The sequence below is a fragment of the Nicotiana tabacum genome, chromosome 7 (assembly GCF_000715075.1).
Source record: "Nicotiana tabacum cultivar K326 chromosome 7, ASM71507v2, whole genome shotgun sequence".
In the NCBI taxonomy this organism is placed as follows: Eukaryota; Viridiplantae; Streptophyta; class Magnoliopsida; order Solanales; family Solanaceae; genus Nicotiana; species Nicotiana tabacum.
Genome location: NC_134086.1, coordinates 133,577,034 through 133,721,212, shown reverse-complemented (window position 1 = coordinate 133,721,212; position 144,179 = coordinate 133,577,034). Strand labels below are relative to the sequence as shown.

The window sequence follows — 144,179 nt, the reverse complement described above, 5'->3', positions numbered from 1 at the left end:
TCCTTGATTGAGCATATTAGGGAGCGGCAATATGATGACCCTTATTTGCTTGTCCTTAGGGACACAGTGGGGCACGGTGATGCGAAGCAGACTACAATTGGAGATGATGGAGTTTTGAGGATGCAGGATCGTGTTTGTGTGCCTAATGTGGATGGACTTCGTGAGTTGATTCTAGAGAAGGCCCACAGTTCCTGATATTCTATTCATCCGGGCGCCGCTAAGATGTATCAGGATTTGCGACAGCATTATTGGCGGAGGAGGATGAAGAAGGATATAGTTGCATATGTAGCTCAGTGTTTAAATTGTCAGCAAGTAAAGTACAGAGACCTGGTGGTTTGCTTTAGAAGATAGAGATTCCTGAGTGGAAGTGAGAGCGTATCACTATGGATTTCATTGTTGAACTCCCATGGACTCAGAGAAAGTTTGATGCAGTTTGGGTTATTGTGGAAGACTGATCAAGTCAGCATATTTCATTTCTGTGGTAGTTTCCTATTCTTCGGAGCGATTGGTAGAGATTTATATCCGTGAGATCGTTCATCTTCACGGTGTGCCCGTGTCTATCATTTCTGATCAAGGTACGTAGTTTACCTCACACTTCTGGAGGGTAGTACAACGTGAGTTGGGTACGTAGGTCAAGTTGAGCATAACATTTCATCCTCAGACAGACGGACAATCCGAGCGCACTATTCAGATCTTGGAGGATATGCTCCACACATGTGTTATTGACTTTGGAGGTTCTTGGGATCATTTCTTGCCATTAGTAGAGTTTGCCTACAACAACAACTATCCATCGAGAATCCAGATGGCTCCTAGTAAGACATTATATGGTAGACAGTGTCAATCGTCGGTTGGCTGGTTTGAGCAGAGAGGCTCGGTTATTGGGTACAGATTTAGTATAGGATGCCTTGGATAAGGTTAAGATCATTCAGGATAGACTTCATACAGCCCAGTCCAGGTAGAAGAGTTATGCCGGCCATAAGGTTCGTCATGTGCCATTGACGACCAGATAAAAAGTGTTGCTTCGGGTATCACCCATGAAGGGTGTGATGCAGTTTGGGAAGAAGGGAAAATTAAGCCCTAGGTTCATCGGGCCTTTTGAGATTCTTGATCGAGTGGGAGATGTGGCCTACAGACTTGCATTGCCCCCAGTCTTATCAGCGGTACATCTAGTGTTTCATATGTCCATGCTTCGGAAGTATCATGACGATCCATCCCACGTGTTAGATTTTAGCACTGTCTAGTTGGACAAGGATTTGACTTACGAGGAGGAGCTGATAGCTATGCTAGACTGATAGGTTCGTCAGTTGAAATCGAAGAGTTATTCTTCAGTTCGAGTGTAGTGGATAGGTCATCCTGTTCAGGCAGCTACCTGGGAGTCTGAGTCAGATATGCGGAGTAGATATCCCCACTTTTTCCCAGTTCAAGTACTTTTCTATGTCCGTTCGAGGCCGAACGATTGTTTTAGAGGTGGAGAATGTGATGGACCAAAAGGTCATCTTATGTTTTAGATCTCAATTCCATGTTCCAAGACCTTCAAAACCTTATTTTATTCCTCCTCGATTTGTGTGCGCAGTTCGGACGTGCTTCTGAAAAGCTTTTATGTTGCAAGTTAATAAAAATAATAATTTTTGCCTTTAAAAGTAGATTTAGTTGACTTCGGTCAATGTTTTGAGTAAATGGACCCGGACTCGTACTTTGACAATTCTGATGGGTCTGTATTGAAATATGGGACCTGGGCGTATGCCCAGAATCGGATTCAGAGGTCCCTAGCCCGAGTAATGAATTTTTGTTAAAAATTGTAAGTCTGAAAATCTAATAGTTTAAAGAATTTGATTAATGTTTGATCTCGTTGGTATCGAGCCCGTATTTTGGTTTTGGAGCCTGGTACAGGTTTAAAATAATATTTAAGTCATGTATGTGAAATTTGATAAAAATTGGAGTTGATTTGACGTGATTCGGGTATCCGGTTGAAAAAAGATGAATTTCAAAGTGTTCTTATGAATTTCATACGATTTGGTGTTAAACTCGTAGTTCTAGATTTTATTTTGGCGATTTTATCATGCGAGCAAGTTTGTATAATGTTTTAAGACTTGTTTGCATGTTTGGTTTTTAGCCCCGAGGGCTCGGGTGAGTTTCGGATGGGCTACAGAGTGATATGGACTTACGAAAATTTGCGGGTATGCTTTAGGTCTGCAGATCTCGCAAATGCAAGGTCTAGCTCGCAAATGTGAGCCTCGCATTTGTGAAGAATGTTCGCATTTTTGAGTATGGGAGGGGACTGGGTAGTTCGCATTTGCGAAGAAAAGGTCCGCATTTGCGGAAGTCCAAGTTCTCATTTGCGACTTGAACTTCGCATTTGCAAAGGCTGCAGGAATGCGAGGGGTTTACGATGCTTTTCTCGCATTTGCGAGCTTCGCAAATACGAAGCTTAGGTCACAAATGCGACATCTGCAACTGATAAGTTTTGATTTAGATGGAATTTTTCATTTATTCTCCCATTTTTCAAAATCTAGAACACAAGAGGCGATTTTTCAAAGAGTTTTTCTTCCCCAAATCATAAGTAAGTGATTCTTAACTAGTTTCTTTCAATCTTTTACCTCTTTTTACAAGATTTCATCCTTGAATCTAGGGTTTTTCATGATAGGATTGGGGATTTTTGGATAGAAACAAGGAATTTCGAAATTTGGGGATTTAGACCTCAAATTGAGGTTGGATTCCAAAACCTATTGTATATCCGGGCTCGGGGGTGAATGGGTAACCGGGTTTTGGTCCGAATTTCAAGTTTTGACCAAGCGGGCCCGAGGTAAGTTTTTGACTATTTAGGGGAAAATGTTGGAAAACTTAAAATTATGTATTGGAATTGATTTATTTAGCGATACTTGATGTTGCTAAGTTAATTATAACTAGATACGAGTGGTTCCGAGGTGGAAACTAGAGGAAAAGCAGTAATTGAGCTTTGAGTTGGCCGTTGGATTGAGGTATGGGTTGTGTATAACTTTGACTCGAGGGATTAGGGATCCTCGACTTAATTGCTATGTGAAAAACCATGTGTGTGGCGTATAGGTGAGGTGACGAGTACCTATGCACCACCAATTTACCTGTTTTGACTGTTCCCTTCTCGTTCTTAATATATTGTTTTCTGCTTTAATTGCTACATGCTTTATTGATATTTCCATGATTAGTTGTTACTTGTCGGACATTGTTTTCGTTGTTAAAAGTGTTAGATATGGTGGGATCGTGTTGCACGTTGCAATAGGAGGAATAAGGGCGATATATTGAGGAGGAATAAGGGCGAAATATTATTAAATGGTGGGATCGAGTTGTGCGCCACAACAGGAGGAATAAGAGCTGATATATTGAGGAGTAATAAGGGTGAATTACTATTGTACGGTGGGATCGGGTTGCATTCCGCAATATGCGGAATAAGGGTGGATTGATACGAAGTAATAAGGGTGAATGTTCATATTGATATTGATTATATGGTGCGATCGGGATGCGCGCCACATCAATTTATGTGATTATGTATTTTTCTTATACTGTGTAGGTTATTCTGTAGTTTTGTAACTCACTTAAGGATTGGTTATAGCTGGGTACTGATAAGATATTTGAGTTCCGTATTCATCTCTTGCAAGTTACTATTTCATTTTGTTCCGTACTTCTTTCCACTTTATTTCATATTGTATACATGTTATATTGTAAATGCCCCACCGTAGCCTCATCACTACCTCGTCGAGGTTAGACTCGGCACTTACCAATACATGAGGTTGGTTATACTGATACTGCACTCTGCACTTTTTATGCAGATTTCGGAGCAAGCAGTGGCTGATTGAGAGATTTGCTTCAAGTTACTCAGTTAGGAGACCCAAGGTAGTCCTGCAGGCGTCCGCAGGCCCTGGCGTCCCCTTCTACATTTCTACATTTCTACATTTCTGTTTTATTTCTTTTCGGAATAGTTGTAATTTCCTTCAAACCAATGTTTATAGATAACTCTAGTATGTTCGTGAGTTGTGACACCGAATTCTGGATAGTAATAGTGATAATATCGGTTATAGTACTTATATATAAAGAAGTTGTTTACTTACTTCCGCAATTATGATCACTTGATTTTAAATTGATTACAATTATTCACTAAGTTATAAAGGAAACTGGTTAATAATATTCTAACGTTGGCTTGCCTAGCGAGTGCGATGCTAGGTGCCATCACGGTCCTGAGGGTGGGAACTCTGGGTCGTGACATATAAGATGGAAATGCTCACATCTTTCACCCGATGTGGGACAAGATTATAATTTCAAATTCCGACCGAAATCGGTCAGAATATTTGAAAATTTTTAATAAAAAATTATTTTCCCATTTCAGCCGATGTGAGACAAGGGCATAATTTCAAATTCCGAATGAAATCGATATGAATTTTTGAAAATATTTAATAAAAAATTATTTTCCCATTTAAGCCGATGTAGGACAAGAGCATAATTTCAAATTCCGACCAAAATCGGTCGTAATTTTTGAAAATTTTTAATAATAAATTATCTTCCCATGGAATATTTATTCACTAATCTATCCATTTTATTATTTGTTTGTTTGTTTCTTTTTTATGAAAAAAAGAGTGCATTAAATAAGGATTCCATAAATCAATAAATAATTATTTCAAATGAATAAAATTATGATTACATTTTAATGTAAGAATATGCTTAGTTATTTTTTCTAAATTTCATTTATAATCCTGAAATAAAACATTAATTATTTTATATAAAAATATATATTAACTAACCGGGATGCGAGAATAGAACAAAACAAATTCGCATGACAAGATTTTCAAGGATATGAAGTTTTTCCAAAAGGTTCTGCAGCCTATCGAGGATAAATACATACGTTTCTGTAACGATCTGCGAGACTCTACTAAACTTGCTCATCACTCGTGAGACCTATGTAACCTAGGTTCTGATACCAACTTATCACGACCCAAACCCAAACCCGGTCGTTATTGCGCCTCTCGTGAAGACAAGGCCAGCCGACACTTCCCATTATTCAATTATTAATAATTAAGCATTTAAGAAACAGTCTAAACATGTATAAATAAACCAAAATTTAAGCAAGTTATAGTATAATGTGCGGACTACAACCCAAACACAGCCCGATACCGGGGTGTCACTAGTCATGAGCATCTATATAACCTAATAAAAGTCTAAAAAGTCTACAAACTATTACAAATATCTGATATGAGATAGAAATGATAAAGAGGGAGAGACACGGGACTGCGGACGTCAAACAGCTACCTCATGGACTCTAATATCTGCTGGGAGCTCTCAACTCATACTGGCAGGATCAGCAACGCCTGAATTTGCACATCGGGGTGCAAGGAGTAAAGTGAGTATTCCAACTCAGTGAGTAACAAATGTAAATAAAGACTGAAAGCAAGAAATCACGTAAGGCACAAAGCATTCTATAATGAAGCAATAAAACCATTTTTAAATCAGTAAATCAGTGAGAGGTAGGTAAAATCCTTTAACCCAACGTAGTTTCATGAAAAGCCCTTTTCAATAATTAAGCAGGTAATTAACAGTCAATTATGAAAAGTAAACACATAGAGGCTTGCCCCTCGGGCACAATATAAACAGATCCGCCCCTCGGGCAACATCTCAGAACAGTACCAGCCCCTCGGGCTCAATCTCACATTACAGTGGGTACCCGCACTCACTGGAGGTGTACAGACTCCTAAAGGGGCCCCTTACGGACCAAGCGCAATAACAAGCCACCTCGTGCCATCATCACTAGGCCCTAGGCCTCATATCAATCAAGTCACCTCGTGGCGTACATATCTCAGGCCCTCGGCCTCATAATCAGTATCAAATGTTTCCTCAGAACATAGGCCCTCGGCCTTACTCAGTCAAAAATCTCACAAGCCCCTCGGGCAATAGTAAAATAGTGTTTCTCAGCCCAAACATCATTTAAGTCTTAAAATAGAGCAAAAATGGATGAGTATGAAAATAGTGGAAAATAGCATGACTGAGTTCAAGTATAAAGTCAAAATAGTGAGGAAATATCAATAAAAAGCCTCGAAGGGTCCAAATAGTTGGCACTAGGCCCAAATATGGTATTCAGCCCAAATAATGATGATAACAAATAGATTTCAGTCAAATACGCAGTAAAATCATCAGTCGGGACGGACCAAGTCATAATCCCCAATAGTGCACGACCCCATGCTCGTAATCAAACGTGTGCCTCACCTCAATATAGCACTACGATGTGCAAATTCGGGGTTTCAAACCCTCAGAACATTATTTACAATCATTACTCACCTCGAACCGGTCAAATCTCTAGCTCGCGATGCCTTTGCCCCTTGAATCGGCCTCCACTCGCGTCGAATCTATCCAAAATCAGAACGAGGACGTCAAAATATCCCAAGGGAACGAAGCTCAAGCGAAAACAATCAATAAATGGCACAAATTCCGAAATTACCAAAACCGACCCCGAGTCCATGAGTCGGAATTTGATAATTTCCACATCAACAAAATCTTTATCCTCCCACGAGTCTATACATATCAAGAACACTGAAATCGGAGTCCAAATGACTCCTTAAATCCCTATTTAGAGGTCTCTTAACCTCAAGCCCTAATCCCCAATTTTTCTTCCTTAATCTCTACTAAAACCATGATTAAACAATGAAAAAATGATCTTAAATCCAAGTAATTAATCTTAGGGAACTCACCCAACTGATATCCTTTGATTCCTCTTGAAATTCTATGCTTTAGCCTCTTTCCCGTCTTCAAAAATGATAAACTTAGCAAAATTTCTCGAAGAAGACAATTTATACCTTATGCCCAGACCTTTTTGCATCTGCGGTCCCATACCCGCTTCTACGGTACCACAATTGCGGTTCAACGTCTGCTTCTGCGGAATCACTTAAGTTCCCAGCCATCCGCATCTGTGGTTCCTCGCCCGCATCTGCGACATTACAGATGCGGTTCTCCTAACCGCTTTTGCGGTCCCAGTCAAACATACCTCTGGTCGCTTCTACGGCAACTCTTGCGCATATGTGGTGCCGCACCTGCAGTCCCCAATCCGCAGGTGCGAAAATACTAGAAGCAGGAATTTAGCAGCTGCAACAATAATCCAAACTTCCCGTTAGCCTTCCGAAATCACCCTGAGGCCCCCGGGACCTCAACCAAAAGCACAAACATATCCTAATACCTTATTCAATCTTGTTCCAATCATCAAAACACCTCAAACAACATCAAATCACCCAAAACACATCGGATTCAAGCCAAACTTTCAAAAATCTTCTGAATTCCGCTTTTGATAAAAAAACCCAACCAAACCACGTCCGAATGACCTGAAATTTTACACACACATCCCAAATGACACAACAGAACTACTGCAACTCTCGGAATTCCATTCCAACCCCTATATAAAAATCTCACCTATCAACCGGAAATCGCCAAAATCTCAACTTCGCCAATTCAAGCATAAATCAACTCCAAACCTCCAAAACTCATTCTGATCGCATTCCTAAGTCATAAATCACCTCCCGAAGCTAACCGAACCATCAGAACTCACATTCGAGCTCTCTAACACATAAGTCAACATCTAGTTGACTTTTCCAACTTAAACTTCCTTAAAAGAGACTATGTGTCTCAAACCTTACCAAAATCATTCCGGATTCGATTTGACCAACCCGATACCATAAAACACGGATAACGAAGCATAAAGAAATAGAAATTGAGAAAACAGAGTGATAACTCATGAGACGACTGGCCCGATCGTCACATCCTTCCCAACTTAAACAAACGCTTGTCCGCGAAGGAATCAAGAAACATACCTGAAGCCTCAAACATGTGAGGATATCTGCTTTGCATCTCCTGCTCAGTCTCCCAGGTAGCCTCCTCCACGGGCCAACCTCTCCATTGCACTTTCATTGAAGCTATATCCTTGACCTCAACTTTCGACCTAACGACCCAAAATAGCTACTGGCTCCACATCATAGGTTAAATCATCATCCAACTGAACCGTACTGAAATCTAGAACATGAGATGGATCCCCAATATACTTTCGGAGCATAGATACATGAAATACTGGATGCACACTCGACAAGCTGGGTGGCAAAGCAAGCTCATAAGCCACCTCCCCAATCCTCCGAAACACCTGAAAAGGCCCAATGAACCGAGGACTCAATTTCCCTTTCTTCCCAAATCTCATAACACCCTTCATGGGCGAAACCTTCAATATAACCTTTTCACCAACCATGTAGGACACATCCCGAACCTTCCTGTTAACATAACCTTTTTGCCTCGACTACGCTGTACGAAGCCTCTCCTGAATCACCTTCACCTTTTTTAAAGCATCCTGCACCAAGTCTGTCCCCAATAGCCTAGCCTCACTGGGCTCGAACCAACCAACTGGAGATCTACACCGCCTCCCATACAAAGCCTTATATGGAGCCATCTAAATACTCGACTGGTAGCTGTTGTTATAAGCAAACTCTGCAAGCGATAGAAACTGATCGCATGACCCTCCAAAATCAATGACACAAGCACACAACATGTCCTCCAATATTTGAATAGTGCGCTCGGATTGTTCGTCCGTCTGAGGGTGAAAAGTTGTGCTCAACTCCACCTGAGTACCCAACTCTCACTGTACATACCTCTAAAACTACGAGGTAAATTGAGTGCCCCTATCTAAAATGATGGAAACTAGGATACCATTCAAACAGACGATCTCCCAGGTATAGATCTCTGCTAACCGCTCTGAAGAATAGGTAGTACACACATGACTGAAGTGCGCAGACTTGGTCAGTCGATCCACAATCACCCAAATAGCATTGAACTTCCTCAAAGTCCGTGGAAGCCCAACAACAAAGTCCATAGTGATCCTCTCCTACTTCCACTCAGGAATATCCATCTACTAAAGCAAACCACCCGGTCTATGATGCTCATATTTCACCTGCTGACAATTGAGATACCAAGCTACAAATCCCACAATGTCTTTCTTCATTCTCCGACACCAATAGTGTTGTCTCAGATCTTGATACATTTTCACGGCACCTGAATGAATGGAATACCGCGAGCTATGGGCCTTCTCAAGAATCAACTCCCGAAGCCCATCCACATTGGGCACACAAATCCGGCTTTGCATCCTCAACACCCCATCATCACCAATGGTCACATCTCTAGCATCATCATGCTGAACTCTATCCTTAAGGACAAGCAAATGCGGATCATCATACTGGCGCTCTCTGATGCGATCATAGAAGGAAGACCGAGAAACCACGCAAGCCAATACCCGACTAGGCTCCGAAATATCTAATCTCACGAACCAATTGGCCAAGGCCTGAACATCAACTGTAAGAGGTCTCTCACCAACTGGAATATATGCCAAAATTCTCATACTCACCGCCTTTCATCTCAAGGCATCGGCCACCACATTAGCCTTTCCTGGATGGTACAATATAGTGATATCATAATCCTTAAGCAACTCCAACCATCTACGCTGCCTCAAATTGTGATCCTTCTGCTTGAACAAGTGTTGGAGGGTACGATGATCAGTAAACACCTCACAAGACACACCATACAAGTAATGCCTCAAAATTTTCAATGCGTGAATTATGGCAGCCAACTCCAAATCATGAACGGGGTAGTTCTTCTCATGGGGCTTCAATTGATGAGAAGCATAAGCAATAACTCTACCCTCCTGCATCAAAATACAACCAATGCCAACTCTCAAAGAATCACAATACACAGTATATGAACCTGAAGCTAATGGCAAAACTAACACTAGAGATATGGTCAAAGCTGTCTTGAGCTTCTGAAAGCTCTCCTTACACTCGTCCAACCATACAAATGAAGCACCCTTCTGAGTAAACTTGGTCAAGGGCGATGCAATAGATGAGAATCCCTGAATAAAAAGCCGATAATAACCTGCCAAACCAAGAAAGCTACGAATCTATGTGGCTGAGGACGATCTAGGCCAACTCTAAACTGCCTCTATCTTCTTCGGATCAACCTGAATACCCTCGCTGGACACCACGTGCCCTAAGAAAGCCACTGAACCGAGCCAAAACTCACACTTGGAGAATTTTGCATAAAGCTTCTCCTCTCACAATCTCTACAATACAACTCTCAAATGCTCTGCATGCTTCTCCTGACTACGCTAATATACCAGAATATCATCAATGAAGACTATGACAAATGAGTCAAGATAAGGCCGGAACACACTATTTATCAAATGCATGAACGATGTTGGGGCATTGGTAAGCCCAAAAGACATCACCAAGAACTCATAATGATTGTATCGGGTCTTGAAAGCTATCTTAAGAATATCTGAGTCCCTGATCTTCAACTGGTGATAACCTGAACGGAGATCAATCTTGGAGAACACTCTCGCTCCCTAAAGCTGGTCGAATAAATCATCAATGCGAAGCAAATGATACTTGTTCTTAATTGTTACCTTGATCAATTGCCTATAATCAATGCACATTCTTATAGTTCCATCATTCTTCTTCACGAATAGAACCGACGCACCCCAAGGTGACACACTAGGCCGAATAAACCCTTTATAAAAGAGTTCCTGAATCTTTTCTTTTAATTCATTTAACTCTGTTGGTGCCATACGATACGGCGGAATAGAAATGGGCTGAGTGCCCGGCACCAGGTCAATACCAAAATCAATATCTCTGTCCAGTGGCATGCCAGACAGGTCTGTAGGAAACACATTGGGAAAATCCCTCACAACTAGAACAGAATCAATACAGGGAATTTTAGTTCCGACATCCCTCACAAAGGATAGATACGAAAGACAACCCTTCCCAACTATACACTGGGCTTTCAAGAAGGAGATCACTCTACTGGGAACATAATCAGTCATACCTCGCCACTCAATCCGTGGCACACCCGGTATAGCCAACGTGACTATCTTAGCATGACAGTCCAGAATAGCACGACATAGAGATAGCTAATCCATGACCAAAATGACATCAAAATCCACCATACACAATAATAAAAGATCCACACGAGTCTCTAGACCCCTAATAGTCACTACACATGACCGGTACACACGATCCACAATAACAGTATCGCCCACTAGGGTAGATACATGAATAGGTGAAGCAAGAAACTCATGGGGCGTACCCAAATAACGAGCAAAGTATGATGACACATAAGAAAAGGTGGAACCAGGATCAAATAATACAGAGGCATCTCGGTGGCATACTGAAACAATACCTGTAATAACAGTATCTGAAGCAATAGCATCGGGTCTGCTTGGAAGTGCATAAAAACGGGCCTGATCGCCACCAGATCGACCTTCCCATCTGGGGTGACCCCTAGCTGACTAACCTCCACCCCTAGCTGGGTAGGTGGTGGTGAAGTAACTGGTGCTGAAACCGATGACTGACCCCTCTGTTGAGATAAACTCGCAAGACGGCAAGGGCACTGCCTCCACATATGACCCATCTCACCACACTCATAACAACTCTCAGGTGTTGGAGAAGGGGACTGAAGGGAACCCCTCACACCAGAGTGACTAGCAGATACACTCGGCATAGAAGAGCCCTGAGCTGATGGAGCATGAGACGAACTTTGAGCTGGAAGGGCACTAAGTGATGACTGGCCTTGATGAGAACTGTGAGAACCATGACGCGATGACGCCCCACGATAACCGGGGCGAGCTGGCTGAGCATACCTGAATGGGCGGCCTCTGCCGTACTAAAACTGACCTCTCAAAGGAGTACCACGATAACTACTAGATCCTCGAGGACTCTTGGCCTCCCTCTCCTATCGCTCCTGGTGACGAACAGACTCAATCTCACAGGCAATATCCACAACCTCCTCGAAAGTAGCACCAATCACCCTCTCTCTGGTCATAAGAATACGAAGCTGATAAGTGGGGCCATCAACAAACCTCCTAATCCTCTCTCTATCTGTAGGAACCATCCAAATAGCATGACAAGCTAACTTGGAGAACCTCATCTCGTACTGCGTCACAATCATCTCTCCTTGATGCAAGCACTCAAACTCCCTACGCAGCTCCTCTCTGTGGGACTGCGGCACATACTTCTCCAGAAAGAGAACGGAGAACTGCTGCCAGGTAAGGGGTGCTGCACCAACAGGCCTACGCCTCTCAAAAGCCTCCTATCAAGTGAAGGCAGCTCTAGAAAACTGATAAGTAGTGAAAGTAACCCTGCTGGTCTCCAGAATACCCGCTGTACGAAGTGTCCTCTAACACTTATCTAAGAAACCCTGGGCATCCTCGCCTTTTGCACCATTGAAGGTCAGAGGCTACAGTCTATAAACCTCTCCAACTTACACTGCTCATCCTCCGACATAGTAGGAACTGCATAGTCTTGAGCAGCGGCAACCGGCTGAGCTGGATGTGCCCCCGGCATCTGAAGTCCCTACCCAACCTTCTCAGGTGTGCGAGCGGCGTGAGTCTGATTGCCTCCCCCGGCCTGAGAAGTAGCTACAGCTGTAGTGGCTAAAACCGCCTGAGCTAGGCTAGTGCAAACTGATAAGATCTGAGCCAAGGCCTCCTGAAGGCCCGGAATCACAATGGGCATAGCTGGTGCTGCTGGATCGACCATAACTAGGACCTGATCCTAAGCTAGGGCAGCTGGTATATCTGTAGGTGTTGCCCCTACCACGACCATGTCCTCGGCCTCTAGTGGCCACGGTTGGTGGTACTGGTGGTCGTCCATCCTAATCGATAGCACGTGTCCTCACTATCTGTGAGAGAATAGAATAATAGAAGTTTAGTACTCGGGTCAACAAATTCGCACGACAAGAATTTCAAGAATATGAAGGTTTTCCTAAAGGTTCTGCAGCCTCTCAAGGATAAATACAAACGTCTCCGTACCGATCTGTGAGACTCTACTAAACCTGCTCATGACTCGTGAGACCTATGTAACCTAGGCTTTGATACCAACTTGTCACGACCCTAAACCCCAAACCCGATCGTGATGGCGCCTCTCGTAAAGACAAGGCTAGCTGACACTTCCCATTTTGCAATTATCAACAGTTAAGAATTTAGAAACAATCTGAACATGGATAAATAAATCAAACTTTAAGCAAACGATAGCATAATTCGCGAAAAATAAACAACACAACCCGAAATCGGGGTGTCACTAATCATGGGCATATATAAAACCTAATACACATCTAAAAAGTCTACAAACTAACAAATGTCTGATATGAGATAGAAATGATAAAGAGGGAGAGACACGGGACTACGGACGTCAAGCGGCCACCTCGTGGACTCCAATATCTGCCGGGAGCTCTCAACTCGCACTGGCAAGATCCGCAACGCCTGAATCTACACACAGGGGTGCAGGGAGTAAAGTGAGTACTCCAACTCAGTGAGTAACAAATGTAAATAAAAACTGAAAGCAAGAAATCACGTAAGGCACAAAGCATTCTATAATGAAGCAGTAAAACCATTTTTAAATCAGTAAATCAGTAAGAGGTAGGTAAAATCCTTTAACTCAACGTAGTTTCATGAAAAGCCCTTTTCAATAATTAAGCAGGTAATTGACAGTCAATTATGAAAAGTAAACACATAAAGGCTCGCCCCTCGAGCACAGTATCAACATCTCAGAACAGTACCAGCCCCTTGGGCAATCACAAAGAACAATACCAGCCCCTCGGGCTCAATCTCACATCACAATGGGTACCCGCGAACACTAGGGATGTACAGACTCCTAGAGGGGCCCCTTACAGCCCAAGCGCAATAACAAGACACCTCGTAGCATCATCACTAGGCCCTCGGCCTCATATTAATCAAGTCACCTCGTGGCATACATATCTCAGGCCCTCAACCTCATAATAAGTATCAAATGTTTCCTCAGAACATAGGCCATCAACCTTACTCAGTCAAAAATCTCACAAGCCCCTCGGGCAATAGTAAAATAGTGTTTCTCAGCCCAACCATCATTTAAAATGTCATTTAAGTCTTAAAACTGAGAAACATGGCTGAGTATGAAAATAGTGGAAAATACCATGACTGAGTTCAAGTATAAAGTCAAAATAGTGAGGAAATATTAATAAAAAGCCCCGAAGGGTTCAAATAGTTGGCACTAGGCCCATATATGGCATTCAACCCAAATAATGATGATAACAAATAGATTTCAGTCAAATACATGATAAAATCATCAGTCGAGATGGACCAAGTCACAATCCCCAATAGCGCACGACCACACGCTCGTCATCAAACGTGTGCCTCACCTCAATATAGCATTGTGATGTGCAAATCCGGGGTTTCAAACCCTCAGAACATCATTTACAATCATTACTCGCCTTGAACCGGTCAAATCTCTAGCTCGCGACACCTTTGCCCTTCGAATCGGCCTCTATTCGCATCGAATCTATCCAAAATCAGAACGAGGACGTCAAAATATGCCAAGGGAATGAAGCCCAAGCAAAAACAATCAATAAATGGCATAAATCCCGAAATTACCAAACCTGCCCCCCCCCCCCCCCCGCCCACATCTTGGAATTTGATAATTTCCACATCAACGGAATCCTTATCCTCCCACGAGTCTATACATATCAAGAACACTGAAATTGGAGTCCAAATGACCCCTCAAATCCCCATTTAGAGACCTCTTAATCTCAAGCCCTATCCCCAATTTTCTTTCCTTAATCTCTAAAACCATGATTAAATAATGGATAAATGATCTTAAACCCAAGTAATTAAGCTTAGGGAACTTACCCAACTGATATCCTTTGATTCCTCTTGAAATCCTATACTTTAGCCTCTTTCCCGTCTTCAAAAAATGATAAACTTAGCAAAATTTCGCGAAGAAGACAATTTATACCTTCTTCCCAGACCTTTTCGCATATGCGGTCCCATACCTGCTTCTGCGGTACCACAATTGCGGTTCAACGTCCGCTTCTGCGGAATCACTTAAGTTCCCAGCCATACGCATCTGCGGTTCCTCGCCCGCATCTGCGAGCCGCTTCTACGGTCCCAGTCAAACATACCTCTGGTCGCTTCTGCAGCCACTCTCTCGCATATGCGGTGTCGCACCTGTGGTCCCTAGTCCGCAGGTGCAAAAATACCAGAAGCAGCAATTCAGCAGCTGCAACAACAATCCAAACTTCCCGTTACCCTTCCGAAATCACCCCGAGGCCCCCGGGACCTTAACCAAAAGCACAAACATATCCTAATACCTTATTCAAACTTGTTCCAATCATCAAAACGCCTCAAACAACATCAAATCACCCAAAACACATCGGATTCAAGCCAAACTTTCAAAAATCTTCCGAATTTTGCTTTTGATAAAAAAACTCAACCAAACCACGTCCGAATGACCTAAAATTTTGCACACACATCTAAAATGACACAACAAAACTATTGTAACTCTCAAAATTCCATTCTGACCCCTATATCAAAATCTCGCCTATCAACCGAAAATCGCCAAATCTTAACTTCGCCAATTCAAGCCTAAATCAACTCCGAACCTCCAAAAATTATTCCGATCACACTCCTAAGTCATAAATCACCTCCCGAAGCTAACCGAACCATCAGAACTCACATCCGAGCCCTCTAACACATAAGTCAACATCCGGTTGATTTTTTAAACTTAAACTTCCTTAAAAGAGACTAAGTGTCTCAAACCTTACCAAAATCATTCCGGATTCGATCTGACTAATCTGATACCACAAAACACGGATAACGAAGCATAAAGAAACAAAAATAGGGAAAACAGAGCGGTAACTCATGAGACGACTGGCCGGGTCGTCACAATTATGTACATATATGTATATATGTATGTATGTATGTATGTATATGTATATATGTATATATATATATATATATATATATATATATATATATATATATATATATATATATATATATATATATATGTGTGTGTGTGTGTGTGTGTGTGTGTGTGTGTGTGTGTGTGTGTGTGTGTGTGTGTGTGTGTGTGTGTGTGTGTGTGTGTGTATGAGCAATAAGCATATTATATGTATGTATGTATGTATGTATGTGTGTGTGTGTGTATATATATATATATACATATATATGTATATATATATATATATATATATATATATATATATATATATATATATATATATATATATATATATATATATATATATATATATATGTATGTGTATATATATGTGTGTGTGTGTGTGTGTGAGAGAGAGAGAGAGAGAGATGACCCAAAATAGTCATCACTTGTTTTAGAAATAAATTCTGTGTTTCGAAGCCTTAAAAACCTCTTTCTGCCTCATCTCAATTTGCGTGTGCAGTCCGGACGCGTATTCGGAAAGCCATTATGTGAAAATCTGTGAAAAATAATAAATTTTGCCTTTAAAATAAATTTAAGTTGACTTTGGTCAATATTTTGGGTAAACGGACCCAAATCCGTGATTTGACGGTCCCAGAGGGTCCGTAGGAAAATATGGGACTTGAGCGTATGCCCGGAATCGAATTCCGATGTCTCAAGCCCGAGAAATGCATTTTTTAAAGAAAATTATTTTCTGGAATATATATGAGTTTTTAGAAATGGAATATGTTTGGAATTTGATAATATCGAGCTCGTATTTTGGTTCTGGAGCCCGGTACATGTCTTATATGTGATTTAAGTCGAGCCTGTAAAATTTGGTAAAAACGGAGGTCATATGACGTGATTCGGAACTTTAGTTGTAAAATTTGAAACTTTGAAAGTTCTTGAGATTTTTTTTTATTTTGATGCTAAATTCATAGTTGTTGATGTTATTTTGTTGATTTGATTGCACGAGCAAGTCTGTATGATATTTTTGGGTTAGTGTGCATGTTTGGTTTGGAACCCCGAGGGCTCGGGTGAGTTTTGGATATGCCACAGAGTGAAATTTGGACTAAGAATTGTTGGTATGTTGCAGGTCTGCAGGCTTCACAAATGCGAATAAAAGCATCACAAATGCGAAAGAAGGCATGGGCAGGCCTGATCGCAAATGCGATCATTTGGTCGCAAATGTGGAAGACCCAAGTCACAAATGCAACGTCTGCCTCGCAAATGCTAACCCCCTCAGAAATAGGGGTGGTTGCAATTGCGACATCTGCGACCTGCAAATTCATGACTTAGCCGAAAATCTTTCATTTTTCAAACTCTTCCAAACCATAAACTCTCTTGGGTGATTTTCCAAAGTAAAGTTCTTCTCCAAATTGATTGTAAGTCATTTCTAACTCGTTTTCTTCAATCTTTAACATATTTTCACATGATTTCAACTCAAAATCAAGGGTTTTCATGGGGGAAATTGGCTATTTTGGGTAGAACCTAGGTTTTTCAAATTTTGGGGATTTGGACCTCGATTTGAGGCCTGATTTCAAAATAAATTATATATTTGGATTCATGGCGGAATGGGTAATTAGGTTTTGGTTCGAACCTCGGGTTTTGACCATGTGGGCCCGGGGTTGATTTTTGACTTTTTGGGAAAAAATTTAGAAAATCTATTTTCATGTATTGGAATGGATTCATTTAGTATTTATTGATATAGTTAAGTAACTTGTGGCTAGATACAAGCGAATTGGTGGTGGAATCAAGAGGTAAAGCGATAGTTGAGGCTTGAATTGTGTTCGTAGCATCGAGGTAAATATTTGGTCTAACCTTAGCTTGAGGATTAGGAGTTGTGTCCTATTTTCTATGTGCTAGTTGTTGAGTACGACGTATAGGCATGGTTACAAGTATCTATATGTTGGTGTCAAGCATGCTCGTGAGTCTTATATTATGATTAATGTGACTCCGTTTGTATTGTTCATGCTTTATGTGATGATTTCTATAGTTGTGCAAGGCTTGTGGAAGTGATATTTGTATTTGAACATTGAAGAGCTTTGGCTCAAGTTGTAAAGTGATTTGTGGAAGTACAATTGGCAATTGAATCTTATAGAGCATTGGGTCAAATTGTGAATTGAGTTGTGAAGTAAAGGTGAAAAAGAAAAGAGGATTATGATATTGATCGAAATCCTATCAATATCATAAGAAACTCAAACTATATGATTTGTGGAAGTACAACAGCATTGGGATGTTGTTGTTTAATGTTGTCTCTCTTACCGGGATGTTATTGTTGATATTGTTCTCTTGCTGGGATATGACTGTTGTACTATTGTACCATTGTCGGGATTTAATTATAAATTTGTTGATTTCTTTGCCCTTATTGCTTTGTTATTATTGTTTGGGTGAGGAAGAGTGTTAAAGCACGAAGGGTGATGCCGTGCATTGTTTTCGTGAGAGAGTGTTAAAGCACGAAGGGTGATGTCGTGTATGATTTTGTGAGGAAGAGTGTAAAAGCACGAAGGGTGATGTCATGCCGCATGATGTACAATTCCATGCTGATTATATTGATTTTTATGGTGAGGATGAGAGTAAAAGCACGAAGGGTGATGCCGTGCAGATTATATTGATTCTTATGGTGAGAACGAGAGTAAAAGCTGTAACGACCCGATCGGTCATTTTGAGCTCTACCGCGTCATTCAGCAGTTTGAGGCCATGAGCAGCTTCATTTCAGGTAGTATGACTTGTGTGTACGGTCGGAATTGATCTGGTATCTATAATGATGCTCCGTCGAGAGGTCAGTTTCAGCACGACAGATGTTGTTCCGAGAAGTTCGGAGTTGATTTGGAAAGAGAATTCTAATTTCGGAAGCTTTAAGTTGAAGGAATTGACTAAGGTTGGATTTTTGAGTAAACGACCTCGAAATCGAGATTCAAAGGTTCTATCTGGTTCGTATGATGATTTCGGACTTGGGCGTATGTTCAGACTGGGTTTTGGAAGACCCGGGAACGTTTCGGCACTTATTGTGCAAGTTAGCATTTTGGAAGAGTCTCATAAGTTTGGGTTGAAGTGCATGTTAGTGTTATCAATGTCCGTTTGGTATTTCAAGTCTGGGAATAGCTCTGTATGGTGATTCTATTATTGGGAGCGCGATCAGAAGTGAATTCGGAGGTCCATAGGTCATTTTGGAATCATTTGGCTAAAGATAGAAATTTGAAGGTTTTTGGGAAGTTTGACCGACAGTTGACTTTTTGATATCGGAGTCGGATTCCAATTTTGGAAGTTGGAATAGGTCCGTAATGTCGAATATGACTTGTGTGCAAAATTTTAAGTCAATCTGACGTGATTTGATATGTTTAAACATCGAAAATAGAAGTTGAAAATTTAAAGTTCATTAAGCTTGACTTGGAGTGCGATTCATGATTTTGATGTTGTTCGATGTGATTTAATGCTTTGATCAAGTCCGTATTATGTTTTTCGACTTGTGCAGGTGTTTGGTTTAGAGCCCCGGGGGCTCGGGTGAGATTCTGGATGGCTTCAGAGTGATTTGCTAAGAAATGGGACTGCTGGTACTGGTATGACCGCATTTGCGGTGTTTTGGTCGCAAATGCGATCATCGCATTTACGAGAGGAAGCTCGCAATTGCGAACCTGGGCTACTGAGGGGAGATCACATTTGCAAGGGGGTCATCGCTTTTGCGATGCTGTCTTCTTCGTATTTGCGAGGTTTTTGTCACAAATGTAACCATGGCAGGGGGAAGCCGGGCTTCGCATTTGCGATGCCTTTGTTGTAAATGCGACCATCACAATTGCGAGCCAGAGGTCGCAAATGCGACTTCTACGTCTGTTGCAATGGCTTTTTATTCCGAGACTTAACCCATTTCCCCCATTTCCCTCATTTCCCACTTGGTCTTAGGCAATTTTTGAGAGCATTTGAGGAGGGGTTCCATTATCATCAAAGAGGTAAGTAATTTCTACACAACATGAGTTAAATACATAGATTATGGGTAGATTAACATGAGAAAATTACGGAAAATCAAGGGTTAGATGAAAAACCTAGGGTTTTGATAAAAACAAGATTTAACCACAAAAATTGTTAAAGAATTTAGTAAAAATCATATATTCTTGATCCTTAGGTTATGGGTAACAACTTTCTTCAAGAATTTCCGGAGTCTGGGCACGTGGGTCTGGGGGTGAATTTTAGGAATCCTTGCATTTAGGGTTAGGAAATTGGTTTAATAATTAAATTATGAACTTTTGACCATATATTGACTAGTTCTTACCCTATTTGAATAGTTTTGGATCGTTCGGCTCCGAATTGGAGGTTTGAGCGCGTTCTTGAATCGTAATATAGACTTCAGAGCGAGGTGAGTCTTCTTTATAACCTTGTAAGAGGGAATTGTCCCCATAGGTGAATTAATTGAATATGTGCTCCTATTTGTGGGGGCTATGTACGCACAAGGTGACTAGAGTCCATGCGTAGCTACTATTATGCATAAGTCCGGGTAGTCTAGGACCCAAAAGCATGCTCTACTTGTAATATTTGGGATCTTGTTGTCGATTTAAACATGCTTAAATCATATCGAATTGGTAAATAAATTTCTAAAGGGATTAAACATCATTTTCTTGACCGTTAAAGAGAATTTCTATTTCTTTGGGTAATTATTTTTCCCTGATGAAGTCTTGATTGACTGTTTGAAAGCGTGCTTCTATGTGTACCTGCGTCACATGTATGATTCGCGTGCGGGGTAATAGATGCATCTATGGTTTGTGTCATTCGACCCTCTGGCAGTGCACAGTTTAAATACATGTTGGATTGAGTCCTACAACCTCGGCATGATTCACGCATGCTTGTATTGCTTGTCTTGAGATCTATAGATGTTGATATTTGTTCTCCTTGGCTTGAGATAAACTGATAAGTAATAGATTATGAATTTGGAGATTTATTAATATAAAAAGGAATGTTTACTTGTTTCTTGACTTACTTGAATTTGCTGTCGTTTTCAATAAATCCATGATTTTTCGCATTATTAATATATTACTATTGGACCACTAGTAAGTGTCGAAGTCGACCTCTCGTCTCTACTTTTTCGAGATTAGATGGGATACTCACTGGGTACACGTTGTTTTCGTACTTATACTATACTTGCTGTGCATTTTTGTTGTACAAGTCCATGTGTGGCTTAGTGGCATAGTGACATGGTTGATACCGAGAATTAGGTGAACTGTATTTATCGAGACGCCCCGCAGCCTGTAGTCTCTTTCAGAATATTATATTGTATTATTTCGTTTCTGTCCACTTTGCATTCCCGACAATTACTATATTTTTTTGTCATTCCCTAGTAAATGCTCAGCACTTGTGATACCGGGTTTTGGGATGATTATGTGGTATTTGTATTAATTCCAAACTTTTTTATTTAATTTGAAACGATTATCTTTTACTAGTACAATTGAAGGGAAAATTATAGTTTTCAACATTATTAAAACAAGACCTAGATTAAGTATTTATGATTGGCTTGCCTGACAGCGGTGTCCGCCGCCATCACGACCCTTAGTGGGTTTTGTGTTGTGACAACATGGTTTCAGAGCACTAGGTTCTCTTAGGTCTCACGAGTCATGAGCAAGTCTAGTAAAGTCTTGCAGATCGGTACGGAGACGTCTGTACTTATCTTTGAGAGGCTACAGGGCTGTTAGGAGCACTTCCCTTCTTGATTCCTCATCGTGCGATTTAATTCATTTGAGGCTTATGCCCATGTTTCCTTCCTACTCAATCTTATGCGACGCGAAGCGCTTATTATAAATCAGGAATTGAGGAATTTTTATGGTACTACAAATGTGGTACGGGATGTTTCTCCTTGCGTGGTTGTTTGTGCTACTGTCATCGCTTTGCAGAAGGATATTCTGTCATTTTAGCTCAGAAGCTGTACTTCTAAGAGCTCTAAAGCTAGGCACAAGTTGCCATGATGCTTATGAACAGTTGTAGCATGGTATTGATGTGATGGTAGGATGTTTGCCTATGTGTTGGGGCAGTGAATGACTCAAAGGGAGGTTTACTTAGAGCATGATTTAGAGATTTGGTATTTTATTCCTAGTGGGGGAAGGCAATCGAGCTTAGAATGTCCAGATTTGGGTTGATGGAGCAACGAGACTTGGTATTGGCGAGCGTGGTAGAATTCTTATCTTTGATGAGGTGATGTTTACCTTGTTGAAATGTGCTAAGTTGCTGGTGTTATGATCTTCTACAATTCTCCCTTGGGGCAGAGTATTGTGTGATAGCAATAGAGAAGCGGCTGTCAGAGATCACGGGGTACGGTGGTTTAGGATTTAGTCAATGTTTCCAATGTTGATGGCTCGAGCTTCGAGAAGGTTTAAAGTTAGTGGCGATCTGTTGGTTCAAATGCTGCAGAAGTAGGGTCCAAATCAAGGCAACAACGGGGCAACAAGGGAAGAAGAAGGACAAGTGGGAAGTGTCATGTGATTGTTAAATTTCCAAGGAAGCCAGGTGTAAGGAGAAAAAGTCAAATAGTCGCTTAAACAAGAGGGTTCGGCCAAAGTGGGAGAGTGGCAGAGTAGTATATGGATTCAATGGCAGGATAACTGTATCCTTAAGGAAAGTTTGGAGTGATTTGGGAGTTCTAGCGGACGGTGATTGGGTCTACTAATTTAATTTGAAGTATTGGCTATTATGCGACGGGAGATTTGATATAACGGAAATGAGCTGCTTGACATGAAGAAGGATACAACATGACTTGGGATGGAAGGATATTGTCACACATTTAATGGATGTGCACAAGGAGTGAATGGACTTGTGCAGCTAGTGAGTGAGCACGAGCTCAGGATGGGTTATTGATGTCGTAGTGATTGTACCCCATGTAGCGACGTTGGAAGATGTCAGTAGGTAAACTCCACAGGTGGGTTATCCCCAGTGAGCAGTTTAGCAGTCGTGTGGTTGGCGAAGCTTTTGTGAAGGATTTTACTCGCCATCCGATACGAGGTCGAATATGTGAATATTGATGGAGATTTAGAGTGTTCATGAAGTTCTAATGGATGGATTTTGAGGAATCTGGCGGTTTGATTGCGCAAGGTCATGTAAATAAGAGATAAAGAATCTTGGTGGGTTCTAGAGTTGTGTAATAGTGGCTTCAAGCTAAGTGGGAGAGTCCCACCGCCTACGGTTGGATTGCATGGTCGTCTACTGGTGAGATTTCTTGATTTTAGCATATTGGTATGCTGTTTCAACTAAGAAAATGGAGTATAAGTGGTAATTTGAGTAAAGAAATTGTTAACAGTGTGTTGTGGTTGGCCTTATTGACCCATGTTCAGACTTGGGGGAAGGTTCAGGATTAATGCTTTGTATAAATGCGGGTTTCAAGGGAAGTGATTCGATTGGGTGCTTCGTCGAGAGGGTGTTCATGTGCTAGAAGATTCATGGAGTTGATTATATTCGGGACCAAGTCAGAGTGGGTGGCTCTCAACAACGGTCCTAGTGAATTCAAAGGATTTAAAAATGCGGTGCCTAAGGATTCAAGCCCGTAGTATGGTTAAGAATCGAAACAGCTTATGATAAGAGGCTCAGAGTGTTCTATGATGTTTTTGACTTGCAGTGTAGCATTGGGGGGAAAATATAAAAAGACTTTGGATTTGTAAAAGAGTTATTAGAAAGGGTGTATCAGTTGAAGATGTGAATGTGCGTGCAAGGGGTGTATGAAACGATTCATAGGTGTGGAGACAGGGTGGTCTCGTGGAATGGAGTCAATCAAGGTGAGTGCGGATTCAGGTTGGCAGGTATGGAGCTATTATTATCTCTAAGGCAAGTTAAGGATGAACTAGAAGAAGATAGATTGGTTAGCCATGGTTGAATCGGCGTAGTGATGGCGGTGTGTGCGGGGCTCGATGACCGCCGTAATTGATTATATTTGGAAGTATTCAAGTATTATGGCATGTATATGTAGGTGGATCCCAGAGTGGTTATGGTGGTTCAGACCACTACTTGAGGATTTGAATGTTCTTCAGTTATGAGAAGTTTTTCGTGTGATGCTATGGTCCTCTTGGAATGAGTTAAGTAAAAGTTTCCAGGTGAGGAAGCGTTTACCATATCAGTGGTTCATGGTGTTATGATGAAGATCTTGTGCTATCGCATATTAGCATGTTGGGTGCAGTGAGTGTTATGGAATTTGAAAGTGAGGATCAAGGTTGTGGTTCGGTATTGGCAAGGATGTCGCAAGCTCGGATGAGCAGGAAAGGAGTTTGGAAGTTTAAAGTAAGTTGGTATTGTCTTCAGCGTCACCTGAGATCAGTGCCGTGTACAATAGGCTTCGTGTATTGATTTGTGGATTCTTGATTTGCTTTATAGCATGGTATGGCCGGTGATGGGGATGTGCAGACCTGTTATCCGAAGGTTGTGGGAGCGTGTCCGATGGGAAGGTTGTATAAGTGTGGCAGGTAGTCACTTGATTGATTGGAGAATTAAACTAAGTATGAAGATTTTGGTAATAACGTGAATTTGAGAATTTATGCCTGGAGGGCACTCGGTTTATTGGGTTATGGACTCTGGAGATTTTCTCTGGTTATGATGGATGTTCTTGTGTGTTATGAGAAGAAGGGGTTATTATGGACCCATGAGAGGCTGTTGGCCTAGTTCAGTGCGATCAGGATCGGCTTGAGGTCTGTGGATGGATTTAAATATGAATATGGGCTTTATACCAGGCCAGATGTGTTCATTTTAGCATAGCACTCCTCATGGAGGGGTATCTGGACGTTGGATGCTATTTCATCGATGGCTATTTCATGTAATATTATTGTGTTGTATGAGCTATAAGACGGATTGGTACATTTCTTATATATTGAGGTTCCGCGTAGAGATGATGTTATATGAGTAGGATGGCTCTTGAGATTCAGATAGTATATCGCACCTCAGTTGTGCTTGAGTTCTATAGCGTATGGCGCTATATGTCTCTCCAGGGATGGCATTATGCACTTAGCGTGCTTGTGATTGATATTCGGTATTTTGTTATAATGAGCAATTTAGCTCGGTGTGTATCTCCTTATGTGAGTTTTATGTGTGGATCGGGTGGCACGCCGTCATGGGTATGTTATTTGGATCGGGTTGCACGCCACAACAGTGTGATGTTGAGTACAGTTCCCTATACCTGTTTTTGTGTGTTTTGTTTCCCATTTTCTGAGGAAAGTTCATATTAGTCGCGTGAGTTGAGTAGTACCTTCCAGAGTTCCTTTTCCCGATGTATCATGTTTGAGTTGGTAACCTATTGGCACATTGTGGCGTCATATGAGACTTTTGGTCATATCTGGGGTGGCTTGTTGCCTGAACAGTTCGTACTAGGTGAGATAAGGTTATTGGATCTAGGATCAGTGCAATAAGATTGTATGAAGTACATTAAAGACCAAAGATAATTATTTGGGTTCAGAATGAGGTATTGTTCTTGTCAGGAGCGTAGCCCCAATGATTTGTTGACTTGGCCGTTGGTTATGAATTTCTACGCAACTCTTGCATCGTGGCAGTATTGTAAGAAGTTGGAATAAGTCTTATGTATATCATGGGGTCCATTGTGAGCATCAGATTCGGGGAATATCGATTATTATGATCAGGGAATGTTATTATGGTCCTGTGAATGATGTGGTGCATGGTGAGAATTCGGTGAAGGTATGCAGTCATGTTTGTAAGCACGTGATTTTTGCCCTATATGAGAATTACTCCCAAAAAATTCAAAATCAAATGATTTTCCTTGGTGTGCAATTTTGTGAGATTTTGTGATATTTTTGGATAATTATTTGTATTTGTCTGTGTTTGCTTATTTGTTAAATTAATAAAAAAAAATACAAAAATATGTCGCATTTTTCATGTAGGATTTAATTCTACAATTTGTTAGTAATTAAGTTTGTTTACAAAAAATGAAAATTACAAAAATAGGCATCTTTTGCATTTTTAGCATTTAATGTCCAAATATACAATTTTATGCTTAATTATTACTTAATTGTGCGTTAATTGTTATTGGTAGTTAATTTGCGCTTTTATAACTTAATTTAGTTCTTAATAATAATTTAAGTATTTTTATAATTTAGTTTTAGAAAATAAAGGAAGAAAAGAGAACAAAAATACAAAGAAAAATCGGATTGGGCCACTTCTTCAAATTTCAACCTCAGGCCCAAATAATTGCCCAATCTTCCCCATGACCCAGTCCACTTCAGACCGGGTCGACCCGGTCCGCCCCATTAACCCAACACCCCTCTTAATTCAAAACACAAAAGAAAAACAAAAAGAAGAAAAACCCTAAAAAACCTAAAAATGGTCCGCCCCCCCTTCCCTTTGCTTCTTCTTCTCCAAGCTTCCTCACACCCCATCCATGGCTGCCTCCCATGGCTTTTTCTGCGTCCACCACCCATCACCTTCCCCACCGCGAAACCACCAGTCCGGACTCCCTCACGTCCAAACACCACCACCCAAACACCTGTCCGACTCCCTCACGGCCACTCCCTCCATGGCTAACCTCTTCACCTCCATAACCAGTTCGTCGTTGCTACTCCGTTCCAGCTGCTCCTGTGTCCTCGTTCCAGCTGCGTCATCCATGAAGCTCGTTCCTGCTTCTGCTTGCAACGTCCATGGCTGCTCGAGTCGGAGCTCGACGAACAGCTGCCTCTGTCATCGACGAGTTGCTGCCTCACTTCGTCTTCTTCAAAGCTCGAGCATCACCATGACCAAGCCGTCTCCGAGCTGCTGCCTCACCTTCATCTTGTTCGCCACAACCAAACGCAGCTGCTTCTGTTTCGCGGCACGCTGCTACTGTCCAACTCCTCCGTCGTCACTGTAGCAGTTGCTACGTCCAACGCCTTCTTCATCTTCTTCTCGTTGCCTTCAGTCCCAAAACAAGATCCAACCATTTCGTTTGGTCGAGTTTTAGTCGAGGTCGTCGAGCGTAGTTTTGAGTTCGTCAAGTTTACAAGGAAGGTGAGTTCATCGTTGAGTTCGTCGTTGAGTCCGGACAGATTTATTCACATTCGAGGTTTGTCGAAATAGTCCATACAATCGAATTCGTCGTTGTTCATCTCCGGTTAGTAGTTTTTGAGTTTTATTTTGTCTGTATTTCGTTTGGATATTTTTCGAATCTAAAATCGGCGAATGTTTGTTTTGTTCATGTCTATGGTTAGATATTTGATTTTTTGTTTTGTTCATGTTCATGTGTTTTTGTTGAATTAATTTTCAGATCTCAAATGGAAGTTAATTAGTTATTTTTCATGTTTACTTCATGTTTGTATTGTTGTTTAAGTGAATATTTGTTAGTTTAATGTTTGTTAGATTCAAATTAAAATTTAATTAATTATTTATTCAATTTGTTTCATGTGTTATGCATTTTCCAGAAAATATTAATGTTGTTTGAATCGTTTGAATTCGTCATGTTTGTTGTTTAAAAGTATATTTAGTTCATGTTCATCTTGGTTTGAAGTTCATGTTAAATCCAGTGACTTAATGTGAGTTCATGTTTTGGTTGTTGATTTAATTTGAATCATGCATATTGTTGTTTGTATTGTTGTCTCTTTGTTCATCCATTGATGGTCTAAATTAACCAGGATTGGTTCCCGATATGGTTAATTTATTTCCATTAATTTTGAGTTGTGTTGTTCATCGTGTTCATATAATTGTTGTTGAAGATTGTTGAAAATTGGTCATCTTGATTATATTTTGGTCAAGTTATGATTAATTGAGTGTTTAGAGCTGATGGGGGTAATTTGGTAAATTGTATTGCATTCGGGGGTAGATTTGTAATTGTAATAAGGTCGGAGGGGTAGTTTGGTAATTGAACATTATTTTTATTCTTTATGTTAAGCATGAGGGACAAAATATAATGGGGTGGGGTTTTTGATGTACTTGTTTAATATAATGGGGGACAAGACAAAATATAATGGGAGGGAATATTGTACTTATTTAATGTAAGCATGGGGGACAAATTATAATGGGTTGGGAATGTGGTATTTATTTAATGTAGGCATGGGGGACAAGGTTTAAAATAAAGAATACATTTAATAGTGGGGACAAAGCATGCCTTGGGGGAATAATTTGGGGTTGGGAATTGAAGACTTGTCTTGCTATATATATAGGGTCATTTGACACATTAAAAGGACTTGAACATTAAGGAAGACTTAGAGATTATTGGGAGAATATTTTTGAGAGTAATACATTCTGGAAAATTTCAAGAGTGTTAGAGAGTAAAAGAGAAAGACAACTTGAACTTCTACTTGAATAAATTCCGTTTGTCTTTTCTCGAGTGTTATTGAAAATCAGTAAGCTACTGCATCTTGTATCCGTCTCTCTTCTGCTTTGACTACAATTGCACTTTGGTACTGCTGAGTTTTCAATCTGTTACTGGGTTATTCTACTGGTTGTTACTGGTTTGCGGTGTTGCTGAACCTGTTGTTGCTGTAGTATTATTGTTGCTGACTCCTACTTCTTTTGTTCTTGTACTGCTGTTTCCAGGTACACATTTGTAGAATCTCGGCTTGAAGCAAAAATGAAATATTAATCAGGCTTTGTTCCTGTTGAATTCCTCCTGTTTAGATTTGTTGTTGAATATAATTTTTCTTTCTTCGTATAAAGATGTAGTTGAATGATTAATGAATAATGAGGTTGCATATGTATACTTTCTTCATCTAATAATGTTAGTTTAAATTAATCGGAGAATAATTAATCTGTTTTGATATTATGGTCAATCTCATGTTCTAGTATTATTGAATAACAGAATATAAAATGAAAGCAGTTTTTCTTTGTACAAATTCGATCGCAATTTTCCATTCGCATTAGCCGTAAACTAATAACTAATAAGTTACGTTTTTTCAGCATGTAAATAATTAAGAGATTTTCTTTTTATTTTAGAGACGAACTTAATAGAAAATATAGTCATTGTAGGTTTATCCTTTAAAATAAAAATGAGACGAGCCTCGCCAAATAAAACGTATAGATTGCGGGGCCCTCACAAAATGTATGGTTTAATTAGAATTCGGAAGGACCGTTTAGCGAATTTCACGGTCTTCCCAAAATAATAACACGATAGTCTCTTTAGGCGTGTGTTTAATATTTTACTTTCTTAAGCCTAGGTGTGCATTTCATGCGACCCGTATCCAAATCCCAAAACATCAAATAAAACGTGTTCCAGATTGTGGGTGCATTTCATGTGACGCAGTCCAAAGACGTGTTTTAAGCGATGTTCACATTTCTTTTAAAAACAATAATAATAAAGCGGTTAAAAGATAAAATTTGCACATAAGTTCATATTTGTATAAAATCAGATAATCAAGCCGAATATAACAGTTGAGCGACCGTGCTAGAACCACGGAACTCGGGAATGCCTAACACCTTCTCCCGGGTTAACAGAATTCCTTATCCGGATTTCTGGTACGCAGACTGTAATATGGAGTCATTCTTTTCCTCGATTCGGGATTAAAATTGGTGACTTGGGACACCCTAAATCTCCCAAGTGGCGACTCTGAAATAAATAAACCAATCCCGTTTCGATTGTCCTTTAATTGGAAAAAACTCCCTTGTACCCTCGCGGGTACGGAAAAAGGAGGTGTGACAGCTCTGGCGACTCCACTGGGGATAATAACCCAGAACCACTGGTTCAGGGTTAGAAATTCGAGCTTAGATAAATTGTTATATTTGGCTTTATCTGATTTTTACATGTTTTGAGCCTAATGTGCTAAATGTTGCTTTTACCGCTTTGATATTATGTGAACTGTATATAAACTGTGTCGAAACCCATTTTCTCTCTAAGTCTTCTGAATCATGAAGAAGGGTGTACTTCGTACGACTTCTTTTCTGTATAGTGTCAAGTCCCAATTTAGAACGAGGTTTGGATAAGTCGCAAAGTCGGTGAAGCTTCTGTATTCCCGGACTGCCGCCTCCTCCTCGGCTCGAGCTGTCCGCTCGGGTAAGCCAGGTCTAGAACAAACATTTAGGTTTTTAAACTTAGTATAACAAAGCCTCATGCCGGATCCCTAGTAGGAACGTTTGTTTGCATCACGTGCATTTGACTTTGGAGGCTCAACACAGGGGTTGGGTCTGTCTAGGACAGGTGTACCGAAAAATGAAAATGACCATCCTGATGCATCTTACTTATTACTACTTGCGCATTAATTTGATTCGGACTTGTGTGTTGACTGACTTGTGAATATCAGGAATAATATTTTGAAACTGAAAAAAAGAAATAGCGGTTAGGGAATTGATTGTTTATTTTTGAAAAAAAAAAACAAATGCCCAAATACTGTCAAAACTCCGCTGAAATTTTAAGAAAATGAAAAAATGTCTTATTAGTTTTTTTTATTAAAAGCGAAAAAAAATCGTTGTTCTGTTTTGTTTTTCAAAAAAAAAATAGAAAAAATATATAGTTTGTCTTGCCATAAAAATGAAAATGAAAAAGAGTCTTATTTTTTTTTAAAATATTTCTTTTGTTATTTATTTGTTTATGAAAATGCAAAAAAATAAAAATAAAAATATAAAAAGAGTCATTCATTATTTGTCACAAATATATATATATAAGTCCAAAATTTTTTCTTTATTTCCAAAATATATATCTATATCTTTATTAGTTGCAAAAAATATTTGTCTTGCCAAAAGGCTAGAAAAGTTTCTTTATGCCCCCAATTTTCAAAAAAAAATCCAAAATTATTTTCCATTATTGACTTCTTTAGAAAGTCTTTTTAATTATTAAAAAAACAATAAAAAGTATATATAATAAAAAAAATCCGAAAATATTTTCCTTTTTCTTTTCCATTGAAAAGAAAATTCAAAATTCAAAATTCAAAAAATATTTTCGTAAGCATATCTTTCATTAAAAGTAAAATTCCAAAAATATTTTCTTTCTTCTTTATAAGTCTTTCCTTCAAAAAATAAAATTAAAAAAAAAAAAAAGAGGGGTTAGTTTATTTACTTTATTCGGGATTACCTGAACTACGCGGGTTTGATTCTCACCGGATGTGAGATACGTAGGCAACCCTCATCGGGTCCAACCCCCCTTTTGCTAAAAAAGCCAAATACAAATAAATGACTAAAAATATATGTCAAAATTTAATGTTGTCATAAAGAAGTCAGGTGATGCTGTTTTGTCATAAATAGCCGAATGTTCCCGAAAGGGACGCCGGAAGGCTGACTTTGCATAAACAGCCACCTTTGGGGTCATTTTTTTAAGATTTGGCCCAGTTGACGCACACAGCCTTAAAAATCTTCGTCCCCGAGACGTTGAAAGGTCGTGCTTGCAATATTGAGTTTTCTAATTTGAAAAATGATAAAAATAGTCATAAAGAAGTCGGGTGACGCTGTTTTATCAAGACATAGCCGAATGTTCCCGAAAGGGACGCCGGAGGGCTGACTTTGCATAAACAGCCACCTTTGGGTCTTGTGTAGTATTTTTGTCTAGTTGACCCACACAACCTTAAAAATCTTCGCCCCCGAGGCGCTGAAGGGCCGTGTTTGCAACACCAGTTTTTTTGTAATTTGAAAAAAAAGAGTCAGCGGTCAGGTGTGTACCGTTTGGGTTTTTAGTCAAAATAAGCCGAGCCAGCTTCGGCCGCATTTTAAACCGTTCTTGCCGAAATAGCCTTAGAGTATCTTTCAATTGTCAAAAGGTTATTTTCGTAAAAGAATGGACAAGTTTGTAAAGTGTCATAAAATAATCCTCCCCGGCCTCAAAATTTATATGAAATTTGGAAGGGGCCACATTTGCAAAAAATAACTGTTTGGTTGCATTTGGCAAACAGGGAAAGGAACTGGCCGTTTGTTTTGAGTTTGTAATTCTTTGATTAAAGTATGCGAGTTATTTGATTTTCGAGGCCGTTTGTTGTCTTTTGTCAAAGTCTGTTAGTATGGTTAGTTTTTAAACTTTTGCAATCCAGTTTGTTTTAATTTGAAAATTGTAAATTCCAGAAAAAAATGTGTTTATTACTTATCTTTTATTGGGTCCGAACTACGCAATGTCTGATTCATGCGGGGTCATGATACGTAGGCAATCTCCATAAGATTCGACCACCACTAAAATAAAAAATAAAAAATATATATATAAATAAATAAAGGAAAGTGTGGGAGATTTTCAGAGGGGCACAATTGTCTAACTGCTTAGGTGCATTGTATCTCTGATATATGATTGTCTGTCAAATGCCCTAACACTAACGTGATGGCTTCCCTTTGTTGTGTTCATATATAGAAAAGTGGTTGGTTGTGGTAACTCCTCCCTGCAAAGCAAAGTCAAAGGACAATGGCTCAGAACTGCAGAACCGAGTGGGTCGGTACTGATGACCGACAACAATTGGTCGAACGGAATAACGGGTTGGTGGAAGAAGTAAAAATGCTGATACAGCATGTGGCAGACATGTATCAGGCATGGATAACTGGAAAAGCACCACCCCCTCCACCGCCAATCCTCTTGAACTCTGTCATTACCCAAGCACCCAACACCATAACGGAAGATCCTTCATACTCTCCATCCCAACCCATTTATGGAAGCTTTCCCAGCTATCCGAGTAGCTCCATCACTCCTCAATGCTTCTCCGCTCCCCAACACCACTTCTTTCCCCGTGACCTCAAAAGCCATACCTCACTTCCCCGGTACCCGGCTCCACGAAATGCTTACCCACCCATACAAGCCTTCCAAAAGCCATCTGGATCAGGTTTCCAGCCCTGTCAACATGCAAGAATGAAAAGGTTGTTGAAACGAGGAAAGGCTCTCACCCCTATCGGGGTGTCTTATGCCAGTCTGTTTGAAAGGCTAAGGCATGCTGGCTCGATTGATCCACTCCCCGCATGTACTCCAAATCCACTTGCAAGGAACTTTGATCCGGCAGCGCGATGCGCATACCACTCCAATGTCATAGGGCACAACATTGAGAGCTGTCATAGTTGGAGAAGGGAAGTAGAGAAAATGATCCAAGAAGGGCGGATTGTGATTAATAACAGTGACATGGAGCACTCGAACCCCCTCGAGAACTTGCCGACGGAGGTTGATGATGTTAAAGCTGGTAATGGTCTTGGCAGTATTGATGCGAAGCTCAGTGGCTAAGATGCCAGTTTTTGATAAAGTGGGAAGACACTTCGTTCCTTGGTTAGCAAGAGAGAAGCTTGTGGTGGCTTATTTTGTTGTCATTTCTGTTGTTCGGATTATTAGGGTTATAAGTCGGATACTGTCTTGTGTCAGACTGTCTTAACTTTCCGTTTTGTCATAGCGGTTGTTTAAATTTTGTACAGTTTGTTTTAGGATTTTGTTCTGGATTGTTTTGTTTGTTTTGTTATTCAAACCATTTCACTGGTAGTCCAATGCAAAATCCGGTCTTTTATTATTTCCAGTCATCTTTTCATTTAGTCCTTTTGTCATTTTGTTCAGCGCCGATTCTAGTGACATGACATGCGCACACAGTTCGGGCCTAATCTTAAAAGTTAATCATAAAACCCCGGAGGGGTGATCAGAACATTTAAAGAAAATAAGGACGGTTTGAGATTATTCAGAGCCCGGGTGATATAGAACTGGGGCAAGTTAAACACAAAGAAAACCGTTAAAAAGCAAAGATTCGCCAAATTGGCATGAGGGTCGTTCATAATAATGAGAATGAGAGTGTCGCCCAACGGTGCTTTAGAAGTGACAAATGAACAAACAGATGTTGAATATAATTGTCAAGTCCAACACCATCGGAAGAGACTATAAATCTATTGTTTCAATTGTGTTGTTTGCACTTGGCATGTTTTGAAGACTGGAATGACGAAGGCATTTTGTTCTGCTACCTAAACACTTTATCCTTCGTTACCCTTTTTGAGCCTTATTTATTTTCTTTCATACCCCTCGTTCGGAATCAGTAGCAACGACTAGAAAATGCAAGCATGGTAGGTAAAACAAAAAAAAAAGAAAAAAAAAGAAAAAAAAAAGAAAAGAAAACAACAAAACGAAAAAAAACGAAAAAAAGAAAAAGAAAAATGATAACAAAAACAAAAGAAAATCAGAAGAAAAAGAGGAATTGGGAACTACGTTTGACCTGATTCCTCAAAGAGGATACGTAGGCGCTTCACGGCTCGGTCATAGTTTTGAAAAATGAAAAAAAATAAATCAATCAAGTAAAATATCCCCAAGCAAGAAACTGGGGCAAAAGTTGCGTTTGTTGTAAATAAATCTAGTTCCGAAAGTTGTAACTAATAACCCAAAATTAATGCATTTTTGAGCCTTTAATACCCTTTTCTTTCTAGCCCTATCCAAAAACCCATATTACGGTCCAGAGAAAGACCTTCTGATCAGTCTTCAAAAGATGCCAAGTCAGACAAATGAGAGTCTTACCGGCGAACATAACATTCTGTTCCACAGCAGAAAGGACTCTAATCTCCAGCAGAAAGAGTCATACCGGCGACACTCCAAATCCCTAGCTGGAAAGTGATACAAATGAGAGAGTCTTATCGGTGAAAATCTTTACGGACACCATAAGGAGATGAAAGCTGAGAGAAAAACCAAAATGAGAGAGACTTGATAGTGAAAACCTTCGGGCACTACAAGTTGAATAAGATTGAGAATCAGATGGGGAATTGCCAATTGAAGGTCTTAAAAGACGATTGACGATGGAGGGTAGGCCACATATGCATGTCATGACCACTAGAGTCGGTATTTGCGTTTAATAGGTTTTTATTTATAGTTTCTTCTGTTAAAAGGTCATCTTTTCCTTTGTCTTTCTACTCTATTCCTTTTTATCTTTTTCCTTTCATAGAAAAATTCCCCAATAGAGTCTGTTTGGTCAGAACAAGTAAGAATTGACTTCAAAATATGCCATCAGCTTTTCAATTATACAAAATGAGATCTGACTAGTACATCCAAATGGTATAGTCAGCAAGGAACAAGCGCGAGGCCAGTGTCAAGAAAATATCCCCAGCAAAAGGGAATTGACAAAAGGATTGACGAGTGTCAAAAGGGATATCCTTACCAAAACCAAAGTTATAAACCTCAAGGCCAAAGCCCGTGGGCAAATCAAGGAGAGCAATGAGCATGATTTGGGAAATTCATACTAGGACTAAAAGGTCGGGGAAATGCCAATTTCCGAGCTATGTCACAAAAGAAGACGGATATCCCCAGCAGGAAGGGATTATCCCCAGCACATAATATCATCCCCAACAAGCTGTGGAACGCAGAGCAAGGAAGGAGAAAGGGAAAAGCCATCCCAGTAGGAGTATCACAACCAACCACCACGTTTTAAACTAACAAATTTTGTTTGATTTGAAACAGGTAAAGGAAACGGCACTGATGCCAGAAATGCATGCACAGGGATATTATCAAACTGGGGCAGAAAATTTTCCTTCCATTTAGAAAATTTTCTGGAAGTCAGGTACTCATTCGGGGAAGAATAAAAGATAACGTCAGTCTCAAGGGAAGTAGTCTTAGAGCCAGTGTTGCCCCCGACATAATAAGTTTTAATGGAGGAAGTTGTTCCCTGGCAGAGGGATGAAACTTGAGCTCAGAAAAGCAAGAGGCCAACATCATTCCCAACAGCCTTCCGAAGAGTAAAACGCTAGTTCTAAAGGAATCAGAATCCCCCAGCAGTGTTATCCACGACAGCGTTATCCCCAGCTGATAGCATTTTACCCCCAACAGGTAAGTAAATAATTCCCCAACAGTGTTATCCCTAACAGTTTCGAGGAGTCCAACACAAGTTTGGTGAAAATCGGTATCCTCAGCGGTTCCTTTCGGGGAAAGGCAAAACGAGTCTCAAAGGAGTTAGTCTTCAAAGGAAGAAGCTAATAATAATAATAATAATAATAAAAAAGGGAAGTAGTTTGCAGGGGAATGAAACATCCTACTCAAAAGGAAGTAGTTCTAGAAGGAGTAAGATAACATATTTACTCAGCGGAGTTATCTTCAAGCAGAGTTATCCCCAGCGGATCATCGAGATGTAGAAGTATCTTCGGCAGATTTTCGACCAAGTTTCAAGAGGGTCATAATGGGGAAGGTAGAAAGGGAAAATTCATCCCAAGCAAAATAATCCCCAGCAAGTATTCAAGGTAAGACATTTTCAAGTCTTAAGGATATTTTGGGTTCATCCGCCCTCGAATAGGATATTTTGGGTTCATCCGCCCTCGAATAGGATATTTTTGGGTTCATCCGCCCTTGAATAGGATATTTTGGGTTCATCCGCCCTCGAATAGGATATTTTGGGTTCATCCGCCCTCGAATAGGATATTTTGGGTTCATCCGCCCTCGAATAGGATATTTTGGGTTCATCCGCCCTCGAATAGGATATTTTTGGGTTCATCCGCCCTCGAATAGGATATTTTGGGTTCATCCGCCCTCGAATAGGATATTTTGGGTTCATCCGCCCTCGAATAGGATATTTTGGGTTCATCCGCCCTCGAATAGGATATTTTGGGTTCATCCGCCCTCGAATAGGATATTTTGGGTTCATCCGCCCTCGAATAGGATATTTTGGGTTCATCCGCCCTCGAATAGGATATTTTGGGTTCATCCGCCCTCGAATAGGATATTTTGGGTTCATCCGCCCTCGAATAGGATATTTTGGGTTCATCCGCCCTCGAATAGGATATTTTGGGTTCATCCGCCCTCGAATAGGATATTTTTGGGTTCATCCGCCCTCGAATAGGATATTTTGGGTTCATCCGCCCTCGAATAGGATATTTTGGGTTCATCCGCCCTCGAATAGGATATTTTGGGTTCATCCGCCCTCGAATAGGATATTTTGGGTTCATTCGCCCTCGAATAGGATATTTTGGGTTCATCCGCCCTCGAATAGGATATTTTGGGTTCATCCGCCCTCGAATAGGATATTTTGGGTTCATCCGCCCTCGAATAGGATATTTTGGGTTCATCCGCCCTCGAATAGGATATTTTTGGGTTCATCCGCCCTCGAATAGGATATTTTGGGTTCATCCGCCCTCGAATAGGATATTTTGGGTTCATCCGCCCTCGAATAGGATATTTTGGGTTCATCCGCCCTCGAATAGGATATTTTGGGTTCATCCGCCCTCGAATAGGATTTTATTTTCTAAATTGTTGTTGAAGACAGGCGCCCACCTGTATAACAAGGGAATACATTCCACGCCTTTACCAATAGGAGACGCACTTCCTAGGTCTAGTTTTGCCAATAGGAGACGCACTTCCTAAGTTTTACCCATAGGAGACGCATTTCCTCCTAAGTTTACTTTTACCTATAGGAGACGCATTTCCTCCTAAGTTTATGTTTAACCATAGGAGAGGCATTTCCTCCTAAGTTTAGTTTTACCTATAGGAGACGCATTTCCTCCTAAGTTTATGTTTTTAACCATAGGAGAGGCATTTCCTCCTAAGTTTAGTTTTACCAGTAGGAGACGCACTTCCTAAGTCCATTTTTACCCATAGGAGACGCATTTCCTCCTAAGTCTAGTTTTACCCATAGGAGACGCATTTCCTCCTAAGTTTACTTTTACCCATAGGAGACGCATTTCCTCCTAAGTTTACTTTTACCCATAGGAGACACATTTCCTCCTAAGTTTATTTTACCCATAGGAGAGGCATTTCCTCCTTAAGTTCATTTTACCCATAGGAGACGTATTTCCTCCTAAGTTTAGTTTTTACCCATAGGAGAGGCATTTCCTCCTAAGTTGTTGTTGAAATTAGGAGCCCGCCTGAAGAGAGGAATGGCGTTTATTTTCAAAGTTGTTGTTGAAGTTGGGAGCCCGCCCATAATAACAGAGGAATACATTCAGTTTTTACATTTCAAGCGTTGAAGTTGGGAGCCTGCCCATATAACAGAGGAATACATTTCAGTCTTTACTTTCAAGTGTTGAAGTTGGGAGTCCGCCCATAATAATAGAGGAATACATTCAGTCTTTACTTTTCAAGCGTTGAAGTTGGGAGCCCGCCCATAATAACAGAGGAATACATTCCAGTCTTTACTTTTCAAGTGTTGAAGTTGGGAGCCCGCCCATAATAACAGAGGAATACATTCCAGTCTTTACTTTTCAAGTGTTGAAGTTGGGAGCCCGCCCATAATAACAGAGGAATACATTCCAGTCTTTACTTTTCAAGCGTTGAAGTTGGGAGCCCGCCCATAATAACAGAGGAATACATTCAGTCTTTTCATTTCAAGCGTTGAAGTTGGGAGCCCGCCCATAATAACAGAGGAATACATTCAGTCTTTACTTTTCAAGTGTTGAAGTTGGGAGCCTGCCCATAATAACAGAGGCATACATTCAGTCTTTTCATTTCAAGCGTTGAAGTTGGGAGCCCGCCCATAATAACAGAGGAATACATTCCAGTCTTTAGTTTTCAAGTGTTGAAGTTGGGAGCCCGCCCATATAACAGAGGCATACATTCAGTCTTTTCATTACAAGTGTTGAAGTTGGGAGCCCGCCCATACAACAGAGGCATACATTCAGTCTTTTCATTTCAAGTGTTGAAGTTGGGAGCCCGCCCATATAACAGAGGCATACATTCAGTCTTTTCATTACAAGTGTTGAAGTTGGGAGCCCGCCCATATAACAGAGACATACATTCAGTCTTTTCATTACAAGTGTTGAAGTTGGGAGCCCGCCCATATAACAGAGGCATACATTCAGTCTTTTCATTTCAAGTGTTGAAGTTGGGAGCCCGCCCATATAACAGAGGCATACATTCAATCTTTTCATTTCAAGTGTTGAAGTTGGGAGCCCGCCCATAGAACAGAGGCATACATTTCGAGATCAAGTCAGAAGACAATAAAACAGAGGATTACAATAGGAATCCCCAGCAGTAAACAATAAAACCCCAGCACCGGGAAGCAAAAGGTTGCAACAAGAGGTCCCAGCACAAACTCAAGTGCATGTGTCAAAAGGAAGAAAAGCATCGGAAGAAAAGCACCAGAGGAAGCACAAGCCGACAAGAAAGCAAGGCAACAAGAACAAATTTTAGTCTAGCCTAGTTTCTTGTTTTCTTTTAAATACGGTGTAACAAGGAGATCGGTAAGCAGTGATAACAGCATGCAACAACAGTAACATTGCAGTCCCATGGTAGTCCAAGCTACCAAAACTTCCCGAACTACATTAACTTGATTCCCCTTTAGCCAGGGATATGTAGGAAACCTTTGAAGTAAAGGTTCGGTTAAATCTTTTTCAAAAAATGCTTTACACGGAGTACTCGGATGGGCAAAAATCGCTCGCTTTATCTTTGCACGAAAACCCTTCGTGTCTCCGGGCAAAGAGGGGCAGCTGTAAGCACGTGATTTTTGCCCTATATGAGAATTACTCCCAAAAAATTCAAAATCAAATGATTTTCCTTGGTGTGCAATTTTGTGAGATTTTGTGATATTTTTGGATAATTATTTGTATTTGTCTGTGTTTGCTTATTTGTTAAATTAATAAAAAATACAAAAATATGTCGCATTTTTCATGTAGGATTTAATTCTACAATTTGTTAGTAATTAAGTTTGTTTACAAAAAATGAAAATTACAAAAATAGGCATCTTTTGCATTTTTAGCATTTAATGTCCAAATATACAATTTTATGCTTAATTATTACTTAATTGTGCGTTAATTTTTATTGGTAGTTAATTTGCGCTTTTATAACTTAATTTAGTTCTTAATAATAATTTAAGTATTTTTATAATTTAGTTTTAGAAAATAAAGGAAGAAAAGAGAACAAAAATACAAAGAAAAATCGGATTGGGCCACTTCTTCAAATTTCAACCTCAGGCCCAAATAATTGCCCAATCTTCCCCATGACCCAGTCCACTTCAGACCGGGTCGACCCGGTCCGCCCCATTAACCCATTAACCCAACACCCCTCTTCATTCAAAACACAAAAGAAAAACAAAAAGAAGAAAAAACCTAAAAATGGTCCGCCCCCCCTTCCCTTTGCTTCTTCTTCTCCAAGCTTCCTCACACCCCATCCATGGCTGCCTCCCATGGCTTCTTCTGCGTCCACCACCCATCACCTTCCCCACCGCGAAACCACCAGTCCGGACTCCCTCACGTCCAAACACCACCACCCAAACACCTGTCCAACTCCCTCACGGCCACTCCCTCCATGGCTAACCTCTTCACCTCCATAACCAGTTCGTCGTTGCTACTCCATTCCAGCTGCTCCTGTGTCCTCGTTCCAGCTGCGTCATCCATGAAGCTCGTTCCTGCTTCTGCTTGCAACGTCCATGGATGCTCGAGTCGGAGCTCGACGAACAGCTGCCTCTGTCATCGACGAGTTGCTGCCTCTCTTCGTCTTCTTCAAAGCTCGAGCATCACCATGACCAAGCCGTCTCCGAGCTGCTGCCTCACCTTCATCTTGTTCGCCACAACCAAATGCAGCTGCTTCTGTTTCGCGGCACGCTGCTACTGTCCAACTCCTCCGTCGTCACTGTAGCAGTTGCTACGTCCAACGCCTTCTTCATCTTCTTCTCGTTGCCTTCAGTCCCAAAACAAGATCCAACCATTTCGTTTGGTCGAGTTTTAGTCAAGGTCGTCGAGCGTAGTTTTGAGTTCGTCAAGTTTACAAGGAAGGTGAGTTCGTCGTTGAGTTCGTCGTTGAGTCCGGACAGATTTATTCCCATTCGAGGTTTGTCGAAACAGTCCATACAATCGAATTCGTCGTTGTTCATCTCCGGTTAGTAGTTTTTGAGTTTTATTTTGTCTGTATTTCGTTTGGATATTTTTCGAATCTAAAATCGGCGAATGTTTGTTTTGTTCATGTCTATGGTTAGATATTTGATTTTTGTTTTGTTCATGTTCATGTGTTTTTGTTGAATTAATTTTCAGATCTCAAATGGAAGTTAATTAGTTATTTTTCATGTTTACTTCATGTATGTATTGTTGTTTAAGTGAATATTTGTTAGTTTAATGTTTGTTAGATTCAAATTAAATTTAATTAATTATTTCTTCAATTTGTTTCATGTGTTATGCATTTTCCAGAAAATATTAATATTGTTTGAATCGTTTGAATCCGTCATGTTTGTTGTTTAAAAGTATATTTAGTTCATGTTCATCTTGGTTTGAAGTTCATGTTAAATCCAGTGACTTAATGTGAGTTCATGTTTTGGTTGTTGATTTAATTTGAATCATGCATATTGTTGTTTGTATTGTTGTCTCTTTGTTCATCCATTGATGGTCTAAATTAACCAGGATTGGTTCCCGATATGGTTAATTTATTTCCATTAATTTTGAGTTGTGTTGTTCATCGTGTTCATATAATTGTTGTTGAAGATTGTTGAAAAATTGGTCATCTTGATTATATTTTGGTCAAGTTATGATTAATTGAGTGTTTAGAGCTGATGGGGGTAATTTGGTAAATTGCATTGCATTCGGGGGTAGATTTGTAATTGCAATAAGGTCGGAGGGGTAGTTTGGTAATTGAACATTATTTTTATTCTTTATGTTAAGCATGAGGGACAAAATATAATGGGGTGGGGTTTTTGATGTACTTGTTTAATATAATGGGGGACAAGACAAAATATAATGGGAGGGAATATTGTACTTATTTAATGTAAGCATGGGGGACAAATTATAATGGGTTGGGAATGTGGTATTTATTTAATGTAGGCATGGGGGACAAGGTTTAAAATAAAGAAGACATTTAATAGTGGGGACAAAGCATGCCTTGGGGGAATAATTTGGGGTTGGGAATTGAAGACTTGTCTTGCTATATATATAGGGTCATTTGACACATTAAAAGGACTTGAACATTAAGGAAGACTTAGAGATTATTGGGAGAATATTTTTGAGAGTAATACATTCTGGAAAATTTCAAGAGTGTTAGAGAGTAAAAGAGAAAGACAACTTGAACTTCTACTTGAATAAATTCCGTTTGTCTTTTCTCGAGTGTTATTGAAAATCAGTAAGCTACTGCATCTTGTATCCGTCTCTCTTCTGCTTTGACTACAATTGCACTTTGGTATCACTGAGTTTTCAATCTGTTACTGGGTTATTCTACTGGTTGTTACTGGTTTGCGGTGTTGCTGAACCTGCTGTTGCTGTAGTATTATTGCTGCTGACTCCTACTTCTTTTGTTCTTGTACTGCTGTTTCCAGGTACACATTTGTACAATCTCGGCTTGAAGCAAAAATGAAATATTAATCAGGCTTTGTTCCTGTTGAATTCCTCCTGTTTAGATTTGTGATTGAATATAATTTTTCTTTCTTCGTATAAAGATGTAGTTGAATGATTAATGAATAATGAGGTTGCATATGTATACTTTTTTCATCTAATAATGTTAGTTTAAATTAATCGGAGAATAATTAATCTGTTTTGATATTATGGTCAATCTCGTGTTCTAGTATTATTGAATAACAGAATATAAAATGAAAGCAGTTTTTCTTTGTACAAATTCGATCGCAATTTTCCATTCGCATTAGCCGTAAACTAATAACTAATAAGTTACGTTTTTCAGCATGTAAATAATTAAGAGATTTTCTTTTTATTTTAGAGACGAACTTAATAGAAAATATAGTCATCGTAGGTTTATCCTTTAAAATAAAAATGAGACGAGCCTCGCCAAATAAAACGTATAGATTGCGGGGCCCTCACAAAATGTATGGTTTAATTAGAATTCGGAAGGACCGTTTAGCGAATTTCACGGTCTTCCCAAAATAATAACGCGATAGTCTCTTTAGGCGCGTGTTTAATATTTTACTTTCTTAAGCCTGGGTGTGCATTTCATGCGACCCGTATCCAAATCCCAAAACATCAAATAAAACGTGTTCCGGATTGTGGGTGCATTTCATGTGACGCAGTCCAAAGACGTGTTTTAAGCGATGTTCACATTTCTTTTAAAAACAATAATAATAAAGCGGTTAAAAGATAAAATTTGCACATAAGTTCATATTTGTATAAAATCAGATAATCAAGCCGAATATAACAGTTGAGCGACCGTGCTAGAACCACGGAACTCGGGAATGCCTAACACCTTCTCCCGGGTTAACAGAATTCCTTATCCGGATTTCTGGTACGCAAACTGTAATATGGAGTCATTCTTTTCCTCGATTCGGGATTAAAATTGGTGACTTGGGACACCCTAAATCTCCCAAGTGGCGACTCTGAAATAAATAAACCAATCCCGTTTCGATTGTCCTTTAATTGGAAAAAACTCCCTTGTACCCTCGCGGGTACGGAAAAAGGAGGTGTGACAATGTTCTGCCATTTCATGTAGTGATTGACATGGTGTTCATATTTTGGAAGCAGGCATGGGGAAGAATCTCGGGTGTTGGAATTGGGTTCTAAGCTTAATTGTTTGAGTAAAAGAGAATATCTTAAGATTTGATAGAATTATTGTTCTCAACTGAGTTGTGGTAGAACGAGTAGGTGCTCAAGGTGTTAAATAGTGATTTTGGATCACTCCGGTGCAGTTCTCAGCACGTTCGAGGACGAACGTATGTTTAAGTGGGAGAGAATGTAATGACCCGACCGGTCGTTTTGAGCTCTAGCGTGTCATTCAGCAGTTTGAGGCCATGAGCAGATTCATTTCAGGTAGTATGACTTGTGCGCAAGGTCGAAATTGAATTCCAATAAGTTCGGAGTTGATTTGGAAAGAGAATTCTCATTTTGGAAGCTTTAAGTTGAAGGAATTGACTAAGGTTGGATTTTTGAGTAAATAACCTCGGAATCGGGATTCGAAGGTTCTAGCTAGTTCGTATGCTGATTTCGGACTTTGGCGTATGTCCGGATTGGGTTTTGGAAGACCCGGGAATGTTTCGCCGCCTATTGTGGAAGTTAGCATTTTGGAAGAGTCTCATAAGTTTGGGTTGAAGTGCATGTCAGTATTATCAATGTCCGTTGGGATTCTGAGTCTGGGAATAACTTCGTATGGTGATTCTGCTATTAGGAGAGCGATAGGAAGTGAATTCGGAGGTCCGTAGATCATTTTGGAGTCATTTGGCTAAAGATAGAAATTTGAAGGTTTTTGGGAAGTTTGACCGATAGTTGACTTTTTGATATCGGTGTCAAATTCCGATTTCGGAAGTTGGAGTAGGTCTGTAATGTCGAATATGACTTGTGTGCAAAATTTGAGGTCAATCGAACGTGATTTGATAAGTTTAAACATCAAAAGTAGAAGTTGAAAATTTAAAGTTCATTAAGCTTGAATTGGAGTGCGATTCATGATTTTGATATTATTTGATGTGATTTGAGGCTTCGAGCAAGTCCGTATTATGTTTTTGGACTTGTGCGGGTGTTTGGTTTAGAGCCCTAGGGGCTCGGGTGAGATTCGGGATGGCTTCAGAGTGATTTGCTAAGAAATGGGACTGCTCGTACTGGTATGACCGTATTTGCGGTGTTTTGGTCGCAAATGCGGTCATCGCATTTGTGAGAGGGAGCTCGCATTTGCGAACCTGGGGCTGTTGAGGGGAGATCGCATTTGCGAGGGGGTCATCGCTTTTGCGATGCTGTCCTCTTCGCATTTGCGAGGTTTTTGTCGCAAATGCGACCATGGCAGGGGAAGCTGGGCTTCGCATTTGCGATGCCTTTGTCGCAAATGTGACCCTCGCAATTGCGAGCCAGAGGTCGCAAATGCGACTTTTTCATCTGGTGCAATGGATTTTTATTCTGAAACTTAGCCCATTTCCCTCATTTCCCACTTGGTCTTAGGTGATTTTTGAGAGCATTTGAGGAGGGGTTCCATCATCATCAAAGAGGTAAGTAATTTCTACACAACATGAGTTTAATACATAGATTATGGGTAGATTAACATGTGAAAATTAGGGAAAATCAAGGGTTAGATGAAAAACCTAGGGTTTTGATAAAAACAAGATTTAACCACAAAAATTGTTATAGAATTTAGTAAAAATCATATTCTTGATCCTTAGGTTATGGGTAACAACTTTCTTCAAGAATTTCCGAAATCCGGGCACGTGGGCCCGGGGTGAAATTTAGGAATCCTTGCATTCAGGGTTGGGAAATTGGTTTAATAATTAAATTGTGGACTTTTGAGCATGTATTGACTAGTTCTTACCCCATTTGAATAGTTTTGGATCGTTCGATTCCAAATTGGAGGTTTGAGCGTGTTCCTGAATAAGAATATAGACTTCAGAGCAAGGTGAGTCTTCTTTCTAACCTTGTAAGAGTGAATTGTCCCCATAGGTGAATTAATTAGATATGTGCTCCTATTTGTGGGGGCTACGTACGCACAAGGTGACGAGAGTCCGTGCGTAGCTACTATTATGCATAAGTCCGGGTAGTCTAGGACCCAAAAGCATGCTCTACTTGTAATATTTGGAATCTTGTTGTCGATTTAAACATGCTTAAATCATATCGAATTGGTAAATGAATTAAACATTATTTTCTTGACCGTTAAAGAGAATTGCTATTTCTTTGGGTAATTATTTTTCCCTGATGAAGTCTTGATTGACTCTTTGAATGTGTGCTTCTATGTGTACCTGCGTCGCATGTATGATTCGCGAGCGGGGTAATAGATGCATTTATGGTTCACGCCATTCGACCCTCTGGCAATGCACAATTTAAATACCTATTGGATCAAGTCGTACGACCTCGGCATGATTTGCGCATGCTTGTATTGCTTGTCTTTAGATTTATAGATGTTGATATTTGCTCTCCCTAGCTTGAGATAAATTAATAAGTAATAGATTATGAATTTGGAGACTTCTTTATATAAAAAGGAATGTTTACTTGTTTCTTGACTTACTTGAATTTGATGTCGTTTTCAACAAATCCATGATTATTCGCATTATTAATATATTACTATTGGATCACTAGTAAGTGTCGAAGTCGACCTCTCGTCTCTACTTCTACAAGATTAGACGAGATACTCACTGGGTACACGTTGTTTTCGTACCCATACTACACTTGCTGTGCATTTTTGTTGCACAGGTCCATGTGTGGCTTAGTGGCATGGTTGATACGGAGATTTAGGTGAGCTGCATTTATCGAGACGCCCCGCAGCCAGCAGAGTCTCCTTCAGAATATTGTATTGTATTATTTCATTTCTGTCCACTTTGTATTCCGGATAGTTACTGTATTTTTTATGTCATTCCTTATAAAGGCTCATGCACTTATGACATCAGGTTCTGGGATGATTATGGGGTATTTGTATTAATTCCAAACATTTTTATTTAATTTGAAACGGTTATCTTTTACTAGTACAAATTGAAGGGAAAATCATAGTTTTCAACATTATTAAAACAAGGCCTAGATTAAGTATTTATGATTGGCTTTCCCGACAACGGTGTCCGGCACCATCACAACCCTTAGTGGATTTTGGGTCATGACAAAATCACGAAGGGTGATGTTGTGCACTTGTTTGATTTATGATTCTTGTTGATCATTGAGTCATGGTTTTCCTTATATTTACCTGTTGCCCTTCTGTTATCATTTGATGTTTCCCCGCAACATGTTTCCCCCTCCCATCCTTAACTGTACATTCCTGCTTTTATTTTCTGTGGTATATGATTTAACTGCACGAGTTTATTTGGTAGTCTGGTCCAAGCCTCGTCACTACTTCGCCGAGGTTAGGCTAGGCATTTTCCAGCACATGGGGTCGGTTGTGATGATACTACACTTTGCACTATGTGCAGATCCCGGTACATGGAGCATACAGACTGTAGCTTTGGATTGCTTCCTTCACTCCATTCGGAGATCCGAGGTAGTCCTGCAGGTGTCCGCAGGCCTTGGCGTCTACTTCTATCCTTTTACTCTGTTTCTTTTATGTATTTCAGAGACAGTGTTGTAATAACTCTTTCAGACCTTTATTTATAGCATTCCTAGACATTCCAGAAATCGTGACACTAGTCTTGGGTAGTTTACATGCGGATTGGTATTGGCATCTTTATTAATATATTAGGTTTCAGTCTTCCGCTTTTAATTTCCGATGTTTATATGATGTTGGCTCTTAATTATTAAAGGATTAAAAATGGAAAAAAGGTAAATAATTCAAGTAGTTGGGTTTCCTAGCTTTCACTAATAGGCGTCATCACGACTCCCGAGGGTAGGAAATCTGGGTCGTAACAATATAAAAAAATATATAAATAGGATATACAGGGGCGACTCAACATTGTTGGTGTCCTAAAGCAAAATTTTGATGAGAGGCCCTTATATATATATATTTGAAGTTTATTTTTCCAACTTTTTTAGATGCAAAATTGTTAATAATTTTCTTATAATTGAGTTATTCTAATAATTCATTTTCAACTGATAATATCGCTAATCCGATCCATTTAGCTTCTCGTGAGACATTGTTGATCCTATACAAGATTTTATCAATTTTAATTTGAAAAACTTCTTTTCTGCGATGCAACTGTTATAGTGATATTATTCTATAAAGAATGTAGATATTTGGGTAAAAAATAAAGTCTCGTTATCTTATTAAGTATATCGATTAGACTCTTATCTTCTATTGTAATACTTCCTTTAACACTATATAATTTGAAAAATAAGTCTAAGCTATCATGTCAAAGTGACTAGTATGTTTTAATCGAGACTAAGTCAACATTTTTTTAGATATAGTGTCCATATAAAAGGCATGTAAACACACACACACACACACACACACACACACACACACACACATATATATATATATATATATATATATATATATATATATATATCAATTAAATACACACATATTATTTATTTAAAAGCTATTTATATAAAGGTTGACAAAAACCGACCTTTGGTCGGCAATATTATTAAAATTTATATTTTAATTATTTTAAAATTGTATTTCCGACCGAACTCGGTCGGAAAAATTTAATTAAAACTTATTTCGGTTGGTAAATTATATATATATATATAATTTTTGTTATCTTAAAAAACCAATTGCCTTGGGCGGGAAAGAATAATTTCAAATATACCGACCGAAATCGGTCGGTATATTTGAAAATTTTTGCCTTGGGCGGGAAAGCATAATGTCACGACCCGGATTTCCCACCCTTGAGAGTCGTGATAACGCCTACTAGTGAAAGCTAGGCAAGCCAACTATTCCGATTAATTTACCCTTTTCATTTTTATCCTCTTAACAATTGCAAGTTAACATATTATAAACAACGGAAATAATAATGTGGAAGAACGAAAGTTAACAATTAAGCTAATACCAATACGAGTCCATAAACATAAACCACCCAAAACTGGTGTCACAATCTCCCGGATTATCTAAGAAAAACTACAAATAGGTTCTGAACAAGAAAGTACATGTCTGTCTCTAAAATAGAAAAGAACAGAAAGAAACTAAATGGGAAGGGGATGTCAAGGCCTGCGGACACCTGCAGGACTACCTTAGGTCTCCGATGGACTGAAGGCAGCAACCCCTAGCTAAGGTCCGTATACTGCAGCATCGGAATCTACACAAAGAGTGCAGAGTGTAGTATCAGTACAACCGACCCCATGTACTGAGTAAGTGTCGAGCCTAACCTCGACAAAGTAGTGACGAGGCTAGGACACAACAAACAAATAACCTGCAGTTAGACAATATCTAGCAGAATAACAGTAATAAAAGTAATTTAAGAGTAGGGAAATACCAATATAAAGAATCACAGTAATAGTGGAATAAGACAATTAAGGCACTTAAATCGATAACAACAAGAAATAATAACAAACAGGCAATAAGTGCACGGCATCACCCTTCGTGCTTTTACTCTCAATCCTCACCAATGCAATCAAATAATGAAAATGTGTACGGCATCACCCTTCGTGCTTTATCTCTCCTCCTCACCATATAAATATTAGAAATGTGCACGGCATCGCCCTTCGTGCTTTATCTCTCTTCCTCACCATATGCATCAATATCAATGTAAATGTACATGACATCACCCTTCATGCTTTATCACTTTTTCCTCACCATATGCATAAGTATGAATGTGCACGGCATCACCCTTCGTGCTTATCTCTCTTTCCTCACCTAAACAATAGCAACAAAAACATCTCGGTAAGGGAATCAACAACAAGAATAAACACATCCCGACAAGGGAATCAACAATAAGAATTAAATACATCCCGGCAAGGGAATCAGCTATAACCAAACTTTTACCAATAATTAACTTCACAAATGAACCTCACCTGGAGCCAATGCTCAATAATAAACCAAAACCAAGAAGATAATCGTAAGTCTTTCTCAACATGGATAATGAACAATTTAGGCAATTGTAGTACTTATTAAGAAACACAATCATCACAATTTAAAACTCACGGGCATCCTTGACACCAACGTAAAGATACTCGTCACCACACCTATACGTCGTACACAACACTAGCACATAGCAAATAAAGCACAATACCTATTCCCTCAAGCTAAGGTTAGACCAAACACTTACCTCGAACTTTCACGGCCAACTCAAGCCTCAAACACCGCTTTTCCTTTAGAATTCGCCTCTAATTTACTTGTATCTAACTCAAATTAATTTAACAACATCAATAAATACTAAAGAATTCATACCCAATGCTTAATTATAGGTTTTCTATCATTTTTCCCCAAAAGTCAAAAATCGACCCCGGGCCCGCTTGGTCAAAACTCGAGGTTCGGACCAAAACCCGATCACCCATTCACCCAGCCCAAATATGCAATTAATTTCGGAATCCGACCCCAAATCGAGGTCTAAATCCCCAAATTTGTAAAACCCTCAATTCTCCTAAAATCCCTAATTTCTACCCTTAAAGAACAAGATTTAGGCCTAAAAATCTAATGAGTGTTGATGGAAAGTGAAGGAATTGAGTTCAAAAACACATACCTATGATTTGGGGTTGAATTTGTTCTTCAAAAATTTCCTAGGGTCTCATTTTGGAGAAGAAGATATGAAAATATGGCTAAATTCCTATTCTAGTTCTGTTTTAAATCGCTGGATAGACCTTCTTCGCGGTCGCGAGGGGTCTATCACGTTCGCGAAGCTTATGGCCAAAAGGGCCTACACGTTCGTGATGAGCTGCTCGCGTTCGCGATGGTCTATCCCCCCTGACCATCGCGTTCGCGGGCCTGGGACCGCGTTTATGAAGAACAGCTCAAAGTTTTCCTCCAGCCACCTCCATTGCACTATGTGTTCGCGTGTGGCTAGTCGTGTTCATGAAGAACAAACCCCCCAGTGCTCTGCGTTCGCGACCAAGGCCTCGCATTCGCGTAGAAGAAATTCCTCCCCAGCCCAACTTGTGCTTCGCGTTTGCGTGAGCTACATCGCGAACGCGAAGAACAAAATATTAAGACACCAGAAGCAGCAAAATAGCAGAATTCCTTAAGTTCAAAACATCCCGAAACACATTCGAAACTCACCCGAGCCCTCGGGGATCCAAACCAAACATGCATACTAACCCAAAAATATCATAGGGACTTACTCGCGCGATCAAATCTCCAAAATAACATCTTTAACAATGAATTTAGCATCAAAATCAAAGAAAAACTTCAAGAACTCTTAAAGTTCCACTTTCACAACCGAGGGTCCGATTCACATCATATGAATTCTGTTTCTTACCAAATTTTACAGGCTCAACTTAAATAACATATAAAACCTGTATTGGGCTCCGGAACCAAAATACAAGCCCGGTACCATCAAATTCATACACATTAAAATTTCCAAAAACTCTTATAATTTCAGTTAAATAATTTTCTTCAAAAATTTATTTCTCGGGCTTGGGACCTCGGAACTCAATTTCGGGCATACGCCCAAGTCCCATATTTTTCTATAGACCTTCCGAGACTGTCAAATCACGGGTCCAAGTTCGTTTGCCCAAAATGTTGACTGAAGTCAACTTAAATTCAATTTTAATGGCAAAATTAGCATTTTTATCAAGTTTTCACATAAAAGAATTCCGGATATATATCCGGACCGCGCAGACAAATCGAGGTGAGATAAAAGGAGGTTTTTAAGGCCTCGAAACACAGAATTGACTTGTAAATTAAGTGATGACCTTTTGGGTCATCATATCCTCCACCTCTAAAATAATTGTTCGTCCTCGAATAGACATAGAAAAGAAGTACCTCAGTCGGGGAAAAGATGGGGATATCGGATCCGCATATCGGACTCGGACTCCTAGGTAGCTTCCTCGGTAGGCTGACCGCTCCACTAAAAACGAACAGAAGGGTAACTCTTCGATCTCAACTAACGAACCTGCCGGTTCAGAATGGCCACCGGATCCTCCTCATAGGTCAAATCCTTGTCCAAATGGATAATGCTAAAGTCTAACACATGGGATGGATCGCCGTGATACTTCCGAAGCATGGGCACATGAAATGCTAGGTGCATAGCTGATAAACTCGGCGGCAACGCAAGTCTGTAAGCCACCTCTCCCACTCAATCCAGAATCTCAAAAGGACTAATGAACCTAGGGCTTAGCTTTCCCTTCTTACAAAATCTCATCACGCCCTTCATGGGCGACACCCGAAGCAACACTCGCTCTCCGACCATGAATGCCACATCACGAACCTTGCGGTCGACATAACTCTTCTACATGGACTAAGTTGTACGAACCCTATCCTGAATGATCTTCACCTTATCCAAGGCATCCTGAACTAAATATGTACCCAACAACTGAGCCTCTCCCAGCTCAAACCACCTAACCGGCGACCGACACCGCCTACCATATAATGCCTCATAAGGAGCAATCTGAATGCTCGACTAGTAGCTATTGTTATAGGCAAACTCTACTAATGGCAAGAACTGATTCCAAGAACCTCCAAAGTCAATAACACATGCTCGGAGCATATCCTCCAAAATCTTAATAGTACGCTCGGACTGTCCATCTGTCTGAAGATGAAATATTGTGCTCAACTCGACCCGCGTACACAACTCACGTTGTACTACCCTCCAGAAATGTGAGGTAAACTATGTACCCGGATCAGAAATGATAGACACAAGCATACCATGAAGACGAACGATCTCCCGAATATAAATCTCTGCCAACCGCTCAGAAGAATAGGAAACCACCACAAGAATAAAATGTGCTGACTTGGTCAGCCTATCCACAATAACCCACACTGCATCGAACTTCCTCTGAGCCCGTGGGAGTCCAACAACAAAGTCCATAGTGATACGCTCCCACTTCCACTCAAGAATCTCAATCTTTTGAAACAAACCACCAAGTCTCTAATGCTCGTACTTTACCTGCTAACAATTCAAACACCGAGCTACATAGGCAACAATGTTCTTCTTCATTCTCCTCCACCAATAATGTTGCCGCAAGTTCTGATACATCTTAGTGGTTCTCGGATGAATAGAGTACCGGGAACTATGGGCCTCCTCTAGAATCAACTCACGAAGTCCATCCACATTAGGCATACAAAGATGACCCTACATCCTCAAAACTCAATCATCTCCAACTGTAACCTGCGTGGCACCCTCGTACCGCACTGTGTCTCTAAGGACAAGCAAATGAGGATCATTATACTACCGATCTCGGATATGCTCAAATAATGAAGAACGAGTGACTATGCAAGCTAGAACACAGCTGGGCTCAGAAACATCCAACCTCATGAACTGATTGGCTAAAGCCTGAACATCCAAAGCAAGTGGTCTCTCCCCGACCGGAATATACGCAAGGCTGTCCATACTGGCTGACTTCCTACTCAAAGCACCGGCCACTACATTGGCCTTCCCGGATGTTACAAGATGGTGATATCATAGTCTTTCAACAGCTCCAACCACCTCCTCTGCCTCAAATTTAGCTCCTTCTGCTTGAATAAATATTGTAAACTCTTGTGTTTTGTGAACACCTTACATGACATGCCGTATAAATAATGCCTCCAAATCTTCAACGCGTGAACAATGGCTGCTAATTCCAAAGTATGAACTGGATAATTCTTCTCATGGATCTTCAACTGTCACGAAGCATATGCAATAACCTTGCCATTCTACATCAATACCGTACCAAGTCCAATACGCGATGCATCACAATACAATATATATGGCCCTGAACCTGTGGGCAAAACCAACACTAGCGTTGTAGTCAAAGATGTCTTGAGCTTCTGAAAGCTCGCCTCACACTCGTCCGACCACCTGAAATGGGCACCCTTCTGGGTAAACCTGGTCATCGGGGCTGCAATAGATGAAAACTCCTCCATAAACTAATGGCAATAATCAGCCAAACCCAAGAAACTCCGGATCTCTATAGCTGATGTGGGTCTAGACCAGTCCTTGACGGCCGCAATCTTCTTAAGATCCACTTGAATACCCTTTGCTGATACAACATGACCCAAGAATGCAACCGAACACAACCAAAACTCACACTTCAAAAACTTATCATACAAATTACTATCCCTCAGAGTGTGAAGAACAACTTTAAGATGTTGCTCGTGCTCCTCCCAGCTGCGGGAATAAATCAAAATATCATCAATGAAGACAATTACGAAGGAATCCAAATAAGGCTTGAACACTCGGTTCATCAAATCCATGAAAGTTGTTGGGCATTTATCAACCCGAATGAAATCACTAAGAACTCATAATGCCTGTACCGAGTGCGAAAAGCTATCTTAGGGACATCATATGCCCTAATACTCAACTGATGGTAGCCAGATCTCAAATCAATCTTCGAAAATACATTGGCACCCTGAAGCTGATCAAACAAATCATCAATCCTTGGCAATGGATATTTGTTCTTGATGGTGACTTTGTTCAACTGCCGATAATCTATACACATCCCCATCGACCCATCCTTCTTATTGACAAACAACACTGGCGCACCCAAGGCGAGACACTCGGTCTAATAAAGCCTTTATCCAGCAAGTCCTGCAACCGTTCTTTTAATTCTTTCAACTCTAGCAGGGCCATACGATATGGCGGAATGGAAATAGGCTGAGTGCCCGGAGCCAAATCAATGCAAAAGTCAATGTCCCTATCGGGTGGCATCCCTTACAGGTCTAAAGGAAATACCTTTGGAAACTCACGAACAACGGGCACAGAATCCATAGAAGGAACCTCAGCACTAGAATCACGAACATATGCTAAATAGGCCAAACATACCTTATCAACCACACGTCGAGCCTTCATATATGAGATAACCTTATTGGTAGAATGATCAGGAGTCCCTCTCCACTCCAAATGAGGAAACCCCGGTAGTGCTAAGGTCACGGTCTCGGTATGACAATCCAATATAGCATGATAAAGGGATAACCAATCCAACCCCAGAATGACATCGAAATCCAACATATCGGGAAGTAGGAGATCTACATGGGTCTCAAGACCCCCAATAACGACCACGCAAGCACGATAAACGCAATCTACCACAATAGGATCACCCATTGGCATAGACACATACACAGTAGCACTCAAAGAATAACGAGGCATAACCAGATAAGGAGAAAAATAAGATGATACATAAGAATATGTGGACCCTGGATCAAATAGAACTGAGGCATCTCTATTGCACACTGAAACCATACCTGTGATAACTGTATTGGAGGCCTCAACCTTAGGTCTTGATGGAATAGCATAACATTGGGGCTGGGGCCCACCACTCTACACTGCATCCCTAAGCCGGCCTCATGCTGGCTGGCCTCTACCTTTAGCTAACTGGCATCCACCTCTAGCAGCCTTACCTCCACCTCTAACACCTCTACCCCTACCTCTAGCTGGCTGAGCAGGTGGTGGAACACCCGGTGCTGGAACCACAGTATGAGAAACCTGGTGCTGAGAACTACTCGAGGCTCGAGGGGAAAACCTAGCAATGTGCCTCGTATCACAGCAAGTATAGCAAGACTTCGGCTTCTGAGACTGCTGATCCTAAAACTGACTTGACGGCCAGGATAACCACCCTGAAAACTCTAGATGGAGGTGCACTGATAGGAGCTGGTGGTGCACTATAGGGAAACTGATCAGAATGTTGCATATGAGAACCATGGCCACCTGGAACACCGTGAAAAGTCTGAAGTACTGACCGAAAGGGCATAAGAGGATGGCCTCTACCAAAAGAATCCCTACCTCCAAACGAGGCACCGCTGAATCTGCCAGAATAACGAGGCCTCTTATCAGATTCCTGATCGCTCCCTTGAGCTAAAACCATCTCAACCCGTCTGGCCACATTGATCGCACCCTGGAAAGAAATCTCGCTACCTGCCTCCTTAGCCATATGCAGTCTAATAGGCTGAGCGAGTCCCTCAATAAACCTCATCACCCTCTCTCTCTCTCTCGGCGAGGAGTATCAGAAGAGCATGACGAGCCAAATCAATAAACCTCGTCTCATACTGAGTGACAGTCATAGAACTTTCTTGGAGATGCTCAAACCGCCTGCGGTACACCTCTCTCTAAGTGACGGGAAGAAACTTCTCGAGAAATAACTGTGAGAACTGGTCCCAAGTGAGAGCTGGTGATCCAGCTGGTCTGGCCAAACAATAATCTCTCCACCATTTCTTGGCGGAACCTGACAGACGGAAAGCAGCAAAGTCGGCCCTATGGGTCTCCATTATCCCCATGTTCCGAAGAACCTAATGACATCTGTCTAAATAATCCTAGGGATCCTCTGAAGATGTACCACCATAAGTAGTAGTACATAGCTTGGTGAACCTGTCCAATCTCCACAAAGCATCGGCAGACATAGCTGCTCCATCACCGGTCTGAGCTACTGCACCCGGCTGAACCGCTCCAACTGGTTGAGCTGCTGGAGTCTAAAACTGGGGAGTCATCTACTCCGGAGTGCGGGTAGCGGGAGTCTGTGCTCCTCCCCCAGCCTGAGAGACGGCTGGTACTACAGGAAGTAAGCTTTCCTGGGTGACACTCTCCATAAGGCCCACTAGATGGACCAGAGCATCCTGGAGTACTGGGGCAGCAATGAACCCCTCTAAGACCTGAGCTGGGCCTACCAGAACTGTCTAGGCCGGAACCTCATCATCAAACTCTACCTGAGGCTCCGCCGCTGGTGCTGCTGCTCTAGGCTAAGCTCTGCCCTTACCTCGGCCCATAGCACGACCTCGGCCTCGTCTTCTGCCCCTCGTGAGAGCTCCTGCTGGGGGCTCGGGCTACTGATCAGCTGATGAAGAAGCACGTGTTTTGCCATCTGCGAAAGAACAGAGTAGAAGTTCAATTAGCATTGAGAAACCAAACCGCATGATAAAGATGAATAGAAGTGAAATTGTTCCTAACTTTGTAGCCTCTGGGGGATAAGCATAGACGTCTCTGTACTGATCCCTCAGACTCTACCAAGTTTGTCTGTGAATTATAAGACCTAAGCAACCTAGAGCTCTAATACCAACTTGTCACGACCCGAATTTCCCACCCTCGGAAGTTGTGATGACGCCTACTAGTGAAAGTTAGGCAAGCCAACTATTCCGATTAATTTACCCTTTTCATTTTTAACCTCTTAACAATTACAAGTTAACATATTATAAATAGCGGAAATAATAATACGGAAGAACGAAAGTTAACAATTAAGCTAATACCAATACAAGTCCATAAACATAAACCACCCAGAACTGGTGTCACAATCTCCCAGACTATCTAAGAAAAACTACAAATAGGATCTGAACAAGAAAGTACATGTCTGTCTCTGAAGTAGAAAAGAACAAAAAAAACTAGATGGGAAGGAGACGCCAAGGCCTGCGGACTCCTGCAGGACTACCTCGGGTCTCCGATGGACTGAAGGCAGCAACCCCTAGCTAAGGTCCGTATGCTCTAATACCGGGATCTGTACAAAAGAGTGCAGAGCGTAGTATCAATAAAACTGACCCCATGTACTGAGTAAGTGTCGAGCCTAACCTCTGCGAAGTAGTGACGAGGCTAGGACACAACAAACAAATAACCCGCAGTTAAACAGTATCTAGCAGAATAACAATAATAGAAGTAATTAAGAGTAGCGGGGGAGAGGTAATATGCTATGAGGGAAATACCAACATAAAGAATCACAATAATAGTGGAGTAAGACAATTAAGGCACTTGAACCGATAACAACAAGAAATCATAACAAACAAGCAATAAATGCACGACATCACCCTTCGTGCTTTTACTCTCAATCCTCACCAATGCAATTAAATAATGAAAATGTACACGACATCACCCTTCATGCTTTACTCTTCCTCACCATATAAATATTAGAAATGTTCACGGCATCACCCTTCATGCTTTATCTCTCTTCCTCACCATATGCATCAATATCAATGTAAATGTATACGGCATCACCCTTCGTGCTTTATCACCCTTTCCTCACAATATGCATAAGTATGAATGTGCACGGCATCACCCTTCGTGCTTTATCTCTCTTTCCTCACCCAAACAATAGCAACAACAACATCCCGGCAAGGGAATCAACAATAAGAATTAAATACGTCCCAGCAAGGGAATCAACTATAACCAAACTTGTACCAACAAATAACTTCACAAATGAACCTCAACTGGAGCCAATGGTCAATAATAAACCAATACCAAGAAGATAATCGTAAGTCTTGCTCAACATGGATAATCAATAATTTAGGCAATTGTGGTACTTATTAAGAAACACGACGATCACAATTTGAGACACACGGGCATACTTGACACCAACGTATAGATACTCGTCACCACACCTATACGTCGTACACAACACTAGCGCATAGCAAATAAAGTACAATACATATTCCCTCAAGCTAAGGTTAGACCAAACACTTACCTCGAACTTCCACGGTCAACTCAAGCCTCAAACACCGCTTTCCCTTTAGAATTCGCCTCCAATTTACTTGTATCTAACCCAAATTACTTTAACAACATCAATAAATGCTAAAAAGTTCATACTCAGTGCTTAATTATAGGTTTTCTATCATTTTTCCCAAAAAGTCAAAAATCGACCCCGGACCCACTTGGTCAAAACTCGAGGTTCGGACCAAAATCCGATCACCCATTCACCCCACGAGCCCAAATATGCAATTAGTTTCGAAATCCGACCCCAAATCGAGGTCTAAATCCCCAAATTTGTAAAACCCTCAATTCTCCTAAAATCCCTAATTTCTACTCTTGAAAAACAAGATTTAGGCCTAAAAATCTAATAGGTGTTGATGGAAAGTGAAGGAATTGAGTTCAAGAACACATACCTATAATTTGGGGTTGAATTTGCTCTTCAAAAATCGCCTAGGCTCTGATTTTGGGGAAGAAGATATAAAAATATGGCTAAATTCCCGTTCTGGTTCTGTTTTAAATCGCTGGACAGACCTTCTTCGCGTTTGCGAAGCTTATGGCCAGAAGGGACTACGCGTTCGCGATGAGCTGCTCGCATTTGCGATGGTCTGTCCCCCCTGACCATCGCGTTCGCAGGCCTGGGACCGCGTTAGCGAAGAACAGCTCAAAGTTTTCCCCTAGCCACCTCCATTGCACTACGCGTTCGCGTGTGGCTAGTCGCGTTCACGAAGAGCAACCCCCCCCCCCCAGTGCTCCGCGTTCGCGACTAGGCCTCGCGTTTGCGTAGAAGAAATTCCTCCCCAGCCAGCTTGTGCTTCGCGTGAGCTGCACCGCGAACGCGAAGAACAAAATATTAAGACACTAGAAGCAGCAAAACAACAGAATTCCTTAAGTTCAAAACATCCTGAAACCTATCTGAAACTCACCCGAGCCCTCGGGGCTCCAAACCAAACATGCATACTAACCCAAAAACATCATAGGGACTTACTCCTGCGATCAAATCGCCAAAATAACATCTTTAACAATGAATTTAGCATCAAAATCAAAGAAAAACTTAAAGAACTCTTAAAGTTTCACTTTCACAACCGAGGGTCCGATTCACATCATATGAATTCCGTTTCTTACGAAAATTTACATGCTCAACTTAAATACCATATAAGACCTGTACCGGGCTCCGAAACTAAAATACGGGTCCGCTACCATCAAATTCAAGCACATTTAAATTTCCAAAAACTCTTATAATTTCAGTTAAACAATTTTCTTCAAAAATTCATTTCTCGGGCTTGGGACCTCAGAATTCAATTCTGGGCATACGCCCAAGTCCCATATTTTTCTATGGACCTTCCAAGACCATCAAATCACGGGTCCGGGTCCGTTTACCCAAAATGTTGAACGAAGTCAACTTAAATTCAATTTTAATGGCAAAATTAGCATTTTTATCAAATTTTCACATAAAAACGTTCCGGATATACGTCCGGATCGCGCACGCAAATCGAGGTTAGATAAAAGGAGATTTTTAAGGTCTCGAAACACATAATTGACTTGTAAATCAAAAGGTCATCACACATAATTTCAAATTTACCGACCGAAATCGATCGGTATATTCAAAAAAAATTAATTAAAAATTATTTTTGTAGATAATTTACAAGTATGACCAGGTCTTGGTCAAATGTTAACCAATTTTCGATCGAAATCAGTCGGAATTGTTATATATTCGATGTGAGACCATTATTTCCCTTGTCAGAAATATTTTCTTTATTTAATTTCCGACCGATTTCGGTCGGGTTTTTTTTCGAACCGATTTCGGTCTGTATTCTTTGGACGAATTTTGACAGTTTTCTAGTAGTGCTAGATCTAAGAATTATTATGCTTGACTAGTATTCGTTTTTCACCATCTTTTGATTAGTTTAACAAAGAGTACTATATATTTGGTCAAACACTTACTCCAATGATGATTTGAAGATAAACCTATACTCGATCGGATTCTAGATCCCGAATTAGATTATCTATATTGGATTTCTGTCGCGTACTCATGACCGATTGGATGTAATTAAAGAGAATCTTCTGATAATTATATTGTTTGGAAGAAATTAATCTTCAATATCTGTTGGCTGTGTATTTCTATTTTATGAAAACACTAAAACAAACGCAAGTGAAGCAACCAGATATGCCATACTATGATGATCCTCAAGAAGGAAACTGATAATACCTCGCCTAGAATATAATCGAAGACTTGAAAGCAGTAAACGAGAAGAAAAACGTGATTCTTCAAGCATCAATTCCACAAACAAAGGATCATATTACTCCGTCAAACGTTAACCATGGTCAAAGAGATTCTAGTAAAATGCTTAATTTTTATTCACTAGTAGTACAAATTATTTACGTCAAAACTTTGTGAGCCAGTGATTATTATATATTCTAGCATGCAATCTAGAGTTCTTTCTATTTAACAATTAACCATTGCACCATTCTTTGGTGTGCACGTTAATTTTTACTTTTTTGTCATTCAATCTCTTTATTAATCCTTATTTTCTAAGATGATCGCCTACGTTAATCCTTCTTTTCAGACGAATGGATACTATTTTACCATAAGGATGACATTTCTTTAATTCTACAAGACAACTTCTAATTAATGAATATCCCCGCAATTCGCAAACGCTTATCATGCTCCAATCGCAGCTAAAAAATTCAAAAGTAATCAAGAAAAACGTTAATTAATGCTTGAATGCTCTTTATTTTATTTTATTTTATCTTTCTTTACTTCTAACAACAATAATGGAACAACAATTATCCCACAAGACAATTTCCTCCTAGCGAAGAAGACGGTAGAATAAGAGGCGATCAAGTTCTTGGTGCTCCAAATTAAGCCCATATGTCTACAGACGTGTCCGCTGCATGCGGCTGAACAAGACACGTATACACATACTACTCTTCCACCTTTTTCCTACCATACATATAAAATTCCCCAAATATTCTTCTTCTTCTTCACTCACAACTTTGATTTACTTTACGACGTATGAGCTCTCGTTTTCTAATTCCTATTTCGGCTCGAGCTTTATCTTCCACTTTCACCACTCACCTTAACAGCACTCAGGTTTCTCCCTCTTTTCTTTTTCGCTACTCGAAATAACACCACTAAGAGAAGAAGATTTCCCTCAGTGATAGTGAGGAGATCAATGGCGTCTGGTGGCCAAACATTCCCACCCCAGAAACAGGAAACTCAGCCTGGCAAAGAACATGCCATGGACCCCACTCCTCGTCATTCTAGCCAGGATTATAAGCCTGCCAACAAGCTTCGAGTAATTCATTAGATCTCTTCTACCCTTTATTTTCTTCATTTTCTTAATTTCCTCCAAATGTAACTACTACTTTTGCCTTATTTTCAAAATTAGCAGGATTTAACATATTACAAATAACTAGTAGTTTTATTTTATTTAGGTTATTAATCTCACACAGCTTTTTTATGGAAGACCATCTTGTATAAACGAACAAAAGATAAAGAAGCTAAGGCATAATATCAAACCATAATTTGAATATTTAATTTTGGAGGTGTTGATAGAGCATTGCATGCATGTAGGAGAATGCTAGTTTAGTGAATACGTAGTCCTCTTACTTTATTTTGTTAATATGAAAAATAATCTATGATCATTTATGAAGGGCAAGGTAGCGCTGGTGACAGGAGGCGATTCTGGCATTGGACGAGCAGTCTGCCATTGCTTTGCCTTGGAGGGCGCAACCGTGGCCTTTACTTACGTCAAGTCTCAAGAAGAGAAAGATGCGCAAGAGACACTTGGATTGTTAAGGCAAGCCAAAGCTGCTGATGCGAAGGATCCGATGGCGGTGCCGACCGATTTAGGATTTGATGACAACTGCAAGAAGGTGGTTGATGAGGTTGTGAATTCCTATGGGAGAATTGATATTCTGGTGAACAATGCTGCAGAGCAGTACGAGGCTACCTCTATCGAGGAGATCAATGAGGAGAGGCTTGAGAGAGTCTTTAGAACCAACATCTTTTCTTACTTCTTTGTCACTAGGTTGGTATTATTCTAAAATAGTCTTTAGAACCAATACTACAAACCTACCTATCCACCTATAACATCCTCGTTTGTTCCATGTTATATAGGGATGACTCAGTTTGTTCCATGTTATATAGGGATGATGTTAAATTGAGTTTAATAACGCTTTGACAGAATTCAAATGATGTTGCAGGCATGCTTTGAAACACATGAAGGAAGGTAGCAGCATAATAAACACAACATCAGTGAATGCATACAAGGGGAATGCCAAGCTTCTTGATTACACAGCTACAAAGGGTGCAATAGTTGCATTTACTAGAGGACTTGCTCTTCAGCTTGTTGAGAGGGGAATACGTGTTAATGGCGTTGCTCCTGGTCCAATTTGGACACCACTGATTCCAGCTTCGTTTACTGAAGAGGAATGTGCGAATTTTGGGAAACAAGTGCCAATGAAGAGGGCTGGTCAGCCTATAGAGGTGGCCCCTTCGTATGTTTTCCTGGCTTCTAGCCCTGAATCCTCCTATATAACTGGCCAAGTCATACACCCTAATGGTAGGTTGAACCTTTACATAGCCAAGCTCTGCATTTTCACGTTTAATACGTTCCATTAGATTATTAGGGTCTAAAATTTGTTTTGTTGGCTTTCCAGGTGGGACCATTGTCAATGCTTAAAGCCTCTTTGGGAGTCTTTTTGTCTGTTTCATGGAAAGCTGCGATCCGTTTTGTGCTAGTTCTAAATAGTGTACGAAGTATGTGTTTGTATGTTTTGTACCATGGTTCTAGAGTGGCATCAATAAAATAATTCTCCACTTCTCTCTTCAAGATCTCTCTTTTGCCTCTATCTGTGTCTGCGTTGTGGGTTTGCTCAAGGTTCTGCTACTGTTAAATATGGTCTGGACGAAACTGATAGCAATCATAGTAGATAAAGGAGATGAGAAATAGGAAGATTCAGCATCTATATAAATATTAAATGGGAGGAACGTCCAAGAACTAAAAAACTCCGGAATTAAAATTAGTGTTACCGTGTCCTTCGAACCATCAAAACCAGGAATCTTCTTATTACCATTGATCTTTATGACAAAAGAAGGAAAAAAGAACAAGAAATGAGGGAGTATAAAAATGTTTTCTACAATTGCTCCAAGTTCTAAGACCAGAACTGTAACAAGTCGATGGCACGGTTTTGATGTTTCTTACATTGCGAATGGTCACAAGCTAGCACCTCCATATCCATATTCAAGAATGCAGAGATAGATCTTATAGCAAACTGCTGCATCTGGGTATTACAATCAGGAAGTGCCACTGAATGAAATCTCCACGCCATTTCCACCAATTCCAGCAAGTAGGCATTGGAATCCGCACGCTTCTAACTCAGCTATTACTTTATCAACAACTGTTCCTGACAGTACTGGAAATTGTTGTCAAGGAAAGTTAAAAGAGACTAAGATCAAATGTGGGGAACTCGGCAGCAAGTCTCATATAAAGCACATGATATATGCCTATCTATAGGGAAGACTATTATGTGTCTAGTTGGTTTTTCAGCGAGGTCAAAGACCAAGTATATCAGCAAAACAGATATGGATATAAAACGCACAAAAAGTCTGCAGAAAACGAACTATTTGACAAACAGTTGGACATAAAGGATGTGAGAACGTTGAGTAGGTGTAGACGCAAATATCCTATATTCCTGACCTTCCTTAGGTCAAGGCAAGGATCACATTTCTACTTTCAAGGCAAGGATTGCAATTCTACTTTCAGATAAGATATTGTTCCACAAGCTTTTGCTTATGCCACCATGTAAAGCAATGGCGCTAGTGCTAAAGAATGTTGTCCATCTCTGCCTCAGTACAAACAAAGCTGACTCATCGTATCAAGTTCAGAGACACTTAAACACAGGTCAAATTTTCTAAGTATATAGAGATCAGTCCTAGTGAATAACTGTTTTACCCATTCAGAGTAATGTTCAGGGACCAAAACTTTATGTGTATGCATGAACTTAATGAAAAACAGTATGACGAAGTAGACATTAATCAATGTATCAGATATCCAGTACCCCATCAGCCAATGCAGAGCATTTATGCAGCCAGATAAAGCAGATGGAGTGTAAAGGTAGAATGAAAATGATGAAAAGCCACATCCTGGAGCAATTAAGTCTAACGCCAAAAATATCAATAATGAATGAAGATACCATATAAATAGCACATTCTGAATAGAAAGCATTTATCAGAAGGAAGATAAATGAAAGGATACGGGTTGGTAATAATGTCAAAACACAGCCTCCACCACCAGCTCCAGTTAACTTGGAAGATAGTTTGTACTTTAGAGTTGTTCGAAGAACAGTTTCTATAGAAGCATGGCTAACACCCATGCACTGAAGCAATCCTTGGTTCATCTCCATCAACTCTTCCAGTTTCTCTTCTTTCTCAGTTATGGCTAGATCATCCGGGACAGGTGATTGAATAATTGCAGCCACTTCACTACTGATAGAATCCACTGCAGTAAAAACAGAAGCCATTGCAGTCGGATGCCTCAAGGTCCTTTCTGAGACGCTAGCTACCAATGCCTTTGTATTTCTCCCGACCTTTGTGTTAGTGATCAGCATTTTAAGTGGCATGTTTGTTTTGAGGCGTATCAAATGGCCTGACTTAAACTTGATCATGTTTCCTGTAAGTAACATTTATAGGTTGTGAAGTTATTAGAATCCTGGCATATCCTTCCATAGAGATCTGAAAATTATAAGTATTCTATATTTCTTAACAATACAAGAAAAATCTACCATGGAAAATAATTTAGGAACATTAATTTACAGATACCTTGGTGTTAGAAGGAGGAACATGAAGGGCAAGTGACTATCCAAACCACGTCTCCCAAAGAAAAAACACATAAAAGGAGAAGAATGTTAAAAAACTGCCAATGATGAGAGAGATTAACATTGTGACTCAGGAGCTTCCCTAAGAATAGATCTTCCATTGCCATGCAGGAGTCAATTCTACAATAGCTCGTCTGTTCTAATTAGATTTCATTTATCTTCATGAATAGCAAATTCAGATTCTCTAATGGATCTAAGACCTCATTGTATGTTTTGTAACACCGAATATAAACAGGACATATATGTAAAGTTTAATTGGTAGAATTGCAAAAGAAGAAGAGAGAACGATTCTCGTCTCCCTGAAAACAAAAAGTTTTAATAATTGAGCAATATAGAATATGCAAGGTGAATAAAAAAAGAAATGTAAGTAATTATATGTTAATATTCGCTATTAGCATCTCAAAAAATATCTGCATATGTTTTAGATTGTGACTGCTAGGATCTTTTCCATGCTGACTGTGCCCACTTCTCCTGAAAATGAAAATTTGCTGCCTCGACCACCTCCATCATGTCTAAATAGCTGAAGACTCAAACAAGTGGAAAACTAACATAACCTAACTACTGGTAAGACAAGGTTTCTTTTATATATTGCGCCATGCAATATGAGTCCAAATCAAAAGTTAATTCACTGTCAACAGTAGTAAGACCTATTTTCGGTGGACATCAGTCTTGCTTCAAGTTCCTTTCTCTGTTAATACGGGAGGGAGCTTAGTGTTTACATAGTCTCCTGTTCTTGTTTGATTCTGGTGTGATGAGGACAAACTTCTCTCATTTCTGGCACTATAACATATATAGCATTCAAGCGAACACTGAAGATAACATTTATCATACGACAAATATCTGAGACACCTAAAGAAATTTAGAGTTACTTATATAGAAGATAATATAAGTGTTGCTAACATAGTTAAAATACATAATTAATCTCACTAATTCCTCATAGATCACTAATGATACTTCTTTATGTTGCTCGGGCTCTTCAGAAATTTCGCCGGATGCGTGCAGGATCCTCCAAACGTAGTGCATTTTTGGAGGATACGACATGGGTACAGCAGCATTTTGGAGAGGTGTGCAACACATTCATATCATGGTTCCAAAAGCATAATTAGTTTCACAGTGCAACTGTTTGAAGTAGATGTTCTAGATGAATATAGCAAGCAAATTTTACAAAAAGGTAGGAGAACACAGAAAACTATCTGCTGGTCTAACATGGGGAAGGAATGTTTTTAACAAGCCTAATGGATTCTTTTTGTGAAATTTCTGAAAAATGCAATTCCCCTTAGATTAAACTGTTATTCTGGAGTCATTTTAAGGTGACTAAACAGATATAAACTGAAAAATCTTATAGTGGACTATGGTTCTACTATTCATAATCTAAAAAGTAATGTTTAATTTTGGGAAGCTTTCAAGTTAATCATGTGCCTTTTCTTCTTACTGGCATCCACACATTCTTTAAGATATCTTCTTTATGTTGCTAAATGCTTATTAACTCCAAATTTATACCTATTTCTCACTTCTCAATCACAAATTAGCATATATGCATTTTACCCGATTAAGCAAAAAGTTGAGATATTTCCCTGCATTAATGCCCCTTTTCAGCTTGACTGTTTTCTTTGTTCTGTGATTGCTTAACATATCATAAAAGGAAAGAAGATATAGTAACTATGGCTATCGTCACATACCATACGTGCTCACTGTGTTGTCAATACCAGATGGCTTCCCGTGAATTATTTTCTCTCCCTCGAAAGCCCATTTATTCACCAATTCCAGCTCATTCTCTCCAAATACTTGCCAACCTTGGTGGCTGAATTCCATAGTTACTGAATCTGACAACGCAAGAATGGCCGCAGAGAGTGCAACACAGAAAGCTGCAGACGAACCCAAGCCTGATCCCAGTGGAAGCTCAGAAGAGACCACTGCTTTTGCTGGTTTGCATCTAATTAGGCAATTACAGCAAAAGACAATGTGATAATATGAAGTCTGTTTCAAGAATATCAACAGGTCAAGTAAAGGGAATTGAAGTTAATACCCATGGATTGAGGTGAACAGCCAAAGAAAAGCTGTGACACCAGCAGCGAGCCCTATCTTTGCCTCAGGAATGTTGTGCTCATCAACTAGAGAAGCAATTAATTTAAGAGTCTCTAGTGAGCACGAGGAAGGTGGAATCTGAGTTTCCGAGTTTGGAAAAGCCTCTTTAATTCTTGCAACTGGCCAGGAAAATTCTAGTGACACATCCTTAAGCTGGAGGGTTAATGTTTCGTCATTATCTATTCCCAAAGAAATTAAGAAGAAAAGAAACGCATTAGTGAAAAACTAAATGAAGAAACCAGTAAGGATTATCATGAAAAGGAAACAACAGTTTGAGTAAAGCAATTTTTTCTTTTTGGTCTTACAAAGAAAAATAATCTGCTTAGACTAGTAAATGTTGAATTTTAACAAATTTATCATATTTCTCAGACTGTTATCTTGGTTCATCCATTTTTAAGATAGATATAGCATACTCAACAAATCCTAGAGGTCAGTTTGAACTCCAGAAAGATCTCATCTCAATGTCAAAGCAGGGCAGGCAACAATGAGCATAACACAATACATTAACCATTCAGCCGGTCCCATTAGTAACCAAAGGCCTAAAATTCAACGATAATTATACATACACAGACACTTTATTATATAATTATACATTTTTATGAAACTCACTGTCTCTTTCAAAAAATCATTTTCTGGATCATCTTCCAGTATTTGGTCAGATATAAAAGTTGGCAAATGGAGTACAAGATAACCATACAAGATGTAGGATAAAGTACGAGGATAATGTTCTAAGGGTATTTCTTATCATTGAAGGACAATAACCATGTCTTAAGTATTAATGAACTAAGTGATACGAAGTAAGGGCCGGATATTTTTAAAAAGGAAATAGAACAGAACTGGAAAGGGTAGAATTGAAGAGTGTTACTCTCAAATGTCAACTAGCAGGGCGGAATACTCTACCAGCACACTGAGCTCAATAAAAGCCTCAAAGACATTACTATTTGTTTCGGAACTATGAAATTAAGCAACCTAATACGGAATTAAAGGCAGCAAATTCGATTCAGAAATCATAATTACAGTTAATAATAAATCAATTGAGGAATTGAATAGAATGTATACCAGCAGGAGTAGGGAAGCGAAGGGAGACGTATGTATAGAGATCGATAGAGGCGGCGACGGCAGCTGATCCGTGAACCACAGCATGTTCTCCAGCCAATATTATTTTCCCAGGGGCTCTTGCTCTCACCTCCATTTTCTCTCTCTCTCTTTTTCTGTAAGTCCAGATACGAAACTGTGCCTATATAGGTCTACCTGTGTGTGATGGTTAGAGTCAGAAGAAGACTGCGGTTGGTCGAGAGTGGCTGCTGCAGCTGAATGCTGACTGCTGGACTGCTCGAGTGTTGCCGGTTAGTTATTAGAAAGGTTGATTTATGCACAAATTTCCTTCTGATTCCTCCTTTTGGTGTTAAAAAAATATTCCTCCTTTTGTTTGTTTCTGACACCCCTTACCAAATCACTCTCATCATGGACGGGTGGTTGGCGTCACTAAATTATATTTATCATATGGAGAATATTAATAATAATAAGTTAAATATTTATAAGTATTTAGTAAATTTTTTAATATATTTATATGATTTAATAAAAAATTATTGGGTTGACGTGTAACTTTAGATTTGCCTTAGTGCACGGGACAGTTTTTTTCTTAAAAAATCCCGATCAACTAGTCATATTACAAATCATGGTGCGCTCTGATTATTGTTTCTGTTGCTAAACTTGGCCGACTAAGTGGAATATTGATTGATTCTTCGCAGAACGCCATCTATTTGGACTGTTGCCGCCTGCCATATAGGGCTATCAAAGTCATGTTACATGTAGCATATTGAAGCCTGCCAATCATGTAGCATACTGAAAAAGATTCAGTATTTCTTCTGCTAAGTAAGTGAAGTTATTATTATCTAGGCTCGAGTTTAAGTTCTTCGCACTGATTATGTACTTATTTTTATATAAATTGATCATTTGAAAGCTAGTTATATATAATAATTTATAATTATGTATTTAAGTTATATACACCAATAATATAAAGAATTCTTACACTGTCAATATTATATATTGTCAATGGACATAAAACTTAAACCTAAAATTATATTAATTTTTGACCAAGACAAAACGATTATTTAATTGATATAGTAGGTTAAACTATACTAAGAATGCAAAAGATATTTACATTGTCAATATATAAAACTTAAATTTATTAGACGTAATTAGTGAACCCACCAAAAGTTCTTAAAACTATCAATTGAAAATTAAATGTCTTTAGAAAACCTGCTTCTTACAGTGCAAAAAAGGTATTCATCTTTCACATCTTTAACCTTTTATGTATCTCTTGCTTTAACACATAAAAATTATGCGAATGTTTAGTAACATGAAAATGATGGAAATGTAATCAGAATCGATTGAAAATTTGTTGTAGTGGAACTTAAACAACTCAAAGAAGAACTACATGTGAGCTATACGTGCCTTGCACTAATTTAAATTGATTTCTGTAGTTGTATGATAGAGGCAAAATTTTGAACTAAATAATTTTAAGCAAGCTAATCTCGGAAGTAAATCTGGAACTGTTGTAATTTGAAAACATGGATGATCAAGCATGCGTGCGAGAGTTTAAAACCATGGATTTGAGAAATAACAAAACACATTATCCAGGGTTGACAAACCGCGCACCAGCTAAAATCTGGCAAGTGAGGTGAACTTATTATCCTTGACATATAAGGACAGTATTCTATTCATTTCCATCAGAATCCTCATCAAAGAAGTACAAATAGGGAACTAAAGGGCCTTGTTCAACTGGTTCTCCTACCCCACCCTCCTCGATCTTTTCAGGAATTTTCCAACCCAAATGTTGGATATAAACACTATCAAAAGCATCAATAGTCAAAGATGAAGCTAGAAACAGTTCTAACTCGTTCACAAATCGATCAGTTCGACCAGTTATGAAAGGTCTTGCTGCTTCAGATACCATGATCTTGAACTCTTCTTGCTTTGCTTGTGGAGTATCTTTTATTTGCTTTGGCTCGTTTCTGCAACATTAACAACTGTCTAAGCATTCATGTAACACTGAAAATGTATAATGAAGATTAATTAAGTGAACATGAGAACAATAACACAATATTATTAGGTAACTGATTTTCAAGAACGTGTCATTTGGTTTTCCCAAAGAGGTGAAAGCAAACAAAGAGGTTAGCTTGACATTGGCGAGTTCAATGCATGGAAACGATCAATAATTTACTTTTCTTTTTTACATTACCTTCTAAATGAATCAATCACACCAAGTATATGATGTACGATAATATCTACATCTTCTTCCTGCATGACACGGAAAAGAATTACTTAGCAGAAATGTCATAAAATAACGTTTTGTGATGTTACAAGGATGAGCGAATTATTGAATTATCAATTTAATATTAGTATGTACCTAGTCATACTTTAATGTATTGTTGCAATGAGAATGACATAATCAAGTAATCAGCAAGGTTCTCCATGATTCCCATTTTACAATTTTTATTCACAATCAAGGAAAGAAGGTTAGAATAAGTTGTATTTTAGCCAATTCGTAATGTTTACATATCATTTTATGAGAAATTGGGACCAAAATGACATCAATTTATGTTGAATTTTTACTATTTGTGGAGGGAAATAGGCATATAGGATGTCAGTTGCCTAAGATGAGAAACAAGTTGTTGGTGATAGCTAACAAGAAGCTTTTCCATGGATCAGACTAGGGATTGTAGGCAGATGTACCCCTACATTGCAGAGATTATTAAACATTGTCCAGTTACACCAAGATTCACTTCAACTTAGGCAGATGTACCCCAACATTGTAGAGATTATTAAATCCCATCCGACTCTTAGTGGAAAAATTGTCCAGTTATACCAAGATTCCCTTCAACTTAAGACTAACTAAAGATTGACTAAGAAATACCCACGGACATGCAAATTGGGTTTTGTGGACAGTTTCCTATTGGTTGCAAATTGGCACTCTTTCAACCTTACAGAGAACCCAAAAAACATGTTCATTCTGGAAATAAAAGAGTTTTCACCTCCATACTTCACTATAAACACAGACAAAGAACGTAAGAAACAGGTTAGCACACAATAATAATCAGTAAGTTGTTTTCTCTCGGAATCATTAAATATACTTCTCATTTTTGTTATCCAAAGGATCATTGTCTTTATTGACCATCATAATCAAAAGCTATTAAGAGATTGGGTTAGAAGTGCATCTATAAAGAAGATTACAACATTTAAACAATGAATGAAAATCACAAGTTTGAAGGACCTGCGTCACAGCCTGAATTTCTCTTCTCAACCAACTTATAAGCCAAGGATTAGGCTGCAGATACTTGTGCAACTTCCAATAACGTGGCACATTGAATTTGTCAAATAAGCCCCCTGCAGAACTACCAATTTTATGTTCTTGGAAGCAAGGTGATATCTCATAAAAGATATCCACTAGAAATGGAGAATATGTAAATCAGTGATGGAAAGCACTCTACCTTCATTAGTATAGTAGCACTGCAATCTATACTTGTGAGCTTTTGTGAAGAACACGCTGGAATACAAATGTCAAACGATAAGTTAATTTAGAATAGTAAAAAAAAAAAAAGGGGAGAACATACAAAGCAGAAGAAGTATAGAGGACTTTGCTACCTATTGTCCAAGTTTTCATTCACATAATGTTGTTGAAAAAACCTTCCACCATAGCTCTTTATAATAGAAAAATTCTCTGTCTGCATAAACAAGAGAGTTGAGTTGAAAGAAACAAAATCCAGCATAATTTAAATTAATAATAGAAGAATGAGAAATTTTTGTAAGTTATTAGAAGAGTCAGAAATATAGAGTGATTTAAATTTACATCAAAAGCACAAGTATAATAAATATAGAATTCTCCAGCAAAGCAACAAGAAAATGTATCACTTTGCTAATATATCTTTTGTATAGTGCTTGCCTCATAATGAGAAAGTTACTGGTTGACGAGATGCATGCCTAGCACGTTAGCTCAGAGAAAGGCAAGGCACGTAACTTGAGCTTTATCGAGCTTTTAACAACATTACTGCTTGTAATGGTCAATTTTGTGTCTTTTTGTGCCTCCTTTTTGTTTTGGACAAAATGTTGATACAGTACATCAAAGATCAGATAAAAGAAAAAAGAATCCATGTCAATTTCATTTCAATTCCCAGATACATAACATTTTCCCCACCAATAAAATTTACACAAGCTACTCCAAAACATTCAAGAGGCAAACAAAAGTCAACACAGAGTTCTAAAGAGACCAATATCTGATTAAGTTCAGAAAAACATTTACAAACAAATTGCATATATTCACACATCTATGATCTATCCGCTTTGGTATATCCATACTGTGTTCAAGGCTCCGTGACGACTCTTCAGATCAAGCAAAAAGTTTGTAAGACCAAATATGTAATACCATGGTCTTGACCTCACAAGTGTGACACACTATTAAAGTACTGGAATCCTCTCAAATCCTTCTTAGCAGAAAATGTTTCATTTTTCTAGAAGTAACTGCAAAGTTAAAGCGCTCTCTCTCGTGAAAGGCGTGATCTAGGGGGAATCATATCATTGCTAATAATAGTTCATCAATCAATCCCCCAAAAAATTAGTTCTACCAATTACAATTAACTGCTACTAATTCTTGAGAGGATCTATTTTACTAATGCTCATGAAACTAAGAACACTTAGAAGAAATAGGAACCAACAAAATAATTAAAACAAGTTCGGACCTTACATAAAGGACACTTTACTGAAGCAGGTGCACGAGACTGATTGCTTGTAACCACTTTGGTCCAACGCAGAATGCAATTGTAGCAAAATTTGTCTGTAGAAATAACATGATGGCTTAAGCACTTGATAACTGATTTATTCAGAAACAATCCGTACATAGCTTTCTTCCACAGCTTATACACTTTACAATTACTTAGCAAAAGCTTATACACTTTACAATTACTTAGCAAAATGCCACTTATTTATAATTATGCAAAAAGGGCCAAAGTATATGAAAGGTACTCCTTAAATTAGAGCTTAAAACTTATGAAATTGCATCTTAACAATGACTGCTTGCTTATAAACTACAGGAAGATATGTGTAAAACTAAAAAGAAAGGAAGCGTACGGAAACATTGATCCAAGTAAGACTCTTCAGTAACTGGGGCAAGACAAATAGGGCACGGGTTTGGGTCGGAGGCCGGTTGCTCCGCCGCGTTTCCTCCGTCTTCAGCCATGGACAACTGCCAAAATCTATTCGGAAAAGAACTCCAATTTTATTCCTTTTTTATTATTTTCCTTTGTCAAGTTTTGTTGAATGTACCAATTTTAAGTTACATGTGTTCCACTTGTTAGAAAGAAAAATAGAATTTAAGATCCATTTCATTTTTTTTGAGGTCATCAATTTTTTTTATAAAAAAAATAACTTTGAAGCTAGTGATTTCAAATATGATAGTGGTTTAATAATAATTTAACTCTAAAATCATGTCAGGAAAAAGTTTACGAATTAAATTATTTTAAATAAAGAAATATGTTATTCTTTTGAGAACAAATAAACAAAAAAAAAATGGCACATAAAATGAAATAAACGGAGTACTTTGTACATTTTAGTTGGTAATTATATAGTGTCCCACTAACTTACAAATAGATGACATTGTTAGCTCCCAATTAAAATTATATTCTAAAACTTACTTGAAAATGGTATATTTTGACGAGGGAAAAGGCTGGCCTATATTAAGAGTTTCTTTGGTAGAATATGGTAACATTGTCGATCCGTTGATCTATTACAAGTTTTTTTACGATATACCTAAATATTGCATATTTGATTTTAAAATTTTCGATGCAAAAATAAAAAAAAATAAAAAAAATTATTTACTAACCCCAAAGTTTGAAAATAACTCAGCACCTTAAGGTTGATTGACCAAAAACACTTCGAAATTACAAGAGAAGATTACAATAGTCAGAATCAAGGAACCAGATATGTAGCAGACATGAAACATAACGAACTAACAAAAAACAGATTTCTTGGTTTGCCTTTGAAGTTCCATCCTACATTGCTTCAGTTCACCAACTTGAGCGTTTAACATCTCAACCTCTTGTTTCATCATTTCCATTTCATTTTGGGAGGAATTCATCCAACTCTTGCCTACACCTTTGCTGACTTTCATTATTGTCTGTGACTTAGTCCGTTGGTAACTTGAACCAGCTGAAGTCAGTAACCTTGTCATATTGATCTGTTCAACAAGTATAAATTGTGTCCTGATATTATCCGGCAGCCTATCATTCTTCATGGCATGTGTTCGCGCTTCCTGTGATAGTTTATGGTACTCCAGTTTTCTGCATATACTGCTTCTTTCTTCTTCTGTTAGGTCAGGATGTTCCTGAAAGAAAACCATTTAATTTCCATGAATCATACTCTGAAACAATTTTTTGAGTTTGGAGGAAAAGAGAGAATACATTATGCATACCTTGAGGTACATGTCTATTGACCTATATAGGTTGTCATCACAAGATCGTGCTTCTTTTGGCAATGCATTTACAAGAGAGTAAAAGCATCTTGCTACAAGGTTCTCGTCCCTTGATACAAGGGCGAGGTAATCATCCACTAGCCTCCCGACAACAGACATTTTTGAGTTGGGCTTATTTGATGCTAGCGAGACATAAGCTTCCACCACTTGAACAACAATATCCACGTCGAAAAGAGTTGTGCTGTTCCTGACTAGAAGGTCTTTAGTACTACAGCTTTCCAACAAGAAAGCTACTCTTGTTTTGAGTTGATCTTGTAATCTGGGATCAATATTCATAATAAGCCCAATCTTGAAAAGATGAAGCAGAAAATTGCAGGGAACTGAGTTTTCTTCAACAGGAAGTACCCTTATCAAACATTCAGTTGTCACTCTGTGTAGTTGGATGGACAATTCTTGATCTTTAGATTTCTGTTTTGAAACTGTGATTTGAGAAATCCATTTCTTTGTCCAGTGAGCTATACATGACCCTATAAGCTCTGGCTTAATGTTTCTCTTTTTGATCGATGTAATTACTTCGATAAAATGATCTATTCTTAGGGATGCAACGTCCTTGAAAAACCAATTTCCGCTCAACTTTTTGACATTTAACTTGGTCGTATCATCAGTCATAACATTCACCAAAACTTCATTGTCTTCTATACTACTCGTGCTAGTTTCTGAGCAGGCTTTCCAAGAAATGGCTTCCGAGCAACGCTTGACAATGTGCAAGTCTTTAGACCAAGAAGAAACTGATTCACAGCTTTTCAAGATCCTAAATGTGTCTTTCCACGACGAAAGGATTACATAACTTAGGAATGCCTCAGTTTTAGAAATTAAATTTCCAGGCTGAAGATCATCATGCATTTCCAAGAAATGAGCAGCACAATACAGTGGCGCGACATTTGAAGCTGTAGCTTTGATCTTCAGTCCATAGCAAAATTTCACTATTAATTCAAAGATATTAGCCCCACCTGGGATTGCATCAATCTGAATTGTAGTAATGTTGTCCCCATTCCTATGAAATACCAATCTGCTAACGTATCCACTTCTTGAAACCATGGAGAGCTGCACAATGAAAAGATTAATGAAAAAAAGTTCCACAGAAAGCATATTTATACTTTGCACAACAAATATACCTCTAAGAATGCCTGTTCCATCTAGTTTACCAAATATTGGTTTAAAAAAATAAATATGGGAAACATCAGCCAAAAAACATGTACTTGGGATCAACCAGCCCAGAGATACTCTTAAGATGGTATAATATTGTTCATATTGGGCCAAGCCCGCATGGTTTTCCCCAAAGGCCTCAGCTCGTGAGGATAAGTAAACGGAGCCCCGCATGCAACCCTTATATATAGATCCCAAGTAGTCCCAAACCAATATGAGAAAGGATTTTGTGTTATTCTTCTCATTCATGGAAAATTCTCTCTGCTTCTGCCCGAGGACTACACTTAGCCAAATCTCGTTAAATCGTTGTGTTATGTTTTTCTTCTTCATTTTCTTGTGATTGTGCACTAGCTAACCTACCATCTTCTTCGACAAAACAAGCAGAAAGCTAAAAGATGGTTTGATGTTGAGATTTATCTAATATGCAGTTCGGACATTGGGATTTTTCCTCTCAATTAGAGAAATGGATAGTGTAGCTGTTACCTTATGCAAGTGGAAGCTTTTGTCTTTAATTTGTACTATCAAATCACTTGGAATTTTTGTCTGGACAAACCTGCACTAGTGTTGTTACATTCATTAGCCACTGCAGAGGATTAAAATTAAAATCAGTATCACTTTGAGACAAACAAAGAGAATATGTACTTTACCAGTTCTTGTTTCTTCTTTCCACAGACTGCGCCACCATACTGCCATTGGCTGGATAAATGACACAGTGATTTCTCTTCTCCACAAATATTGATCCACCAGTTAGTAGATTTTCTTTCACCATATTTTCAGCACCTATACTGCTTACTAGCCCTTTAATTTTCTGTATTCTGAACTATGCACTTTTTTTTTCTTTTGCAATATATTATATAGTTCTATCACCAAGACAAAGGCGTAGTTAGTCTAAAAAGACAGCATGTCCCTTTCGCGCAGTGAATTAAATTAAGTACAAAATTGGTTTAGGAACCACTCTTACTTTTAGTCCTTTAGAAACCAATTAATCATTTCTTCCCAAAACCATGATTAGTACTACACTACTGACACGAAACAAAATTTTACATACCAAATAATGTTAACACTCATACAGGATCAACAGTACTTGTGGGTGTCGTTTTCTCTATTTCTGTAATGATCTTTTTCCATCCATTGTTATTTGATTTATAGTCATTTTAGCGTTTGTGTTAGTACCTTCGGCGGGTCTATTGGAAGCAGCCTCTCTGCCTCCAATAGGTAGGGGTAAGGTCTGCATACACACTATACTGACCAGGCCCCAGTTGTAATAATATACTTGGTTCGTTGTTATTGTTAGTACCTTCGGCATGACACTTGGTTATTTCGAACATAACACTTCCAGATTTCATCAAAATATCTAACTTGGTAGGATAGATGAGATATAAAAGTTCAAGTTGTTAGGTTTAAAGGTCCATGAACATTATATTCCACATCACTTTGTACCAAACCCATGAGTGGCAGTGACGTAGAAAGGTGATGAAGTGTCCAGACTCAAGTGGATGAGCTCGAATTGAAGCATTCATGGGCCTTAAAATGACTGTAGATAGCAAAACACAACTACTCATTTTAATTGCCCCAACTACTCTTACTCTCATAATACTGACCAACCACAAAAGGTGCAGGGCATAGCAGTTATGACTACATATCTCGCACCGTACGAAAGAAACTGAATTGTGGCATTTTTTTTCTTGTCTTGTCGGTTTATGGAATTTATCGTAGTTTAACCTTTCTTGTTTCAAAATTTAAGTCCAAAAATCTAGCTTCTCACATGAGTTAGGGTATATTATATCTATACTGCCACCTTAAGAGAGATTAGCTAGATCATAGGTAATCTGAAGTAACTATATTTAGCAGTAACACCACGCAATTCTTTAGTTTATTTCACTTAAAGTTGCTCAACAGGGACAAGTCCTGCTGAAATCAGGGACAGAGCTAGAGCTTCGGACGCGGGTTTGACCAAATCTAGTAGCTTTGAATTCCATATTTATCTTTAAAAATTTATTGAATTTGTACAAATTATTAAATTAAAACTCAGTAACTTAGAAGGAATAAATTTTCGAACCCATTGGCTTCAAATTTTGGCTTCGCTATGGCTGAAATTCAAAGGGAGTAGCAGCTTTCCCACTCCCTTTGATTATCATATACAAAAAGGTCTCTTCTGCCACAATATAAGTTGCTTACGTGAATACTCCAGTATAGGATCTTACATGCATACATGACATTAGAATTAGTAGAAAATATAATTGCACTTTTGAGTAGGTTTGCTCATTTTTAATAGTTTGTCATCTTATTTTACATACTTGCGGAATGAGACTCGATTTGTGTGGAAGAACCTTCTAGACATGTGTGGAAGAACCTATAGTAGTTCGAGGTCATAGTCATGATTTAGGAATTGTCCTTGCCAAATATCAATTTGTGCCTTTCAATCTTCAGAATGCTCTACAGTATGAATATGTATTTCAACGGTATGCACTGTTGATGCATTTGTGCAATTATATATTAATGATGTAGCATTTATATTTATTAGGATGTAGACCTTGAGTCGACACTACTATTTGTAAATGAATTAAAGAAGAAAAATACTACTCCTACAAAGAATCAGATTATCACTTCGAAAGGCCTTGATTACTTTCTTTAGACAACGAATGATTCTACGACTTTGAGAAATATATGGTAAATACTACTCCACGCAATCAAGTCTTATTAAGTTCTTTGTTTCCCTTCATTAATGAGGTTTGATATTTTTGGAGAGAAAAAAAGATGAGGTTTGATATTTGTGTACACGAGCATTACGTGTCATATTCATATTAAAATATAAGAAAACATGTTGTATCAAAATGGAAAAAGTACTTTACAATGATCCCCAACTCATGTTCAATCTCACTACTGCGAACTGTTGTCACGAAACATTATTCTTTATTCAATACCTGTAAGATCGCCCGGAGTCATATGCTTTTATACCTACCCAAACACTGAAATGATTTGAAAAATGATTTAATAAGGTAAAACATTTTTCACGAAAAATATTTTCCATGAAATCATTTTCCTCCGTACCAAAAACCAATATTTGAACAATTTTCATGAAGTATGGGCTCCCTGTGAGGAGAGAATGGAAATTTTTTCAATTTGTTGCAAACTGCTAGACATAAGAGTACCATAGCAAACCAATTAATCAAGGACAACACACTTGGTCTTTGAATACCAAAACAAAATCCATTTTTTTGGAGGGGTAATGTGGTAGAGTGCTGACGCAAAGCTGAAAGCGCGTATATAGCCCAGATTCTGGGCACACAATCTTTCCCTACTGGTTACTGTAGAAGCGGCCTAGTTCGGTTAGCCCTGACCTTAGTAAGTCTTAACAAGGGAAAGAACAAGAAGACGTACAGACAAGAACTAAAGCATGATGCAAAATAAGGCTTAAAGCTGCACAGAGGTCCTGGAATCAACTGCAGCATTGTTCCTGTTCTTCTCAAATTTAGCTTTTCTCTCCTACCATCTACAAGCAAAACAGAGAAGTAATTTCAGGAAAAGAGACATTTATGTAATAGTGATTAATGATGTAGAATAATTATTTCAAATTACGAAGCAATGTAAAGCTCAACATTAAACAATATGCTTACAGACCAAAAATTATGCAGAATGATTGTTCATAGATCAAGAAGCTAATTATCGAAATTATATAATCTGTTCTGATATAGTAATGGTCAATATGATAGTTAGTACTTGACTTATATGAAAGTGGGGAAGGGCAGAGACACAACTTTCACATGCAACTCCAAACAAAGTAATTTGGACTGAAGAGGTACTTACCAAGCTGAAGGATTATGATCTAAATATGCCACAGCCCCCTTAAAGGAACTGTTGTCTTTTTTTCTTCACAACTCCTTCAAATATTCCATCAGATCCAAAAACACAAGTTAAGTTTTGATGATCAATTGGTCCTGGTAGCTGGAATGAAATGGAAAATTCTCCTGGTGGGCATAGGTTCAGAGTTTGCATCTTAAAAACCATGTTGTCCCTGCAAACCATGTCCTCTCCGGTCACGCTCACCCCTTTTATGACAATTTTCCCACTAGGTCCGACATCACAGCGAAAGACCTCTGTAACCACATGAACAGGAAATCTCTTAATCATCAATTGGATTCATATAGATGCAGTTCGACATACAGATTCAACTTGGTATAAGATCACTTAGAGGAAAAATAGAAAACCCTTTTGTGAAGCAAAAACAAGAGCATCCCAGTGTTATAAAAAAAAACTTGCATTAAAAGACACAAAATAATCTTGATGTTCATAGGTGAAATATAACACATCCACATAAGCTAAACATAAATGTGACGCTGATGTATCAGAGAAGTATATAGATCAAAGATATGATAAGCTGGAGAGAAAACACATCCCTAAAGTAATCTCATTCGCAGACCCTGCTGATCAGATGATAGCTTCTGTGGAGTAACAAAACTCCAGTAGGGAGGCATTTCAAGGAGAGAGCCAGTTTATCAAGGTAGGCGAACTGAAACATTGCTTGAAACAGCAGAATGACAAAAAAGATAAGGTTCTATAGCTCATTGCACAGCTGGGAAGAAGGCATATGCAAGTAATATGTGGTCCTAGAAAGAAAGCATTTTTCCATCAGCGAAAGGAAATGATGGAAAAGAACACTAATCTACATAGAAAAGAAGAAAAAGAAAGCGTACAGATATTCTTTGACTAATGTCAAGAACAAAGCCTTTGACCTTCGTATTCATTCGCCAAATTTCAGTTATGCTCAAACTCGGTTTTGTTAGACTCTTCATGGAAGAAGAAATGAAACTCTTGATGATGAGGCTTATATGTCTGAACCTCTTGGTTTTCTGGATACCGCTCCAGGAAAATGTTTGCCAACTTCACAAAGCTCTTTATGGACTGATGGCGCTGTTTCTCACTACATGGTTATGATGTGCTCAAAAATAAATATTTTGATAGACTTCATACATTGATTTCATATCCAATTTTTAGTGAATTAAAGGGCTAACATTTTGAGAAAAAGTAAACTACAAAGTTTATCCGAGTACAGTGGAGAATGAAGCATATTTTTCAGCATGGTATTTCTGCATTGCATCAACCAATTATACTCATATAGAGAACATATGGTCACAGATAAGAGGGATATTTGATGCATTAAAATATCAAACGTTCTGATGTAAGAGTTATAAGAAGATTTGGTGATTCGCTACTTAAGAATATATAACTTACTTTCATCCCTTGCGACACCAGGGAGTGAAACACGAAATACATAGTCATCCTCAGATTCACCAATATCAACTGATCCAATAAGTGGTCCAATCTTTCCCAACAAAGCTGACCCAGTAAGTGCAACCCCACCATTGGCATAAATTATGAGATTATCCCACTCCTCTTTGGCTGGACAAGCAGAGAAAAAAACCATTGCAGGCTGACTCCCAGAAGGCTGCTGAGAGTTGATATGCTTGGACGCTGAAGTTGTATCAGCTTCAACTGAAACTGGACCCGCATTAATATCTGGTGACGATGAAGCAGGATAACCGTATGGTATAGGAGGGCCAGTATATGGCACACAACTAATGGGGGCCACATTAAGCGGCTCCGGATGCAGCGGAATTGAACCATTATTTTCACCATAATTCGGCAAAGAAGTGTGAGATGCTCTGGAGTGCACAAGTAAAAAACAACATTGATTTCCATAATGATAATCACTAGTATTAAAAATTATCTAACTTTTCATAAAAAGATTTAATTCACCATAGGACCCAAACCCAATGTAATAAGAGCTTCACCGGAGTAATCAAGTGAAAGTTCATATGATGCACCAGTAGGAAATGATTTCTTTAACAATTATGAAAGAAAATCATTTCCTACATGTGTATTATATGATTTCGCAAAGCACAAGAAAATCACAACCACACATTAAATGGTCACAAAATTGTTCATACATATTTCAGATAAGAAAAGCTTCAGCATCCACAGAGTAAGAAGTTATTTGCATTTGTATGCTTGATTGTCTACCAGTTTGATCCCCCCTTAGATGTTTTCTATTGAAATTTTTTGCTCTCTATCAAAAGCAAAGACCCAATGTTTTGTAAATAAATGCTAAATTTTACGAAGTGCGCCCCTTTCACTGGCAGTGCCATGTAGGTTTAAGAAATTTATTTAGAAAATATGCGCCTTCCATCCTTGGCAATTCATTAGGAACAATTGTTTCCGGGTAATCAAAGTGTTCATTTCGGCACTATTTCCTAAGCAACAAAATACACAGAACCCACAGCCAGAAAGGCCCAACCAACATTGAACTAGCCGTAACAATTTTTGACAGTCTTTGCCAGTAAAATGTCATCTCAAGGAAACTCTTCTATAAATGTACGCCTCAATAGCATAGATATTCCACCTTTAGCATATAACCAATAACAAGATTTGATCTTTTCAGCATATCCTTTTAACTAAACTGAGCTGTGAAAAACAGCTGCGTATCTGCATTTACAAGATTTTCACCAGAAAGTGTTACTTTCTACACTACAAACTAACGAAAGTATCCAGAAACACTCAAAAACATGAACACCAACACCTGACTTTGGAGTTTGGTCTACTCAGAAAACAGCTAGTAAATTTTATATAGGGTTTCTATTTTTTATTCCCTCTTGTGTAAAACGAGAGCTAAAATCAGTAGTTTTGCAGTATATGAGTGAAAATGTAAGATGTGATCGTTCAAGTACCTCCAATGAGAATCCATCAAATAGCTGCTGGAGAAAAGATGGGAAATTCAACTGCAGTTATATTTCGGCAACACCCAGATTCAGAAAAGTTTATAATTCTGAAAATCAAGAGAAATATGGTAATAATCAGCGAGCGGCAAAAATCTGAAAATGGAATTCATTTGAATTTTCTTTCCTGAAGTGTTGGGTGAGCTCTGTGTTTTAGGCTTTTAGCCTTTTAGGGATTTCGAGTGTTGAAGGCCTCTGCTGACTTGATTATGACTTTCCTTTTTCTTTTCAGTTCTTCAAAATTACTAAAATGGTCACTACGATTATTTAGGATGTATAATGATTTTTTATTTTTTATATATTTATTTTCTTTATCAAATGACTAAAATGTCTTCTTGGTGAAATCAAAGATATATCACTCTCTTCCTTGGATAAAATTAGAAACTAAAGATAAAAGGACACACTCATCTTGTATGGTCTAGTCCCAATTTTGCAGTCATATGAAAATTGTCAAATTTTATGATTGAATATTTTTGGAAAGTATTAAATAATTACTAAACATTATATAACACGATCTGTTTGAAATTTAATGATTAAATCAGAAACTCAAATAATATGCACTAATTTGATTTGTACTTTGTAATTACTTTAGGTTGTCTTCCAACTTATCATATAGGGACAAGAATAATACTCATATTACACAAAGAAAATCTTTTTCTGGTATAAGGTTATTTGTTTTACATATTTATGATGAATTATAAAATTTCCCGTTGAGATATGTCTTTATAATAATTAACCACTTTCATGTTTCAAATATAAAATTATTTGTATAAGAAGCCTTTAAAAGTAAATGTCCGTTTTGCCCATAACAAGAAATTCTCCCTAATTAGGTTCTCAATTTTGCTGTTTTTTAAGCAAAGCTCTTTGAAGTTTCTCAAACCATCTTTTAAAAATGAGTGACATGATCAATCTTGTTATAAAATAAAGACTATAAAGTAAAGACAAGTATAGAGAGAAACTGATATATTATTCGAATTCAAATTGATGTACATAATGAACTGAAATCTCTTCTATTTATAGAAGAAAGGAAGTTGTTGTGTAAGCTGCTACGCAAGTTGCTATGTAAGCTGCTATTGCAAGCTGCTGTGTAAGTTGCTACTATACCAGATGTGGATAATCTTCTACTGAGAGCAATTTTTATCCATAACGGAGTACTGAATGGATAAGCTTATTATACCCGGTATGGATAATCTTCTACCTAGGGTAATGTTTATCCATAATCGGGTACCGAAGTGATAAGCTTCTTCAGGAAGCTTATTTCCAATAGAGTACTAAATAGATAAACATATTTACGGTGGAGTCTCATATGGATAAGCTTCTTCAGGAAGATTATTTACAACGAAGTACTAAATGAACATCCATAATATAATATATTTATAACACTCCCCCTTGGATGTTCATTAAAAGATAATGTGTCTCATTAAAACCTTACTAGGAAAAATCACGTGGAAAAAAATCCTAGTGAAGGAAAAAGAGTACACATATTTAGTAATACGCATTGCCAAGTGCCTCATTAAAAACCTTATAAGGAAAACCCCATGGGAAAAAACTTTAGTAAGGGAAAAAGAGTGCATCGCGTATTTTACTCCCCCTGATGAAAACCTTATTTCAAATATTTGAGTCTCCGCATTCCAATCTTGTATACCATCTTCTCAAAAGTTGAAGTTGGCAAAGATTTAGTGAATAAATCTGCTGGATTATCACTTGAACGGATTTGTTGCACATCAATGTCACCATTTTTCTGAAGATCGTGTGTGTAGAATAATTTTGGTGAAATGTGCTTCGTTCTATCTCCTTTTATAAATCCTCCCTTCAATTGGGCTATGCATGCAACATTGTCTCCGTATAATATTGTGGGTCTTTTATCACATTCCAACCCACATGTTTCTCGAATGAATCACTGATCTCAATCATATGCACTCCCTGCTTGCCGGTTTGAAATCGAGCTTTATGGGTATCGGATAAATAACCTGCATCTGCATTACCAATACGATCTGCACCACTTTTGTTAGCATTAGCAAGATAAATAAGTGCACCATCTACACCGAGATAGAGTATTTCAGGACCAAGGAGCTCCTCATCCTCTTCTAGAGGTTGGAACGGATCCTTATTCACTTCAAGTGATTGAATATTCATTGGTGTACTTAATGGGTACACTTTGTCCATGTAAAAGTATTTTTAAGACCCTCTTGGAGCTCTTCCGGAGTTCCAATAAGATTTATGTCACCAACATAAATAGCAAGTGTAACAAATTTTGATGACATTTTCTTTATAAAAATACATGGACAAATAACATAATTTATGTAACTTTCTTTCAGCAAATATTTACTGAGGCGATTATACCACACGCGCACAGATTGCTTTAAACCGTACAAAGATCTTTATAATTTGATCAAGTACATTTCTCAAGACTTTGAATTATATGCTTCGGACATTTTCAATCCTTCAAGGATCTTCATATAGATTTAGTCAAATAAGTCATATAGGTTAAGACTTATATTTAAATGGTATGACATGTTCACGTTTCAGGACTGCTGGTCCGATCCTCACAATCTTTTATAATATTGTGCACTATATTGTATCAAATATACCGTCGACGATCATTTTGTGTCAGTTCCGAAGCGACATAACTTGTAGAGATCTCATCACTTTCTTTATTTCCAGGTACCTGAACTTTTTCGGAAGTTTCATGAAATGTTATGTCGTGGGCTCTTCTATAGCATATTTCCTCCTCATTATGATCATTTTGATCATTAGCTCCTACTATTTTTCCAGGATTGTTACCTTTGGAACCGATTGGTCTACCACGCTTCATGTGTACAGTAAACTCTATCCTTCAGGGACTTTAATTTTAATAGGAGCATTTGTAGCTGAAATATGATATTTAATTTTGGATCAGCAAATGCTTCTGGCATTCGACTTGAATTATCTTCTAAGTAAGGATCATATTAATGATAATTCGATTCATATAGCATATTTTTCAACTGTTTATTTCATCCCCCAAATGTTAGAAAAACTAACATATATCCCCAATCATCTTTGGAAAACATATCTTTGTGTATTATGGTAGAGAAATTAATCATATACCACACAACAAAAGATAGTAAAAATATTTGGTTTCTGATCCTAAACCAATTGTGAAGGGAGGACTTATCATATATTGTTGATTTGATGCATACAAGTGCTGCTATATGCAATTTAGAAAATCTTAGACCAACACATGAAGCTTTGTTCTCATAAGCAATGGTTTAGCCATTAATAGGAGGTATTCAATGCTAAACCAGCTTGGATATAAACCAGCATTATCAAGATGAACTGTCTTGATTTCATAATCTGAAAATTATGCTCTTAATCGAGAAAAGCAATTCCAAATGCCAAACTGCAGGTTGACAATAATTACACATGTAACCATCTCATATATGCACCTATAAGTGGTTTACATGATAGGTGAACGGGCCCATATTCACCTTTTATATATTTCAGAATCATGGGTCTTAGTCCCAACTTTAGCTGGTATAATCAATTCATTATGAGAGCAAGCAACACATGAGAATTCCTGAAGAATCTTCTAGTTCTTTAGTATATGCTTATCTGAATTCTCAAATAGCTCATTTAAAAATGGCAAATGAAAACTTCAAGTTTATCATGTCATGTGTTATCTCTTAGTAAACTTCTGGTTTACTATGTCATAAACTTTTGCTTTAATAAACTTCTGGTTTACTGTGATACATGATATAGTACAAATTAAAGAATAAGACGGGTAACTTCTCACATACATATTATTTTACCCCCTATGATTGTGGAAACATGAAGATTATCAATCTTCCAATCATTTGTAGTCTCAATATGATAGCCATTTGTATTAGTAAACTTCAGGTTTACTACAACATATGTTTTGACCATAATCATATAATATGAATGACATATTTGTATATAAGCTCTTCGAGAGCCTTCATTTATTATCCACAATCTAATATTTATCGGGCACTACTGGTGTCATGTATCCTTTAGGCAAACAGTTAGCTCTTCAGGAGTTGTTGATACATTTTGTACTATCAAATATTTCTCATACACTTCTGGTATCATGAGAGAAAATCACAATCAAATAAACAATGTAAAACAATTGTTTAAGCACAAGAAAACTCTTCTTCATAATATTTTCCTACTTCAGGAGGCAATTTCAATTGTGTTACTTCTTCAGGAGCAAATTTAAAATACGAAATATTAAGTATATATTCTCTCAATTATATTACCTCTTCAGAAGGTGAATTGTGATATATTCACATCAAAAGTGCGTTCATATTTACCCGATTTATTAATATTGTCACACTCACTTCAGGGAATGGATTAATATTATCCAAAGTTCTCATCCTTCAGGAAATCGAACATAATTATCTGAATGCGCATTAATCACATTAAATTGTAATGCCTCAATCTCTTTTAAAATATTTACTACTTCAGGAGCAAATCGAGGCGTACATTTAATATAGAGAATATTTATGTAGCTTATTTTCAATTGTAACTATAGAAAGCCTAAATTATCATTTCTGGTGATCATAGACATATACCACTTATGGTGGTTAACAAAATATAATTACAATGAGATATATGAAATATAACTACTTCTGGTGGTTGTATATTTCTTGCAAACTCTGCTAGAGTTTAAGTTGATCTAATAATAGTATCCATATTCTTCAAAATGACATAAATAAGATATATTATAGTAAACATCATTATCAAATCATAATTTTTTCTTTATGTACAATAATTACATAACCATACTATCTATTACAAACAACAAAAATTAAAATATTTACATTTCTATAGATTCACCACCGATTACATGACTTGTTTCTCCTTCTGGGAGTGCAAGGTAATTGGTTACATCCAAATGCATGAAGTCTAAATTATCTTCAGAAATAAAATTTGCTTCATCATTTTTCTCTGTCTTCTTTAGGGAGGCTTGATAAAGCTCAACCAGGTGCTTTGGCGTACGACAAGTACGTGACCAATGCCCTTTTTCTCCACATTTATAACATGCATTTTCTGCATTTGGTGCTTGCACCGCTTCATGCTTTTGTTCATTCCTTTTCCACTGTTGGTGGTGAGGAGTGTTCTTTGGTGCATTATTATTACCATGATTAGAGTTTCTTTCCCGACCACAACCATGACCACGACTGGGGCCACGACCTTTTCCACGTTTAGCCTGGTGGAAGTTCGTCTCATTCACTTTAGGGAATGGACAAGAACCAGTAGGTCGGCTTTCATGATTTTTCATTAATAACCCATTATGTTGCTCGGCTATAAGAAGATGTGAGATAAGTTCAGAATACTTTTTAAATCCAATCTCTCGATATTGTTGTTGCAGGAGCATATTCGAGACATGAAAAGTGGTGAAAGTTTTCTCCAACATATCATGATTAGTAATATTATCACCACATAACTTCAATTGGGAAATAATTCTGAACATAGTAGAATTATACTCACTGATAGATTTACAATCTTGTAGCCTTAGATGAGTCCAATCATATCGTGCCTGTGGAAGAACGACCATCTTCAAGTAGTCATATCTATCTTTCAAATTATTCCACAGTATGACTGAATCTTTAACAGTAAGATATTCCATTTTCAAGCCCTCATCAAGGTGATGGCGTAGGAATATCATTGCTTTGACACGGTCTTGGTTTGATGCCTGATTTTTGTCTTTGATGGTGTCTGCCAGACCCATCGCATCAAGATGAATTTCAGCATCAAGCACCCAAGACATGTAGTTTTTGCCCGATATATCCAGCGCTACAAATTCAAGTTTAGAAAGATTTGACATTATTTAGGAAAAGAAAGTTCTTACCTCAGATACTTTCAAAATATTTGCTCGAGATGGCAGAGTCTCGTGCTGATAACGTGTTATAAAATAAAAACTATAAAGTAAAGACAAGTATAGAGAGAAACTGATATATTATTCGAATTCAAACTGATGTACATAATGAACTGAAATCTCTTCTATTTATAGAAGAAAGGAAGTTGATGTGTAAGCTGCTACTGCAAGCTGCTACTATACCAGATGTGGATAATCTTCTACTGAGAGCAATGTTTATCCATAACGGAGTACTGAATGGATAAGCTTATTATACCCGGTATGAATAATCTTCTACCTAGGGTAATGTTTATCCATAATCGGGTACCGAAGTGATAAGCTTCTTCAGGAAGCTTATTTCCAATAGAGTACTAAATAGATAAACATATTTACGGTGGAGTCCCATATGGATAAGCTTCTTCAGGGAAGATTATTTACAACGGAGTACTAAATGAACATCCGTAATATAATATATTTATAACAAATCTATATTTTTAGTAATTTATCTACTAATTTTTTAGTAATTTCGAGCTTAATCGGATCTAGTTGATCTCAATTATTCTCACAGGCAGTGAAGTTATACTCCATTCCATAAACACGAAAACGCGTTAATACTTCTCATCAAAAAGCGAGTCTTGATCTTCAACTCCAATAATAATCTGGAATGGCATGGCCTTCAATTTCTCCTACTTCCACACCACTCTAACCTCACTGTTCCTCCTCACCATTCTCCTCTTCTTCTTCATCGTCCAATATTCCCCAAATCCTATTCCCAAATCTCCCCACAGGTCCCTCTTCAATGTCCAAAAATCAAATCCTTCTCCCTGCAATTTCACTGACTCCAATGGAATCTTTAACTACTTTTCCTTCCACTATTGTCTCTTCCAAGAAAACCCATTTTTATCCATCCCCTTTTTCACCTTTTGTGTATTTCTACAGTTCTACATCCTCATTAAAACTGCTCAAGATTACTTTTCTGTTGTGGTTACTAAGCTTTCTTCCCATCTTAGGTTGTCACCTTCAATGGGTGCAGTGACCCTTTTGGCTTTAGGAAATGGTGCCCCTGATGTTTTTGCATCTGTGGCTGCAGTTAGGGGAGGCCAAGCAAGAACTGGTTTTGGTGCTATTCTTTCAGCAGGGACTTTTGTCTCTGCTTTTGTGGTTGGGTTTGTGGCGATTTACGCAGCGCCTTTTCCTGTTGATCCTGCTCCTTTTGTGAGGGATGTGATGTTTTATTTAACTGCTGCTTTGTTCCTTTTTTATGTGTACTTAAGTGCTGAGATTTTCCTATGGCAAGCTATTGGGTTTGTTGGGTTTTATCTATTTTTTGTTGGGTTTGTGTTTTATATGGACTTTGGGATGGGTGGTGAGAAAGGGAAGGGTGCTAAGTCTGGAGGTGAGGTTGTTTTGGTTAGAAATGATGAAGTTCATGTAGGGATTATTGAGTTGGATTCTGAAAAAGGCAAAGTTTTGGGAACTTTAGAAGATGGAAAGAAGCAAACTACTGGGTCTTGGCAAGTTATCGAAAAGGTATGTTCTAAATTTTGCCAGCTTACACATATGGCGATTTCATGTTTTAGTGAATTATTCATTTTACCTGGCAACTGTATTGACATTTGATAGATGATATATTGAGCATTTTGAACCATCTTAGGGTGTAAAATTGCTTAACTTCCTGGTGTTTGTGGTCTTGCTTGTATGCTTTAATTATGAAGACACCAGTTGGTATGCAATTGTTTAAGAAGGAGAAGATTGAACATTTGCTGGACCAAAAAGATACTATAAACAATAAAATAAGGAGCTGATGAGAGGGATTGGGGTCTAATAGGATTGTCGGCATTCCTCTTGTGTAGGGAACGATTTGGTTCTGTTGTGCATTGCTGTGAAATATGATTAAATCCGATTAAAGTATTGAGATCAAACTACGACCTTGTACTAGCTCCATAGGCTTGAAAGAGGATATGTTTGGTGGGTTGGAGACGAGTCTAGTGTTAATGAAAAATCCATCTTGTAGCAATGAGAAAAAAGTTGGTACTCAACGATGTTTTTATGTTACTTAGTAACGTTATGATTGTATGTGCTGTCTGCTAGAATTTCGAGGTTGCATTTGTGACATAGTGAAGATGATTACTGAAAATTTGCCCCACATTCTGTGCCAAAAGTCACGTTTGTCTAGATTACCTTTGTCTGAACATCATGATCTTGACAAATGATGCTGCAAAGCTAAGTTGTTGTGTCCTTCTATCTCGGCCTCAAAAGTAAACCATCTGCTAATGCTAGCATTTTCAGGTTCTGAGATTTGAGTGGGGAAATTCAGCAACGACTGTAGTCTAGAGAGTGGCAAGTTGTTGGAATTAGGGAGTTAATCTAAGTAATATGCGAGCTTCATTGCTTAATGGAAAACTTATATGAAACGCAATCAACTCTGGCTATTGATCTTGGATTTCTACCAGGCTAGGATGTAAAAACTTAGTGGATAGCGTAATAGAGCCATGATGGAATGGCTATTGGTCATTATACTAGAAATAATCAGCTAGCATTCTAATTTCCAGTTAGTCTTTATCTCCCTGCTTTTTATGATCGGCAGGTATAGATGATTTTCCTTCTCTATGTGTTTCTGGAACTTCCACTATGCATGTAAACAAGCAAATTCTTACTAGATACTTGAATGGTACTTAGAGGTTTTTGGAGTGTGTAAAGTTCCCTTTTTAGTAATTCATGCAGAGGATATATAAAGGTTGTTATTTGTTTGTTGATGCATGCTACAAGATATGCTGTGAAGAGTTAGGCATCGGGTGCTCAAATTTCCTTTGAGATTCTTTGCTTTGTTGAGTTGACAATAGATTGGCTCTTTTTAAGTTTACTTATGAGGAAGTGAAAGCAGGACTGAATGATACTTACCTTTTGAGTTATCGATAGCGAGCGCAAAGCAAAGGATTGAGTGTTTGACATCGATCTATTTGGAGTGTACTAAACCCTCCTCAGTTAGAATTGATTACTGAAAAAGATACAAGATAGACATAGTTATATTTAATGACAAAAATGAGCATATAGGCTTATCAATGACTTAACCACTTTTTTTTTTTTTTTTTTGAGAAGGTAACATATTAGTATATATAATAAATTTAGGTTACACAAAGCAGTGTAGTCCTATATAATTACAAGGGGAGTTGAAGCCTGAGATCCTAAGTCTTAACCTATCATAAGTAATCTAAAATTTCGTAAATAGATTCAGCTTCTTGTAAGTACTCCTGTTTACACCAAAAATAAAATAGGACTAAACAATTCATCTTCAGTTTCTGAATGGAACTTCTGTTATCTTCAAAACATCTTTGGTTTCTCTCTTTCCAGATTGTCCACCAGATGCAAGCTGGGACAATCCTCCATCTCTCTTTGTGCCCTGAAAGGTTAACATCTCTGTTCCAACAAGCTAGGACTTCCTGGATTCTCCTTGGCATGGTCCACCTGATTCCCCTCAAATTAATGAATATCTTCCATAATTGATCTGTCATTCTACAATGTAAAAAGAGATGATTGATTGTCTCGGCCTCTTCACCACATAAATAACATCTGGAACATAACTGAAAACCCCTCTTAATGAGATTGTCGTGAGTCAAAACTGCCTCTTTTGCCAATAACCATGTGAAGCATGCTACCTTGTATGGGATTTTAACTTTCCATATCATCTTCCTAGGCCAACAATCAATCTGATTGTTTGACAGGTTAAACTCCTTATATGCTGAGTTCACAAAAAAAATTCCTTGTGCATTCCTATTCCAAGACATACTATCCACTCTGGTTGAAAGCCCCCTGAATTGTTCCAGGGTGTTATAGAACTCTGTTAGTCTGTCCACCTCCCAGTCATTCAATAGTCTTCGGAAGCTAAGATTCCATCCTGGATTGCCCCATTCTTCTCTCACGCATGCTCCCTGGTGCTGATTCAGGTTGTAAATATCTAGAAAGAGTTGTTTCAATGTCCTTTGCCCTAGCCATTTGTCATCCCAAAAGGATGTTTTCATACCATCTCCTACTTTGAAACCGGACTTATTGATGAGCATTGGCCATAAGTTTCTTATGGATTTCCATAGACTGACTCCATAGGTGCTATTCACAGCTTTAGTGGTCCATTTACCATCCATCCCATATTGTATCTTGATAGTATCCCTCCACAAGGACTGTTCTTCAGCAGCAAATCTCCATAGCCATTTCATCATCAGGCTTTGGTTTTGGATTCTCAAATTCTTGATTCCCAGACCACCTTCCTTCTTACTGGTTGTAAGAGTACTCCATTTTGCCAAGTGCATTTTCTTTACGTCACTATTCCCTTGCCAAAGGAAATTTCTTCTGATAGCATCCGGTTTCTTCACAACACTAATAGGAATGGGAAACAGAGACATCATATAGGTAGACAAAGCATCAAGAACACTATTTATCAAAATCAATCTTCCACCTAGAGAGAGATATTGGTTCTTCCAATTGACTAGCTTTTTTCACACTTCTCAATCATTCCATTCCATATCCCTTTTGATTTACTCCTCGCCCCCAGTGGCATACCCAAGTAGATTGTTGGCAATACTCCTACTTTACCCCCTAAAATTGCAGCCAAATGGTGGATCTCATTGACTTCATTAACTGGATAAATGTTACTTTTACTCCAATTAATGTGTAATCCTGAAGTGGCTTCAAAGAGGATGAAACCACTCTTATACTACTACTTACCTCTCTCTTCTTCTTCTTCTTCTTCTTCTTCTTTTTCTTCTTTCTTTTTATATGTAACAGTGGGATCCAAACCACTCAAGACTCAACTATTCCACTAGGTACCGGCTAGCTCCCGCCAACACGGGTATCGAGTGATTCTGTCTGCCAAGGTTTAGGTAGATGAGAAAACTCACCTAGTGGCATTTTTGTATCTGCTGGGATTTAAGCCTCGATCTCCCATGATTTTCAACCCCTTTATGGAACAGTTGCCCGTACCCTTGGGTCTTTTTAGGGTTAAGTCTCTAATGTGACACTGACCTCTACATAGGGAGATCCATATACATAAGCCAAAATGTGGAATGAACTCCATGCTTGTGCTTTTCGAGTGAAAGAAAAGGATGGAATAAGGGGCAAGCAATTGACAAACAGAAACGCATGCCTAAGAAGTTGGTACGCTATATTAAGCTATACGAATTGTGATCACTATAACATTTCTTATGATTCATATGTGATAAATGTAATATCCCACATAGAAAGGAAATTTTGATAATGTGCTTAATGTGAAAATACGTTTTCAGCTTTCGACTTCTACGCCATGGTAGCCCAGTGTTGTTGTGTTGTGAAGTCTTTTAGGTTCTTCTTAAGATCCATGTAAATACAGACCAATTTATTTGCAAGTGTGCCATTTTTCGGTACACAAAAAATTTGTATTCCAATTTTATGAATTGTGACATTTTAACTTTTCTTTATTGACAGGTCACAGTAATCTGGAAACTTCCTGTCTCAATGCTCCTTAAACTCACTATACCACAGACTGCACCTTCTGAATGGAGTAGATTCTATCTATCTGCCAACATTGCTCTTTGTCCCCTCCTACTTCTCCTTTCCTGCAAATCTTTCGTGCCTTTAAATCATCCGATCTCTTTTCTACTCTCAGACACCCATTTTCCTCTATGGTTCATTGTATTTTGTGCTAGTTGTTCTTTGGCTATTCTTCATTTCATTGTTGAAAAGGAGGCCCCTAAAACAGAGCAAATGCCTGCAGTTGTTATAGCATTTGTGATGAGTGTATTTTGGATCTCCACTGTTGCTGGGGAGCTCCTCAACTGTCTTGCAGTTCTAGGAGTGCTCCTGAAACTGCCTGCTGCATTTCTTGGTTTAACAGTACTTGCATGGGGTAACTCAGTTGGTGATCTTGTTGCAGACGTGGCTGTTGCAAAGGCTGGCCAGCCGGCCATGGCCATGGCTGGATGTTTTGCCGGACCTATGTTCAACATGCTTTTCGGGCTTGGAACAGCTTTGGTTATACAGACAGCAGATGTATATCCAGAAGCTTATGAACTTCATTTTCATGTCAGTATCGTGGTTGCTTTTGTTTTCTTGCTGTTAAGCTTGATGGGATCTCTGCTGTTAGTAACTTGGAATAGGTTCCGGGTGCCAAGATTCTGGGGATTCTGTCTAGTAGGACTTTACATTGTTTTCATGCTAATAAGCATGGTCATTGCCAAGTTCTCTGCGTGAGTTTCAGAGAGAAAGAAGTGCTGAAAAGAGGTATAACACGTCGAGCAAGAACAGTCGGTTCATCCATCACTTGTACAGAACCATGTGGGAGCTGCTAAACTCTTGAATGAGTAACTAGATTGAATATGAAGCGCCTGGCAGTTATTAGCAGTGCACCTTATGTCAAAATCTGGAGAACTGGTTCTGCTTCGGTAACCTCGTTCACAAAACCAGTTAGACATACTATTGGTTTCCATGCAAGAATATATCATTTCATTTTTTCAACTCATTGTTGAGTGGCTAATTGAGTTGGATTATGTATCCATTCATATAATGGTATACAATAGAAATTATCTGGTCAACACAAGTTTCATGTAGGCCAGTTCTTTCCTTATTCTTTTCATATGAAATTGATGTTGAATTTTGGAGAAGAATGTTTAGCTAGGACAGAAGGAACGTTTACTCTCTTGTACTTTCATTTCATCCTCGATATGTTTAACCCTTAGTCATGCAGATTGCAGAACAACATCAATAGTTTCGTATTCTTCAAAGCTTTTGCTTGTTGGAGACTGAAATTGAATAAATGAATGGTCCTTAAACCGCTATGTTGGGTTGTGTTGAGTAGCCCTCCAGTTGAGGACAAGTAACAAAATTTGCAAAATGAATGTGCTTTTGATTGGAACTGTAAGGTGGTTACATTCCATCATGTTACGAATCACAGGACAATACATCATATTAACAATACTATGGACATAAGCTAAGAGAATATGTACAGGTACTAGCCTAATAATGAACAAAGCAAAAATATACCCTATTCCATCTGTCATTTTCTTTCTGTTTTCATTACAATTCCCTCAAAAATTCCGTCAGTGCCGAAATTACCAGAAAATTGTTGAGGATCAACTGGACCTGGGAGCTTGAAAGAGATGGAGAATTGTCCTGTTGGACAAAGGTTCTGAGTTTGCATCTCGAATACTTGGGAGTACTTCCGGACAGTCCTGTCACCAGCTGTTGTCATTCCCTTGATAAATACCTTACCATCACTCTCCACTTCACTAGTAAAATCTCCTGCATTTAACCATAAATTTTGAATTAATTAGTGATGAAAAATCGCTGATGTGACCTGTGATAGCGAAACCAGAAGCATCAGTATGCAATGCAATGAAGTACTGAGAGAATCAACCAGCAGAACTTTGATGAGAATGACTGCAATTTATAAGAGGATTTTGCAAATCAAATATGTTGAAGAAACCAGAAAATTGGATATCATATTTATAAATTACTTTCATCTCTTTTTACTCCAGGGAGTGACACACGGAACAAGTAAGAGTCCTCGCTCTCTCCAACATCCAAGAGTCCTAGAACTGGTCCTATTTTACCCTTTGCTGCACTGCCAGTCACTGCAAATCCACTCTTAGTGGCAGCAACAATGTTACTTAGCTCCTCCTTAGAAGGGCGAGAAGGAAGGAAGACAATACTAAGCTCAAAGTCCTTAGAGCTGGTGTGCACCGATGATGGACCCGTATAACTGTCCGTCAGAGGACGGACATCTTTAAAGAGACTACCAAACGGAGTACCATTTAATTTCGTAGAGGTGTCTGGTGGTGCATCAGTAAACTGACCATCACCAGCATTCTTCCAGAGACTACTAAAAGGTGTATTATCAAACTGTCCGTTGCTATCAGGTCGAGTACTGTTGAATTGTCCGCCACAAACTTCCTTCAAGAGACTACTAAAAGATGTAGTGTCAAACTGTCCATTATTATCTGGTGGCATACCATTAAATGGTTCAACACAAGCAGCCTTCAAAAGACTAGTAAAGGAAGTATGTTCAAATTGTTCTTTATCAAGTGGTATATCATTAAAAGGTTCACCACAACTAGGCGTCTCCTTATATGGTAGGCTACTAGAAGCTACTGATGGATAGTGGAGGATATCTCCCGGCTTGGATACCTCCTGTTTTCCAACATTACTTAGAGCTTCATAATCAACACCGGCTTGTGACTTTGTGCAATCTTTATCCATAACAAGATGTGCTAGACCAGTGAGCTTCTTGAACCTCTTAACATCGTCTGGGTCCATATAACTGGTATCAGGGTCATTGAGGAATACAATGTTTGCAATAACATTATACACATGACAACATAAATGGGGATGCAGGCTGGGAGGAAATAGATCACAAAACCGAGGATAAGCTGCAGCTTGGCCGTGGTATAGTGTAGGAAGCTTTCCGTGAAAGAACTGGTGCAACCATGGTTGTGACAGGACAACAGACCGATCTGCCTTTCTTAATGCATGATAGTAAACCCTTTCTACTTCTATGGTTCTTAGGCATGAACCAGCTAGTTCATTGGAGATGTACGGAGGTAAGCCCAGATATTTTCTTTGTAGAACAGATTTTTTGCGATATTCTCCCTGGAGATCTGGTCCAAAGTAGGCTCCAGTGATGAAGTAAAGGAGGAAAAACTGATCATCCGTCGGAACCAATCCCCAGAAGTTCTTGTCCATGCTTGATCAAAACAGTAAGAACTATGTGAATCTATACAACGGCAACTAATCTGTTTCAGATGAAATGAAGCAGAGAAAATAGTGCATTTTAGCCAACCTTTAGTTTAAAACACGATTGATAGATATGACAAATGAGGACAGTAGTTGACAGCTCATGGAATGGAATCCTCAATGAGAAGTGTAGAACCAATTCTACAGAACATTATGGGATTTCAGAAGTCTAAGTCATAGAGAACTATGTCTTACAAGCATAGGCATAGAAACAAGAGGCGAGGAGAAGTTCTCTTAGAACTGAAAAGTAAGAAACAGGTGAGCCTTTTAAGAATATATCACCAAAGCATACTTGCATTTTTTTCAAATATAGATTTACGCATCACTATTTTTTACATTCTAAATAAACCTCTTCAGAGGAATTTCATGAGCGATGAAAAAATTTAGTCTGCCTTCTTTAGTTAGTCAGTTTCCATTAACCTTCTAAATAAACTATAGAATTATTGGCTTGTCAACCTTCAGAAGCATCTCTCAATTTACCAGTGATAGAAGCTGGAAATCTTTTGCTTAGAAGAAAAATTATCATTAAATATGAAATACAGTCATTAAAGTGACAGCATCAAAGAAAAAATGAAATAGGTCAGTAATTCCAATGCAAGCACAATACTGGGTGATTACAGCTGCTGGTTTTGTGAGCTATCAACAAATATTAAATAGTTTGAGAACATCTTCCTTTACTATCTTGTACTAATACTTTAAACGTGAGATAGGATTTATTAAGTAATAAATATAAACTAATGATCCATAATTAAACATGATTACTTCCATTAGTTTGATACCAGAGCAAGAGAATGAACAGAAATAACTTAAAATTGGTTGGATTTAAGCAGGTACAAACGCAAATTAAAAACAATTTTGACATTAGCAACAAATTGGCAAGTGAGAGTAGAGGTATACTATTCAAAACCCACATGCAAAAGAAAAAAGTACTGAAATTATCTTGGTAATTGGTTCAGATTATGTGAATTACCCAGTATTATCTCCAGTAATTTCCACCTAGAATATAATTCCATCAAAAACTTCATCTGTCATCAATAAACGCAGTCAAATTAACAACATTACATTGATGAATCTTACATGCAAGAATGCTAAATCCATGATAGTACACACTCAAACAATCAGAGAAATTGACAAAACAAAACACCTATTCAGCTGTATACATATTTAGACAAAGACACATGACTTCATTATGTGCAGTTTGCATATACTATATGCAAAAACTACAATTCTGTTTTTTCTTGGTCTACAAAAATGAATTGATTCCATGATTTTGAGACAAGTTAAAGTGTAGAATAAAGCGTACCAATGGGTTCTCCAGTTGAGCTGCTATTTTGAATGTCTCTTTGCTAGTAATTAGGTAGAGAGCCATGAACAATTTGGCCAGCAGTCATTCCATGCAGTGCCACGCGTCAACTTAAATGGACTATTTTTCATTTTTCCATTTAGATGTTACTACATAGTCCTAACAAGTGTTGCACCCAACATTAACTATTTTGTAAGGGAACTATATATAGAAACTCACCTTCAGCAATAAAATTCTTTAGGAGTTCATGTAAAGAATAGCTTTCACAGTTCCTTGGTCTACGATTTAGTTACTCAAAAATGGTGTACAGTAACTAATAATAGATATATGGTTACATGGTAAATAATAATAATATGAGAATTAATATGTAAAAGTTATTTACTCATTTTGTCTTTTAGATATTTTCACGCACATAAAATAAATAAATATATATACAAATATATATATTCTCTTATTTCACATTATATCCCATATATATAGACTCTCATATAATTTATACTAACACTAGCACGATATTTGATTTCCACCAATAGTAAACTCAAAGTAATAGATAGTACCAAATCAAACGTCATATATGCTATGTGGACAGTATATTAATATTGCAAATTTTTATGTTGAAAATAAAAATATGTGTCAACAATACACTAATACCAGTTTAATATTAGGTTCTTAGCCAAAAAAAAATTATATTGGAATTGGGGTTGAATACCTTTATTAATTTTGCATGTCTAAGTTTTCACACATTACCAGTTTAAATCCAGAATAAAAGAGAAAGATTATGGTAAGTTAAGCGTTATCAATATTAATTAATCGGAAAAGGGCCTAAAATGTCCCTCTACTATATGAAATTAGACATCAAAGTCCTCCGTTAAAAATTGGCCCCTTATCTGCCCTTGCCGTCTAAAAAAGGCTCAAAAATGTCCTTCTCCACTAACGGGAGACTCTAAAATCCACGTGGAATTACATTTGCCTATTTAAAAATTTCAATCCTAATTTAAAATGCCACATGGGTTGGAGTATTTTTAAATCCATGTGGCATTTTAAATTAGGATTGGAATTTTTATATAGGGAAATGTAATTCCACGTGGATTTTAGAGTCTCTCGTTAGTGGAGAAGGACATTTTTTAGCCCATTTTTAGACGGCAAGGGCAGATAAGGGGCCAACTTTTAACGGAGGGCTTTGATGTCCTATTTCATATAGTAGAGGGGCATTTTAGGTCCTTTTCCGTTATTTGCCCTGGATAGCATATTTTTATAATTACAGAAATCTCATTTATATCTATATCTATCTATATCTATATCTATACTATATTAAAAGCACGAAAGCTCTTAGCGAAATGTCGGTTCGCCTTTTTTACCCTTTAAATAATAAATTTTACATTAGACAAAATCGTAATTTAGTTATTTTTCTAATATTTAGAACTTTAAAACTAACCAAAATTTTAAATATTAAGTCTTTCCTTATTTGAATTATGTTAGAAGTCCTAATATTAAGGACTTTAAAGTAGATATAGAATCATTACATTTCTTTTCCTTATATATCAACACAGCAACTTCCATGAAAATATGTTCATATTCATTCTTCTTATCAGGGAACTTATAATTCTAACTAGATGTTTCCATATATTGTTACTATTAAAAGTAAGAGATTTTCTACCTAATTAAATATTTATTCTAATTATTAAATGTGTTTAAATATTACACAAATTTAGGGATGTACATAGGTTGGGTTGGTTCGGATTTTACAATTACCAAATCAAACTAATTGTGTCGGATTATTAAATCTAAAGATCAAACCAAACCAATAAAATTCGGGGTTTTCACTCTCGGGTTTTCTCGTTATTCGGGTTTTTTCCGGTAAAATCTTCGTAGAACAAAACATATAAATTATGCTCAAAATATTTCTTTAGTCCTAGTAAGATACAACTATATAAAGTATTTTCCAAGAAAATAATACAAAATATGAGATATGTCATGGCATTATCCTAAAATATTCAACAATAAAATTATGTAATATAAATATTGCTAATTAAAAGGCCATAATAAAAATAAACATAATCTAAGAGTACTAAGTCATGCTAAAATAAGTAGACTAATAAGGAAGTATTAAATACATGACTAAACACTAAAAATAGGTTATGCATTTTATCTAAATTATTGCAAAATAAAAAATAGATATTCAATACATTCTCATTCGTAGTATTGAATTAAATGTCTTTTGTTAGCATTAATATTGATTTAATGTTAGTTTGGGCTTTTGTTAGCACTATTTAATTTACTAATGTTAATGACTATAAAACTTATTGGAACATTCAAAAGTTCTAAGTCCAACCTTGAAATAATACCTCAAAAAATAAAATTATGAAATCTTTTAAGAAATATTTATAAATTACATCACAATAAGTATATTTATATATTAAATATATTTAAAATTTCTATATATGTAATGTCGGGTTGGTTTGGTTTCGGTTTGACTTTCTTTAGTTAAAACCAAACCATACAAATTATGGTCGGATTTTTTTTTTCCAATATCAAACCAACCCATAGTCGGATTTTTTTTCTCGGTTTGACTCGGATTATCGGGTTGGTGCGATTTGTCGGTTTCCTTTGTACAGACAAATTGATAACAGAATAATATATGATTTGAGTAGGAGAAAACTTTGAAATAATTTGCATCTTTTAGGAACTTATACTTTTTAGCGTGTTTCCCATCCTAATGAGTAATATTTTATAAGAAACTTACATGTCTTTTAAAAAATTGTGTCTGAGTAATAAAATAAATTGTGTCTGAAATTGTTGAATATTGATCCCATATAGCTAACTCAATAAAAGAAAAAAGTTTGTTCATGAAAGTCAGTCATTATTCAATATATACATCTTAAATTATATTCCAATCTATAATTTTATCAGTTCAATTTCACAAGTTATCATACTTTCTTTTTATTTTCAGTAAAAACACATAGTCCCGGAAGATTTAAAAAAAAATAATTTTTTTCAAAAACTATTCTCAAATTCATTTGAGAAGACATAAACACGGTATAGACTAAATATATATTTTGATTTTATATACAACTACTTTTTGTATTCAATTATTAAAAGACAGTGCTCTATTGAATAGACTATGTTAATATTCATCATTTTTAGGAACTTATGTTTTTTTCTTTGATAAAGTTTAATAACTCAAACACATTATTTAAAAATATTTATATAATTTTAAAAATTATATTCTTAGTGATACTAATAATTATTAAATATCCTTATTATGCTAGAACTAAAATACTAAATCACCCCAAAATGGGATTCATTTTCGTCCCAAAAAGGATAAAAAGAAAAATACTATTGCAGTATGGTACAAAAGAAAAAGAAAATTAAATGCACAAGTCAGCACAAGCAGGTAAAAAAGTGATTTAACTGGAGCAGGCCCTCAAGTCTTAAAATCAGAAGACCCGAATTGTAGAAAGCCAGTTACGCCGAGGAGACGAAAATAAGGCAGCAACGATGCATTCCTTTGGATACAGAGCCAATGCTCTGTTAACACTGGCAATCACCATACTTGCTTTTATGTGTGGCATCGCTTCTCTCTCTGACAATTTCAATTCTCCGGCTCCTACTGCTCAAGTTCAAGTACAACCGAAAACCCTACTCGAATTCAATTTTTTTAGTTTTTGGTACCGTTGTTTATTATTATTATTATTAGATCTGTTGTTTTTATAAAAGACCCATGTGTTTGATCACTTGATTCTTTTGTTTACATTTTTTTCTAGGTTTTGAATATTAATTGGTTCCAGAAGAAACCTGATGGTGACGACGAGGTATTTTTCTTTGCTGAAACATATGTTTTCTGATGATTTTGATAGGGGTTTTGGGGTTTTTTTGGGGCGTTATAGTTTCTGGTTAATTTTTGCTGAATCTGGCAAAGATTTAGGCGTTTAACTCTAAACTTGGTGTCTAAGATTGGTAATTGGGGCAAAGTTTTATGCTTTTAACTTTAAATTTGGTGTCTGGGATTGGGAATTGGGAATTGGGAATTGGGGCAAATACTTGTTGAAGTGTGTTTGGTTGACTTTTTCTTTTTCTAGTTCCTATTTCGAATCCATTGTATCCTTGCGTCATGATTATGGGCACTGCTGGATTCTTTGTGTAATCAGATGAAATTATATGTGACCTATATGCATTCTTGGCTAAATTAGTTGGCAATGGAAAAAACTTGAGATTTTCTGTTTTGAGGTATAAAATTGTTCAATTTATATAAATAAATAGTAACACATATAATTGTGTAAACTGCATATATTTTTCCATTATTCTAATTGTTTGCCATTCCTGTGATAACCGCACAGATATTACATCTATACTCTGTGGCTCAACCTTATTTGTCTATGTCACCTTCTTCAAACAAGCATATACCTATTCGACTTAATCTTGTCTCAGCACTAAATTTCTGATATTACCCTTATCCATTCCCAGCAGAGAGCCTAGGATGTTAATTTGAGTGCATTATCCATTTCTTGACTGGACAATCTTATGTGTTTTAGATCTGTTATAATTGAAATATCATTAAAAAACATGCTAGCATATGACATTTTATGTATTTGAAGGTATCTTCTCTTTTTATTTTTTTGCTTTTTCTTATCGATCTAAATGAAACTGGTTGCTGCTCTCATGTTAATTCCTAGTTAACATCGTTGATTAAGTGGTTCTATGAACTTCTTAATGTTTGAAAGAAGTTTGACTATATCATGTATACTTCTCTTTTTATGCAGATCAGTTTGACCTTAAACATATCAGCAGATTTACAATCATTGTTCACGTGGAATACTAAGCAGGTTTTTCTCTCTACCTTATTTGCACCATAATTTGGATTTTACTCTTTCATCCCTATTACTTGGGTCTGATTTTCTTATCTTCTATGTGGAGTACATATGAATGTCTGGATGTTTGGGTATGTATGCGTCTTATGTTCCACTAAGCTAATCTCTTGGACATTATATATGTACACTTTTCGTCCCTGGTCTAATATCATTGGAGTTCACTAGAGTGTAGAGGAGAGGTGGTCATTTAGTTGTTGATGCCACAGCTAACACTTGGAATTTTAGGATGTGAAATTGGAAAGTAGAATGTAATACAGAAATTTACCAGGCTATTGGTTACCTATAGCAATGTCAGATAGTAAAATCTATGCCTGTGAGAATGCTGGTTTTATTCACTTTCTTCCTTTTCTATTTTCTTTGGGACCAAATTTACAGTTGGAGGACATGATTTAGAGTGTCTTACAGCTTCACTATACCATTTATTGAAATTCTGTCAAGCATGAACCTAGCATGTGTAACAAGAGACGGGAATAATTCAAAAAGAACAAGACTCGCGTGCTCTGGGGTTCTGGTGTATGACAAGGTTTTTTTATATGACTGCAATAAGCTTACCAGATGTTCGAATTCAAATTTTATGGTTTTTAACTTCGGCCTCTTAAGATATATTTTGTATTGATCGGTCAGATTGCCTGTAAGTAGAGATTTCCTTTACACTTTGAGCGAGTATACAACTCTAATTATGCCAAAATTTGCAGGTATTTGTATTTTTGGCAGCTGAGTATGAAACTCCAAAGAATGCTCTAAATCAGGTCTATCTTTCATTGGTTTAGAACTGCATATATGTTTAATAGCTTCCTTGTATTATATTTATTGTTTGATAGTTATTTGAGGTTTGTGTCATTGTTTAATAAATGTACTGCAACTGAAAGTAAGTCTTAGCAGTAATTCAGTATGTATCAACGTGTCAGTCCTTTGCTTCTCCTTGTGAAAAAGGAATACAGTCCTGTACTTCTTTGTCAGTGATGGGATTTTCCTGTAAGTATGAGTATATGCTTAGCGAACCTAAGAGTGTGGCCTAATGTGGGTTAAGAATTATGAGGTCTCGGGTTCAAATCCAACGGGGCAAAAAATACTTGGCAAATTCTTCCCATCTGTCCAAAGTCTTGGTGGACAGAGTTACCTGGTACCTGTGCTGGTGGAAAGTAGCAGTAGGTATTAGTCGAGGTATGCACAAGCTGGACTGGATACCACGGTTAATAAAAAAGAGAGTATCTGCTTAGTGATACCTCTTGGGACTGTCTTCTCCTACTTGGGTGAGCAGGCTGTAGAAGCCCCAACAATACTGCAATCCCGAAATCTTTTAGGGACCTGCTTGAGAATTTGTTTTGTATCTTGTTTACCTACCAGATTAGAGTTTAGTTTAAATTCCTTCAACTGATCTGATAGCTTTACAAACAGATATCTCTGTGGGATGGTATTATCCCCAGTAAGGAGCATGCAAAATTTTTGATTCACACCACAAACAAGTATCGCTTCGTTGATCAGGTTAGTTTCGGAAGTATTTTGCTTTATTCTGTTTTCTTGGTCTTCTCATGGTATTCATAAGTACCTTATTCCTTGTTATAGGGAAGCAACCTCCGTGGTAAAGATTTTAATCTAACGCTTCATTGGCACGTTATGCCAAAGACCGGAAAAATGTCTGCAAACAAACTTGTGATGACTGGTTACCGCTTGCCAGAGACATACAGATGATGGAAGTTTTTTCTTTGTGCAATTTATCTGTAACTTTAGCCTCCACTGACAGAAAGGGAAAAAGGTGCTTAAACGAGATGAATTGGATAATTTTGTAGCGGATAATGTCACAGAGCTATTTATTGGCTTCAAATTCATTCACATATTGGAACTCTAGACCTTTAATATCGGCCGTTCTTTTATGATTGTTTTGATCGACTAAAACCTCAATTATTGCCTTTCCTCTGCTGGTCGGAGAACCTTAATAGGTATTTGGACAATATTAAAAGAAAAGGTGCTTGAAGTTAAAACTGAAAAGAAGTTGGTGGAAGAAGATAGCTTTTAGTGAAGTTTCCAACTGCAGGTAATTTTATGTGGGGAGGCTTCAGCAGTAAAAAGTATAGTAAACACTGAAAAGGTTTTCACTTCGCGAAAATGGAAAGGGATAAATCAAACAAATGGAATTTTATTGTTGTTGTCGGAGTATTTCCCCACTGACGCCCTTTTCCCCAATTCTTTAAAACAGTATCTTAAGGATTACTTTCAATGTCTGCATTTGCTATTTATTTGTCATCGATGAATACAGCTGTTTTTTAGCAAGCTTGTTCTTATTATGAATCAACTACATAAAAAATTAACTATTGTTTCGTTTTGATGTAGATTTAAGTGGATGTAAAATCTACCTACTCATGCATATGTGCTTACTATCATAATGCAGAAGATAATAATTGTATTGCAAAAATTTAAGTTAGCCTTTTGCACTTCTTATTGAGCTATCTGCATCTTTAAGTTGCACTGTGTGAATAAGAATATTTAAAGACAAATATACCCTTATTAAGCCAGCGGTCTTTATTAGATCGAAGAACAAAACCATTACTGGAAGATTTGTGAAGGAAGGGACCAATTTGGTCGTTGTGTGGCGATGTGGAGCTGACCAGGAAGGCAGTGGCAGATCCAGAGTGGAAGATACTTGTTCATTCAAATATAAACTTTAAATCCTGGATCTGGATCTGCCTCTACGGGAGGAGTAGTGGATGTGCCTTAGGCTTCTTTATTCTTTTTCATGGACAACCATCTATGGTGGAATTAATATTTTTTTAAGGAACGGATTTTGTGATAAGTTATGATCAATCAAATGGAGGTCATTGAGCTAGCTACTACTAGATAATTGAAGCCACAAACAAATAGACAATGACAACACTTTGCGGGATATGTGGAAATCCTTGTAAAACGACTGACAAACTGAAGTTTATCATCAATACCATGTGTCTTAAAACCTCGAACACACGGAAATTGTCTTGTTCTCTTTAAATACGACAGTCCAAAGAGAGCATGATCATGTTAAAAACTTACATGCCAAACTGAGTTTGTTGACAGGAAAACCATGTTTAACGTCATTGAAATAGCTCTCAAACAAGAATGAAAGACAACAGTCTGGCGTGCATCATCACATGAAAAATGACAAAACAGCTCAAATATTGTCTCTATCCTTAACTATAGATAAAGCCCTAGCTAAACTACAGACCTTTCCCACACTATAAATGTGTATACTCGCTCTTGTTCATCAATACTAAAAGGTAGTAACAAAAAGTTCTCTTCTCTTCTATCTAAGTATGGCCTCATCAATCTTTCACTTTCTTCTTACTTTCTTAGCTCTCTCAAATCTTGTTTTTCTATCACAATCAGAAGTTACTAGTACTAGAGCCCCCTTCAAACCTAATGGTCTTGTTTTGCCAGTGTATAAGGATTCTGCCACAGGTCTTCACATAGCTAACATCACTAAAAGAATTCCTCAGCGATCACTCCCATTTCTCATTGACTTGAATGGCAGGTTCTTGTGGGTAAATTGTGAAACAAACTATCTTTCGAACACCTATTTTGCTCCCTTTTGTCGCTCAACTCAATGTTCTCGCGCTGGTGTTCATACTTGCAACAAATGTTTCTCTCCTTCACCTAGACCTGGTTGTCATAACAACACTTGTGCTGTTACAACAACAAACCCTTTAACTCTCCAAACTGCCATTAGCGAAATCGCTCAAGATTCTCTCTCAATTCAGTCTATTAGTACTACTCAAGGTTCAAATACTGGTCCTTTAGTTACTATCCGTCATTTTCTCTTTGCTTGTTCGCCTTCATCTTTGTTACAAGGTCCTTTACCTAGAAATGTTCAAGGAGTAGCTGGATTAGGCCATGATTCAGTCTCTCTCCCAATTCAACTTGCTTCTCATTTCGGACTACCTCGTCAATTTGCCTTGTGTTTACCCTCTTCCTCACAGAAAAATGGTGCAATATTTTTCGGGACTAGTGGATCATATGAAACACAACCAGGACTAGATGTGTCACGAAATTTAACCTACACACCGCTAATCATTGGTGCACAAGGCGAATATTTCATCCCAGTGAGATCGATAAAGGTAAATAACAAGCTTGTACCAATGAACCGTTCATCTTTAATTACAACGAGGAGTCGAAATTTTGGTGGTGCAAAGATTAGTACTATAAGGCCATACACAGTTCTTGAGCACAACATTTTCGCTGTTTTCACTCAATTTTTCGCGAACCAACTCTCAGGGGTTTCTCGAGTGAATCCAATATCACCATTCGGACTGTGTTTCAATTCAAACAACTTAACAAGCACCAATGTTCCAAACATTGATTTTGTCATGCAAAATAGGAATGTTACGTGGACGATTACTAGGGCAAATTCAATGGTACAAGCACGACCTGGTGTGTCTTGCTTGGCTTTTGTTGATGGAGGAGAAAACCCAAAGAATCCAATAGTGATAGGGGTACATCAATTAGAAGATAACTTTGTTCAGTTTGATCTTGTGAGGTCCAGATTGGGTTTTAGTTCTTCCTTACTGTCACGTAACACTAGTTGTTCTAACTTCAACTTCACTACATCCACCTCCTTCGTTGATGATATGGAGTGAATTATGATCTGAAGATTTTCCTATTAAGGGTTTCAAATACATGTATGAGTCTGTATGTCTTTTTTTTTTCCCCCTAATGTTCATGTACTAGTTATTTCTCCTTTTTCTGTACTTTCTCCAAACCAAGCATTGGGTAGTTTAAGGTCTATGTAATATATGTACGTACTTTTAGTTTAAGTAAATTAATATCTTTTGTTGTTGTTCCCTCTTAAGATGCAAGTGTGGTTTTGATGCAAGGAGCGTTTGATTTCAATTTCTTTCGCTAACTAATTAACTCATTAATTAGAATCCTCTCTTATTGATGAAATCCAAGATCTAATCTGAGTTGCTGAGCTGAAAATAAAGAAGAAGCGGTTACACTAATGGAGAAGAAAAGAGTTCCTTCATTTTCTATTAATCTGGTTACAAACACTGTACACTACCCGTGTACATATACTAACAAGTTAGCTACTAACTACCTACTTAACGAACTAACCTTCTACTAACTTAACTTAGCTGACATCCAGCTGTATATTCCACTAACTATAAACCTAACACTTCAACATCCTCCCTCAAGCTGAATGTTGAAACAAGTCTTTTAACTTCAGCTTGGACGGTAGATAGCCGTGTTGCACTTTCCTAAGTCTTTTAGTCAGTAAATCATCTTGTTGTTCCTTGGTAGGTACGTGATGAGGCTTAATCAGTCCTTGTACATTTTTTTCCCTCACAAGGTGACAATTGATATCAATATGTTTGATCTTTCATGGAATATAGGATTAGCTGCAATCTGAATTGCAGCTTTGCTATCACAGTGTAAGTCTATAGGCAAGGACAACTTAACTCCTAGTTCTGAAAACAATCCTGTAAGCCAAGTTAGCTCTGCAATTGTTGAAGCCATACTCTTACATTCTACTTCTTCTGAGCTCCTGACCACTGTCTCCTGTTTCTTGAATTTCCAGGATATTAGTACATCACCAAATATGACCACATATCCTGTAACAAATCTTCTAGTTTGTAAATTTCCACCCCAATCCGAGCCACAATAGGCTTCAAGTCTTCCTGAGTCTTCTGAGGGCATCAACAGACCAAGACCTGGAGCAGTCTTGATGTATCTAACTACACTTAAAGCAACATCTATATGAGGCTACTTTGGTTTGTGCATAAATTGGTTGAGCACCTGCACTACATATGAGATATCAATTCTAGCCATAGTGAGATATAAAAGCCTGGCAATCAATCTCTAATAAGGTCCAACATTTTCTAATTCGTTATCCTTTTGCATTAGCTGCATTAGAAGAGTCTTTTTTCATAAAAGTGTCAAACTCAGCAGAAGTAAGCCTTGAACTGGTCTCCAAGGGTGTACCAGCAGGTTTGGCACCACCAAGCCCTGACTCTGCAATCAACTCCAAAGCATACTTTCTTTGACTCATAAATATCTCTTGTTTTGATCTGGAAAACTCTATCCCCAAAAAGAACTTAAGTTCACCTAGATCCTTAAAACACAGCTGGAACAGCTCTAGGAACAAACTTGTCTAATCTTCTCACATCAGTAACATAGCCTAGACAGCCAAACACTCTCATATAGTCCAAAGAAGGAACATGACCAATTAAAGCTTCAAAGGAGACTTGTCTTGAAGGACTATCGAGGTTAGCCTATTGATGATAGATACAACAGTGGTGACTCATTCACCCTAGAATTTGAGAGGTACAGAAGCTTGAAACCTTAGTGATCTAGCCAATTCCAGAATATACCTGTGCCTTTTCTCAGTTACTCTATTCTGTTGTAGAGTATATATACAAGAACTCTGGTGAATGATTCCTTTAGTCTGCAGCAACTCAGCTACTTGAGAGTTGAGAATTCACTAACATTATCTGATCTAAAGACTTTCACAAAAGCTAAATAAACATTTTGAATCATAGAAATAAAGGATCTAAGAATAACAATCACTTCTGACTTGGTAGGCAACATAAATAACCAAGTATGTCAAGAGTAGCCATCTACAAAAGTTAAAAAATAATTATTCCCATTATAACTAGGAACTTGTTTACCGTGAAAATGGTAATAACAATTAAATTTAATTTAGTGGTTCTAAAAATACATAATCTATTTTTATGATAGTTGTTAGGCAGTTGATGCTATATGAAAGACTTAGAAATGAAATAAGAGCTTAAAAACGAGATATTAATCAAACCGAATCGTTATCAATTGGGGCCTCGAGCTTGCCAATTCGAGGGCCTCGGGGTCGAGTCCGAATCTCAGTTGGGAGCTATCGAGGATGGGGAATAACAATTATAAACAAAGAAATGACGGCTCTGTATGGCTAGTAATAAGCAATAAATGAAGAACAATAGATAGAACACAATAAATATGATCATTAAAAGAGATAACGAGACCAAGAGAATGTGTTAGAGAGCATAGAGAATGTTCTAGTATTTTTGGTATGAAGCAACAAATGTTTACAAAATGATAAAGATCCCCTTTATATAAGAGGGGGAATCCTAAATAGTACAAGTGCATTTATTATAAAGATATGGAGATGAGACACCTAGTTAATGCCACGATATGGGCTCAGACTAGCCTGACAGATTTTGTCGGCTCTAGTTTCGCCTTGGGAACTCCCCACTTTCTTCCCGTAACCGTCGGTCTCATACTGTCCCGAGGTCGAGCATCGATAGCCCTCGAGGGATGAAACTTCTATCGTGATTTCGGGCCTTCAAGGTGTCATAATGATAGAAAATTGGACCCTCCGATTTTACCATATACAGATAGTCCCCGCGTTTCTTAGAGTAAAATGACAAGAAACGACCTTAATAACCATCTTTTCGAATTTCCCGCGATAATGTTATGCTGATGACGTTATACTCATGATATAGGCTTTTGTGGAAACCGAAGCGTCTTGCTGACTTGTCTTTTAGCGTCTTTCAATGCACAATCTATCCTTGTCCTTCTAAGCGATAATATCACCACCGATTCAGTTTCCAAAATGTATTAATTGCGCCTGCCGATACGTCTTTGAAGGACATTGATGGCGCCATCGGTTGCGTTTTTCAAAAGAGTATTGATTGTACCCGCCAGTTACTATAAGGCACCATGAAAATTTTTGCTCAAAACCCGAGATCTCGTAGCATCAAGTTAGGAATATGTGTTAGAAATTTATAAAATTCTTGGTTCGGACCCTTTGGATTGATCTGTGCGTTAAAGAGTTAAGGAATAATGTTTTTTCAGAAGCGCGTGTTTTTGTGGTCCATTATGAGGTCACATAATAGCTATGCAGACCGCATAGTCGCCGCAGAGTAAGGCAGTTTGATGGTTAATTTTGAGGTCAACTATGCGGCCAATTATGCAATCGCATAATCAATATACGGGCCGCATAGTCATCGCATATTCTCCTTGGAATTTTGCGAGGGGCAGTTCTGCGGTGCATTATGCGACCGCTGAACGGGTATGCGGACCGCATTCTTGTCGCATACCCGGGCAGTTTGATCATGTTTTGGGGGCCATTTTGCATTCCCTTTTGTGGACCGCATGTCAATTATACGATCGCAGATTGTGTCGGGGCTCCTATTTTCTAACTTTTAAAACCCGACCCCATCCCATTAAAAACACCTCATTAGACCCCTTTTTATGTTATTCTACTGCAAATAGAGTTCTAGAGGGAAAAACTAACTCTCACCAAGTCACTACAATCCTTGCCCAAATCTTTGAAGGCTTTCAAGTAAAATTTGCTAGACCTTCATCCTAAAAAGTAAGAACTTGTGCCCTAATCTATGATTTCGAAATTTCTATTAAAATAAGTGATTAACAAGTGGGTTCATGGGTATAAGGATTTATATCTTACATGCATAAATGATAATAGGTTATGGGGAGATTGTGAGTTAAAAATATAGCAATTGAGGTGTAAGATGATAAAAATCTCTCACAAAAGGGTCCTAAAATCACAATGCATACTTAGTGCTTGATAATATACTCAAATGAGCTAGAATCTTAATCATGACTCTAATTTTTGGTTCAACTTGTAATTCTTATAAAATAGATTAAAGTTGCTAAGAGTTCCGGAATTTTGTAAGAATTTAAGGAAAGCTCTATTGAGGTAGGTATGGCTAAACCTCCCTCTTTTTAGAAATTGAGCTCCGTTGGTGTATATGTAACTGTTGAAAGACTGAAATCGGATTGATGCATTGATTGTTATTTCACATGAATTGGTTTTGCAATTATATATACGTGAAAGGTGTGCCTCAATGTGTTCAATATACTAATCTTGATAATTTAAAGATGTGTGAAGAATATGAACCATGTGTTGAAATGCCTAGACTTCAAGTCAAGATTAAAATTGAGATTGTCATGCCAACTATGTGAAATCTTGCCTATGCTTACAACTTAAATTGCTCTTGTATGTGCCTATTATCCTATATTGCAAAGGTTAACATTGAAAGTGGAAATGATGTGAAACGTGGCCTAGTGCCAAGTATGATGGGATAATTGTGGCCCCAAGTGCCATGAATTGATATATGTGTGATAAATATTAAGATGAGAAAATTAATGAAAAAGGAACAACGTCTTGGGAAGACGGCCTAGCCGATCGGGCCGTGATCGTACGCCATGCCGAACACATGGTGGTATTGTGCTGATATTGAATATAGAAAATGAGAATGAGATGGTGATTGAGATACATGTCTCAAATGAGGCAACCTAGCCGATCGGGTCGTGATCAGATTCCGCACAAGAAAGCGGTGGTATTATGAATGATGATGAATGGTATTAAATGCCCCAACCTAAAGCTATGGAAATTATGTGATAGTTATATGATTATTTTATTTGATGATGTGGTGATCGTTTAAAGCTTTTGATTGATACTTGTGAATTCCTTGTTCCTGTATGATAGTTCTTGCATATGTACCTTTTTTGATTCTTTGTTTGTGTGTAAGGACCCATCATGGGCTTTTGTAATCATATGTAAGGACCCCTTGTGGGCTTTTGTAATCGAATGTGTATGAATAAAAACTGTTTCTTTAATTCGTCTCTAATGTATACTATTTTCCCTTTATCTATGCTTGTGTAGAATCTAAGTGCATGACCCCATCGGTTGGTGCAAATATTGAGCCCGGGTTGGACTGATAAACTCGAGTCATCGGGACCCTGAATTTGAGTTGAATGCGAGTAGGGCTTCGAACCCCCAAATCGACACTTAGCCTTTAGACCCTATGATAATACTTGAGGGGGGATTCGCTCGGAAACTCGAGAATGGAGACTACCTTTAGGCTTTCGAGAACAGTCCCCAAGTTGGGGTTTACTTGGGCCGTCTGAAAACTTGTCTTGAACTTAGTGTAGATAGCCTTAAGGCATTGTAGATAGATCCCGGATGAGGGACTGCCCAGATTTAGATAGTACCCTGAGGCCAAGCCCATATGAGTAGAGTTTTAAGTGCTTATTTTCTCCTTTAGAAGAGCCTTCGAAACCGTGTACCATCTGAGTCTTGCAATGACATCAATGGACCCTTGGAGAGATCCTCGAGATCGGGTACCATCTCGGGACTGTTGATGATGCTAATGGCTTTCTAGAGCCTAACTTCTTTTTGATAGAGGTCCTCGAGATCGGTTACCATCTCGGGACTTGCGATGTTTCCAAAGGCTTCCTGAAGCCTAACTTCTTTTTGATGGAGGCCCACAAGATCGGGTACCATCTCGGGACTTGCGATGATGTCCAAGGCTTCCTGGAGCCTAACTTCTTTTTGATGGAGGTCCTCGAGATCATGTACCATCTCGAGACTTGCAATAATGCCCAAGGCTTCCTGAAGCCTAACTTATTTTTTATGGAGGTCCTCGAGATTGGGTACCATCTCGAGACTTATTTAGTGCGGGGGTATCTGACCCAAAACATCATACGATGTTTGTTAAATGGACAACATGGCTGCAAAGTGACCAAGGCGATCCCACCGGCACATCTTCCCAAAGTGATTTCGGCCAGCATTTTAATCGGACTCTGAGGCAGGCCGATTGTCGCCATTTTTTCCATATATAGGGTTGTTTCTACTTTTTTGGAGATTCCACCATTCTGAGTAGTTACCCTTCTCTTTCCTGCGTTAGGCCTTTTGCTATTTCAACATTAACGCTCTTGCCTAAATTCCTGCTCCAGTTCTATAATTTTGCTGTAGTCATGACTGCTACATCAGGATCTGTTCGGAGGGGAGGAGAGAGTTCCATCTCCGGTTCTCGCCTTGTTGGCTCGGGTCATTTTGCTTCGAGAGGGGACTTTTCAGCGGAAAAGTGCACCAATGCTCAGGACCAACGGGAGCATACCTTGAAGTTTACTTCTTTGATAGGAGAGGGACACCTTGAGTTGGTGAGGAAAGACTGTGGATGGGGGAAAGGGTAGTACTACAGGTACCTTCCTCGGATGAGAGTATTACGGACCATGCCAAGGGGTTTCTGAATGTGTTCACGTATCCTTTCACACTGGGCCCCCTTGATAGGGTTGTTCTTGACTTAGTATTAGGTTACCTTGGCCTAGATTCACCCGTCATTTTGGTGGATAGTGTTGATGGCGAGGTTCTTTGCGTAGAAAGCAGGGCTTGAATTTACGCTCAGCCATCTTATCATGCTATACCATCCCTTTCATCATCGAGTTCTGTTAACCTTACTATGCCGGTCGACCATGCCTTTTGTTGCTGATGATGAAGAAGACGAGAATCGAGAGTGGATGAGCCGATCCGTCCGAGCACGAACTGTTGATATTATCCCCGTGGAGTTTATGCCATTCCTTGAGGAATGGAATTATACACGTAAGTGGTACACTTGTGCCTTCGCAGTTTTTCAATTATGGAGAGGGGGTGTTTAATTATGCCGGGCGAGGTTCCCGATCTGTCGGATTGGGTTCGGAAGTTGGCGGCCCACTTGACTTACGATGAGCGTAAGTGGCGAGCTTTATCTCAGGATAGGTGAGAGGCAAAATACCACGGTATGTCGATATGTTCCCTTCCCTTCTTTTAGTTGGAAAAACACTTCCTCTTTTTGCATACTAACCCTGTTATTGTAGGCATCGGGGAGCCTTCCGAGACGAGGGCGTGCCCCCTTGGGGGAGAAGAAGGATCGCTAGTTTCTGTGCTAAAGAATGATACCAATAAGCAAGAGATACCTTTTTAGGGAGATGCTGCTCGAAGTAAGGCGAGCTTGGGCCGGGGGACCGGAGTGAAAGTATTGACTAAGCCTGTCACGCCCGTGATTTTTGGTTTTGGAGAGGCGGTTTATCCTCCGCTGTCGTCTTCTTTTTGAGGTACTTCGAGGGATACTCGAAACCCAGGATCATATGCACCGAGTGACTGTGCCTCGGTCGGGGCCGATTCATTCTGTGGTGAGTTTTTGGCACAGGCCTTTCGAGTTTCGCACCTTCCCTTCCTTACAGAGTTTTTTTATAGGATTTCGACAAGCTTAAGTCCAAGCTGCTTCGTCGTGAGGCCAGGCTGGGAAAGCTCTGGATGAGGAGAAATCCCTGAGTCCCCTTTGAAATGAAAGAGAAGTCGAGCTGGCATACTTACGGTATGGGGCGAGTCGGAGCTCGAATTATGAGAGCTACTTGAAGGAGCAGGTAGTTTTTGTTTTGAGCGAGTGTGTGTTCCTCCTTCTAGCTCCTGAGGCTAATGTTTCATTTATTTTAGTTGCAAAAAAAGGCGGAGGGCTTGGAGCGCCTTCGGGACGAGGTTGATCGAGCCAAGTGCAAGTATGATGAGTTAAATGCTCGGAAGGACGCTCATGTTTCGACGGACAAGGGTGATCTGGCTAAAGCTTCTGCCCTTGAGGTTCAACTTCTCTTAGCTCGTGATAATAGCTAGGTTCAAACATATATGATTACAAATTTCGAGACTAAGCTCTTGAAGATAAAGGCCGAGGTTGTGGGTGTCCGAGCTGAAGCTTTAATGAGCCGAAATAAGGCTGACCAGAAAGTGGTGGTCTATTTGAAGGACGTTGCCGATGCTCAAGCTAAGCTGAGAAAGATCATTGACCATGAAGATAGGAGCAAAGAATAAGCTCGGTGTAAGTCTCGGAGGAAAACCCTTGAGGAGATCCGTGCTAGGGGATTTGACCTCTCGGAAGAGTTGACGCGGGCGAGGGCGGACGAACGTAGTGCTCAGTTACTTCTGTCCGATGCTGATGATAGTGAAGATGAGGCTGATGGGCCATAGCCTGCAGGGGGGATGTAGATTTTGCTTTCCGATTCTGTTTCCAAAGTATGTTTGTAAATGGAGCTTGTATTTTTCTGCATGTATGTGTAAAGAAGAAACCTCGCGGTTTTGTTTCTTTTGCATTTCTTTTTGCCTTTATTTTAGCCAGATGAACTAGTCTTTGAGTTTAGGGGAATCCTTAGATTCATGGTATGGCCTTGAGGCTCGTTGGGCTGGCCCGTAGGTCCTTACGCGCTTGGTCGATGCGACCTTTACGCTTTTGTTCTTAGGCATATTTAGGTCAACTGTTTTGGGCTCAGTCCCAGAGCCGGGCATCGACTCGAGCTCATTTAACCCTCAAGTTGTTGGATTTTAGGCTGGCGATAGTGGCTCTTACGCTTTTCGTCGATGTGACCTTTTAGTGTAAGTCGGCGTTTGGGCTCTTACACTTTTGTTCTTAGGCATATTCAGTTAACTGTTTTGGGTTCAGTCTCCTAATTGGGTTTCAACTCGAGCTCATTCGACCTCAAGTTTTTGAATTGCAAGCTGGCCCTTAGGCTCTTACGCGTTGGGTCGGTACGACCTTTTATATATGTGGGCTGGCGACAATGGCTCTAACGCCTTGCGTCGATGTAACCTTTTATATATGTGGGCTGGCGGCAGTGGATCGTATGCCTTGGGTCGATGCGACCTCTAATATAGGCTTTAATTTTCCCTCGTTAAGGACTTTTTGAAATAATGTTTGGCCGACTCTTTGATGGTTTAACAAAAAACCTTGATTGTGAGTCGTTATATGGCGATGATCGAGCACCTTGAGAGGTTTGGCTCGGAGGCTGAGTATCTCGAAGCCAGTGTTTAGGAGCTGACATGGCCAAAGCTCTTTTTCCTATATCGAGGGTAGCCTGTTTAATCGGTTCTTTCCGAAGTATATTCGAAGTAGTTAAAGGCATGTGATTTATTGCGATGGTCAGGCATCCCCGAGTCGCGTTAGTTTTGCTGGTCCAGCCTTGTGACCAGAGTCATTTGTGTTTGGCCGAAGCCTTTAAGTCCCGAGTGAAGTAGTTTCAGCGTCTATGTCAAGGGTATGCCTTTTTATGGGTCTTACAAGTTCGATATATAGCCAAAACTTTGAGATCGGGTTTATGCCTTTAGTAAGGTCTTACAAGTTTTACATGCCTTTGAGGTCTTACACTTTTGGATACTTGGTACAAGTATGGTTCATGCCCTGCTTGAGGTCTTACAAATATTGTTGTTGCCTTATATAGGTCTTACGAGACCGAGGTTGCACGCATGTGGCCTTACGACTTAGGGTTTTGATAAGTCGATGGAGATGGTGATTAACGACAATCCCCAAGTCATCGAAGGTTTCTTGGCTCGGGAGCCATTACTTGTGAACTTGGTGTTGCCTCATTGAGGGCTTATGATTTTGGAGTTTCCGACCCGGAGGTCGTGTAGCCTTGAGTTTTCGATGCCAGTCCCCGAGTGTTCGGGACGTTTTTGGCTCTGGAGTTATTTTGTGATCTCATTGTTGCCTCATTGAGGGCTTGCGAGTTAGGAGCTCTGACCCGCGGGTCGCATTATTTCAAGTTGTTGACGCCAGTCCCCGAGTATTCGGGGTGCCTTTTGGTTTTGGAGCCATTTTTTGCAAAAATATCGAGCTTCCTTGAAATGTAAAATGCTTTTGGGAAGTATTCTTTGATTACTTGGTACAAGTATACATGTTTTTGCTGTTGCGGGCTCGGTTGTTCTATGTGAACACAGTTCGTTTGACCGTTTGGCCTGGTACATTACTTTCCTATTGAGCCCCTGTTTGGTGTATCTTGGCTTCTCCGAATAGGTGACCATCCGGGGGGATGGCCCCCAGTATTTGAGGCTAGTTGCAAAAGAAGCCTTGAATACTTGTTGGATCTTCCTTAGATGGCATATAGATGTTGCCTTGCTAAAAACCTTGCCGGTAAAGCCCTTTTTGGAATAAAAACTCGGCCGAAGGAAAAGAGTATAACACATGCTTTTTGAAACCTAAGGCATTCGAGTTGGAGAGTGCTTTGGCCATTCCGATCGGATACCTACACTCAGATCAGTGTAGAATATAATTGAAAGAGAGAGGCTATGGTCATACCTTAGCGTAGAGTGTGCCGGCGATGTTTCGGGCCCTGAAACATTTCAGTTGCCTATGATGAGAATGTGGTACGGTCCCCCGCTTTGCTTAGTCAGGGATAGCTAGGAGTGTAGTTTGTTATTGCTATTTTACTGTTTGTTTATACTTTGGCTCCTTCGAAGGTGGAGGTATCGGTGTCGGGGCCACATCGTGTACAGCGAACATTTCTTTCGCCGCATGTTGTTCCCCGTAGACGGTCTTAATCCCATCCTTTGTGGGAAATTTCATCATTTGATAGAGGGTGGATGGCACTGCTCTCATGCAGTGTATCCATGGTCTTCCGAGCCAGGCGTTGTACCTCATATCTCCCTCGATGACATGAAATTTGGCATTTTGGGTCGTGCCAGCCACGTTGACTGGAAGGGTGATTTCCCCTTCTGTTTTTTACTTGCCATGTTGTTTTCATTGAGGACTCGAGTGGGGGGCATGATTTGGTCAAGCAATCCGAGTTGCTCTACCACCCTCGACCTGATAATGTTGGCCGAGCAACCTAGATCCACAAGTACACATTTAATTTGAAATGTATTTACGAGAAAAGAGATTACCAGTGCATCATTGTGAGACTGAGACAAGTTGTCGATGTCCTCATCGCTGAAAGTAAGGGCATCCTCGGGTATGTAATCCCGATATCGCGTTTCTCTGGTGATGGATATTTTTGTTCTTCTCATCATGGGATCTTGTGGAGCATCGATGCCTCCCAAAATCATATGGATGACATGTTGTGGCTCATTCGTTTCATTCTTCTTAGCCGCCTCTCTTTCTCGAAACTGGTTTTTGGCCTAATCGCTGGGGAATTCACGGAGGTGACCTTTACTGAGTAGTCTGGCTACTTCCTCTCGGAGCTGGTGGTAAGCCTCGATCCTGTGGCCGTGAATGTTGTGAAACTCACAAACTAAGTTATGATTTCTTTGCGAAGGATCTAATTGCATAGGCCTAGGCCACCTAGCATCTCTGATTTTACTGATGGCGAACACGATGTCTGATATATCTACGTTGAAGTTGTACTCCGACAAGCAAGGTGCCTCCTTTGGCCCTGTGTTCCTGTCGAATCCGGCTCTATTGACGAATCCCTGAAGGTTTTGGTTTTGGTCCATCTTTCGATCATTGCGGGTTCTGTTACGCCTCGGGGCATTTCTCTTGTCGTCGGTGTATGGCTGGTACCTTTCCTTATTTGGCTTTGGCTCCTTCGCTAGAAGCCTGTTTGGGTATACCGAGCCCGATGGGGCTTCTAGTTGGTCGTCCTTGGCCCTGATTTTTGATTATTATCGGTTGTGAACGTCCGACCAGGTCATGGCGGGATATTCGACCAGGTTCTGTTTTAGTTGCTTCGAAGCCACCGAGCTTCTCTCATTCAGACCTTGAGTGAAGGCTTGTACTACCCAGTCGTCGAAGACTGGTGGTAGTTCTATACGTTCCATTTGAAAGTGAGATACGAACTCTCGCAGCATCTCGTTCTCCCCCTGCTTGATTTTGAAGACGTCAGACTTATTTGTTGCTACTTTGATAGCACCGGCATGTACCTTTATGAAGGAATCTTCCCACATGGCAAATGAGTCTATAGAGTTAGGAGCTAGGTTGTGATACCACATCATGGCCCCCTTCGAAAGTGTTACCCCGAACTTCTTTAGTAAGGCAGACTCGATCTCATCGTCCTTTATGTCGTTTCCCTTTACTGCGCAAGTGTAAGCAGTAACGTGCTCATTGGGGTCTGAGGTCCCGTTGTATTTTGGAAGGTCTGGCATTCTGAACTTCTTTGGAATGGGTTTTGGAGCCGCCTTCTCTGGGAACGGCCTTTGTGTATTAACTTCTTCGAATCTACACCTTTCAGGATCGGGGGTGCGCCCAGGATTTGGTTGACCCTGGAGTTGTAGGTCTCGACCTTTTTGTCGTTGGCTTCTATCTTCTTCTCGCCCAATTCGATCTTCTTTGTGAGGTCCTTGAGCATCTTTACGATGGCGGGGTCAGCTACCGACCCGTTGTTGCTTGACCTCTCCGGTACCTGCTCAGCCGGGGGAGCCGTCCCCGGTGCTACTGTGCTGGCAGTTTTCTGGTGACTTTGCAGCGGAGAAATCGCTAGCTGTTATGCCTGCAACATTTCAAAAATAACGTGAAGGCTAACCTCTCGTTCTTCCCTAGCCGGGGTTTCCTGAGCTTTTTGTTGGTCTCCTTGGTTCACGCTCTTGTTAGTGTTGGAGCTTACATCGATGTGTTGAGAATCGCGTAAGACCGTGTCTACGGGAATCGGTTAGGGTGCGCTCTCAAGGTTTCGTAGTGTACTCTAACACCTGAAACATCCACACCATTTTCTTCGTGGTTCTCAAGATTGTTGTTCACCGAGTCAGACATTTTGACCTCAACTCAAAGATCTTGGGCAAGAAAAAGCATGAAAGATAACTTGTGTTATGTAGTTAAACCAGCAAAAAAATAATCACCATTATTTTTAGCCCACGGTGGGCGCCAAACTGTTTGAAAATGGTAATAACAATTAAATTTGATTTAGTGGTTCTAAAAATACATGATCTATTTTTATGCTAGTTGTTAGGTAGTTGATGCTATGTGAAAGACTTAGAAATGAAATAAGAGCTTAAAAACGAGATGTTGATCAAACCGAATCGCTATCAATTGGGGCCTCGAGCTTGCCAATTCGAGGGCCTCGGGGTCGAGTCCGAATCTCGGTTGGGAGCTATCGAGGATGGGGAATAACAATTATAAACAAAGCAATGACGGCTCTTTATGGCTAGTAATAAGCAATAAATGAAGAACAATAGATAGAACACAATAAATATGATCATTCAAAGAGATAACGAGACCAAGAGAATGTGTTAGAGAGCAGAGATAATGTTCTAGTATATTTAGTATAGAGCAACATATGTTTACAAAATGATAAGAATCCCTTTTATATAAGAGGGGGAATCCCAACATAATATAAGTGCATTTATTACAAAGATATGGAGATGGGACACCTAGTTAATGCTTTGATATGGGCTCAAACTAGTTTGACAGATTTTGTCGGTTCTAGCTTCGCCTTGGGAACTCCCCACTTTATTCCCGTAACCATCGGTCTCATACTATCCCGAGGTCGAGCGTCGATAGCCCTCGAGGGATGAAACTTCAACCGTGATTTCGAGCCTTCGAGGCATCATAACGATGGAAAATTAGCCCCTCCGATTTTACCGTATACAGAACTCCACACATCACCATGCGATGTATGAAAACAAGCATTAGTAGTAGTATTATTTAAAGGAAAGGGTAGCCTGGTCTGGCTTGCCAAGGGGCATACAATTCAAGTTTCATAAGAGTTCTTATGATTGTGATTCTGGAATCCAACCATGTTTTTCAACGTCCTTATAGGCACATGTCCTAAGCTCTTATGACATAAGGCTACATTCATTATTCTATTCTTTGTGATCATATTTAGAGTAGGTGGGTTTTTTGGAATTATTAGCCTAGGAATTGTACTGGGAACTTGAGCTTGAATATCAGTTGTGTTGAACCCTGCAGGGTATAAAATATAAAGTCCAACATATGTATCTACCAATCCCCTTCACCTGTCCACTAGAGAGGTCCTGAAAAATGCAAAATTCAGGAAAGAATATCACTGCCCATCTCATCTCTTTTGTTAGCTTTGAGACAGATAACAGATTGTACTTAAAGTCAAGTATATGAAGTACATTGCTAATTGTTTGGCCCTGAACAATATAAGATGATCCTATGTGACTAATGGGAGCAACATTTCTTTTAGGAAGTTGGATTGTACCCATTTTGCTATTAGTCAACATCTTAGGATTAACTAATAAGATAGACTGTGCACCATATGACTTGAGGCACCTGAGTCTACTATCCACTTACCCAACACTTCTGGATTCACTATATAAGATGACATACCTGCTGATAGTGGTGTAGTTGAGTTGTTGCCCTCATGTCCTTTTCCCAGTAGTTGAATTATTTGCTGGTATTATGTTTTAGTGAACTGTGGAACACTGAGCATCAAATTTTTTGTCCATATCCAGGCATTGCACCATGTTGCACTTGTGAGGTACCTACAAAATTAGATGTTGTAAAAGTTTGATTGTTCCCTATAACACATGTTTCTTCCTGAGAAAAATGAGCTACATTTCTTGAGTCAGCTTTTTTCTTAGTCTTAAAGTCTGGAGGATATCCACTCAACTTATAACATGTCTCCCTCGTGTGCCCTTTAAAATTGCAATAGTCATAGTATAGAGTATTCTTCTTGCTTTGTAGTTGCTTCCTCCAGTATAACTATGTCCACTTGGGTAATTGTTGTTGAGTCTTCCAGTATAAGTATATTTCCCTGGGATATTATTATACCGTTTTCCACTGAACTGACCAGTACTATTGTTAGGAATGCCTTTTTTATTGCTAAACAAGGCAGTGCCTTTAGTAACTTCAGATATATGTGAGGAAATGGCACATAGATCTTCTGCTCTCCTCAGAAGTGATCATAACATAGGCTTTATTGATGGAAGGAACATGCACCACGTTCAAAATCTGATTGTTGGACTAAGAGTATGATTCATTTAGCCCCATAAGTAAATTGTAGTAACAATTGATACTGAAAATGTTCAACATACTTTTTTGATTCATCACAACCACAGCCAGGGCAGGGCATAAGAGCATCAACTTCTGCCCAAAATTCTTTCAACTTAAAGAAGTAAGTAGACACAAATTATATACCTGAGTTAGTGTAGCAATTTGCTTGTGGATATATAACACACTAGAGCCATTTACTTTATCAAATCTCTTCTTGAGATATCATGACTGAATTTATCATCTCTTTCCTCAAACGAAGGATTCCCCTTAGCTTTGAGCCCTCTGTCCCACACATCTATCTAGAAACAAGTGTAGTTCACGGGTTCCATCGAATGCTCCTATTTCTCGACAAAGATCATGTGAGTGTGCATTTATGCTTCGGATGCTTCACCATAGAATAGATCGATCCAGTTCCCGTTCTTTTCCGGTGCACTCGCTTTATATCTTCGACACACAAGGAAGGACACGGTGGGAAGGAAGCAGCCTTAGCCTCTGTCTGGCTGATTATTTCGCTGGCATCTCGCATTCACGCCCCTATTTGACTGTCGCTCGGGGATGTAGTTGTAGATAGGTTAGTCTTAGTGGGTCGTTGGCTCCACCTGTTATCTCCTTCTACGACATGTTGTTGTCGTCGCCATATTCCATATATCACTTAGTCATCTCTGCCTTGCTGCGGGTCAGCACCTCCGAAAGAAACGGAGGACTTCATTCAATGACCCCGTGATTGCCCTCTGAACAATCAGAATAAGGTAAAGCTTGAAGATAAGTTTTGTACTCAATTAATTTCTCAGTCCATCTAGTCGGGTAGGCGCCGGCCGGTTTTTCGATCAGATCTCCCTAAAAACCGTACGTGCGGGTCCAAACCACTCGAGGCATATACCATACCACTTAGTAATTCAGCACTTACTAAGTTCATAGTCCAAGAGAGTACTATTGCATTGCATTTTTCTTACAATTCATAAAGAGACATATCGAATTTCTCCTTAGGATATCTACAATCCACAAACCTTAACCTACTTTTTCCTAGTAAACTAACACTCATTGCACTAATCCATATTGTATAGTTTTCAGGTCCAGTTAATTTGACTGAAATCAAAGAACTACCTAGAGTATCACATGGCTGAAAAAATAATAGATGATGTTGATCAATTGAAGTTGAGCGTCCACCAGCAGATGTTATGCCTGCATCAGTTTCATCCTTATTGAACGCTATTGTTAATGAGACACTCGAGCTCAGATGAAGAAGCAAAAAAATTCTAATTGTTCGAATTAGCCCTAACTTCGAAGATATCGAAAAACTTACCAGATCACAAACACTGAAATCAACTTAGATCTAGGAAATTGATAATGAAGCGTGAACCATAGATACGGGATCTGATACCATGATGAAATTCTAGATCTAATCTGAGTTGCTGAGCTAAAAATAAAGAAGAAACGGTTACACTAATGGAGAAGAAAAGAGTTCCTTCATTTTCTATTAATTTGGTTACAAACGTTGTACATTACCCGTGTATATGTACTAACAAGTTACCTTCTAACTACCTACTTAACAAACTAATCTTCTACTACCTTAGCTTAGCTGGCATCCAGCTATACATTTCACTAACTATACACCTAACACTTTAACACTTATCCAAAAAAAAATTAATGCAACTTGAATCTTGAATCCTAGTATCATATATGCGATTAGATCACACAGAGTTAGATTGAGCTGCATTTGAAACTTTCTTCTAAATATTTATCATAATTCATACTCGAACTTCTTCTCTTAACTTGTATTGGTTCATTCGGGTGTTATCTCTCTACTTTATAGAATCTTAGGTTTTTGTTCTGTTCCATTTAAAATAATATTTTATTATCTTTTTTGTGTTCATTGGTGAATGAATCTAATTGTTTAACTATTAAGCCTAAATAAGTAATGACGGCAGAGGGGAAATTAAAGGGGAGGGATTCTATGTTACAAATGAGGTTAGAACTTTCTACCTCAATAAAAAGCTCACCAAGTGAGCTAGCTCGCAATCCCAAGCGCTTAATAGTGAAGTCGTGCTATATATCCAAGTCTCTTTTTTTAGGATTAGAACTTACTTTTTCATTTATCTATAATTACATCCTAACTAGATTGTGAAAGGAGCAATGTTTTAAATTATCACACTAAAAAGTGTCTTGATTAGTTGTAATTTTGAGGTGCGATAGGTAGTTTGACATGTTGTACAACTATAATTTTCTCCCTTTTATTATCTAGACTAGACTAGATGGTTGATACACTTTACCTTGATTTTTATCTCATAATTATTGTATTGTATTGGTTGGATTTTTTTTCTATGTTAGATACTTTGTTTAAAAAATTATAATTTTTTATTATATTTCTAATACTTTACATACTTTTCTCTTTTTTTTGTCACGACCCAAAAATCACTAGTCGTGATGGTACCTAACTCGATCTGTTTGGAAAGACGACTAACAGTCAATAAAATCCAAATGAGAGTATAAGAAAATAGAGAAAATTTATCTGAACATTTATAAATTAACCCAAGAACTGGTAGTACGAATCATAAGCTTCTAAGACTTGGAATTTACAAAGCTGATACAAATAATTACACTATCTGTTTGAAAGTTACATAAACATATTAGCAAAATCTAAAGCTACCAAGGACAAGTGGCAGCTATATCCGGAATGCACGAACATCTTTAGAGTCAGCTCTCGACATCACCAGTAGCTCCACTCCAAAAATCTGCACGCAAGATATAGAAGTGTATTATAAGTACAACTAACTCCATGTACCCAGTAAGTATCTTGTCTAACCTCGTCGAAATAGTGACGAGGTTTTTTAGTTAAAAGATACTCACTGATAAAACATGCACTGTAAACCGGCAATAGAACTATACTACGATATAATAGAAAGGATTACATGAAACGAATATGCAAAACAATAACTGAGTGCTAGCAAAGATCACAATTTTGCAACTTCCAATACCTCGACCAATCTTTCCCTTAGAGCAAAAACCTCTAAACCACGACAATCACTCTATAACTTTCATAGCATGAGAAATGTACTCAGATATCAAGTCAATTATACGCCAACACCCTTTGTGCTTTTATTTCATCCTCATCCAATATAAACATATAACAGTACCAACCGGATGATAGAAATACCGATAACAGGATATGCAAAGTAGGAAATACGCAAGAAGCAATAATAAACGAGGATATACATGTGGGCAACAGTAATGGACTAGGCAGAAGGCGTATGAGTAATGACAGCAATTGGAAGACACGAAATATCAACTTCAACTAACTAGCATGATGGATGCCTAGATATAGGCATAATAAATAAGAAGAGAACACATGATTTTACAAGTTAACAAGTAGAGGCATGAATGGCTAGCATGGTAGAGGGCTTATCTAAAGTGCAATAGAATAGATACGACATGAGTATAATTATAACAACAGGAAATAGGCATGGTATTTGCAAGTTAAGCAAGTAGAAGGTATGAGAAACACACCAACAATTGAGATAGAGCTCAAAGACAGGACAATCACAACAAGTCACATCAGATCTATAATTATGACAATAACAGCTCAAGGTAAAGGCATGAACGTATATACGGGGAACAAATATCACAACATAATACATGTCCCTAATTCTCGCCTGCACGGAAACACACATCGTACCATGAACTCACGATAATATAAAATCATGACAATATAAATGAAATGGAACGACATCACCCTTCGTGCTTTACACTCACATAACATGGCACGACATCACCCTTCATGCTTTACACTCTCAGCATCACCCTTCGTGTTTTTACTCTCAAATGATATGGCACGACATCACCCTTCGTGATTTATACTCACATAACATGGCACAACATCACCCTTCATGTTTTACACTCTCATAACTTGGTATGACATCACCCTTCGTGCATTACACTCTTCTTTACCAAGCATATGTATATCAATGGCACATAATGTATGAAGCATAAATAACATCAAGGAGAGTGTTTAAACGAATATTCTAAACGAGTTACAATCACAACTTTCCAAACCTATAATATTTTAATAGACCCTCAAGAAACGTATTATTCAAGTGTATCAACAAATCTCACGAATGATCTACAACACGAGGATAGAATCTAGTATCTCAAGAATATTGGCCGTAGCAATGTATTAATGATTACGCATAATAATTTCCGAATGAGACATATCAATATATTCTCAGACTTCCATCAAATTTGATTATGTTATAATAAGCTAAGTTTGGTTTTTAACACTTAATACTATGTTCTTAGTATCTAGGAATCAAGTAAGACATGAAGTAAGAAGGTCAAGTAATTCTACAAGATACAATTTGTAATATAATTTATCCCCGAGCATGGCTAACCCTGGCACATGCATTGTCACAACCCCGGTTCGCCCTCCGTGAACCATCGTGACGGCATCTAGTCTCTACGACTAGGTAAGCCTAAATTGCGGAAGATAACCAAAACTTGTAAAAGTAAACAATTTAAAAACAGAAATAACACAATAACAATGTTTAAATGTGCCACTCGGCATACACCATATATAAATCTCAAAACCAATATCCAAATCCAAGACCCGAAAGCCCAAGAATCACAAGCTGAGATCAATACTACATAGATCTAACTCCGGAATGTCTAATAAGAATAGAAAAAATATAGAAGGGCTAAATACTAAAAGCAGAAATAGAAAGGGACTTCTCGGTCTGCGGACGTGGCAGATGTACCTCGAAGTCTCTAGAGCAGTCGCCTCCTCAAAGATGATAGGCCCAAGTAGTGGTACCTGGATCTGCACATGAAAAACATGCGCAGAAGAGGCATGAGTACACCACAGCAGTACTCAGTAAGTGCCAAGTCTAACCTCGGTTGGGTAGTGACAAGGAAGGTCAGGGCCCTGCTGAGATTAAATAAATATAAAGATGACATGATAAGATAAGCAGTACCATTAACAATCTACACAGGATAATTAGAGTACAATAACGGAAACAGAGATGAAGGCAAACCACAAGGAAGTACCACTCATAACAAGGATGATAACCGGGATCTCTTGGTATACCAAGGAATCTCTCAGTATCCTCAATATGTGCTAGAGATCTCTTGGTATCCCGAGGATCTCTTGGTATCCTCAATATATGCTAGGGATCTCTCGGTATCCCGAGAATCTCTTGGTATCCTCAATATATGCTAGGGATCTCTCGGTATCCCGAGGATCTCTTGGTATCCTTAATATATGCTATGGATCTCTTAGTATCCCGAATATCTCTTAGTATCCTCAATATACGTTCCACGGATCTCTTGGTATCTCACACCTCAGTTAAGATCATAAATACATACAGGGGATCTCCCGGGATGTCATCCCATAGTCCTAAAGTTAAAACACACATCAGCAACACAAGAATACCCAATTAAGCTAAATTTTGTACCAAGTAAACAATTAATTCTAGCCTAACATGCTTCACGTAATGCAATTAAGGCAGTTTAAGCAAATAGGCAATTAAGTCAACTAAACATGCTTTTCTAAACTAGCAACATGCTAAATTCACAATTAGAATAATACAGGAAAAAAGAACTCAATTGAAATACTTAAGGAAACGCCGGATTTTCAACAATTAGCTCAAGTACGCGCTCGTCACCTCACGTACAAGGCATTTCAATTATCAAATATATCATATCCTAAGGGGAAGGTCCCCCACACAAGGTTAGACAAGTCACTTACCTCGAACCGACTCAAAGTCAACCCGAAACCACGCTCTTGCCACGAGTACTCGACTCCAAATGGCCCAAATCTTTTCAATTCAATCGTATAATGTAAATAACACTTCAAGTAACTGATTCTACAATTAAATTCTAAGCTAATACGTGAAATTATATAAAATGACCAAAACGACCCTCGGGTCCACATCTCCGAATCGGGTAAAATTTATATTTTCAGAAACCTCGTACTCTCACGAGTCTATACATAACAAGAATACTGAAATCGAAGTCCAAATGACCCCTCAAATCCTCATTCAAAGGTCTCTTAAACTCAAGCCCTAATTACCCATTTTCCTCAAATATTTCACTACTAATTAGGTCTTTGATCACATAAAACGAGTTATGAAGTCAAGGATATTACCTCCAAGTGATTCCCCTTTGTTTTCCTCAAAAATCTCTCTTAAAAGTTTCAAACCCGAATGAAAATGGTGAAAGAATCCCTCAAATTCGCGAAGGCAACTATTTATATGTTCTGCCCAGCGATTTCCGCATTTGCGGCCCTAAGACCGCACATGCGGAAACTATGTCGCATCTGCAACTTTCGTTAAATGACCAGAAACCGCATCTGTAATCACCCTTTCGCAGATGCGCTACTGCTTCTGCGGTATTCCTTCCGCATCTGCGGAGCCTGAAGAAAGGACCAAAATTCGCTTTTGTGATCTCCTTAGCTGCTTCTGCGGTCCCCAAACCGCAGATGCGAAAATACCAGAAACAGCAAAAATACAACAACTGCAACATTTCCTCAACTTCTCGTTAACCATCCGAAATCACCCGAGGCCCCCGGGACCTCAACCAAAGGCATCAACATATCCTAAAACCTTATTGAAACTTGTACCAATCCTTAAAACACCTAAAACAACATCGAAACCTCGAATTAACCATGGATTTAAGTCTAAGAACTCCAAATTTCTCAAAATACACTTTCGATCAAAAAGTCTGTCAAACCTCGTCCGAATGACCTGAAATTTTGCACACATATCCCGAATGACATAACGGAACTGCTGTAACTCTCGGAATTCCATTCGGACCCTCGGATCAAAATCTCACTATCGGACCGAAAACTTCAAAAAAAAATCAACTTTCGACATTTCAAGCCTAATTAGCTACGGACCTCCAAAACACCATCCGAACCCGCTCTTAGGCCCAAAATCACCTAACAGAGCTAACGGAACCATCATATTTCCATTCCGAGGCCGTCTTCACACTGATCCGACTACGGTCAACTTTCCAACACTTAAGCTCTCATTTAGGGACTAAGTGTCCCAAAACTCGCCGAAACTCAAAACCGAACATCACGGCAAATCAAAATAGCAAAAATAAACTTGGGAAAAGCAGTTAATAGGGGATCAGAGCTTTAATTCTTAAGACGACCGGTCGGGTCGTCGCATCCTCCTACACTTAAACATTCATTCGTCCTCAAACGAGCATAGAGACATACCTGAAGTAGTGAAAAGATGCGGGTCACGTCTGCGCATATCCTGCTCGGTCTCCCAGGTCGCCTCCTCAACCAGCTGACCCCGCCACTGAACCTTCACTGATGCAATGTTCTTTGACCTCAACTTTTCGACCTGCCTGTCCAATATTGCCACTGGCTCCTCAACATAAGATAGATCCTTGTCCAATTGGACTGAACTGAAATCCAACACGTGCGATGGATCACCGTGATACCTCCGGAGCATCGAAACATAAAATACCAGATGAACTCTTGCCAAGCTGGGAGGTAAGGAAAGCTCATAAACAACCTCCCCAACATGCCTCAATATCTCAAAAGGGCCAATAAACCTCGGACTCAACTTCCCTTTCTTCCCAAATCTCATAACGCCCTTCATAGGCAAAACCCGAAACAGAACCCGCTCTCCAACCATATAGGAAACATCACGAACCTTCCTGTCCGCATAACTCTTCTGTCTGGACTGGGCTGTACAGAGTCTATCCTGAATCACCTTAACCTTCTCCAAAGCATCCTGAACTAAATCTGTGCCCAATAATCTAGCCTCACTCTGCTCAAACCAACCCACCGGAGATCTACACCGCCTACCATATAAGGCCTCATACGACGCCATTTGAATGTTGGACTGATAACTGTTATTGTAAGCAAACTCTGCCAATGGCAGGAACTGATCCTAAGACCCTCCAAACTCAATCACACTCGCACGGAGCATATCCTCAAGAATTTGAATAATGCGCTCGGACTGTCCGTCCGTCTGAGGGTGAAATGATGTACTCAAATCTACCCGAGTACCCAACTTACGCAGAATGGCCCTCCAAAACCATGATGTAAACTGAGTACCTCTATCTGAAATAATGGAAACTGGAATACCATGCAGACGAACAATCTCCCAGATATAAATCTCCACAAACCGCTCCAAAGAATAATTAATACACACAGGAATGAAATGAGCGGACTTGGTCAGCCGATCCACAATCACCCAAATAGCATCAAACTTCCTCAAAGTCCATGGGAACCCAACTACAAAGTCCATGGTGATCCGCTCCCACTTCCACTTCAGAATCTCTATCTGCTGAAGCAATCTACCCGGTCTCTGGTGCTCATACTTCACCTGCTGACAGTTGAGGCACCGAGCTACAAATCCAACTATATCCTTCTTCATCCACCTACACCAATAGTGATGTCTCAAATCCTGATACATATTCGCGGCACCCAGATGGATGGAATACCGCGAACTATGGGCCTCCTCTAGAACCAACTCTCGCAGCCCATCAACATTGGGTACACAAATCTGACCTTGCATCCTCAATACCCTATCATTACCAATATTCACGCCTCTTGCATCACCGCGCTGAACCTTGACCTTGAGGGTAAGCAAATGAGGGTCATCATACTGCCGCTCCCTAATACGATCAAATAAGGAAGACCGAGAAACCACGCAAGCTAGAACCCGACTGGGCTCTAAAAGATCTAATCTCACAAACTGGCTGGCTAAGGCCTGGATATCCATCGTCATAGGCCTTTTCGATGCTGGTAAATAAGCCAAACTCCCCAAACTCTCTGCTCAGCGACTCAAAGCATCGGCCACCATATTGGCCTTGCCTGGGTGATACAAAATAGTGATATCATAGTCCTTTAGAAACTCTAACCACCTCCTATGGCACAAATTTAGATCCTTTTGCTTGAACAAATGCTGCAAGCTCCGATGGTCAGTATAAATCTCACAGGGAACACCATATAAGTAATGGCGCCAAATCTTCAGGGCGTGAACAATGGCAGCTAACTCAAGGTCGTGAACAGGGTAGTTCTTGTCATGTATCTTGAATTGTCTGGATATGTAGGCAATCGCCCTATCGTCCTATATCAACACCGCTCTGAGGCCAACCCTCGAAGCATCACAATAGACCGTATAAGACCCCGGACCTGTAGGCAGTATCAAAATTGGGGTTGTGGTCAAAGCTGTCTTGAGCTTCTGAAAGCTCGCCTCACACTCTTCCGTCCACTGGAACAGAGCACCCTTCTAGGTCAGCTTGGTCATAGGGGCTGCAATCGATGAAAACCCCTCCACAAAATGACAGTAGTAACCCGCCAAGCCAAGGAAACTACGGATCTCTGTTGCTGAGGATGGTCTAGGCCAACTCTGCACGGCCTCTATCTCCTTCGGTTCCACCTGAATACCCTCACTCGATACCACGTAGACTAGGAATGCCACTGAATCCAACCAAAACTCACATTATGAGAATTTAGCATAAAACTTCTTCTTTCTCAAAGTTTGAAGCACAGTCCTCAGGTGTTGCTCATGATCTTCCCGACTCCGGGAATACACCAAAATATCATCAATAAAGACAATGACGAACGAGTCAAGATATGGCCGGAACACACTGTACATCAAATGCATAAAGGCTGCTGGGGCATTAGTCAGCCCAAATTACGTGACAAGGAACTCATAATAACTATACCGAGTTCGCAAAGCAGTATTCGGGATATCTGGCTCCCGAATCTTCAATCGATGGTAACCTGAGCGCAAATCAATCTTAGAAAATACTCGTGCGCACTGAAGCTAGTCAAACAGATCATCAATACGAGGCAAAGGATAACGGTTCTCCACTATAACCTTGTTCAACTAGCGATAATCAATACACATACGCATAGAAACATTTTTTTTCTTTACAAACAAGACAGGAGCACCCCAAGGTGATACACTGGGCCGAATAAAACCCTTATCAAGCAATTCCTATAACTGATCGTTCTACTCAAGAGGAGCCATACGATACAGGAGAATAGAAATGGGCTGAGTGCCCGACAATAGATCAATGCCAAAATCATTATCTTTATCAAGCGGCATGCTTGGGAGATCAGCTGGAAACACATTAGCAAAAATCCCGTACTACTGGGACTGAATCAACTGAAGGGGTATCACTACTGACATCTCTCACATAAGCTAAATATATGTCATACCCCTTCTCAACCATACGCTGAGCTTTAAGAAAAGAAATAAATATACTAGGAGTGTGGTCTAAAGTACCCCTCCACTCAACACGCGGTACACCTGGCACAACTAGCGTCACGGTCTTGGCGTGATAATCAAGAATAGCATAATGGGGTGACAACCAGTCCATGCCCAAGATAATATCAAAATCTACCATGCTGAATAACAACAAATCGGCTCTGATCTCAAAACCATGAAGAGTAACCAAACACGACCGATAAACGCGGTCCACAACAAGTGAATCTCCCACAGGAGTAGAAACATAAACAGGGGAACTCAAAGAATCCCGAGGTACACCCAAATGCGGAGCAAAATAAGAAGACACATAAGAGTAAGTAGAGCCTGGATCGAATAGAACCGATGCATCTCTGTGGCAAACCAATATAATACTTGTGATGACAGAATCAGAGGCAACAACTTCGGTACGGGCAGGAAGGGCATAGTATCTGGCCTGGCCTTCCCTTCTAGGACGACCTCTACCTCCCCGACCTCCACCTCTAGCTGGCTGAGCAGGTGGGGTAGCAACTAGAGCTATAATCATAGCCTGTGAACTCTGTGGGGCACGCTATGGCTGAGAAGTCTATGGAGGTGCACTCCTCCTAAGTCTCGGGCAATCCCTCACCATATGGCGTATGTCACCACACTCAAAACAAGCTCTGAGAGGACATGTAGGTTGTGACTGTCTAGGTCCAGGTCTGCTGGACTGACCTCTGAAAGCACCCCGCGCAAGAGGCGCGCTAGAAATCGGAGGTGCATAATAAGGCTCCTGAGATCTAGGAGGAGCTGGAGCACTACTGGCTACTGGAAGAGCTGAATGAACAAGGCGACTCATATAACCCCTAACATGGCGACCTGCAGCTGGGGCACGGGCACCAAAGAAGTGGCCTGACTCTCGATACCTCTTGGCCTCCCTCTCTTTTCTCTCCCTAGCATGCATACCCTCAATCCTCCTAGCAATGCTCACTACCTGCTGATAAGAAATATCCATCTCCAACTCATGAGCCATTCTAGATCTGATGTTGGGAATAAGGCCGTCAATAAACCGGCGAACCCTTTCGCGAACAGTAGAAACCAAGGCTGGTGCATGCCTAGCCAAACTGGTGTAACAGACAACATAATCTGAGACAGTCATAGTACCGTGGCGCAAATGCTCAAACTCTGTGCGCCATGTGTCCCTGAGGCTCTAAGGAACATACTCTCTCAGGAACAGATCTGAAAACTGAGTCCAAGTCAGTGAAGCAGCCTCATCCGGTTTGTTTAACTCATAGGTGCGCCACCACTCATAGGTGGCTCCACGAAGCTGGAAGGTAGTGAAAGAAACCCCGCTCGATCCTGAGATACCCATGGTACGGAGAATGTAGTAACACTCATCAAGAAATCCCAGGGCATCCTCCAACGCTAGACCACTAAATGCAGGGGGCTTGTACTTCTTGAACCTCTTAAACCTCAACTGCTCATCCTCGAAAGTCGCTGCCCTGTCCTCGGGCTGAACTAGCACTGTAGGCGGTACAGGAATAATCTCAGGGTCTTGTTCAATATGCACTCGCTGCTCAGGAGTGTGGGCGGCGGGAGTCTGTGCTCCTCCCCTGGTCTGAGATGTAGCTGCAACAAAGGGAAACAACCCTGCCTGAGCCAGAGTGGTGTACATGCTCATGAACTCTGCCAGAGTCTCCTGAAGAGCTAGAGTAGTGGTAGCGGTAGGCGTGTCAGGTGCCTGGAATCTGGCTGGAACTGCTGGTGGTACCTCGGCGGTAGCTCATGCAGGTGCTCTGGCTACACCACGTGCGCGCCCTTGGCCTCTACCCCAACCCCGGCCTCAGACGGCTGTAGTAAGGGGCAAGGGTGCCTGATCATCTCGAGTAGCACGTGTCCTCATCATCTGTAAGAGAATAGAAGACAGAAGTTTAGAATTGTGATGTCAAAATATCGCACGACAAGGAAATCAAATGAAGTGGAATTTTCCTAACAATTACATAGTCTCTCGTAGATAAGTACAGACGTCTCCGTACCGATCAACGAGACTCTAATAAATCGGCTTATGATCCATGACTCCTATGAACCTATAGCTCTGATACCAACTTGTCACGACCCCAGTTCGCCCTCCGTGAACCATCGTGATGGCACCTAGTCTTTACGACTAGGTAAGCCTAAATTGCGGAAGATAACCAAAACTTGCGGAAGTAAACAATTTAAAAACGAAAATAAGAAAATAACAGTGTTTAAATGTGCCGCTCGGCATACACCATATATAAATCTCAAAACCAATATCCAAATCCAAGATCCGGAAACCCATGAATCACAAGATAAGATCAATACTACATAGCTCTAACTCCGGAATGTCTAATAGGAACAAAATAAGTATAGAAGGGCTAAATACTAAAAGTAGGAATAGAAAGGGACTTCTCAATCTGCAGACGTGGCAGATGTACCTTGAAATCTGTAGAGCAGTTGCCTCCTCAAAGATGATAGGCCCGAGTAGCGATACTTGGATCTGCACATGAAAAACATGCCTAAAATAGGCATGGGTACACCACAACGGTACTCAGTAAGTGCCAAGCCTAACCTCGGTTGGGTAGTGACGAGGAAGGTCAGGGCCCTACTGATATTAAGTAAATATAAATATGACAGGATAAGATAAGCAGTACAATTGAGAATCTACACAGGATAATAAGAGTACAATAACGGAAATAGAGATGAAGGCAAACCACAAGGAAGTACCACTCATAACAAGGATGATAACCGGGGATCTCTTGGTATCCCGAGGATCTCTTGGTATCCTCAATATATGCTAGGGATCTCTCGATATCCCGAGGATATCTTGGTATCCTCAATATATGCTAGGGATCGGTATCCCGAGGATCTCTTAGTATCCTCAATATACGTGCCAGGGATATCTTGGTATCCCGCACTTCAGTTCAGATCATAAATACGTATAGGGGATCTCCCGGGATGCCGTCCCGTATTCCCAAAGTAAAAACACATAGCAACAACACAAGAATACCTAATTAAGCTAAATTTTGTACCAAGTAAATAGTTAATTCTAGCCTAACATGCTTCACATAATGCAATTAAGGCAGTTTAAGCAAATAGGCAATTAAGTCACATAAACATGCTTTTCTAAACTAGCAACATGCTAAATTCACAAGTAGAATAATACAGGAAAAAAGAACGCAATTGAAATACTTAAGGAAGAGCCAGATTTTCAATAATTAGCTCAAGTATGCGCTCGTCACCGCACATACAAGACATTTCAATTATCAAATATATCATATTCTAAGGGGAAGGTCCCCCACACAAGGTTAGACAAGCCACTTACCTCGAACAGGCTCAAAGTTAACCCGAAACCACGCTCTCGCCACGAGTACTCGACACCAAATAGCCCAAATCTATTCAATTCAATCGTATAATGTAAATAACACTTTAAGTAACTGATTCTACAATTAAATTCTAAGCTAATACGCAAAATTATATAAAATGACCAAAACGCCCCTCGGGCCCACGTCTCAGAATTAAGTAAAATTTATATTTTCAGAAACCTCGTACTCTCATGAGTCTATACATAACAAGAACACTGAAATCGGAGTCCAAATGACCCCTCAAATCCTCATTCAAATGTCACTTAAACTCAAGCCCTAATTACTCATTTTTTCCAAATGTTTCACCACTAATTAGGTCTTTAATCACATAAAAACGAGTTATGAAGTCAAGGATATTACCTCCAAGTGATTCCCCTTTGTTTTCCTCAAAAGGCTCTCTTAAAAGCTTCAAACCTAGATGAAAATGGTGAAAGAATCCCTCAAATTCGCGAAGGCAACTATTTATATGTTCTGCCCAACGATTTCCGCATTTGTGTGCGGTCCCGCTTCTGCGAAAACTACGTCGCATCTACGACTTTCATTAAATGACCAGAAACCGCATCTGTGATCACCCTTTCACAGATGCGCTACCGCTTCTGCGGTATTCCTTCCGCATCTGCGGAACCTGAAGAAAGGACCAAAATTCGCTTCTGCGATCTCCTTAGCCGCTTCTGCGGTCCCCAAACCGCAGATGCGAAAATACCAAAAGCAGCAAAAATACAGCAGCTGCAACATTTCCTCAACTTCTCGTTAACCATCCAAAATCACCCCGAGGCCCCCGGGACCTCAACCAAAGGCATCAACATATCCCAAAACCTTATTGAAACTTGTACCAATCCTTAAACACCTAAAACAATATCAAAACCTCGAATTAACCATGGATTTAAGTCTAAGAACTCCAAATTTCTCAAAATACGGTTTCGATCAAAAAGTCTATCAAACCTAGTCCGAATGACCTGAAATTTCGCACACATATCCCGAATGATACAACGAAACTATTGTAACTATCGGAATTCCATTCCGACCCTCGGATCAAATCTCACTATCGGACCGAAAACTTCAAAAAAATTCAACTTTCGGCATTTCAAGCCTAAATTAGCTATGGACCTCCAAAACACCATCTGAACCCGCTCCTACGCCCAAAATCACCTAACGAAGCTAACGAAACCATCGGATTTCCATTCCGAGGAAGTCTTCACATTGTTCCAACTACGGTCAACTTCCCAACACTTAAGCTCTCATTTAGGGACTAAGTGTCCCAAAACTCTCCGAAACTCAAAACCGAACATCCCGGCAAATCAAAAAAGCAGAAATAAACTTAGGGAAAGCAGTTAATAGGAGATCGAGGCATTAATTCTTAAGACAATCGGCCCGGTCGTCACATGCATATATGCTCTTCACCTCATATATGTATCACCCCTGCATGTACCAAACAATGTTAAATAGTAGGAAAAATTCCCTCAATAAAGTTAGGCAAGATACTTGCCTCAATTCGGCTAACTCAATACTCAATTTAGCTTTTTTCTTTACAAATTCATCTCCGCTCGGCTCAATATAGCCAAAGACGACTTAAATACATCACACAATGCAAGAGAAAATAATTTCAATTAATAAAGCTGTAATTTTTATATATTTTCTAAAAAGTCAACCCCCGGGCCTGCTCGGTCAAAACTCAGGTCCAAGGGTAGGTCTTGAATACTCATAGCCTCATGAGTTAGAATACATATTTTGTTTCCAAATTCGAGTCCTATTCGACTTTCAAATCCCAAATTTTTATTTTTCAAAACTTTAACAAAAATCCCTAAAATTTTTCCTAGATTCTCATGAATTTGATGTTAAATCTTATGTATAATCATGAAATATAATTGAGAAATAATTAGAGGTACTTACCCAATGATTTAGTATGAAAATCCCTTCACAAAATCGCCTCTCATCGAAGCTGGGGTTCAAAATATAACAAAATAAAGCTAAGTCTCGGGATTCTCAGCTATATGTAGGCTGCAGATGTCACATTAATGCGAACAACTAATCGCAAAAACGAACCAGAAGATTTCCTACTGAAGTCACATTTGCGACCAAAGTATCGCAAATGCAAACAGCCTACACTCGCAAATACAAAGTCTGCTTCAATAGCCAGCTTCACAAATGCGAAACGGCTTCGCAATTACGATAGTCACATTTGCGACAAAAACATCGCAAATGCGATGACACCAGTACCAGCACTCAAAAATCATAAAAATCATTCTTAAACCAATCTAAAACTCACCCGAGTCCCCGAGGTTCCAAACCAACCATGCACCCAGTCCATAAGCACAACACGAACTCGCTCGCACGATCAATCATCAAAATAACCTCTAAAAGCATGAATTGGACACCAAAACGCATGAAGATCAAAGTAAACTTCAAGAACTTCTAGAATAGCAACCAAGAGTCCGAGCAATATCAAATCAACTCCAAATGGACCCAAATTTTGCAGACTAGTTCTATATGACGAAACGAACCTACTCGAGGCTTCAAATCACGTATATCAACCTCAAAATTTGAGGTGAACCGCACCTCAAGTCAAAATCAATGAACTTTAAAACTTCAATTTCTACAACGGATGCCGAAACCTATCAAATCACGTCCAATTGACCTAAAATTTTGCACACAAGCCATATTTGCACATTACAAACCTACTCCAACTTCCGAAATTAGAATCCGACCACGATCTCAAAAAGTCCGCTCCCGCTCAAACTTTCCAAAAATTCAACTTTCACCATTTCAAGACTAATTCGACTACGGACCTTAAATTACAATCCGGATGCACTCCTAAGTCCAAAATTACTCAACTGAGCTAATAGAACCGACGAAACTCCATTTCGAGGTCCAATGCTAAAAAGTCAAACTTGATAAACTCTTCCAACTTAGAGCTTAAATATTGAAGTTCATTCTTCCAAATCGATTCCGGATAACTTGAAAATCAACACCAGCAATTCACACAAGTCATAATACATCATGCGAAGATACTCGAGCCGTCAAACTACCGAGAAAAGTGCACATGCTCTAAACGACCAGTCGATCTTTACATTTTTAATAACTACGTCATTCTATTAATTTGTAAAAACAAATCCGAGGTAGGTTCGTATTAAATAAAACACCTTGTTTCACGACTCCACTTTTTAAAATAATACTTTGAATTTGTTTCAACTTCTCTCAATTACTCGGTGAAATTTTTGAAAATATTAGTTTGCATTTATCATAAGTTGTGTTATCGTTTAGGAGAGTCATATATGTTTTATTAATTTTACATTATGAATGTATAGAAGCTAAATTCATTGTCATAGATGCTGCCGAAGTACACAAATTGTTACATCTCGCGTTTTTTCGTACGTTAAAGTTTCGTCTTCAGTAAATTGACGTAAATTCGGGGATGATATTATCGGGAGGTTAGCATATTTATGCTATTTGTAACAAGCGATAAATAAGTATCATGAAGGATAAATGATGCACGAATTAGAGAAAACGAGTTTTGTTGAAAGTGGCCAATTTGAAATAAAATACGGTTCGAGCGATAATACCCGATAATTATGAATTGGTACCATGCAAGGTACCATATGACCACGGTATATAATATATAAAGTATATATAAAGTATTTTAAAAATAAATAGAATTTTCAGTAATTTATGGTAATTTTTAAATTATGCGGGTAATTAATTAATTACCGGGTAATGGGATATTACCCAGTTAACTAATAAGTGGATAAAAATTAACAAAAATACATCACTCTCCACGTGGCACAAGGCCACCAATTTAAAGATATGACTCATAAACAATTATAAAGAGGTGTCTAAACCTTATCACCTTGTAGGAATCTGATAAACTTTAAAAAATGTGATATTAACACAATTTAGTACCAAATCCATTCAAAGGCTAGAACCAGAAACGTTTTCCACCAAAACCAAATGAATTCAATATAATTCTTTCAAAATTTATGAAGAATCAGAAACATTTCTCTCAACAACGTTTGTGTCTTTGTTCAAGAACCAAGTTTTAGTTGGAACAAATTTTAGTCAAAAACCAAAAAAAAGTATTGGAACAAGTTTTAGTTAAGTCCATTTCTGTCATTGTTCAAAAACGTTATAGAAGCAAAGTAGAACAAGTTCACTCAAGTGTAATTTCGTTCATATTTCGTAGAAACAGGTACATTAAGGCTAAGTTTTTCCTTTATTTTAACATGATATCGTAATTACACAAGTTGGATAACGAGGCATAAAGAAAAATTCGTATCCCAGAATTTGCGTATATTTTGCTAGTCGCGCAAATTACATATATTTTTCTAGTTTTGTAAATTACCATATTCTTCATATCGGGACTGCATATTCAGTTCAATATTTCCTTCTTCCGGTCAAAAGAGCAGAGAGTTTACATATATACAGTATTAAAAGTATTTTCATTACCATCGAGCTATAATCAATGGGCAGACCTCTATTGGGCAACCTCTGATCAGATGGTAAGTTATATACCGAGTCTGCTATGGCCGAGCGCCTACGAGCGAGCCCAGTTGGTCAAAATACAGAGCCTAGTATGGCTGAGCGCCTATGAGCGGGCCTACTACGGCAGAGCAGTTATATATATAAACCAAGCCTTATAGAGTCGAACAACTATTTTACTAACTATATCGAGAGAGTTGAGTGAGTATCAGCAGATGAGCATATCTTCAGATTTTCTTTAACCCCCAGTTGTTTTCAGTTATTATATTATAGTTCAGTTTCAGCTTCAGTATATTGCCTTACATAATCGGTACATTATTTCGTACCGACATCCCTTTCTGGAGGCGCTGCATTTCATGCGTGTAGGTTCAGACAAACAAACGGGTAGACCTCTTCAGTAGGTGTAATCCGAGTTCAGCTTTATCGGTAAGCTCCCCTTCTTTCGGAGTTGCCGAGTCTAGCAGTGTGATGTATATCTTGTGTATATATGTAGATAGGTTATGGGTAGGTCGGGGCCCTGTTTCGATCATAATACATCTATCGGTAGAGGCTTGTAGACATATCATGTCGGTTAGTGCAGTATGTTGGGCTTGTAGGCCATATACGTATATTTTGTTGGCTTGTCAGTTGTAGTAATTATGATGACCTTGCCGGTCCAGCTTTATGTTGACGTTAGTCAGCGTTAGTCTCCATTTAGTTTTATATTTTGTATCGCACATTATCTTGTAATGTGGCCCATTGCCAAAGTATGACATTACATGTTCAGAATCTCTTAGTCGCAAGTGGTACGCAAGGATAGATGAGGCACTAGGTGTCGGTCTCTCCCCCGGGCTCGGGGTGTGACACAAATAGCGTTCAAAGTAAATGGTTTTGAATTTTTGTCCCCGCCTGCCCTATGGCAGAACATCAAATTTAACAAGTGTTGCTCATAGCCTGCCCATAGACAACACTTTTAATTTTTGGCCTTGAAACTTTGACCATGGGGCAAGCGGGGTCAAAAGTTAAAGACCGTGCTAAAAAGTAGAGAAATTTTCATAAACCACTATGTTTAGTGATTATTAGCTTGTTATAGCTAATGTTTACTAAATTACTTCCTATAGCTATGTATTCAGTTGTTATAGGCTGTATTCGATGTATTTTTACTACTGTATTCATGAATACAGTAGCAAAACTCGACGGAAAATAGAGGAGTCCAGCTAAGCAGTGTATTCGACTGTATTCACGAGCTGTATTCGTGAATACAGTAACAGAATTTGCGAAAAAAATATCTTCAACTGTTTAAAAACGGTAAGCGAATCAATTAACGCGATAGACTCCTAATATAACTCAACAAACTCAATTATAACACACAAAATTTGTATTTTCAGTTATAAAAAAGATTCTCAACCGAAAAACACCCCAAAAACAGAGCAATCTTCAGAGATTAAATCCATCCTTTCTTTTTTTAGTGGTATCTTTACTCAAATATTTTTTAGTGGTATCTTTACAAATAGATTTATATATTAAAATTATATAATTACATTGATTACAATTAAATACATAAAAATATATACATTTGAATACATAAATTATATTAATTAAAAAAACATATGAATACATTGAATACATACTGCTGAATATATACTACTGGACAAAACGGTGAAAGAAAGTGAAGCTTTGAAATTATATAATTACATTGAATAAAGTTAAATACAGTGCATATATTGAAAAAGTAGAAAAAATTTAAGACAGTGAATACAGTAAAATACATGGAATACGGCGAGATACGTTGAAATACAATGAAAAAAAGGTAACAGACTCTTCAAGTTCCTCAGCCCCAAACTCCGTCCCCAATCCACCGATATCCAGATCGTCGCCATGTGGGGTGTCACTGCCGGTTAAATGAAGACAGTTGTTGAAGAAGCACCAATTTAAAGGATCAAACGGAAACTAGAGACAGAACTTCTTCAAATATCACAAGGCAAACATGAACAATCAATGCAAAATCTAAGAAAAATTTAGAATGTGTAATACAACTGTGTGAAAGAAAAGCCGGTCGGATGAGGGGGTTAGGGGTGACACAACAAGGAAGGGGGGAAGTGGTTGTCAGCCGGATCTATCGTTGGCGGAACACAACCCCTGCTAGGGTTTCTAAAAGCAGGGGAGGAAAAAATCGGGGGAAAAGAGAAGAAAGAGGAAAGAGAGGGGAGAGAGAAAAATAATATCTAGCGTATTTAATGGCTTAAAGGTAGGAAGTTGCTATAAATAGATATTTTGCTATAAAATTAAAAGATAGCTATGAGAGATAATTTTTTAAAAGGGTATTTATTTATAATAAATAAGGTATCAACATTTGCTATATGAGGTAAAATTTCCTAAAAAGTATCATATTTCCGCAATTTTTTGGATGCTGCCGATGCACAATTCTAGAAGTTGGCCCACAGATAATAGTATCCTAATGGGAGAAATTCAAAAATAGCCAGATTTACAATTGGTCGTTCAAAAATAGCCCCGTTTCAAAAGTAATCGAAATTTAGCTACTTTTCATGTAAAGATAAATCTGAACGAAAACAATGTTCAAAACCCGAAAAATACGTCAGTATATTATACTGGAGTTCCAGCATAAGTATGCTTGAACTCCATCATATTATACTGGAGTTCCAGGATAAGTATGCTGGAACTCCAACATAATATGATGGAGTTCCAACATAAGTATACTAGAACTACAGCATAATATACTGGAGTTCCAGCAAGTATAATTGTCCAGTATAATATACTGGAGTTTGGAGCACCGGTGCTACAGTCTCCAGTATATTATACTGGAGTCAGCAAAGTATACTAGTCCAGCATAATATGCTGGAGTTCATACACAGGTGCACCGAACTCCAGTATATTATGTTGGTCCGCTCTCTGTTGCAGCAAAATAGTGACTATTTTTCATTGACTTCGTAAATGCTGACTATTTTTAAATGATCAGTCCGAAAACTGGCTATACCAAGCTATTTTTTCATGAAAAATGGACCTCACATGCTATTCTACCGAACCCAGCCATAAGCAACCTCACTACCTCAGTCCTCGGTGAAATTTGGAAGACTACAGCTTTAGATAAACTGCATTTTTCACAGCGTTCAATCCCTCAATTTCTGACAAATTTTAATTTTAATTAATAAATTCAGAAATTTTACTATTATGTTTGTTTCTGGATTTTTCCACTAAAAGCTCTTATGCATCTAACAGGTTGTTATATCATGTGAGGCTCATCTTTAATGCTTCTACTCTATGTTTTCCAAGGAAATTTCACTAACAATAGAAAATTTCAGACCCTAACTGCACATATTTATTAGCGAAGGTTAAATGTATTTTATTAATTAGTATATTAAATAGACAATAGTACAGTTTTTCATTTCTTTAAAAACCAAATTGCAAACTTTCCTTTATAATATTTTCCAAAGACCTAAAAATACTATCTACCCTTCTTTGTTTAATATTCAGAACTCGGAATTCAAGAACTCACGTGCTTGGTCAAGATTTATATAGATCGTGAATTTGATTAATTAGTTTGACCTAACCCAAGAATTTTGGCATGATTTTAATATGTATAGGTGCACATGAATGCAATTAAAGCCCTTGCCAGACCTGTTATTACATCTTCAGTTTTATCTGCCCCAAAAATATCAATGTGATATTTATTCTAGTCAATACTACTACTAACTTAAAAATATCCTAGAGATACATACTCTCTCCGTCTCAGATTATATGTTATTGTTTCTAAAAATAATTGTTTTAAATTATTTATTATTTTAAAAGTTCAAGAGTAAATTAATTAATTTTTTTCTTATTCTACCCTTAATATTAATTGTTCTTGAAGATTACAAATACCTTAATTATGAGTAAGTATTAAATGAAGAGAGATTATATCTTACGACGTAAATAAGAAAAAAATAGTGAAAAATCTTTCCTATTTAATATTTTTAAGGGCCGAGTGAAAGAAAAACACGACAAATAATTTTGGGAGTATTGGAATTCTCTTTTTTAAACCCCTCCTTTGTTCTTCCCTGGCTTTCTTTTGATCTATTTTTCTCTTTATTATTTTTCTTTCCTCTCATTTCTTGGAAACCATGTGCTTATCTATAATGTGATTTCTAGGAAAAGCTTTGGCAGAAGCTTCCTACTTACTATACTTGAACGTATTGTAACTTTGCCAAAAGCAAAAGATCCATTGCCTGAGCTTTAAGTTTCAACTAGTGTTAGAAAAAACTATCTTGTTTCCCAAGTGATTCCTTTCCA

General features: G+C 38.8%; 9 protein-coding genes and 1 pseudogene across 9 annotated transcripts; 5 read left to right on the top strand and 5 right to left on the bottom strand.

Moving 5' to 3' along the window:
• The first annotated feature begins 60,207 nt into the window (after nt 1-60,207).
• Nucleotides 60,208-62,067, top strand: LOC107815387 (NADPH-dependent aldehyde reductase 1, chloroplastic-like). The gene is made up of 4 exons (XM_016640960.2): nt 60,208-60,528; nt 60,887-61,263; nt 61,439-61,797; nt 61,895-62,067. Exons 1-4 carry the CDS (start codon nt 60,406-60,408, stop codon nt 61,915-61,917), a joined length of 882 nt encoding a protein of 293 aa, XP_016496446.1. The 5' UTR covers nt 60,208-60,405; the 3' UTR covers nt 61,918-62,067.
• Nucleotides 62,068-62,274: 207 nt separating this feature from the next.
• LOC107815397 (mevalonate kinase) lies at nt 62,275-67,651 on the bottom strand. Its single transcript, XM_016640968.2, has 5 exons — nt 67,256-67,651; nt 66,138-66,375; nt 65,791-66,044; nt 63,493-63,906; nt 62,275-62,650 (listed from the first exon to the last, which is right to left on the bottom strand). Exons 1-5 carry the CDS (start codon nt 67,386-67,388, stop codon nt 62,532-62,534), a joined length of 1,158 nt encoding a protein of 385 aa, XP_016496454.1. The 5' UTR covers nt 67,389-67,651; the 3' UTR covers nt 62,275-62,531.
• Nucleotides 67,652-68,875: 1,224 nt separating this feature from the next.
• Nucleotides 68,876-72,517, bottom strand: LOC107815396 (uncharacterized). Its single transcript, XM_016640967.2, has 7 exons — nt 72,323-72,517; nt 71,935-72,029; nt 70,844-70,923; nt 70,690-70,745; nt 70,473-70,585; nt 69,441-69,499; nt 68,876-69,213 (listed from the first exon to the last, which is right to left on the bottom strand). The coding sequence occupies exons 1-7, from the start codon at nt 72,429-72,431 to the stop codon at nt 68,916-68,918; spliced, it is 810 nt and encodes a 269-aa protein (XP_016496453.1). The 5' UTR covers nt 72,432-72,517; the 3' UTR covers nt 68,876-68,915.
• Nucleotides 72,518-73,080: 563 nt separating this feature from the next.
• LOC107815393 (root phototropism protein 3) lies at nt 73,081-75,926 on the bottom strand. The gene is made up of 4 exons (XM_016640965.2): nt 75,515-75,926; nt 75,351-75,420; nt 73,662-74,765; nt 73,081-73,574 (listed from the first exon to the last, which is right to left on the bottom strand). Exons 1-4 carry the CDS (start codon nt 75,634-75,636, stop codon nt 73,200-73,202), a joined length of 1,671 nt encoding a protein of 556 aa, XP_016496451.1. The 5' UTR covers nt 75,637-75,926; the 3' UTR covers nt 73,081-73,199.
• Nucleotides 75,927-77,890: 1,964 nt separating this feature from the next.
• Nucleotides 77,891-81,878, bottom strand: LOC107815395 (alpha-crystallin domain-containing protein 22.3). The gene is made up of 4 exons (XM_016640966.2): nt 81,593-81,878; nt 80,100-80,530; nt 78,675-78,964; nt 77,891-78,360 (listed from the first exon to the last, which is right to left on the bottom strand). The coding sequence occupies exons 1-3, from the start codon at nt 81,607-81,609 to the stop codon at nt 78,714-78,716; spliced, it is 699 nt and encodes a 232-aa protein (XP_016496452.1). The 5' UTR covers nt 81,610-81,878; the 3' UTR covers nt 77,891-78,360; nt 78,675-78,713.
• Nucleotides 81,879-88,042: 6,164 nt separating this feature from the next.
• LOC107815391 (cation/calcium exchanger 5-like) lies at nt 88,043-94,059 on the top strand. The gene is made up of 2 exons (XM_016640963.2): nt 88,043-89,024; nt 92,949-94,059. The coding sequence occupies exons 1-2, from the start codon at nt 88,164-88,166 to the stop codon at nt 93,711-93,713; spliced, it is 1,626 nt and encodes a 541-aa protein (XP_016496449.1). The 5' UTR covers nt 88,043-88,163; the 3' UTR covers nt 93,714-94,059.
• A 144-nt stretch (nt 94,060-94,203) lies between these two features.
• Nucleotides 94,204-97,561, bottom strand: LOC107815392 (increased DNA methylation 2-like). The gene is made up of 2 exons (XM_016640964.2): nt 94,976-97,561; nt 94,204-94,760 (listed from the first exon to the last, which is right to left on the bottom strand). Exons 1-2 carry the CDS (start codon nt 96,198-96,200, stop codon nt 94,516-94,518), a joined length of 1,470 nt encoding a protein of 489 aa, XP_016496450.2. The 5' UTR covers nt 96,201-97,561; the 3' UTR covers nt 94,204-94,515.
• A 3,395-nt stretch (nt 97,562-100,956) lies between these two features.
• On the top strand, nt 100,957-104,279 carry LOC107815389 (signal peptidase complex subunit 3B). The gene is made up of 6 exons (XM_016640962.2): nt 100,957-101,178; nt 101,319-101,366; nt 102,315-102,377; nt 103,118-103,171; nt 103,821-103,907; nt 103,989-104,279. Exons 1-6 carry the CDS (start codon nt 101,053-101,055, stop codon nt 104,112-104,114), a joined length of 504 nt encoding a protein of 167 aa, XP_016496448.1. The 5' UTR covers nt 100,957-101,052; the 3' UTR covers nt 104,115-104,279.
• Nucleotides 104,280-105,645: 1,366 nt separating this feature from the next.
• Nucleotides 105,646-107,230, top strand: LOC107815386 (gamma conglutin 1-like). Its single transcript, XM_016640959.2, has one exon. It carries the CDS (start codon nt 105,707-105,709, stop codon nt 107,024-107,026), a length of 1,320 nt encoding a protein of 439 aa, XP_016496445.1. The 5' UTR covers nt 105,646-105,706; the 3' UTR covers nt 107,027-107,230.
• A 14,864-nt stretch (nt 107,231-122,094) lies between these two features.
• On the top strand, nt 122,095-122,618 carry LOC142162305 (uncharacterized; annotated as a pseudogene).
• Nucleotides 122,619-144,179: the final 21,561 nt, after the last annotated feature.

Bases quoted from the DNA above. Each gene is read 5' to 3' on its own strand.
- LOC107815396 (XM_016640967.2), bottom strand. From the start codon at position 72,431: ATGGCTGAAGACGGAGGAAACGCGGCGGAGCAACCGGCCTCCGACCCA. The intron at 72,030-72,322 runs GTACGCTTCCTT...TTATTTCTACAG, and splicing joins TTACTTGGATCAATGTTTCC to ACAAATTTTGCTACAATTGC. The intron at 70,586-70,689 runs GTAGAGTGCTTT...GTAGTTCTGCAG, and splicing joins GTGCTACTATACTAATGAAG to GGGGCTTATTTGACAAATTC.
- LOC107815395 (XM_016640966.2), bottom strand. The intron at 78,965-80,099 runs GTAAGTTATATA...ATGTGGTTACAG, and splicing joins TGGTGTCGCAAGGGATGAAA to AGGTCTTTCGCTGTGATGTC.
- LOC107815392 (XM_016640964.2), bottom strand. From the start codon at position 96,200: ATGGACAAGAACTTCTGGGGATTGGTTCCGACGGATGATCAGTTTTTC. The intron at 94,761-94,975 runs GTAATTTATAAA...GGTTAAATGCAG, and splicing joins TGGAGTAAAAAGAGATGAAA to GAGATTTTACTAGTGAAGTG.
- LOC107815391 (XM_016640963.2), top strand. From the start codon at position 88,164: ATGGCCTTCAATTTCTCCTACTTCCACACCACTCTAACCTCACTGTTC. The intron at 89,025-92,948 runs GTATGTTCTAAA...CTTTATTGACAG, and splicing joins CTTGGCAAGTTATCGAAAAG to GTCACAGTAATCTGGAAACT.
- LOC107815389 (XM_016640962.2), top strand. From the start codon at position 101,053: ATGCATTCCTTTGGATACAGAGCCAATGCTCTGTTAACACTGGCAATC. The intron at 101,179-101,318 runs GTACAACCGAAA...ATTTTTTTCTAG, and splicing joins CTCCTACTGCTCAAGTTCAA to GTTTTGAATATTAATTGGTT. The intron at 103,908-103,988 runs GTTAGTTTCGGA...TCCTTGTTATAG, and splicing joins AGTATCGCTTCGTTGATCAG to GGAAGCAACCTCCGTGGTAA.
- LOC107815387 (XM_016640960.2), top strand. From the start codon at position 60,406: ATGGCGTCTGGTGGCCAAACATTCCCACCCCAGAAACAGGAAACTCAG. The intron at 60,529-60,886 runs GTAATTCATTAG...TCATTTATGAAG, and splicing joins AGCCTGCCAACAAGCTTCGA to GGCAAGGTAGCGCTGGTGAC. The intron at 61,798-61,894 runs GTAGGTTGAACC...TTGGCTTTCCAG, and splicing joins CCAAGTCATACACCCTAATG to GTGGGACCATTGTCAATGCT.
- LOC107815397 (XM_016640968.2), bottom strand. From the start codon at position 67,388: ATGGAGGTGAGAGCAAGAGCCCCTGGGAAAATAATATTGGCTGGAGAA. The intron at 66,376-67,255 runs GTATACATTCTA...CTTTGGGAATAG, and splicing joins TCGCTTCCCTACTCCTGCTG to ATAATGACGAAACATTAACC. The intron at 62,651-63,492 runs GTATCCTTTCAT...AACAATTTCCAG, and splicing joins TTTGACATTATTACCAACCC to TACTGTCAGGAACAGTTGTT.
- LOC107815393 (XM_016640965.2), bottom strand. From the start codon at position 75,636: ATGGTGAAAGAAAATCTACTAACTGGTGGATCAATATTTGTGGAGAAG. The intron at 75,421-75,514 runs GTAAAGTACATA...ACACTAGTGCAG, and splicing joins GAAAGAAGAAACAAGAACTG to GTTTGTCCAGACAAAAATTC. The intron at 73,575-73,661 runs GTATGCATAATG...GTTTTCTTTCAG, and splicing joins CAATAGACATGTACCTCAAG to GAACATCCTGACCTAACAGA.
- LOC107815386 (XM_016640959.2), top strand. From the start codon at position 105,707: ATGGCCTCATCAATCTTTCACTTTCTTCTTACTTTCTTAGCTCTCTCA.